This window comes from Acanthochromis polyacanthus, chromosome 21 (assembly GCF_021347895.1).
Source record: "Acanthochromis polyacanthus isolate Apoly-LR-REF ecotype Palm Island chromosome 21, KAUST_Apoly_ChrSc, whole genome shotgun sequence".
Lineage (NCBI taxonomy): Eukaryota > Metazoa > Chordata > Actinopteri > Pomacentridae > Acanthochromis > Acanthochromis polyacanthus.
In genome coordinates this window covers 20,044,998-20,150,850 of record NC_067133.1, presented here as the reverse complement: position 1 = coordinate 20,150,850, position 105,853 = coordinate 20,044,998, and the positions used below count along the sequence as shown (strand labels likewise).

The 105,853-nt window shown below is 42.5% G+C and overlaps 1 protein-coding gene across 1 annotated transcript; it reads left to right on the top strand.

Annotated features, from left to right (window-relative positions):
* Positions 1–10,958: 10,958 nt before the first annotated feature.
* Positions 10,959–100,527, top strand: LOC110953931 (protein sidekick-2-like). Its single transcript, XM_022198161.2, is given in 46 exon segments — positions 10,959–11,862; positions 57,927–58,089; positions 59,670–59,776; positions 60,043–60,190; positions 62,360–62,493; positions 66,063–66,174; positions 66,589–66,779; positions 67,081–67,164; positions 67,271–67,465; positions 67,953–68,069; positions 68,376–68,543; positions 69,656–69,758; positions 70,560–70,736; positions 71,041–71,177; positions 71,873–72,020; positions 73,234–73,374; positions 73,731–73,912; positions 78,928–79,043; positions 79,226–79,421; positions 79,520–79,618; positions 79,745–79,936; positions 80,104–80,225; positions 80,368–80,477; positions 80,863–81,013; positions 82,425–82,662; positions 82,751–82,866; positions 82,990–83,179; positions 83,423–83,521; positions 84,023–84,175; positions 84,178–84,216; positions 84,325–84,526; positions 86,271–86,374; positions 86,656–86,726; positions 86,862–86,997; positions 87,110–87,166; positions 87,622–87,723; positions 87,844–87,959; positions 88,082–88,268; positions 89,680–89,817; positions 90,458–90,619; positions 90,711–90,836; positions 90,942–91,106; positions 91,208–91,348; positions 92,409–92,553; positions 94,867–94,996; positions 99,369–100,527. Coding segments are annotated over 46 exon segments (6,681 nt in total). The 5' UTR covers positions 10,959–11,702; the 3' UTR covers positions 99,780–100,527.
* Positions 100,528–105,853: the final 5,326 nt, after the last annotated feature.

The window sequence follows — 105,853 nt, the reverse complement described above, 5'->3', positions numbered from 1 at the left end:
TGAATTGGGGCATAATTTTGTACAGTCATACAGTACATGAGCTACTTAAGATATATTTTAATGTAATTTAATATTACTACCTAATTTCGGTGGTTGTTGCAAATTTTGGTGCAGACATTCAGGCACTCCTGACAATTACTTTTCATAATTTGTCACAACTTCCTTGCTCCTTTTGTCTTTTTTTTTTTAACATTTTGTGAAATGTATTCAACAAGGCTCGCGAATTCAATTCATGCACTTCAGCACCGCACATGAAAGCATTTTCTGAACCGACACACAAGGATCACATAATTTCTCAGAGTCTTCTTTAACATATGATGCAACATATTTAACCTTTAGTTGTCAATACTTATTATTTTGTTTAGGGGGGGAGAATGACAATGTCGAAAAGAAACTAAACTGCTGAGGTAACAAACGGTAATCTCTTGTGGAAAAGTTGTGGCACATGGCCAAAAGATGGACTTCTCACTTAAACTACTGCTGTTTTTGTGGATTTGCAAAAGGGTGCTGTCATTTAGTCTGGATGGCAGTTACAAAGCTCCTGCCATCATACAAGCACACCATTCAAATGTGCAAAGTCTGTTTTCATTTGTGGCTTCACCTGGGATTCAAGCAGCACTCTTCCAGACTAAAAATCCTCATCTGACCCATTGCATCACCATATCCCACTTTGTTGACTTTGTTTTGTCTATATACTGCCCCACCTGCTTTCAGGAAAAAGCTCTCTGATTGGTGAAAATCTCCCATCCTGGATTTTAATATCTGAAAAATGAGTCAAGAGGTGGTATGAATGTCTAGTTTTCAATCAGACCACTTAAATCACAATATATTGAATGATTAGTGCACAGTTGTTGCCCAACAATGCCAAAAAATAGTGCTTTCATATTTAGGTTTATATGCAAAAATCTGAAAACACTAATTGCATTCTCATCAGTCCTTTGGGTCTGGTGTGAATAAGAAAAATATCAGGATGTTCTGGTGAATTTCTGCGTTGACATTGTCACAGATTTAGCTCAGTACACCTCTTCACTACAACTAATGGTGCCCTTTGGAAGCAGGTGTTAGACACAGACAGTGTGTTCTCATTCACTTACCCGATGCAACCTCCAGCCTATCCGGAGAATGAGCAGCCTGTTCTGAAGCCTGTTTCTTTAACTTTTATTCTGTGGCCACTCAAGGACAGACTGACCATCTGGAGTTGTGGGAGACCTTTGGGTATGTGGTTCCCCCAGCAGCACTGATATGAAAAAATGAAAAAAAATAAATGACTCATTCTGTTTGGCTATCCTGATTTAAACTGGCACACCGGGTCCACAGAGGTGCCTGTGCACAGAGGCCATCAATTTATGCCATCTCAGGAGTCACATCTTTCTTTGCTGTAAACTTCACTTTAAGATATTGCTACTCAGGTAACTCAAGCAAGCAAGGTTGGATAATGATGCAATTTTCTTTTTTTTTTTTAAATTATCATTTTAAATAAAATATCTCATTGCAAGTGAATTACCACCTTAATTTTAATAATATAATAAAAAGCTGCCTTGCATGTCTTGAATTTCCTGCTATTCCTCCTGAAAGGTGACATCAAGGGACCTTTTTTAAAAAATCTTCCTGCAGTTGCTGATAAGATCCTGACACCGACTATAAATACTGACCAGGGAGAATTCTTATCAAATGTTGAAGACTGTGCTCTATCCTTTTTTTCTTCTTTAACTTAATGTGTAATTTATCAGCTCAGCTCAGACAACAGCATCTCCCCCCACTTGCCAACCTGAGACTGACTCCAGCGCTTCCATCATCACCTAAGTATCCGCTGGAGTTGATATTGAGAGCTGCAGTGGAGAGGTGCCATGGCAGGCTTTTCATAATGACTGATGTCATCTGTTGCACTTTCATTCACTGTTCAAAGTGATGGACAAATGCCCAGAGTGTGCCAAGGGACTGTGTCATCAAGATGTCTTTTTGAAGGAGTCTATCTGGCACTTGACAAGCCAGCAGGGTGCTGCTTTCTCTTTCTTGCCTACGGTGTGGCAAGGCGATCAATTATGATTGGTTTCTCAGCAAGTAGTCAAGCTGCATGATTGACTTGATAATGTGTGTTGACATGGAGATCAACTGAGCCTGCTGAAGCAGCTGGTATTAATGAAGCACAAAATAACAGCTGTTTGACTGTGTGAATCCCTATTCTCTTTCCTTAAGCACAACACCCACTCATGATTGCACTTGTATGGCGACAAACTCCGTACCAAGCTAGCCCTGACACGTGCGTTGTTATGGCAATTACATGATCCAGTGTTGTGCTTAGTCAAATCTGAACCTTTGTTACTGACTTTGCAAACAGCCCATTGTTTTTGATTTTTTCTTTTATATATTCAATACTACATTTTAGCAGGTTTGTTTTTTACACACACTGCAAAAAGAACCAAAATGAAAACAAATAGAGCTTCATTCCCACTGCACTGGATGCCAGCAGGGTGATAGCCTCATTGAGACGACCCATATAAATGGCAAGACATTCTGCTGCTTACTGTTGAATCTCCGCCGTCTGTGTTTTTGTGTGGACTCGGCGCTTGACTGGAGTTCGCTTGGCATCCAGTGCTTTCTCTAGCCCATTCATCAAAAGGACCAGTGCTCTTGTGAGTGAGGAGATTTATACACCATGGTAGAGAGGTGGAGAATTAGCACAGATTTATGAGCACAGACTGCAATGGCAAGGCACTGGCAGCTGCTACTTGACATTTGAACAGAGAATGTGAAAGAAAATTGGAGACGGGGGAAACAGGAAATTGGAACAACAGAGAGGTGGGGAAGGACTGAGGAACGAATGAGACACAAGTTGGTCCAAAAGAAAAAAGAAAGAAAGAAAACTGGTCTGTGAATGGGGAAGCTAATTTCAGCCTTAAAAGGCAAATGAAACAAAATATAACTTCAAATTTTTCTGTTTTTGCTCAGTGAATGAAAAATTTATTTTAGGCTGTACGTTTGACATTGAATCAAATGACCTATAATGATCTCCAAAGTGAAAGGTTTAGCCATGCAAACCCCACTGCACGATGATTCAGAACACTGCAGCAGCTTTGATAAGCACTTATTTCATTGATTTGGTCTGTATAACTGAAATGCGAATGTTTTTAACCACTGGGCCAAGGTCTGCAGTGGACAGAATATGTGTATTTTCCCCTCCATTTTTCGTCATGTGAATTGGAGATCCAAAGGCAGTGACGTGAACCATCCTGGACCTGAAAGAACCTCGTGATGTTATCCATAAAAAACAGCTTCCAGTTCAGTCTCCTTCCCACTTTCCACTCTCCACTGTCATATTGTGGTTGATAACGGTCCCATTTCTTCAGCAGCTCAGAGGCTGCAGGCTCCAAGTTCATGCCCAGGGACCACTAACACATCAGCATTCAGTTCTCACCCTTGCAGCAGCACTAGTAGTTAGGGTAGGTGTGGAAAACATCAGGTCAGACTGTGGATACACAGCAAAGTGAAGAAAGAGTGTTGTTCACAAAGCAAAACACAGCACTTTACAAAAGGATTGGAGGAACAACAGTCAGATGGTCTTTTAATAAAAAAGAAAAAAGAACATGTCACAAGAACATTTATTTTTTAATTATTTCACATATTTGGTGTTGGTTGTGAGTATTAACATTGACTGTCACAGTGAGTTTAAAATTGATCCTCACTGGCAACATAAATTAGCAGGAGAGGAGAACATTGCACACTTCCTTGCACCATTATTAGGAAAAATAATGTGAGACCGGCAGGGCTCTGTGAGTAAACTTCTTTTTGTTCATACAATTCCTAAAAAAAAAAAAAAAAAAGCAAGTCATTTGCCTTGTAGGAGGAAACAGTGGACAGAACATGAATGCCCTGGATGGTCTGCAACACGGTGGGAGGCCGGCCTTCTCATCTGAATTTAGAAGGCACGCTGGAATGGTTGTAAGATCAGACAGAGGTGACAAAAAAGCATAGAGAGGGCTTTTTGGCTGTGGCGTGTGTGCAGTCACATCTACTCAAGGTGAACCGTCATGAAGTGACACAGAGAACCACAGAGGACAGTAGGTGCGTGGCCTCAAGGCATGCATCCACATCCAAATTGAGTCCAAATCTGACTCACAACGTCAGTGCTCAGCTTCCATTAGTCTGCTGGTGACTTGCACTCTACCTACTGGCTTCACTATGATTCTTCTGCATCCTGTTAGCCATCTGTGAGCACAAACACAAGAAGGCCACGCTCAGCTGGGGTGAGTCCCTGCCACATCCAGGTCATCACCATCTCGACTGGAAGGTTCTCCAGGAGCAGCTAGTCTGCATTTGTCCACTGTCTTCACCTTCTGAGTCATTGTAGACAGGGTTGGTGGTTATGGCTGACAAGGCTGGAGCTAAAGCTCGCTGGGAGTCATTAAAGTGTCTTCATCACTGCATAATCTCTTAAACTAGAACTTTAAAGCAGTGGGAGAAAGAATAAGTTTTGTGTCCATGCTCTGTGCCCAAACATGCCAAGGGAAGATGATGTGACAAAGGAAATCCAGTAGACATTGCTGGATCACACAGATTCAGTCATGACCTCCTGAGTTTTGGCCAGATTTCTTACACTGTGTTAAAAAAAGCAAAAAAAAAAAAAAAAAACTTTTCTTTTTTCCCACTTGGAAATCTGAGGTTCTATAGGTATTCTAAGCATTTTTATTCTCTCAGTGCCAACACGTTTTTTGTTGATAATTGTAACTGAAGATTACTTTACAATTACTTGGGGCCTTCAGCTTAAAGGTATTTTCTAATTAAGTTATTATTGTGGGTTGCTACACACTATGCGTGTATACAATAGAGGATAGGTAAACATCGGAAATGTTGATAAAGCTGTTGATGTGTCTGTGGATCCCTTGACGGTAGTAAACCCCAAGCTGAAACATAAAAGCTTTGCTTTTGGGATTAGATAAGGACTCAATTGTAAGCTACTGAGGTTGCTGAAACCCACAGGCATTCTTCCTGGAGGTTGAGATGACTGTATAGACTGATGGAGGCTGTTGCATCATCAGGAGATAACATCTGACTGCCTTCTCTTATTGCCTGAGGGGGAAAATACATGCGAACCTGGAATATGCTCAGTCTATTCAATCTATGACTGTTGTCAAAAAGACAACCACGGGCCTGCTCTGTGGTTAATGTTTAATGGACTTAAAGGACATGATTGCCCGTTGGCACTGAATCAAATTTATGGAGCAGCCACATTCAGTGCCAGGAAAAAAAGGTTTGGCTCCATACTCTTAATGACAAAAATGACCTCTGTCAGAAGTGTATGTCTGCTGAAGTTACTGCAGCTGTCCAATTTCAAACACGGTGTCTTGACGTCACAAGGACACCAATTATGTTTTTGACATAATCACTTCACAAGAGCTCTCTATGATTAGCTCAAGTGGCTTCTCTAATGAAAATGACGACTTGCTTTGTTAACCTTGTGTGGCTTTAACACTCAGGTGTTAAACAGTGGAGGATGTGGGCTGCATACTGAAAATAAGAAATTACATGTAGAATATAAACCCTTAGCCTGCACAGCTCCATCAAATCTCTTCAGTTTTGATGCTGTTATAACCAGGTTATGGTTGGATGTACTTTACAGTTCACTTTATTGTTGCTTTATGAAAATCAATATGTCAGTTTATGGCAAATCCCATAAATGTTGTCAATAAACTGTTAACGGGTCATCTAATCTCTTATGGCCAATTATATTTTATAAAAAATAAGAAAAGTCATTTTTCAAGCCTCATTTACTAGACAGGATCACGTTGCTAATGTTTTAATTTCTCTTTTTTGGGAATACTTCCTTAATGACAATCAGTGAATGCTCTTGCAAGACATCTGTGGGAATCATCTCTGTCATTGCATAAGAATGACAGAGATGTCATTCATATGCTGTCTGTCTGGTCTAACCAAGCGTTAGTATGTCAAAGCCTCATGCTGTATTATCTTTTGGTTGATGCCTAAATAATGATTCATGTCAGTCTACATGTACATTTCTCTGATACTGTACTGTTAATGCAACTTAACATATGCTACACTGTTTGAAAAAGTTGAGTCACCCCCTTACTTGCTCGATAGGCATCTCATTTACAATGTGATCATGTTGACAAGTCGAAGGAAAGGGTGCAGCGCATTTGGACTGAACCCTAATTTTTGTATGCACCACGTCCTCTGAGACAAAAACGATGCCCAACCCACATAGAAGCACTCTAGCTCCAACAACATTCATTTACATTATACTACAGCCAAACTCCTGAAAACTACATAAATCACTCTGTCACAGCCAAGCTACTTGGGCAATTCAATTGGCTAAAGTTTAGCCAGCTAATATGGTATAATGGCATCTGTACAGTGTAATAATTCAAACTCATTGATCTGATTACAAGCATTCTGCCCCATAATTCACTGTGTTGAAAATGCGACTAATGTATTCAGACCGAGCAGACAATAGTTTCATCTCTGTGGGCTCAACACAGCTGGGTCAAAGATGCTGTTTATGTTTTTTGAAAATTCTGTTCATGCCTGCTGTGAATAAACTTGTGTTGGTTTTGGAAATCATTAGGTTTCAGAATCTTCACGCTTTGTTAAACTCAAGGGGCTGTTGCCACTCTGCCTCCTGCATTGCTTACGGACAAACTACAGCAATGCCAGGCAGTAATGAACACCTGGAAACAGGCACCAAACCCATAGAGACCCTTATCATAATGTTACTAAAAACCAAGATATGGATTCTCGTCTGTTTAGATGCTGGGTTGAACAGGTATGCTGCAACCGCATTGTGTGTGCAGTCTTATGACAGCCGCACAGAGGTTTTTTTGCATGCTAAAAGTAGTGTGAAATCATAAGAGACCTCTGGCTTCTATATCTCTGTTCATCCTACCTAATCTTTACTGTGCCCTGGGTATATTATAATGCCATGATATACCATGGCGGGGTTTAGGGGCTCAAGGATTTAGCAGTGTGATGCGATCAGCCAAAAGGCAGAGTCAAGAATCAGTGGGAACTCGCATTATTTTGCTCTGCATGTTAAAAAAAAAAAATAGAAGCTTTAATTACCTTCCAACAGTTGAATATGAAGATGACAAAGATGACCTTCATCAGCCTCTGATTTAAACTTATCTGGGATATGCTTTCTAGTGCTTCTCACTGCCATATCATAGTTTTCTTTTGTTTGCATTGACACAAGCTGTTATTTATGAACTGCTTTTCTTATGCAAGGAGTAGCAAGTTGTCATTATTATTGATTAGCTGATTCGATTTATTTAGCAAGAAAACTCATAACTCTGCAGCACAGTGTGGTAAACATTGATTACTCTCCTGTGCATCTAGCATAGTGAACTCCATTTTCACACTCTTTCTACATCTCACTATGACCGTATGTAAGTGAGGTTCTTCATTTACTGCTGTGCGCTACAGCTCTCCCATTTTCACCTGTTTAGATGGCCCTAAGTCAGTGAGAGGGAGGACAGAGAAACAACAAAAAAATCTATCAGCAGTACTTTCCCTTGCAAGCTATTCACTTTATACAAGGACTTAGAGAGTGAGCTGAAACAATAAATTGCCAAATCAGTGTGGTGAAGGTTAGTGAGAGTGACTCAGGAAGGTGGAATAGTTATGAACATAAAGCAGAGCACATCAATCACCCAACAAAGCTGAAATTGCTGAAGCAAAGCAGATTTATGACAATAATTGTTTCGAAAGCAAAGTGTGATAAAGGTCAGAATGTAACTCCTTGACTCTGCTTTGCATTTAATGTAATGCACATGCATGTGCACATGCTTCTTCACTGTATGATGGACAGAAATTGCTATCTTTCAGGAAGTGCAGTTTCTCTGACAACATGAATGAAATGCACACTTCACATCTCCAGTTTAAGACATTCAATTTCCAACTGCTTCTTGGGGCAGAATTCTGCAGTGGAGGATCAATGCAAAATGACTGGAAAATTGCTAATGTTATTTACATCAAAGTGAGACTGGAGGAAACCAATTATGCCAGTGATTCAAGGCAATATACTAAAGTGAGTTGTCCCTTGGGTAATAACAGTATATTTTGATATTATTAATATTCTGAGACCTACAGAGTATTGTTTTTTTTAACACATAAACTCAGATAACCTAACAGCATTTATCTGCAAATGGCATAGATGCTTTAGTTATTATGCTTTTGTTTAGAATCATTTACCTTGAAACTTTTGGTGAAATCCCAAAGTCCAGAAGATTCACAAAGATACAAAAATTGGGTTTTCTTGTGGGGAGAAAACAAATCGCCGGGTGTGACAGACATACAATCCTCTGATGTCTTTGCTCAGATGCAGTCATGCATCTCATAGTGGGATTTTGGTTGTATTTTTCATGTTTCAATTTGCAGTTTTACCAGTGTCTCGAGAAAAGAGCTCTGAGATGATCTGTTACTGGGGAGAAATCAGCTCGTTTTTTGTGAGATACTACAGATGAGGTGTCAGGACTGATGCAGCAACACTGCGCAGTGTATGTACAGTTTGCTGGCACTGGTGAGGAAAGCACATCTATATTTCAAAATCAACAAAAGCAACATGTGTGCCAAATGGCACCAGCGTGTACAGAGAAGAACAAAGCACAGACAAATGGTTGGTCTTTTTCCTGTTTGAAACACATTAAACACAATACCTTTAGTGATTATGCCCATAGATGTAAAGAGTAGTATTTTCATGGTCACAATGTGTGCCTTTGCACTATCATGCCTGCATACAGTGAGGCAGCACAGGGCCAATTTCAAATGAAGCTCATTGAAATCAAGCCATTTCAAATCAAGCGAGCTGATGGAAAGAGAACAGCTTTCAAAAGGCCATGCTGCATTCCTCATCTCCCAGACCAAATAAGTAGTTGGGGTGCCATACGAGCGTGCCTTATAGTTACAGTCCCTCTGATGGGGAACTACAGTGGCCTGCCAAGTGATTGTCAGTGACCCCAAAAACACATCTGCTAGTCTGAACGTGTCGCAATATCCTTGCGATAAAGGGAAAAAGGGGTTTCCTATAGATACTGTGTATGCGATTTTAAAAGGAGCATTTATCATTAGTAATAACCCACTTTCAACACCTTTGAGAAATTGTACTTGATTGAAGAAACTTCTTGAAAGAAGCTGCTTGACATAAGAAATTAAAACAGAGGAGGAGGTCATTCTGTTTTAACTTAAGAAATAAGTGTTTTGCAGCAGAAACACTTATTTCAAATGTTTAAAGTTTTCCAAGGTTTCAAAAGATGTTTTATTATTATTATTATTATTATTATCATCATTATTCTTACAACTATACAATTCTTCTTTGTTTTTATTTTGAGTGTCAGCCAATGTCACTGAAGAAATTTCATCTTTGAATTTCCAATAATTTAATCCAAGAAAAACTCATTGGGCACTTTGCTTTTTCTTTAAAATAATGGCATAGATGTCAATATACGACCATTCAAGGTAACTTGTCGTAGCTGAATCGCCTTGATTAAACACATTACAATAAATTTCCTTCCACACCTAAAGACTTAAATGCAGCTGTGATGTTGAGAGATGCAGAAATCAGTTTGTTCTCCATGTTTTGCTGTGCACTATCTCACTTGGCAAATAAAAGTAGCTATTCTGAGTATGTGTATGTATAAATGTCAGCTACACAATACCTTATTGTTTGACACCCGCCTGTGGTGCCCCCCCAGCGTGGCTTGTAGCATCAGGCAGCCTCTGTTTCCTCTGCTGCAGAACAGTTATAGAGACGGAGACAGAGCACCTGCCCTCGTGCCTGAGCACTGTTCCCAGCAGCTTGCTAATGTCAACCTGCCTGATACGCACAGCAGGGTGGGGGCTCCAAGACAGCAGCAATTTTCCACTGCATGCGAATGAGACTGGAGAGCAATCTGCTGGCCTAAGAGCCTCATAATCAGCACATCATTATCCGGAGGGGGCTGGTGCATGGGGCGGCAGTAGGGCGATGGGAGAGGAAATAAAGGGAGGGAGCCATGGATGACACCAAATGAGCCCCTGGTAGCCATGAGACGTAAGTTATAAGGGGGAGAAAAAGAGGGAGTTTGCATTTGAGTAGTAAAGGACAGGGAAGCAGATTCACTGCAAGTCTATACAAGGCGCAACATAAAAAGGACTGAGGTGAGGCAGCGTCCCACTGAGAGTGTACCACCTCTGTTTACACTTCAACCAGGCTCTTTGAAAAGCAGGGCAGGCTTTACTCAGCTCAGGGTAGCTTGGATGTTCCTTTTTAGTCAATATTAGGCTACTATTGGTCTTCAAAATTCACAAAATCTAATGGCACACGTACAGATATATGCAACCACTCTCTGAAGCCCTTGAACCTGCATGCATTTTTCAGGGAGTTCAAAAGGAGCAAAGACAACAAAGCTGATATCACAGCCCATATGTACCCTCCTCTGTGTTCAGAAGTGCCCACTATTTCTGTGTACTCAAATTTGCCTTTAATCCTTTGTCTTGTGATAAAGGAGGCATTCTGCTGAGGGTGAACATTCACAGACGGTAACAGTCTGCCATTCTGCTTGATCTAATTCCTGAATTGCATTAAATTGGCTATTTCGTGTGCTTTTCCTCTCTGCAGTGGCTCGGCTGTTCTGCTTTTAACCTCGCCACAGAGCCAGGTTTAACTGCAGAACAAACAGATTTACAGGAGAAGACTCATAGCACTTACTTTTAGACTGTGACCCAGTTAATTCTCTCTCCTTGGCAGTAACAAACATTGTAAAAAAGAAAAAAAAAAGCAGATTTAGTTGTCATCAGGTAGTTCTGTAATCCTGGATTTTGGTTTTAATGTGTCAACAATCAATCATTGCTGTCCAAACAGATATCCCCTACCGCTTTCTGCCGCGTGGTGGCAATGGCGTACAGAGCACTTGGATCGGAATTACTTGGCACAGGTTGTGCGCACTGCTATGGTCTATGTGACGGTCAATTCATTAGGAGAAGAACTACTTGAATGTATAGTCAGCGGATGCCATTAAGGACAAATCTGAAGCTCAATAGGGCAGTGTTTTTCCGGATAAGGAAATTGTTTTAACCTCTGTAGTAGAGGTGGGCTGCGTATTTGCGCTCACACACACACGCACACCTGCTGGCCATTGAAAGCTAAGGAGGGTTGCTGAAGACACAACAGTTGCAGTGCGGAGTTATTTAGAGAGCAAATGAAGAAAATGACCTCCCTGGTGTGTTTTCTTCCCTAAATTTGGGGAGGGGGGGAGCTGTCATCTGGACATGACATGAACTTGGAGACTATGCGCAGCCTTCATCTGCTCATATATTTATTTTTTATTTCCCTGTGTGATCCATTCAGAGGTTCTTCGGAGCAGTAAGAAGATGATGTCAATACTCCGTCTCGCACACTTGACAGCCGAGCAAATTCAATTGGACTGACTCCGCCTCGCTCATGCGGGACTTGTCCACAGGCTTTTTTCTGTACTACAGCGTGCCTGTCTGCATGCCTGGTGCTCTCTGACGGAGTCTCTTCCACTCTTTCTCCCTCCCCCCCCACCTCCTCCACCACCACCATCAACCGCCTCCCCCCCTCCACCTCAGTCACTCACCCCCATCAACAGTGAGGAGCAGTCTGACGCACAGGACCAGCAGCGGCGGCGGCGGCGGCAGCAGCAGAAAGGAGCAGCCAGGACTCTTCCCGGGGAGTGTGTGGCCACCCGAGCAACATGTTCCCAGCGTGGAGACGGGAAGGAATCCGCACCGGGGGCTCGACGGTACCGGCGCGGAGCATGGTTGGAGCTGGACGGACTGAGCGGGTCGGACAGGTGTGGGTCTCCTGTTGGGTTGTGCTGTTGGCGACTTGTATCCTCAGCGCTCGGGCTCAAGGTAAGATGCGCAACTCTTCTTCTTTTTTTCTTTTTCTTTCTTTTTTGCTTTTGGCTTTTAGTTCACAGTGATGTGAATGGAGGGAGCGCGCGAGAAAGTGTGTGATAGAGATGTGGCTTTATTTGGCGTGTGAGATGAGGCACACAAAAACTGTGCCAAAACTATATGTTTCTAGAGATGTGGCCACAATAAACAAACTCGGGGGAGTTACAGGAGAAAGATGGGAACACCATGAGATGAAATTCACCTCTTGTGCAGAAATGTGTCGCCTCAAACAACAACAACGTGCGTCAACTGTCATCACCATCATTATCATCATCCTCACCTTGTTCTCACACGTACTGTTACCACTTGAGTGCTCAAAAATGCTCAAGGAGAACCCCTTTCAAACTGGACTGATGTTAAGTGATAAATGCTGCTTGATTAAATGTGTCAGTTTGTCATATAGTGAGCAATTCTTCAAATAATCATTGTAGCACAATGTGTTTCTCTGAAAAAGTCCTGTGTGTGTGGCTTCACATACTCATATTTTATGCATATGAAGCTTAATCACGTTTTTACACATCCTTGGACCAATAGCTTTACAGGTTCGCTTGACCCCTTGTTGAAATCTGTGGAAAAAAGTCCAGTCGCTCTAGAAACCCTCAGAACCTAATTGTTTCACTGCTGCTGCAGATGGAGCTGCCTCTCCTGCCTATAGGCCGCCTTAATAGCCTAGCAGAGACTGTCATTAGCTTGTGTGGATATGACCATTCTAGTGAAGCAAGGCCGCTTTTTATTTTTTATTTTTATTGAAGGCTGCATTTCATTTCCCTAATGTCCATTTTATGCTGTTACTTAGAGACTGTGTGGATGTAACATACATGAAACAGAACGCTTAAATCACAACTTGTAGGTTTCATTAATGCATGTCCAGCACAGTCAGGGACAGCAGGAGGATGCAGACATGAAGATGATCTGCACTAATCCTAGCATACTGTGAAAGTGGAATTACTTACTTGTTATCTATCTATCTATCTATCTATCTATCTATCTATCTATCTATCTATCTATCTATCTATCTGTCTATCTAATATATAAACATGTATTGTAAATATAATGTGTGTCAATGCTAAACAAAGACATAAAGCAAGTCCATTCTTCCTCTATCTACAAAAGCATAAGTTCCAGTTGTCACGTGAACCAAATGTAAGTTGATGAAGGACAAAGCATATTGTGTGGGCTTACTGGACCTTGACATTTTTGATGTACACTACATACACATTAATTAATAATAATTTCATGCTTCAGAATGCAACCAGGGGTATTTTTTTTACCTTTGTTTTTATTTTTTTTTATTTTTTTTAACGGAGAGGCATAGAGAACCTGTGATTTACAAAAGAAGAATGCATGTTTGACATACAGATCCTAGAAGCACTTCCCAAAAGACAGAGCAAACGTCTTATTTTGGAAGTTCATTCATATGAGAAGTGGCTTTTCTATGCACTTCCCATCTTATAATCACAATACTCTGTACGCCACAGTGCTAAAAGCAGCATAATCCCTTTGCTTGTTTGTCTTTGAACAGGTCGCATTGCTCTAAAGTGCTCCCAACCTTATCTGAAAAGAGTCTCAGGCGTCTCTTATTATGCAGGGCACAGTTCCTCTAGCTGTTATTAGCATCTTTTTTCTCGAGCTAACATGCCAGGAGTCTGTGAGGATCTGTTGAGGCTACTGTTCTAGGCTACTTCACAGGGCTTTACCTTTCCCCTCCAAACAGCCCACTTTCTCATCCTTGCAGTTGGTATTCTGGCCTCTTGAATGTTCCCGGCTGTGCATTAGCATTGGTGAGAGATTCACTCCTCTGTCTGCCTGCTCTTCTAATTGAGAAGGGCCTTCTCTATGGCGCACAATTGCTGCTTTTGGTTCTTTAGTGAAGATGCAGTTGCAGTCTTTGCAGGGGGTCCCCTCAGCATCCAGAGAGTTCTTGTTCTTCTGAAGTAGGAGGCAGATCTCATACTCTTGGGGAATCCTTGTTTGCAAATGACTGGCGGTGCCTGTGCATAAGTTTCGAGATGCTCTTCCCTGAGAGGGGAGGACCTCAGAGGATGTCATAAATTAGGCGACACACTGGCACATGAGTTTCCCCGGGGGAACCGGAGGTGGCATGTACTTGTTTTTTAGCAGGTTCCTACTGAGCCTCCTGCTGCGTTTAATACAGCTGGCTGCTTCAGTGCACAAGAGGATACATGATAGATCCACGGGGGAACCTTTCCACAGGCTGCTCTCAGCAAGCAATTTTAAGACTCATTTAGACCCCCTCATCGAAATACCAAGTAAATAGATGTCAGGAATTGTCTTTCTTCCCTTCTTAGTTGTTTCTATATCTCCTCTATATTGCCTCTGCTGACTGTGTTTCTATGTGCAGCTTGTTATGGGCATCTGTAAAAATGTCTGTGTGTGTGTGTGTGTGTGTGTGTGTGTGTTACTGTGTGTGTGTGTGTGTGTGCGTGTGCGTGTGTGCGTGTGCGCGCGCGCGTGTGCGCGTGCGCGTTCGCTTGCTAGTGCTCATGTTCCTGTCTATTGAGCTTTAATCCAGATAGCAGCATTGACATTCTGCCAACCAGCAGCTGCTATAATTTTCTGGACGTACGTTATTATGCAGCTTGACAGCTGTCAGACATTTCCAAATCTTTAAATCTTATGATAATCCACCATGCTTACAAAAAAACATTTGTTTAAAACACTCTGAATCCTTGTGTGATTAAAACTGCCTGCTCTAATGCGGGCAGCAGATCATAATTCATCTACATCAGTGACACACTAACACACACATGCATGCAAACACGTCCACGGAAAAATAAAAAAATCAATATGAACACGATTACACAACTCCATCAAGAGAAATATAATATAGGTTTTAATTCGACAATTCTACAATTTCATTTAGCAGACGCTTTTGTCCAAAGCGACGTACAACACAAGCAATAATTCAGACATAAGGAAAAACCTGTAGTAAGTGCAAAAAGTGCGATTGGTCAAAGGTGTTGCCATCAAGTTGCAGAAGAATTGCCAACACCCCCACCCACCCCCTTTTTTTAAAAAATTTTTTAAATAAGTGCTGGGTTTTGGACCACCTGATCTATTCTACCCCTAAGGTGGAGTCAGATTAAGTGCCTCGGTGTTCTTTAAACAATTGAGTCTTCAGTTGTCTTTTAAAAGTAGAAAGGGACTCAGCAGAATGCACATAGTTTGGTAATTTGTTCCACCATTTGGAAACAACAGAGAAGAGTCTGGCTAGAGATATCGAGGGTTTTGGACCACCTGACTTATTCTACCCCTAAGGTGGAGTCAGATTAAGTGCTTAATAGAATCAAGGGCATCTCCTCGTTTCCCTAAAGACTGATGACAAACCAATTCATCTGCACTCACATGTGAAACATTCCTTCACAAATAATGGAAAAATCTGTTTTGCATGTAGATCCATAAAGTAGACCACAGTAATGCCATTTTGGCGACAGGCCTGTGAATTTAGATACTAAAGCACAAGAGCTATAAGTGATGAAAACATTTCATTTTCCTAAACTTAAATTACTTTGATCACGTCACAAGTCCTGTATGTGGCATGTTGCTCTAACTTCTCAGCTGCCATGCCATAATTACACACTGTGCATATTTATGACATATGTATGTCCCTGTTTGGCGAAATGTAGTTAATTAAACATGTTTACTGCTCCAGAGAGCTAGCAGCTGCTGAAATTTGGACTAAATGCTTGTTTTCTTCGCAATATGGCTCATGCCAGGAAAGACCAGCGAGCGGCTTGCACAGCCTCAGGTGAAATGTGGTGGCAGCCTGACTTCCAAATCTTGTGTGTCTTCAGCGTCTGCCTCCCATGTCTAGCTGGTAGGCTGCCTCTGCCTTTTTTTTCCTTTTTTTTTTGGCAGTCAAAACCTGTCTACACATGTTTATTCATGTTGCCACAGGAAGCTTTATCCACCAAGATGGAACATATCACAGTAGAATTAGAAAAAAATAATATAAAAGATCAGTGCTCACTGAAAGCAACAGTTAAAATAAAAGAATGAAAAGCCTGCTACATATATATATATAGCATATATGTTATAAGTTAATTTTTTTCCTCATTAATGTACACAGCACCCCAAATTGACAGAAAAACACAGAATTGTAGACATTTTTGCAGATTTATTAAAAAAGGAAAAGTGAAATTTCACATGGCCGTAAGTATTCAGACCCTTTGCTCTGACACTCATATATTTAACTAAGGTGCTGTCCATTTCTTCTTTCTTGAAATGTTTCTACACCTTCATTGGAGTCCAGCTGTGTATAATTATATTAATTGGACTTGATTAGGAAAGGCATACACCTGTCTATATAAGAGCTTACAGCTCACATGTCAGAGGAAATGAGAATCATGAAGTTGAAGGAACTGTTTGGCAACTGCTCTGAGACAGAACTGTGGCGAGGCACAGATCTGGCCATGGTTACAAAAGAATTTCTCTTGCACCTAAGGTTCCTAAGAGCACAGAGGCCTCACAGTGGCCTCCATCATCCTTCAATGGAAGACATTTGGGACGACCAGAACTCTTCCTAGACCTGTCTGTCCGGCCAAACTGAGTAATCGGGGGAGAATGGCCTTGGTGAAAGAGGCAAAGAAGAACCCAAAGACCACTGTGGCTGAGCTCCAGAGATGCAGTGCGGAGATGGGAGAAAATTCTAGAAAGTCAACTATAACTCCTGCCCTCCACCAGTCGAGGCTTTATGGGAGAGTGACATAATGGAAGCCTCTCCTCAGTGCAAGACACATGAAAGACTGCTAAGAGTTTTGCCAAAAAACACATGGAGGACTCCCAGACTACGAGAAATAACATTCTCTGGTCTGATGAGACCAAGATAGAACTGTTCGGTCTTAATTCTAAGCGGTATGTGTGGAGAAAACCAGGCACGTCTCGTCACCTGCCCAATACAGTCCCAACAGCGAAGCATGGTGGTGGCAGCATCATGTTGTTGGGGTGTTTTTCAACTGCAGGGACAGGGTGATTGGTTGCAAATGAAGGAAAGATGAAAGCTGCCAAATACAGAGATATCCTGGACGAAAACCTTTTCGAGAGTGCTCAGGACTTCAGACTGGGCCGAAGGTTCACATTACATCATGACAATGACCCAAAGCACACAGCTAAAATTATGAAGGAGTGGCTTCAGAACAGGCTGTGGTTAGCACTTTCGTCTTGCAGCAAGAAGATCCCCTGTTCAAATCCCAGCCTGGGCCTGGGATCTTTCTGCATGTAGTTTGCATGTTCTCCCTGTGCATGCGTGGGTTTTCTCCGGGTACTCCGGCTTCCTCCCACAGTCCAAAAATATGCTGAGGTTAATTGATTACTCTAAATTGCCCGTAGGTGTGAATGTGAGCGTGATTGTTTCTGTATATGTAGCCCTGCGACAGACTGGTGACCTGTCCAGGGTGTCCCCTGCCTTCGCCCGAGTCAGCTGGGATAGACTCCAGCCCCCCTGCGACCCTAGTGAGGATAATGTGGTGTATAGAGAATGGATGGCTGGATGGCTTCAGAACAACTCTGTGACTGTTCTTGAATGGCCCAGGAAGAGCCCAGACGTAAACCCAGTTGAGTATCTCTGGAGAGACCTCCACCAAAGTTCACCATGCAACCTGACAGAGCTGGAGAGGATCTGCAAGAAGGAATGGCAGAGGATTTCCAAATCCAGGTAAGAAAACTTGTTGCATCATTCCCAAGAAGACTCATGGCTGTATTAGGTCAAAAGCGTGCTTCTACTCAATACTGAGCAAAGGGTCTGAATACTTATGGCCATGTGATATTTCAGTTTGTCTTTTTTAATAAATCTGCAAAAATGTCTACAATTCAGGTTTTTTTCTGTCAATATGGGGTGCTGTGTGTACTTTAATGAGGAAAAAATTAACTTTAGCAAATGGATAAAAAAATGGAGTGAAAATTTTAAGGGGTCTTAATACTTTCCGTGCTTGCTGTATGTATATATATATATTTGAAAAAATGGATAATGAAAATGAAGGCATCTCAAATGTGCTTAAAGGTGACAGATGATTACAATCAACTTCATTGTTGAACAACAATGGGCCCGTTGCGCTGTCAACGGTTCTTACCTTCAGGAAGCCTTTATTTGGCTCACTCGAGCAGCAAATCTGTGTTTATAGTTCATAATGGAAATGTAATCAAATTAACTTGTTCTGCAGGGTTTTGGCATTCACCCCTTGCCCAGTAACTGCCATTTGCCCAAAGAGCTGTGGTGCTGGCAATTTGCATGAGGCATAGAGTCCTATCTCCCACCATGTGCTGTTTGTATATTAGTGAATCTGGCTGAAATTATGACTTACTTTTTAAAATCTTTAGCTTTTTTTTTTTTTTTGCTGTGTTTGTACTAACCACTTCTGGTGAGAATTTTATTGGCTGAAATAGGTACACTGTAATCTAACTGTAGGCTTGAAAATACAAGATATGAAACAACATGTGGGGTCAGGTAAAATCCCTATGTCATAAAATTACACAGACTGATTTTTGCTCACAGAGTATACTTATGTCTTTCTGAGTGAAAACAATACAGTTTGGTTAAGGTATAGGCTACCCAACTTAGATTTTTCAGTAGTAACAGAATTGATTTGGAGGCAAGTTCTTCATTTGGGGCTGATTTTAATCACATAGCTGAGAGTGGTTTTGTTTTCATGTCTTCTTGTTTACTGATGAGACTGAGGGGAGAAGCGCTGCAGGGGGAAACAGACAAATTCCTCACATATTAATTCTCCTGGCTAAAGTCTAATCAATCTGACACAGAGCTGGGAGGCAACTCAACTATCAAGAACAAAAAAAAAAATGTCTTAGATCAGGCCCTGAGCTGGGACAGAAACTGAAAGAGGAAATGACCTTGGATACTGTAGGGAGTGGAATGTAAAGTGACACTATTCGTTTAATTTTTCTAAATACCATTTTGACAGGGGAGCAGAGATGTTGTGCAGCCTCTTCATCAAAGTATCATTCAAAGCAGCTCCTTTGAAAAGCCTTTAAAATGGTGTCATTACATCCATCCAGGGAAAAGAGGGATTGCACTTATGCAGTATTCTTGGACCATACATCTGTCTTCAGGCCCCCAAGCTGTTCCATGTAAACATTTAAACAACACAAAGGCAACTCAAGGAAAACTGTGGCGAGAAACAATGCTTTTTTACAGCATAATGTGCTCACTGAATCTCTGCTCTCATCCAGCTTGCCCCTCCTGGGGACTGGTGAGTGTATTCTTGTGTTGTGAATAAAATGGCAAAAGAGACAAAGAAATGGAGAACAGGAGGAGAAAAAAATACTGTGGTGGGGTGGGGGCGGTGGGCCTATATTTTTTTCTCCCTGTCCTTGTGAAAACAACCGGTGGTACCCATCCATTTTTCTTTGTACATTCACATGAATGAATTCACATCCCAACATTCTGCTCTCCTCTTGCTCTGACCTCAAATCAAGCCAATCACAACACCAGCAACATGAATCCCCGCTGTAAGGGATGACATTAATAGACACACCGGCATTGCTGTTAAACTAACAGATTCAAAGAAAAATGACATATGAAAGAGTCTGCTGAACAGTAAGTCCTACAACATAAGGAGCTCAAGATGACAGAAAGACAATATGCCTGTTTTCACTTCCAGTGCTTCATTGCTGCCTGCCTGTTTGACTGTCAGAGCTCTATCTTCCACATGGCACTGCTTGTCTTTCCATTTTTCATGGATGGATCATTTAAAAAAGTAAGGGCAGAGGTCAGCAGGTTTGCAGGCCTGGATGACTGGAGAAACTAGTGTAGTACAACTAGTCCATGGCATTATTCCTGGGCACGGTCAAAGTCTCTTGTGGAAAAAGAAGCCTCCGCGCTCCCCATCTGCAAGGCTGACTTTGCTGCTCAGGCTGTGCCTGGCAGCGGGCCTACCAGACCCACTAGGGGGCCTGGCGAAATGCCTGTAGCTGCATCTTATGCCTTGTGCTCAGTATTGATTAGGACCCGAGCTGACTCTCATTCCCCATTGTCCTGTTCTTGGACACGTGGGATTTCATATCATGTTTGATTTTGTTTCCGCACACCTGCCAGCTCCCTCTTCCCCAAGATAGCGGGAGCTCAATATCAGGCCCTCCCCACTCCTGTCACAGTTTGACAATACTCCACCTTCACTATAAACAAACGGTGTGCAACAGTGATACCAGGGGATGTCAGTGTGGATGTTAAAGCATGGAACTTGCAACAGCATCAACTGAGATAAATCTAAAGAAATTCATACCTATAATCTCATCCAGCAGGGCTTTTGTATTTGCTGATAAGAGATTCTTGACTTGTATGCATGGTAGGGTGGAGCAGGTTGTCATTGTAGCATGGCAGCACTTTAATGTACACATATCTTTGATCGCTGTCCTTGCCTGTAACATCAGCAGAGTGTCAGCTAAGAAGTGTGATGGTGATGAGAGTTGACAGTGGTACTGCAGGCTTCTTCTCTATGGCTTATGTCACATCTGGATTCCCTTTCTTTGGCCCCACGATACAAGCCATGAAAGTGCTTCAGGTGCAAGACTAAAAGCATATGGTGGAGTTCATCCTTAGACAGAGGCTGCTTTTCTCTTCAAAGGCAGTTTGCATGTTGAGAGGTGTGTATAGACGTAAATCACAAACTCCAACCTGATGATGTTTCTGATAAATGAATGTATTTTTTGTAATTCTGTCATTCTATGGGCCAAACACGTTTCTTTGCAATATTGAGTGACAACACATTTGAGCATTTCCTGGATCATTACATTTTCATTTACATTCTAAGCAAAGAATTGACTGGTAAGATTTAAAGTACTTGGTCGAAATATACACGGTGAACAAAAGCCCCAGGGAAGAAAAGGGTGGTCTGAGAGTTTGACTGCTTGATTGATACAAATTATGTAAGTCTACAGTACATACAAAAATCAATACAGCCTAGCAGCTCCTATTGAAATCAGCAAATTGCGAAACTTGTGGCATTCATTTTGCTTTTACATGCTTACAGGATTAATAGGTGCAGGACCATGGAGAGCCAGTGTTTGACAATGAAGCATGAATCTGCCAATACGCAAATCAAGTCCGCCATGTGTTTCTGCCTGGAATGATTTAGAATCAGTTCGGGAGAGCTTCTCAGAGGTTAAAAGGAAAGTCTGTGGTGCATTGCACCTCTGAAAGCAACCAATACTGACAAGGATGAAAGAGATCCTGTGCAGATGCATTTGCCTATTTATTTTAATTTCATAGGCAGCTAGAAAGAGGAATCCAATAAGAGTTTTTTTCATTAATGCATGTTAGCAGATGTGCAAATACACACACACAAGCATGCTAATACACAAACACATTTTCCTGTTCTAGCGCATGCATCCACACAAATATGTTTAGATTGTTTCATTACCGCTAAATGGAGCTTTCTCAAAAGCTGCTTTCGACGCAACTAATGAAAGTGGGGCACAGCCATGGTGTCTCGTGAATAGACAAAATCAGAATCAGCTTTTTCAGCGTGAAGCGTCATGTTCTGATGGTCCTCTGTGCAAAATACTTTCCAATTTAACCTGTCTCCCTGCCATGTCATACTCACTGCCAACTGCAGTGATGTGGAGGAGAAAGAGGAACAGAGAGAGAAATGAATATTGCGACGGATGTTGACGCTGGGTGGGGTATTGATGGAGGAAAGAAAGGAGAGCGCTGCATCAGTGGGGTAGAGATTGCTGTGGTGTACAGTAGCACAAATCCTAAATTCTGTGCAGATCCGATGGTAGCTAGGAAACAGCTGACAGTAAAATGGGGGGATCAAAGGGATTAGTGTGCCCAGTTTGAGCCCAAACAGTAACCCTTCCACTTCTCCTACTGCCAGCCTTTTTATACATTTACCCCTGTATTTCAGTGCCTCTTAGACACAGCCAATCTCCGGTTATCCTCCCGTGAGTCTAATTTTTAAATTTGGAATCACCCTTTTACGTACTCTTTAGCTCTTGCATACGCTCGCAGACAGGCAATATGTATTAAAAGGTCACGGTTTCAATTTTAGAATACAAGTGGGCTGATTGAAGAAAGACGCCCCCCGCTTTTACTCTCACACACGCACAGGCTACAAAAAAACACAAATGCCTACACACAAGTAATCCAGACAAAACAAAGACACTGCATCTGAAGGAAGAGGATGCACATGTCAGACGCAATCAGTGCTGCCTTTTGTGATCTGAGTGAGATTTCCTGTCACTGGGGCTTGAAACGCAGAATGTTTAATTCTGCAGGGGACGACAATGTCCCAAATGCCTCGGTCACTGTCTCCTCTTGTCTCATAGCCAGAGTGAAGTAACTAAACAAACGAGTCTGAGCATCCCCTGTTGGGGACATGGACTGTACTGCACCAGGAGGTCTTCTGGCAATGCCGGCCCCCGTCTTCACGCTGGAAATAAAGCAGACATGCGAACACACTCTAGGCTGTCGCAGCTCTTTACTCGAGAGAATAAAGCCAAGTCAGATTTGCATCACATATGACATACATATGATGGTTCAGAACTGATTTGTGATGCCTGAGTTAAGAGAAAGCAGCAACAATGGCAGGGCTTGTTGTCCCTGTGTGAGCTGATCCTACATGTGGACACATGATGGCTGCAGCTGCTCTGACTTTTGATGCTGTTTCAGAGGCCTCAGGCTACGTTTCAGCATCATTGTCCTCAAATCTTTCACAAAGTGCTGGTCAAGCCATTTCAATTTGTGAGCATGGGGTGGGGGTGGAGGGGCTTTCAAAGAGTAATTTCCTTGTCCTGTGAAGGAAAATGTTTAAACGCATATCTTATTGTAACAATGCTGGACAAGTTCTTTGCCTGTGGGGACTGTAGAAATGGGAGAGTCAGTGGGATTATATCAGTTTAATGAAGTTGCTCTGGCCGATGTTTAATTTCACGAAAATCAATTAAAAAGCTTTATTTCCATTTCTGTAATCACTCAAGGGCTTGTCATTATTAGATTATAGGGATGGAATTATGTAAAGAAATGACCAGTCAGAAATATGTTCTTTGAGTGCTTGTTATATCCATCCGCTGGGGTCTTTCAAAGGCTTCACAGTGAATAATGTGACACTGCAAGGGGAGAAAAGCTGCAACCTAATAGTCAGTGAAAGAAATAAGTATACTGCAACTATATGGTATTTAATACAGAAAGAAGATGGCTGTTGGATCTGGGAAATAAACCCAGCCGCTGTAGCACAGCATCTACCTTTCTACTTTCATCTTCCTTTGTGGACTCTGCTCTGGATGTTCTGATTTTATTGTTGAATGCCCTTTTATTGTTACATATGTATGTTAAATTGCACCCAGCACTTGTCTTGCCCTCCTTGCATTAGTGAGCAGTAGCGAAGAAAGGAGAAAAAAAAAAAGGCAAATGGCAGAGGGAACATGTACCGTACCCTGCCAGCTTTCTTGCAAACACAGACTGCAGTTGTCACATGTAGACTCAAAGGGTGGCGGTGTTTAAAAGCTTTAATCACACCACTGCTCAGCGCCCAATGTGGCGTTCCACTCTGCATCATTGAAGGCTTGTTTTATTAATGTTGTCCAGAGTGAAGTATGGTGGGGTAGTGGGGTTCTTGGTGGTGGGGAGGGTTGGAGGGGGGGATGCATTGTGCTCTTGATTTAAAGTGGGGTGGAGCAGAAACAATGGCCATGAAAAAAACATGGCAATGCTTTGAAACGCAGTCCGCTTCCATTACTTTCGGAGGCGGCATGTCCAAAATGGTGCATTAGAAAGTGTTGGAAGCATGTGTCGTCATGATTCTATTAAACTTCACTTGTGTCAAAATGTACGGTCATGTCAGACTAAGAAGAAGAAAGGATATCAGTCAGAGAGAGACTTGCTCGCGGTGACTTTGTGGAATTAGTTCATCATGTGCTTTATGTGACGCATACAAGCATATCAAGCCAGAGTATGCTGTCTTTGAGCAAGCGGGTGAAGTTAAATCTCGTGTGAGTCTGATACCTAATTGCTCTCATTAGCGGCCAACATTCACACCAGTTATTCTGCACAATTAAGCGACTGCCACCAAGATGTTATGAGGCAGAATATTGTGATGGGTCAAGGGGAAAAAATAGGTTCTAATTAATTCTCACTTAAATTAATGACTGCATATTTCAAAGGCTGGTACAATGGCATTTTTTTTTGTTGTGATTCCCCAAGGGGAGACCACTGAGTGTGCTTTTTTTTCTGCGTTTGTCATGTGGAAATGAAGAAGTGCATGCAGTTGATGGAAATCAGGAGCCATTGTTGTTTGACAGTACGCACCTTTGCAGTGATTGCCTGTGTTATTAATTTGTGAGATGAGAGCAGGCAGGCTCCTCCAGCCTCTGATGGTTACGTACCGCATTAAAGAACTGCTGCTATGAATGACACTCAGGACTAATGAATATGAATACATTTATAAAAATAGGCACAGGCTCCCCTCTCAGTGCAGATTGGGAGTGACAGTCACATTGGCTGGGCATGGTTGATGAGAGAGGGAACCGCTGCCCCTGGAGATGGAAGATGTTGCAGGGATTAGACAAACAACCCGCACATGCAGACACAGTCACACTGGCATGATGATGTCCGAAAAAGGCTCCAGTATTTAAGAAATGCACTCTTATCGTTCTCATGATACTATTTACCCATCGGACACAAACAAGCTGATGTATCAAAGCCTCTTTCTATCCCTCTGTCACTTCACTGAAACGATAATCATCCCAGTATCCGTCATAGCTAATTGCTCCGTTTGTGTACAGTCTCACAGCAAAAAAAAAAGATCACTTAATGTTATTTGTGAAATATTGAGCAGGTGGGAGGCTTGAAAGAAGGTTTCTTCTACTTTTAAAAAATCCACAGGTGTTATATTGTTAGCTCGTGATTTATGCTGCACAAACAACACATTTACACTGCCTGTCAACCAACCTATAGATTTGTTCCCGTGGAAACAAAGTGCAGTAATTTATTGTCATTAACAGACAATTTATTACATGCAGACTGACTTGGGGCATAACGATATGTTTAATTTATCTCTACGTGGTTGTAATTTGGCATTTAAGCACAGTCAGTACCTTACATGGTCATTAATAATGAATCACTGCTAACTGAACAACACTGGTTCATATTGTAATCAGTACACAAACAGTACACAAAGCAAAGTTCTTTTAATTCTGTGCTTTGCCTTTTTACTGCAGCTGTTTGAAACCAATTGCATTTAATTTCTTCTCCACAAGAGTTCATTCTCCGTGAATAATCTGTCACACATGGTCCGTCTCACACATGCTTATCTCTCTAAAGGTGTATTTCATTTATCTGTTTACAAACGTCAAAAACCCTGACCTCAAAAAAACAAAACAAAAAAAAGACAAAAACAAGTAAAAACAAAATACCACCCTGCAGCCATCAGACAAATTTAGCATCTTGGCTGTGTTCTTTCTTTAACACAGCCGAGAATTATGACAAACAAGAATATGCAAATGCGTTCATCTGTTTCCCGGTAGGCGATGATTTTAATTGATTAATTGAAGATGTTTATTTGATTGGTTGCGGCTTAATAATTTGAGATGCTATTTGTCAAGCTGTTCAGTTTGGGTGCAACAGCGTGACTGTTTTCCCCCTACTTCCTTTTTTCTCTCTCAATGAGTTAAAATCCTTATTTTGTCCAAGTTTTAAAGCACAGGCAGGACCAATCCCTCAAAGATTTGTGAAGGACTTTGATTGAGATAAGTGGGGTATTCATTGCCTCTGACAGGCGTAACCTTGGTGAGTGTTCTCTGGCAAGTCACTTGAGGAGCGTGGCAGACTGTGAGCGCCGGACATTGGGCATGACTGACACCATGGTGCTAACCTTGAGCCAGGTTCCTGTAGAGCAGTGGCTCGGTATTTAAGGCCCAGAGAAAACTCATTGAGCAGATGACTTAACTGGGTTAGACTGCACCAATGGATTCAAGCCATCAAACTGAACTAATTAACAGCTGAAACAACCTTGAAAGCTACAGACAACATTGTGTTAGCAGCATTTGTCCCCTTCGACCACCACACCATCACATTCATCCCCCCCCTACTATTTGCTGGTGTCTGTACTATGTGCCTATGCTACTCAATTCATTTATTTTGCACTTCAACAACAGTTACTTTATAATCTTTTCTCGCCAGCTGAAATTAGGTTAGAAGTACCTTCCCATCAAACCGCTCTGTTGAAAATTGGAGAGGCATAACCGACAGATAAAAGCACTACATGTTGCCCCTGAAACAACATATTGGTTTGTGGGGTTGGAGAGGGAGAGAGGGAGAGTGAGCACATGCAAGAGCAATCTCGAAAAATGCTCACTTTCTAGGATGTTCATGGCGTCTCTGCTTATTGGGGCGACTCACATATTTACTTGTTGTTTGTGTGTCGGCACGTCTGTATTCATGGTGTTGCCCTAGAAAGTGCATGTTTGTGTTTTTGACATATGTTCACATGAATCAAAAGCAGCAAAAAAAAAAAGGGGAATTACTCAAAGGGGGACTTGTCAAATGCTGTCAGATTTGAACTCTCGTACCACCGAGCCCCAGGGATTCTGTTTGATTTTCTCCTGATTCAGCAGGGCTGACGTTTCTTCTGAGGGTAGTTTGGCTCGAGCTGCTCCTGGGGGTCAGGGGCCAATTCAGCATTATTGAATAATAAATAAATAGGAATGTGTTGCGGCTGTAGCTGATCCCTGTTGTTTCTTCTCTCGCTTCCCTGGGCAGACAGACAGCAGCTGGAGCTTTGTATTCTCTGTAATGGCCTGTATATATGCAGGGTTTCATATTTCAATCACCGCCACGGCAGTAGAAATTGGTGGTTTAAGATGAAGTTGAAATTGGAAAGTGGCTATCGTGTCTGCATGAGGAAGCACATTTGAATCCCAGTGGAAAAGGTGCTGGGCAGCTGCATCTGGAACGCAAGCCGACAAGTTCTTAGGAGTGAAATTTAAGTTGAAGCCACAAGTGCTTCAGCGCCTTTCAAGCCTTAGCCAAATGATTTTTCAGTGGAGGTCGCATCAGGGACATGAGATTTGAGGAAGTATTTCATAATAGGGCCATAATCAATGATTCATCAGTGGAAATATTAATGGGCCATAAATGATGTATTGGACTCTGATGAGGTAGATCTACAATCACATCGTTAAATGTCACAGGACTGTTCATTCATGGTAATAAGGTATTTGTAATAATTAATGCTTCCTGTTATTTGGCTATAAAGTCTGTATGGAAAATGATACACCAGCGCACATTCATTTGCTTTTTGTAGTTGTGCTGTGAGACTGTCGAAAATGAGTTTAGGAGTTTCACCTCTCGTTTCTTGCTGTCACTTATTTCTGTAACTCACACAGTCTCTTCTCTCTGCTACATTAACTGAATATTCATTATGTAGCTAATAGTGGTGCCTTTGAAGAGGAATGATCATATTTAATTTTCTCGCCTGAGAAGGAACAAGTCAGTGACGAGAGGGTGTAGGAGAGGAGTGTATGGCGAAGATAAAGGGGAGGGAGTGAGAGAATTAGATCAAGCGATGAATGGAGCGGCACTGGGGCATGGAGTTTATGGACAGGCAGCGGTGGGACAGATGGAGGGGGGGTGAGATGAGTCTACAGATTACAACATGACTATATCAGTCTAGCTTCCTGATAGCATTGATTGACCTGCACCTGTGTATCTCCACAGTCCTCCATTCCTCAATGCAAGTACATTGCATGAGGGCGAATTGTTCTCTCTCCCCCACACTGTGGTTGTCTGCGATGGGAGAAGATAGTCCTTCTTTCTACTTGTTTTATTTTTCACTCTTGGCAAGAGGGGATCAGATTATGAGGAGAGAAGAAAAAAAAACACTCAACCAGTGGCCGCAGCAGTATTTCTTTGCTCCAGCAGCTGCAGTCCCTGACTATGTTTATCCCTTTATCGATTACCATCACAAGGCAGTAATTTGCCGGGACTTGCAGGGACATGATTAAAGATCCGCTCGCGATGCATGGTGGCTCAAGTTGGTGCCGAGGTGTCATGTTGATGAACACGCGCTGACATACATACTACACGTACGCAGACACTAACACACTGGCGAGCAGGGAGGGGAGGGTGTGGGGCGCATTCCTGTCATAGACATCAATGGCTTTAAATCTCCTGAGCTAACCTTTTAATGCTCTCAGATCCTTATGGCTGGCTGGATAATTGATTGTGTTTGGTCTAATGGGATTAAGAGGCAGTAGTGGCCTTGGGCTGGACACAGTGGCAGTAGTAGTGGACTGGAAGATGGTAGATAGAGGCATACTGTATTGGATTGAATCTGAGGGGAGAGGGAAGGACAAAAAAAAAGAGTGAGATGGACTGACGGAGACGGCAAGGCAGGACAAAGATGGAGAAGAGCAGCAGTCTGAGAAAGACAGAGGAGAGAGGATAAAAACAGGGTGAATAGATAGCTGCAGGTCTGCTTCTCAGTCCATCCCTAATTAGCTGTATGAGAAAACCATGGAGCTGATGGTATCCCCAAGTGAAAAGCTTGTTAGCGTAAGAGATGCTATCTGCTGGCTATTGGTTTTGGCTGTGTGTTGCTTGCTGGGTGAGTCACTGGGTCTGCGGTGTGCACCGAGATGAAAGCGACGGGAAAATGAGAGCCAAGGTGGTGATGCCCATCCCCCTCTTATCACCACATGAAGCCTGTCCCATCCTAACATATCAACAGCCGCGGTGCTTTAGCTTTATCCCTTACACCAAAGCTTGTTTGAATGTGTCAGTCTGATAGCCCCCCCTTTCTTCTCTGAATTATTTTTAACTTCCCTCCACACTTGGGACGAGATAAAAGCAGAAGTTTGTGTGGGAGAGTAGTGAGGGATGAAGCTCCAGTTCGTACATTTTTGCTGGAGTTTTCGCTGACTACTTGTCGTCCGTTGTATTGCAGCTGTGTCTGGAATCCCCAGTCTCTTTATGGAGTACATGGCTCTATCATGAGCTCACATGAAGCACAGAGCTGTCACAATCAGTGCCAGCATTTTTTTTTTTGGTTGCTTTTCCGTAGTACGACACACAAGCACCGACCTCTCAAACTATATGGCATACAGCCAGTCAGAACGTCATAGTATAAGGGTTAACAGCTCTGTCTTTGCTGGATTGCTGGCTCTATTCATAAGTCCAGCCGGCCAGATCATGCCACAGATCCAGGTTTTGTCTCTAGTGAATAGAGAGGCTGCTGCAGCCCACCGGCCCTTTATACTGGGCCATGTTTTCACTTGGGCTCAGAATATGCCAGGTCAGGATAAATGTTGCCATTTTGCCAGCTTCCTCTGGCAGGAGTAGTGAAGCTAAAATGTGTCATTGTGCATATGCGTCTATGTGTGCATCGGTGACAGTACAACTGTTGGTTAATGAGAGACAAACGGAGACAAGCATGCACAGCAGAGAACAGAGGGAGGGTATAAGGAAAGGCAGATGATAAATCTGGTGTGCATGGACGGTATGTGTCTGCTTATGCTCTGGCAGGAATATGAGAGAGCACGAGAAACTGCGCGGCACATGAAAATTCATCCTGTGTGTTTGCGAGTTAGAGAAAATGTGTCACTCTGACCTGGCTCTCTGCCTATTCTTCCTGTGGAGACGACAGGTGAGGGGTTGCTATGGTTTCCTCGAGAAGGGGTAGGGTTGAAAAGAGTGCTTTTGTGGGATAGCCTCGTAAATTCACTGTTTTCTTTTTTTTATTTTTTTATTTTTTTACACTTCACTTGTTCTAATTTTGTTTCATGATGAGCGATATGGTTGTGCCATATGGGTGCAGCAGGAGTTACTTGTAGGTGAGTACCACTCCATGCACATGGTGGGTGTTAAGAAAAGCTATCAGTCAGCCCCTTTTGTACTCCATAGAGACTTTCCAGAGAGCTGTGTAACCCCGACAAGGGCCAGATGCTGCCTTGGTGTGCTCTGCTGCCCTCTTTCCTTTCTTCCCTTATTCCCAGGCCCACATCAAACACCACGCAGCCCATTTCCCCCACAGCTCTAAATCTCTTTAATTCCATCATCTGTTGCCCATTGAGGGCAGCAATTTAGTCTTTACGCAGCATTTTAGTGTGCCATTAAAAAATCTGTGAGGTTGGTGGCCAGGCCCTGTAGCAGAGAGGTGGGCAGTCTTCAATATGTGTTTCTCTGTCTAACCTCTGCATTGCCGTCTCCAGGGACACATTTAATCATAAAGATAGTATTTGAACAGCTCGGTCTTGACACATAGAGAATACATTACATGTCTCCTACACATCTACTCAGTCACTACACGATGATGGCTGTCACATCATTCATATATTGAGATAACCACAGAGGCCGCACTGTGGTGCAGTAAGGGTCTGCCTGAGTAGTTATCAAGTACTATTTTTCTTCTCTCTTCCTGCAGTTACAAGTCGTAGACATTTAGAAGTTAGAAGAAGAAGCTGCTGAATAACTGGTTTAATGTATGAGCTCTGACCTTAGCCACCTTCTGGAGAGGAGTGTTACAAGTGCAGCTGCATGGATGTTACAAACACTAGTTTTAATGCCATTTTCAGCAATTTCATCATTACTTTTACAGTGATTGGAAACTGTTGGCGCTCAGTTAATGACTTCCCTATCTCCCTGATGGAGAGCAACACCCACACGCAAAACAATGACGGAACAATAACTTGCAATATAGTTCTGTCTCGCTGAATTATACCAGTATGAATTCTTTACTTCATTATAGCAGTAGCATTCCGGACTAACCTGAAGCTGCCCGAGCTTAATAAGCCGGCCGTTTCACCCTGCATTGAATCAGGGGTCTCCTGAGGTCAGGTTGCAATGGTTTACTCCTGCTAATGGGGAGCTGGATGAACTGGTGTTGGCCCTCTGCCTCTCTAGCAAGTTACTTTCCTCCTCTAAGGTGAGAGAGAGGCTGTGTCCTTAGCAGACCTGACATTGACACTAAGTACGATTGGCCTGTCTTAATCAGTGGAGTGCCTTGCAGCCGCAGGGAGTCCCTATGCTTGGTGCAGACCTGACCTGTCCTACTGCCCTGTTGCCCATCTCGCTTTCTGACTCCCACTGAGTTTGGGGAGGGAGAGTTCTCAATCAACTTTAACTACTTGAAATACTTGAGAAGCAAACATAATATGAAATAATATAGAGGGATATTTTTTTATTCTGTCGGACTTGGAGAGGTTAGAATATTATCTTCCCTCAAGAATAGAATAGGCTGAGTCACACTTCCACATCCTTATTAGCAGGGTCAGAGTGGCCAAATGAGAGGTCAGTATCAAGTGATAGAAGCTGCACAACCCAGGCACTCTCAATGAATGAATCATAACACATAGACCAGCACAGCCATCAAGTACAAAATGAATCACTGTTTTACCTGTGACACTATGTGAACCGCTTGCCCTATATATGCATTTAAGGAGCAATGATTTGTCATGCTGCAATTACCAGGATAGATACAGAATGTCTTCCTCATATAGTATTCCCAACAATCAAACACAACAAAGAGGATATTTACTGTTGAGAAAACAGAGACTTCATTCATCTGTTTGATGAGATTATTATCAGTAAATATTTCCTGTCTACCTATTTATTCTGGCATCTCATTGGCAGTGCATTGCTCCCATCTGGGAGTGTTTTTCACCCAGTATCTCGCAGACAAAGATAAACAAGAGTGTTGTTGGCTGGCGAGCCAATGTCAACACCGGTGATGTCACTGATACCCATTTTAACAAACAAACCACAAAACAATGACACGGGATTAGCTTCCAAACAATCAGGGACAGCCCAAGGGTAGCGGAGAGATATGGGTATCGAGCTTTGGTTTTGCCCATCTTGCCAACAGCTGTCTGTCCACATGTCAGCGAGAGCAACAGCTCTAATTCAAGAGTGTATGGTACCTCATATGTACAGCAACAGTGACAGAAAGGAGAGGAACAACATGCCCCCCTCCTCCTCTCTCCCATCCTTGAAATGCTAGGTGCTGGATTATTTGTGGTGTGGCAGATCATCCGGAGCCCTCTCACCCACCCAGTCAGCCTCAGAGGTGGATTAGAGGCCTGGTAATCTGACTGTGTGTGGTGACACATGTCAACCATGGGATGACTGTAGGGAGGAGTCGGGGTAAGTTAGAAATGGCTGGATAATCCAGGATATACAGCCTAGGAATTTTTTTTTCACTCCCCCCCTGTAGTCACACAACAGCACACACGTGCACACACCTATGTATGCACATATTGCACACATATGCAGACATTACTGTGCTGGGCCCATGGGCTTTCTTGACATTACCACCCTGACATTACTTCCTCAGCACATATCCAACCAGGGATTCCTGTCACATCCTTCCATGGGCAAGACTCACATTTTCATTACGGTGCAGCCAGTGGCGCTGCACAACCTTTTTCTGCTCTCTTTCTCTCCTGTTCTTCTCTCCATCACCGTGTCAATCATCACAATGCTGTCACTCTGGATCTGTCTCTGAACTAAGCTGTCTCAGAGCTAAGATCCAGACACACTTGAGAGACCGAGGCAGACTACTCACCCAGACTCTTCTCTCTTGAAGTCGTACCAGTATTTCACTGCTTTCTTCCCCTTGACACTTCCCGAAGTTTTTTTTTCTTTTCCCAGATTTTTTTTCCTTCTCCTGTTTTTTTCTGATCTAATTTGCAATATTTCCACATATTAGATGAAGCCTGTACATGCGGAACAGAGTACACATGGCCAGGGAATTGAGAAGTGCAAATAATTCCCTCATGTGGAAAGGCTGCAATTAACTGGGGATGTCAGCCTTTGTAAAATATAATTGAGTTCAGGACGAAATGAACGTCTCTAATCCGGCCGACAGAGCACTGTCAATCAGTGTTCCTCGCATCCCAAAAACCAACTGTCATGCTTGTTTATGTCTGCCTCTCTACTTAGGGTTTGGACACTAATGCTCTGGCAGCTGCCTCTCTTTAATGCGTGGTTGACTGGGTGACTTTGTGCATGCCCGGTGGGAGCAGAATCTCGCACTATAGGGAGAGACTGGACATCTGTTTTTTCTAGTTGGGCTGGAGATAGCATTGTGCGCTGAGGCGTGGTGTGAAACACCTGTGTGATTGAAGAAACATTTTCCCCATTATTGAGCATAAATCACCTCTTGTGACGTGCGGAATGATATCAGCGGGGAATATATCTATTAGCATAGCACGACTTCACCTCAATTCTAAGGGTCAGGTAACACGATTGACCATTCAGCTGTCTGTCTCGTCAATAGCCCTCTTTCTCTCCTGTAGATACTGTATGTGAATTACCTTTCCCATCATTGCAGCGCTGTGAAAGGCATCTTCAAGACTCTTCCTCCTGGAAATGTCAACCATTTACAACACTCAAATATTGCCTGTCATGGCAAAAAGGCCAGTGTTGACCTTAAAGTGTCTGGATAAATGAGCCCACTTAGAAGAACAATCTTTTTTTGTTGTCCTCTGTAATTCCTTTCCACCTGACTCTCCTGCAGCGGTGGCTGCTTCAGGTTCTGATCTATGGCCTTTCTTTAATCAACCCTTTTACTGAGAGGTAAAGGGCTAGGAACACATCAGATACCAGTTTCTCTCAAAACAGGCCTTTGTGTCTTTGTCTTGTGTGTGTTACACAGTGTTTTTGTGTGTGTCTAATAATTGCCTTTCAAGGGCCTCCTTAGTGATCCCCCCAGACTCCCAACAGGCTCCCATGGAAATGGATTAATTACAGGGCGCCTGACAAATGGCTGCCCACAGTTGTGGTGGCTCTGTAAACTCTCTTGACTAATCAGCTGAAGACAGAGCCTGGTCACTCAGCACGACCTCATCACCAGCCTGACACTGTAGCTGTGCCTGAAGAGCCCCTAGTCAGACATTAATTGTGTTGAACTCTCAAGGCTGTTCACTAACTGACACTGTAATCTCAGTCTAGTCAACAAAAGCTGTGGTTCATCACCTCAGACACCTGTGCGCTTGTTGCGATTGAGAAAAATCTATGTAGTCCTCTTCAGATCCTTTATCTCGAACAGTTTTGATGTCAGAGTGAAATAGGTTTAGGATTGATTGTCTGCCCTTATGCTTGGTTCACAATGACTTTCTTTGTTTGTTATATTTACTCTGTCTTTTTTTTTACTTTGGGATTGTTGAGCAGGTGATTGTGCTATTTGTTTTGATTTCTTTGAGTGATCCAGAAATTTAAGCACATGTTCTCTTCGCAGACCTCTGAACATTCATGCATGGTAGATCCTGAAACATTCATTATGACAAACAAACGTTGTGCAAATATCCAACAAGAATTTCACTAAAATCTCAAATAATCAGAATTCTTTGTACCTGTTCTTGAAACCCAATCTGGAACACTTTGCATTCTGTAACTGTACCTGCTTATTCACCATGTGTTGGTTTCTTATCTGGTGCTTCAAAATTAGATACGCAAGTCTGAATTTTCATTTAATGTATTCAGTCGGCATTTTCTCAAATACAGGGAAGTGCCTGCAGCATTGTTTATGAATTTGAATAACCCTAAAATCATAGAATTCAGCAGGAATACAGAGCAGTGCCCTGGTGTACCTCTAAGAACACCTTTGTAAGTGAGTAAATGTGTGACAAGTGAGTAAATGTGACGTGTGTGTGTGTGTGTGTGTGTGTGTGTGTGTGTGTGTGTGTGTGTGTGTGTGTGTGTGTGTGTGTGTGTGTGTGTGTGTGTGTGTGTGTGTGTGTGTGTGTGTGTGTGTGTGTGTGTGTGTTGAGGGAAGAGGAAAATGGTTGAGAGAGGGCTGATGGGGTGTTGGGCATGCGTGATCCCCTTGACTGGGATCCAGATCCACAGGCAGAGAGCACTGAGCCCTCAGTCAGCACATCACATAAAAGCACCAGGCTTTGCAGGATTGCAAAGTGAGAGTTTATTTTTTCCTCATTTGTTTTCCTTCCTCTCAGTGAGGACAGGTTTTCTACCATTGTGAGCACACAAAAGAGTCTGCCATTATCACAGCCGTAATCGACCATTACAGTTTCTCTCCCACTAGAGTGCTCGTTAACTGCAGGACAAAAAGCCTCCAAAACAGACAGCGTGTCCTGGTGCAAACAACGGGGTGGTTCATCGTGCCAGCTTAAACCAGCAGCTTGTAAATTGAATCCTGTGGCATACAATCAAGTTTACAGTGTTCAGTGGAGCTTTGCCACTATCAACCAGCCAGCAGAGCCCCAAACTGACCCGGAGGCTCAACAACACCTGGCTCTTCCCTTGTTAATCATGGGCAAGGATCCAATCTAAACACAAATGACTGTGTAGTCACCGCATTTCATGTAATACACGAACCGTGGATATACATATTACAATACTTCAAGAACAATGCCCTTGCTTCATGTTTACAGATTTATAGTCTATGTCAGCTGTGCTGCAATGTGTCTTTTCAGGGTTACTCTAATTCACTGTGCTCCTCAGCGTGTCTGCATCCATTTGCAGGTTTTCGTTCCCTTTGTCAAAGCTTATTATTGATGCTAATGGACTTCGATGCCATACATGATCGCAACTGTCAGCATCTGGATAAAAATAAAAGCCAGCTGAAGATGAAGAATGTGCTCTCCAGTGTGTACCTGCGTGTGTGTTTGGAGTATTTCCTTTGTGTAGGTGTGCATGAAAACTTTACCTGTGCTTCGGGTGGCTTGTTCTAGAGGCACACTTGTGACAAATATCCAACCATATCAGAGAAATTATGTGCGACAGCAATCACTTTACATTCCCAGACCTTAACAGATGGAGCATGCTATACAGTGAAATAAACACAGTGGCAAATGTAGCACTGGTAAAATCAAGTCAGCCAGCTTTGGGGCGGGGGGGGAAGGGACAGGGAAACAATCATGGAGAAAACAACATTTGGCAGGGCTTTATTCAGTGTTGCCCACTGTGCTGATGGACTAAAGGTAGAGAATTAATCTGTTGATCCAAGTAACATTTGTCCGCGACACGTCATCCATTTATTTCAACACATCTAGTCATCCTTCAATCCGCTCTCTTCTGTTTAGATGTCTTCTTCTTTGAGTGTATTGTGGTCAAATTGGATTATCAGAGACTGGACCACATATGGCCTGTGCTGGTCCCTATCTCTGCTGGGGAATGTAATCCTGCCCACCACCCCCTTCTGCCCAGCCTCATTATCAGATGGCCAGCATGTGCAGCAGCATTATACCACATACCAGCACTCTCAGCAACCTCTTTCACAGTGAACTAAGTAGTTCATAAGAATTGTCTACAGTTAACTGTCTTCTTTTTCTCCCTTTATCTCCCTCAAATTGTGGCTGACCACCGGGATTTTAGATATACTATATTTGGTGGACTTGCGGGAGTGGGTGGGAGGTGGCAGTTTTTGGGGGGCAGAAAGGACTTGCAAGGAGATTATAGTGAGGGAAGTAGAACAACAACAATGTACGGATTACAGGCAGGATTTGTGCGAGGAACACATGATATCCTCTCTCATCCCTTTATCAGATTGGCTGTGATGGAAAGGCAGTACTGGCTGCATGGGACCAGAGGGGAGAAGGTTTCGATTCATTAGGACAGAGCCAAAGCAGGACAGAGAGTGATGATAGCGGTTCATTATTTAATAGAATATCATCTCACAGGCAGATGAGATGACTGCCTGCAAAGTGTATCCTAACAAGTAATGTTAGAATCAGCTTTTTCCTTAAACAAGTGAATAAATTGCTTGTTTGATTGGAAAGCTGCCGCGGTTTATCTACTCTCACATGGCTGCATTTTAGAACAAGCACAGTGATTTAATAGACAATGACACTTGTTCGCTAACCAAGAAGAAATAGACTTATGAATACATATTCTACACTTTGAGATTTTAAAGGACCACAACAGAGTTATTTTTTTTGCATTTTAAATCTTGTTTCTAAGTGATGGAGGCCTTCTGATGTCCAAGTGTCCACACAGTCTGCATAAGAGGGAGGTTGGGTGGATGGATGGGTCAACAAAGCTTTGCTACTACAATGAACTTTGACTGCAGTTGCTCTCTATGACCTTAAGCTACTGGCTACTATTGGCTACAATGGATGTCTTAATCTTAATGAGGCATTCCTTTTAACCCAAACCTAAGTGCTAATGGCTGATCAGAAATCAGATCTATTCCTCCAACAGTTTTTGAGGACACAGACAAATTCTGTCCCAGCTGACGAGGGTCATCAGATCAAAAAACATCCTGACATTAATGCTGTTTTTTTTAATCTTCCAGGTAGACATTGGATGTTTCAGTTTATGTCAAAGCGACCTGATTTTTTGACTGTAATGCACTGTATTAAATGAGTCCAGCACTGAAAACACATTTGTTTATAGATTCAAGGAAACTGTTGTCTCCAAGGTTTGTGAGCTTTTTTTAAAATAAAAAACAGCAATGTAAAGGACAATTTCGTTTATTTTAAAACACATGGTCATGAGCGTTTATAATTCAACAGCCAAGAAATTAATTCTCTTCCTCCAATAAAGCTGTATGCAAGAACAGCACAATCAACAAAGTGCCTTGTCCTATAGTTATCTATACTGGCCAAGTGAAAATACAGCTCCCTGCTGTATTTACAGCCTATAGTTTGGAGAACCCAGCTCTGACAGCGTCAAACCGGCAAGCGGCAAGGCTAGGTCCATCACTAGTCAGGCTGACACACCTTCTCACAGTGCTGTCCTCCCACACCTTTCGCTCCACTCCCTCCACTTGTCTTGTCTAAGTGCAGGCTTGCTATGCATGCAATCACTGTAAAGACAAATTCACGAAGGTTGATTTTTCACAGTAAAGTTCCACGACAGCGCCAGAGGGATTCCGGAAAGTGATAGACAAATGAAAGAGCAAAGAAATGAAATAGAGAGGGAGAGCGAGAGAGAGAGGCATGATAGATAAAATAGGTGAGAGGAATGGGGAAGGAAACAGATCGAACAAGAGGATGCCATGACAATTATAGGTAACAGAGCCCCTAACGTCAAAGTGGAACCCTATTTCTGGGAGCTGTCTATTCTCCCAAATGTGAGACAGTAAATACCTTGTTTCTATCTTCCCCAGACGTCATTGTGACCACCAGTGCCACAATGGAAACCCTGATGAGGAGCACATGCAATTGCTCTCTCTTAATAAAATCTCACAGTTCCCATTACACTCCGGCACAATGGGCCTCTCGCCTGGCCGTTGATTGAGTTCCTACTTTCCGGGAGCTATAATAGCAGCCAAGCCACTCCCTCACTCCCACCACCCTCACCCATTTTACCCCTCTTCCCTCCTCCACCTTCACCAGTCCAGCTCCTTCTCTTGAGTGGGCTTTGCTTTTTGACACAAGTAAGATCTTATTCCTCACGTCCTCATCTCCTCTCCTCTTTCTGTCTACCATTCTTGCTGTCTCCGTCCTTGCAACATTTCTTCTTACGCAGAGCCAGAGAGAGCTGGTTTCTTTTATTGATTTGATCAATAGGTAGCTACTTTTAGAGTGTTACCCCATCTTATAGAGGTGAGTCACACCTTCTGAGGACAGCCTTAGTAGCCCCAGAGGCAGAGTCTGTCGAGGAACACTGCTGATTATGAGGGATTTTGAGGAGGTTGGCTGTAATAGTCACGAGGTTGGATGGATTCCTTTGTTGGGGAAAAGGTCAGAATAGTTCTCAGAAGTGGGGTAGGTGGTGGGAAAGAGGATCTATCTGGTCTAATTGCACTTTCCTTCTCTAGCAGCACCTTAAAGAACAGTTGCACCAAAGTAGAAACAAAATTAGCATGCAACAACGGATGTAAGAAACATTGACGGATCCTTGATATTCATGATTTGACTGACACGTCGGTTCCAGTGGTTAAAGACAGTAAAGGAGTGGATTCAAGTGCTTACTGATTGTTTAGCGCTGAGTCTTGCATAGAAATGTCAGTAAATGTAAAATCTGCTTTCAGGCTTCAAATGAATTGCTTGAAATGAGATGTAGTTTTTGTTCAAAAAATGTACTTAGCGGTGCCCAGAGTGCGACCTCATCTGACCTTTGCAACTTTTTAAGGAAAAAGTTTTGGTGCAGCAGCGGTTGCAATGATCACGCGGTTGCTACAAATTAAAGGATGAGCATGAAACTCGGACTTGATTTATTAAATTCTACTGACTCACCCACTTTGAGGGCTTTCGCAGCACAGCCCACATCCACTTTGTAGTGGATCAAAGAGGTAATTTTCTTTCGCTTGTTGACTTATAATGATATAATCACAACATTTTATGTGCATATGCGCTGCAAAATTATGCATACAGACACATACATCCACACATACTGGAACAGTGCACGCACACACGTTGGTTAATAGACAAACACACACATATAACTCCTCACAGGTGGTAAACCATTAGAGACCTTTTGATTAGCTGTTTTCAAGATTTGAGTCAGGTAAACTGAGGCACTCCCTGCTGCTGTGTGATGCTAGTAAAGGTCAGCAGCTGGTGGCTTCGCTCCTCTCTACACCACACTTGCTCCTTAAACAGGGCTCAGACACCCTGGGAGGGAGTCTACAAAAAAAAAATGTGCAAAAGCTTGTATTCACTTGCTGGCTTCATGTGGAGGCCACACATGTATGTTCCAGAGAATAAATACAGCACTGTGAGCAGATGTCTAAAAATAAACAAATATGATGTACAGTTTTTGTGCTTTATGAGTGCAGTTTCCAGATATTGCTATTTTTTCTTGCAGGGTATATTAGAGATCTTTAAACTTGTTAGTTTGCTGAAAGCGAGGAGAGATACAGGAAAAGGGAGCTGTTCATTCTACTTTTTATCTGTTTCAGTGAAGCTGTTTCATGTAGGTCATAACTCTCAATTCAGACTCTCTTTCACTCTGGTTCTCCCCAGGCCTGGCATCAGCTGCTTATGTCATGTTAATTTCTTATGGACTAGAAGATAGGCTGTCTTTGATGTACTTTATATTGATTTTTTTTGTGTGTGTTACTTGCATTTGATTCAGTTGGCTGACTTGTCAACCTCTGAAGGGACCGATACCATGAAGATAAGGGTGTCAGATCAGTCGGGCGCCATGCTTTATTTCCCCCTCGACAAAATCACCAAAGTTCTCACATCTCATCCTTGCACCATGGTGACAGCCTGACAGAGGAGTCCGGCCTGACACATAGCAACGATAGGCGGCTCACGCTGACAATAATGCCACCGTTGCTCGTGCTGAAGAGAGCCCATCCCTTCTTATTTTCATTGAGAAAGAATACAGAGGGAGAGAGAGAGAGAGTGATGGCGTGGTGGGAAAAAAGAGGGAGGCAGACTGGCATCCAGTCAAGGAAAAAAAGACCATTTTTGATCTCCAGACAGTCTGCCACCACAACGGTAATCCTTTAGCAACACCCTTCTTCTACTGTGTAGGTAGACTGTCAGACTGATACACACACACACACACACACACACACACACACACACACACACACACACACACACACACACACACACACACAAAATTATGGATTATATAAACCAGACCTCTATACATAATCAACTCATGCATAATAACATAACATTGTGCTCAGTGACATCTTGATGTAGAAACCACTGTGTCACTATCAGCAGTAGAAATACAATTACCAATACAGAATAGCCACTGCATTTGTTTTCACATGTTACCCTAAAATGTATATTCCACCTGAGAACAAGTAGAAAAATATAGAGGCATTGTTATCACCAACAGAGCTGACAGCTATGATATCTAGAAAATGGCAGCATTTATGAGCATCTAATTCCTTTTGCAAACTTCTCCTCATCAGTCAGTGTGTAGTATCTGTGCAGGTAGGAGATTTTGTTTTGTACTGAACTCTAACACTCATAAGAACATAAAATCGCCTCATTTGCATGCATATATGTGCATGGTAATGTTGATGCAGTCAACAATATAACCTTAGCAGCCTTCAGAAGTCAAAGCGGTCAGCATTGTTCGCTTCAGCACAGTTGGTTGTTTTCACCCATGTTATAAAATCATAAAACATTAACTTTCTTTCTCTGTGCGCTCCGTGCAGAGAAAATATATCAAACTTACTCCGGTGAAAAAGTGGTGAAGTATTGACTGATTTCATACTACACTGAACAGCAGCATTTTGTTAAATGTGGGTGTGTGGTTCTTTGAGGCTAATGTGATTATGTGCTGCACAAATAAGTTCAACCAGTTTCCTCATTTGGGGTCGAACTTTTTAATCCAATTTTAGACCGAGCTAAAAATGTGTGATTTTCAATACAATGTGATTAACATCATTATTTCTTTTACCCTTAAATCTCATCCTTTTTTTCAAACTACTGTTGCAAGTGTTTTCTCTCTGTTATGCTTGAATTGGATATCATCGCAGAATAAAATATATTCTGTGATGAGCCAACAGCAATTTAGGGTTACGTTGCTGGGATGTGATAGTTAATGAGACAAGAGAAGAGCATGAAAATTGTAATAAATATTAATTTAATAAATGAAATACACAAAATAGAAGTAAGTGAATTGCATTGCTTCTTTAGGGGTGCTGCTCAACACACATAGGTCAGCATAGCACAGCTGAAACTGCTACTCAATATATAGGCATGACATTCTCTGGTTGATATGCATTGGATTAGATCAGAGTGGATTAGAGGAATGTGCAGGCAGGTTGGTGAGAACAGATCACCTAGATTGAAAAGGGATTTCTAACACTCCTAAATGAGATATGGGCATGCATTCTGAGATAAGAAGCTGCATATGAAAATGGGTCAATTGTTCTGCAGGTTTAGATTGTGATTAAGAAGATTACATTCCTCCAGTGAACAACAATGGCAAAGTCAGACAGTAGCCCAGTTGTACTTAGCCACTCCGTCAGCCTGGCTGATCCCCATTCCGTCCTTTCACTAGCATTCAGACTTTCATGTTTTGAGCAATGGGACTTAAGTTCTGAGGCTGTGCTTGTCAGGCAACAGATTTTCTGCTGGAACAGAGAACATAACAAAGCGCAGTATAATTTGACTCATTCCCGGACCAAAGACTGTTTTGATGAAACAGTGCGGGACTATGTCTGCTCCCACCACCTCATCCTCCATTTTTCAGAAGAGAGTGATTAGAGCAGGGGCACTTAGGCCAGAGTTAGTGGACTGCTATTGATTGATCAAACCTGGCTGTTCAGTCCTGAAGAAGAAGGAGGGGTTGCAGTCTTCTATCCCTCCCTAATGAAAGGGAGCAACGCTTTCTGCCTCCTTTGATCCAGAAGGGATTAAAACAGTCTTGCTTATGGCAGTAGGGAGATCAGGGCTGTCTGTTCCTCTGTCTGTTGGGCTATTTCAGTTCATGGTGGGGCCAGAAAATCAGATTCATTGTGTGGCCACCTGCTATTACCGAGCTTTGATTACAAGCATCATGATTATAACTCGAGAATGAATAAAGATTCATTCTCAGCCTCAGTTTTTGTTCTCCTCTGCAGGTTTCGAAAGAGACGGGTTGCGGCTCTATTTCTTGTTTCTTGTTTGTTTCTCATTTCCTCCCAGAATGATATCTGTGTTTTCTGCTGTTGCATGTTTCTTGTGTGTCTGTGAAACAGTTGTCTTTGTAATGCATCACAAGCCTTTTCACTGAAGGCAACAGATCTGAGGTTTTTGACAGTCTGTCTGTTTGCAACAAAGAAAGCAGGTTAGAATCAATAAGATCATTTTGATATGCACAACGGCGCTTTGGACAGCAATTTGAAGGAAGTCCTGAAAAACACTAATAAACTTGAAGCCACGCTTTTAATAATTAAAGCTGATTTTCCCTGAGAGAAAACATTTTCAGAGAGCTGGTGAGGTGGAAGGCTTTGATACAGCCTAGAAGCATTCATAAAAGTTTCAGATGTAGGGAGAGTAATTGACATTTTTCGCAAGTTGGCAGTCAGAACCACACATGCTTTGCCAAGTGGACCCTCAAGTTTGCGTGGTCAGTCTCTGTCTCTCTGTGTCTCTCTCCTTTCCTTTTTTTCTCTCTCACACACACACACACACACGCATACACACACTTTCTGTCCGGTGCATTTTCGGTTTGATCTGTTTTATGGATTTCTCTCACAGCTTCGTTGAAAAATTCAATTAATTGAGCCATGCTGTGAAATGTCTATCGGATGAGGATACAGTCATTTTTCAGAGTGTGGACCATACAGTATTCATATCTTCATGATGCATAGAGTGCAAAATATAAACCACAGATAACAGTTGATTTATGCACATATCTGCCTGATTTATCTGTACTGTAACACGCACAGCGATGCAGGCACTTTCGGTGATGAAGCAGTCGACCAGGTGCTTAGATTTTCGAGCCCTGGGGCAGTGGAATGTACTGTGATATAAACAGTGACGTGCAGCTCCACTCTTTTCCGTGCGCTTACTGTATGCCCTCCTGGAGCCGCTGTTTGCATAGCCTTGGAGCTGCCTCCAGAATGATCCATTATGCCAAAGCAGGCCACCACAGAGTTTTTGTGTGGCTACTTAACGTACACACAGTTTTCCCACATGGATGTTACCACAGAGGGAGGGTGGAGTTGTTAAAGAGACACTGATAGCCGCTGGCAGAAACTGTAGCTCCCTCTGATCATTCTCTCTAGGAGCGTTGTGCATGAGAGAGCTAAAACACAGTGGCATCACAGAGAGCGACAGCCTCTTTCGAGCTCACTTCATCCGTTCTCTCCAACTACCTGTTCATTAGCCCGGAGACCAAGGAGCTGCATGAGACTTGGTAACTGCGTGCCTTCCAGAGCAAGGCCTGACATTATCGCCTATTTATCAGAAGTTTTCTGAACTCGTCACTGCACTACCAAGCATCAATGCGTCAATAAATCAGCAATCACTCTGGGCGGTCTTGACTTCTATAGCTTCCTTCCGCCCTGACACACTTTTATATACTCCATTTTATTCACTTTTTATGTGCTGGGTTGATGTATTTTATCGAGCTAGTTACTACAGAACATAAACTAGGGATTACAACCTTGTGCATAAAAAAAATCTGCCTCAAGAGAGAAATGGAAGCAATCTGTTTTCAATACACCCTAATTCTCATTCTCTGCACTGCTTCCACGCTTCACTTTCCATCAGTCAGTCTGCCTCCTTGTTGCCGGCGAATGTATGCAGAAACCGAGCAACATTGTTTTTATATCCTATTATCCCGAGAATTTGCCTGGCCCTCTCACCCCTCTGTTTCCCCCTTACTTTACCTTTCTACCTGTTAAGACTTCCAGAAGCAGCTGCTGTTATCTTCCAGGCTTTCAACAGCCTGTCACATCCACTAGCTGCTTCCTTCTTCAAAAGCTGTCTCCCACTACCTTGCTGTATGCACTCCCTGCGGTTTCCCATACCTGCTGGGAGGCACACCCGGTGATGTCAAACTTGGACAACTTTTGGGGAGAAAAAAGGGAGTAACCAACGAAAGGGTCAGGGTATTGGAAGGAAGGAGAGGGCATGTGAGTGAAAGAGTGAGGGGTGCTGCTGGAGTAAGGGCGTTATTTATTTTTTCCCCTTCTTTTTCCAAAGCTGAGTGTATTGATTTTTCTAACCTGAAACATAGCCACAGTAGAACCTTCCATCGTCCTATAGATTGGAATTGATTGCCTTGAGGCTCTCATGTCCTGTAAATATTTGCAAGGCTTTATTGATTCCATTAGTGGCTGGCTGCTATTTGTGACAATGGTATGGATGGTTGCCGTTGGTAAGACTAAACTAATGCTAGGAGGCCGGTGCTTTTTTCACTGCACATTAAGGTCTTGTTTCACACGTGTAGCATTGTATACAACCTGTCCTTGCAGCCCTTATGAGGCAAATGGTCACCTACTTGATTTGTGTACCACTTACTGAAAGCAGGCTACTCAGCTGGATGATATACGAGTTCGCTGCCATTCTCATTAGTCCATTTATTTATCTTCAAAGACGGCACCAATGCTCGACTTACTGCCAGGTGTGTATAAAGCCATGCAAAAAAAGAATACCAGAAATGTGTTACTTTGTAAAGTGTACACATGAACGTCACAGTCTGTAGCCTGATCTGAAGCTGGCGTGATGAAAAAGAAGTGCAGAGGCCGCTGATTAAAGATGGCTGTAGTTTTACACCTTTAAAAGCTTGGACACAATGCTTATATAGGGGCCAGTAATGAACCGTGCATATAGACAGTGGGTGTTTCATCTAATCTGAGGAAGTGAGGGGCCAGGAGAGTGCTGCTTAAGAGCACAGGGGAGAGTGAAATGGCCCACGCACTGCTGCTCTGTTAACCCGCAGCTCCTCAACCCCCACCCCCTGCATATTGTACTGTTGTCTCAGGAACACAAAGACTATTTTCAGGCAGCCAATCCACAGCAGAGTGGGAAACTGCGGCCCAGCATGCCCCTAAAAGCCTTCATGACTTTTTAATTGGTGGCTCAGGGCTCTGCGTCCAGCGGTTGGAGAGTGGACCCCACTGCCAGAGCTCTCTTCCACATAGGGATCAAATCCCCACCGCTTTGAATCCAGGGCCTGTCAAAGCAGTCAGGCATGGAGGCAGCGGATGGGTGGCATCTGAAGGTGAGGGAGGGAGGGTGAGAGACAGAGTTGGCAGTGGAAAAGAGCAGTTTGCAGTTGAGAAGGGTGGATGGTGGAAGGCAGCTAGGAGCGAATGTTTGTAAAGGGAGAAAGAATTTATGTGAAACTGCTGAGAGAAGGAATAGCCCTGCACCAAAATAGCAATTTCTGAGGTGAGAAAGAGTTTGTTCAGTGGAGTTGTAAGGGAAAAGCGATGTCTGTATGTGTGTGAAGCTGTGTGTGTGCATGCATGCTATACTCGGTGGGGGCAACTGAACATTTGGAAGTGATGGATTGTTACAGCAAACCAAACAGAGTAGGAAAGGTGGGTGGTGAATTTTATTGGAGAGCTGGAAAGGTTTTGTGATGAATAATAGTCATGAGTGAATTGGTCATTGTCAGAGCCCTCCAGAGCCTATTGAATCAGCAAGGCTAGGGTTTTACAATGAGCTTCAGCCATGAAGATCAGCCTGTTGGGTTGTAATAGATGGAAAGTGAGCTGATGGAGGCAGGAGGTGCAATAGATGAGGCTAGCTCTTGTTGCTGGAGCGGCATTTGTCTGTGGGGAAATGGGCCACAGGAGAGACCTGTGTACCTCCCACGCACTGTGCAGAGATCAGAGAGCAATATGGATGGATTTGATGATCATGCACAAGCAGACACACACACACACACACACACACACACACGCACAGGTACATGCACATATACAATGAGCAGCGGGAGCATGCCACAAGGGTAGCATGCCAGCTAATGATGACCTGTTGACCCATAGTTAATGATCCCCCTCATCTCAGCCAAGAACATGATGGGCTTTGATCTGTCCGTCATTAAAGGACTGTAGAGTACATGCACTTCTCTTTAATCTGATGAAGAATTCAAACATAGATGGATCAGCTTGCTAGAGAGAGACACGCACACAAACACGTTGGCAAGTGTGCCCCCATACAGGAATAATTACACATACAGGCATGCATGTAAACACCTTCAACACCCTCACAAGCTATATCAAAGCCAACAAATATGCAAACACTTGCAGTGATGCTGTGGCATTGTGAATACACACAGACACACACATGCAGGAAAGCAGAAAAAGACCTTGAATCCATGGCAGAGATTAAACATGTCATTAACTTGCTGTGCGAAAAGAGCAGTAATAAATAAAACTGATGATTTATTAATATCCAGAGTTGTAATCCACTGCATTATATGTGTATTAAAGCACATTACTTACCATGGCATGCTAAGTTAAAGTGCCTCTAATAAAATTCTTAAGTGCCTCCAGGCATTTCAAAGCAGCAGCAGATCTCTGTGCAGCATCTCCTCAGTGTCTCACTAATGGGACTGATGTAAATATGTTCATTTGTGAATCTTCCCTCCAATTTAGTGTCGCTCATATTGTAGATGAAGATTATCCAGGGATTATGAGGTTTGAAAAAAATGCCATTTGATGTGTATTTATGCAAGGCTTATAGATGTAGTAATATGGAATTAGGTCTCATCATGGGTGGAAAATACAAATGTGAAAAAAGTGTCACTCCTACCTCCCCCATCTGGCTCCCTGTCAGGTTGTCATTCAGTGATATTCATTTCCAAAAGTGGAAATTTAACAGACGTTTATGATGCAAATCACAGGCTATAACTCTGTGTGGTGTGGAGGGCCGCATTAAGCCTTCAAATCACTCACGCCTTTGCTTGGGCGCCAGTAACATTATGCCTTATCTGCTTGATCGTCCGCACATATTTCAGTCTGCAATTGCAGCCAACAACAGTCAATCCCTCCGCTTTGTAGGTCCTTAGAGGCAAAGAAAGTTCAGAGCATTACCAGTATGATTTTTTTCAGGGTTTTTTTTAAACACCAGTGTGTTAAGAGCAGCGGTGGGAACATTTCAATAACACAATGGTGAAAAAAATACTCACTGAATACATTAACCTGATAGAAGATGGTGTCCCTATTTAAATTTATGTAATTTCTAACGATAACCTCCAGGATATACGTGACATTGTGTGAAGGCTAAAATTGCTGTGGTTGTAATTCCTTTTTGTATATAAAGAGCTCCTGCATATGTATAAGGCTGTGCAAAAAAATAATAGAGCTAACCTTGGTTTTTACTTTCAACAATTTTAAAACTCCTTGACACCTTTCCATACTTTGCTCTCTCTTTCATGTGTGTCGGAGTGCAGAGGGTTAAAAGTTTGAATCTTGGATAGGAAGGGGTAGATTTTGTTCTTTAATCTTTGCTCTCATCCGAAATGGAAGAAAACAATCCTGCCGACATCAGTGCAGCAGCACTGGGATCAGTGTTTTCAGTGCAAGCTTAAGAATATAATTAGAAAAACATCATCAACCTCATATTAGATAGCATCGTTGGCATCAGGCTCCAAGCTGTAGTTATGTTGTGAGTGTTGTACGAACTATTGATTAAGGGGTTTGGTTTTCTTGTAAGGCAGCTTGCAATTTTTAGATCAAAATGACAGTCTTTCCAAGTATAAATGTGCGGCTTGCTACGTTAATCATAAGTTGGAAAAAAAATTAGAGACATTTGAGAAGAGAAGGTTGATAAAGTACACAGGAGATTGGATTGTATGTACACTACCAGTCAAAAGTTTGGACACACCTTCTCATTTAATGGTCTTTCTTTATTTTCACGACTATTTGCATTGTAGATTCTCACTGAAAGCATCAAAACTGAACACATATGGAATTATGTAGTAAACAAAAAATATGAAATAAGTCAAAATATGTTTTGTATTTTAGATTCTTCAAATAACCACACTTTGCTTTGATTACTGCTTTGCACACTCTTGGCATTCTCTGAATGAGCTTCATGAGGTAGTCACCTGAAATAGTTTTCCAACAGTCTTCAAGGAGTTTGCAGAGATGCTGAGCACTTGTTGGCCCTTTTGCATTCACTGTGCGGTCCATCTCATCCCAAACCTTCTTGATTGGGTTTCGATCAGGTGACTGTGGAGGCCAGGTCATGTGACGCAGCACTCCATCACTCTCCTTCTTGGTCAAATAGCCCTTTCACAGCCTGGGGTGTTTGGGGTCATTGTCCTGTTGAAAAATAAATGATGGTCTAACTAAATGCAAACCAAATGGGATGGCATGGTAGCCCTGAAGGTTTTTTTGACTGCAAATTCAAAGTTTTTGCAATTTTCCTCACTGACTGACCTTCAGTTCTTAAAGTAATGATGGACTGTCGTTTCTCTTCACTTGGCTGATTGGTTCTTGCCGTAATATGAATTCTAACAGTTGTCAAACAGGGCTGTCAGCTGTTTATCAACCTGGCTTCTGCACAACACAGCTGATGGTCCCAACACCATTAAGAGGCAAGAAATTCCATAAATTAACCTTGACGAGGCACACCTGTGAAGTGAAAACCATTTCAGGTGACTACCTCATGAAGCTCACTGAGAGAATGCCAGGAGTGTGCGAGGCAGTAATCAAAGCAAAGGGTAGTTATTTTGATGAATCTAAAATGTTTGACGTATTTCACTCTTTTTTTGTTTACTACATAATTCCATATGTGTTCATTCATAGTTTTGATGCTTTCAGTGAGAATCTACAATGTAAATAGTCATAAAAGAAAGAAAAAACATTAAATGAGAACATGTGTCCAAACTTTTGACTGGTCGTGTGTATAACAAATATATAATCAAATTAGAGGACAGATATCCACTTTGTTATCTTAAATAGTGTACTTATCTAGGCAGACAAGAAAGAAGAGAATGCATATCCTTAATGTTCTTGTGTGGTATATCAGAATTAGTGTCTAATCAATATTCATTATTTTCATTCTCAAGCATGCATAATTTTATAGTATTCACACAGGACGTTATTATGCTCACCCAGTTTTAACAAGTCATGTTGCTCGCGCTAAACCATTTTAAAGGATCATGTGGAGATAGCAAAACAATTAGAATCTCTGAGAATTTCCTGCTTTGTTCAAGTTGCATGATTCTCACCCAGCATCCGTTACTGTATCTGATAATTGAGATGAGCAATGTGGTGTGAAGTCATGTAAGCACCAGCCAAACGCCACCATTAGCATAATGTCAGGGCGTTCAGATCTTTGTCTGCCTGCTGGCGTAGAGCTGGCTGCCTGTCTTCACACAATGCCACAGAAGCAGTGTTCCTCCTCTGTCTTCCCTGCTGCTCAGGGTGCATGTGCACTTCAGAGGCAGGAACTAACAATGAAGACTGTCAATGTCTCCGAGGTCAGAGATGTGGCCTGGTATACGAGGCTGATAGCTTTGAGGTTCCATCAGAAAGAAGTGATATTTTTGGGGGTGGGTGGGGGGGTGATGGGGTAGCTGTCACACCATCACACAGAAGGATTTGGTGCTCTAGCATGGATGATGGAAGAAAATAGTGGTCAGGGGGGCTATCTTTAATGTGCTGTAGAGAGGCAGTGATGTGACAAGCTTCATTCTGTCAGCTCTCACACTCCCGAATTCTCAATTAGGAACAGAGACTCTGTGCTCCCAGCGGCTGCCCTGTTCACAAAGGTGACGATCCTGCTACACTCCAGACCTCCACCAAAATTAGAGAAGATGAAATAAGCATCCACTCCATGCCCAGCTCTACTCAAACACCATCCCTAAGTCTTCCCAGCCCTGTTATTGCTCACATGTAATCGAATCTGTGTGACCTATTGTGAGTGTGATCCCAATCCCTGAGTGGATGATGCATTCACACCAAAGAAGGTGTTTTTCTTCTGCAAAACAGGTAAATAAAGCGTTGCCAACACTGATTGCTGTTCACGCCTGGGCCCGGCGGAAGGAAGGGGAGGCCGACAGGCAGGCCGTGTAAATGTAATGAAGGGAGATAATAATTCTTTCTTCTGTCAGCTGCTCTGTGCCATTAGCATTTACTGCCAGCCCCTGCCACTCACTGCTTGGCGCCCATGCACTCTGCCACACTGATAAGAATCACAATCACCAGCTATTCCACACGCATGCATTATAATGGCAGGCGCTGTGATACCTCGCACTTAGCAAAACACTATTAGCATGCCAGTGGTATCTCTCCCATTCAAAGGTTCAAAGAGATCGGTTGGGGAGGAAAGCACGGATGGGACATGGCAGTTTGAGTCCATGCATTTTGCCTGATAATATTCTGGTGTCTTTATGTTGAAGTGACACAGTCACAAACATGCAAGGCTGAGAACATTTGTGCGCATTTTAATGCACAGGCACACATGTGTATGCACACAGGAGAACAAGCAGCAGACAGGTTTTCCCAATGTCAAGTGGAAAGATGACTCCAAAAAAGTGCAACTCTATCTATATGGTAATGGAAGGAGGCAAAAATCCAGATTCTGTTTGGTGTATCAAGCAATTAAATCAGGACCTGTCTTAATAGCTACATCTTCACGGAGCTACCCACAGGTCCCAGGATGGACAGGCAGCACAGCGTTGCAGGTGCATCTGATTAGCTGTATCTCGATGCGTGTGAAATAATGTTTCCCCCACCATACCATCTACTAATTAGGATCTAATTATCCAGCCTAGTGTAAACAATCGCAGCAGATGGCATTACGCACAGTATTAACTCTAATGACCCGGGGCCCTGTGGAATTCACATTTCAACGCGTTTGTTTATTTTATTTATTTATTCCGTTAGTCTTTGCCCTACTTTCTAAATTCACTTAGGCCTATTTCCAACCTTCTCATGCCTTGAGAAAAGGCTGGCCGCCTGCTATTCCCGATGCTGCTCTCACTGTTTTTATTTGCCATTTCTTTCACTTACTGCCATTTATCTGTTTTGTGCTGCTTTCGCTGGTTTTCACTTTCAAACAAAATTCAATTAGCTCTCACCGAGATCAAGATAAAATTTGTACTTATTTCTCCCCCACCTGCTACCATCTGCCTTCTCCCCAGCGAGACGAGAAAAGAGGAAAGTCAGAAAAGAGACGTGTATGTGATCTGGCGCACAAAACCTCGCTTCTTCCTCCAGATCGTAGAAGCTGTCTGTCACACCTGGGAAATAATACTGTGATGTCAGTCACACACACTACACAGGTTGGAAAGCCTGGACCATTTCCCACTGTGTTCTACCCATAAGAGCTCTCTAAACCTCGCTCCGCGTAGACAAAACAATTTCATATATCTTGTCCTTAGAAAATAAGAGATTGCCTTGTGTCTGGCTTACATTCCTAAGTTGATACATTGATCTGTTGGCAGTTCGAAGAATATGTTCACAGCTTGCTGCTACAAGTTGTAAATCTTATTTGAGTGCCACAAAAGTCAACCAAAAATCCCAGCTTTATATTTTACAAAGCTATATCTGTCCCTTGATGATTAAAGATACAACTTTTTTTTTTTTTTTTTTTTTTTACATCTAACAGTTCAACTGTGGTTTTCCCACTGTTCATCGGACAAGGGTGAGCTGACTGGAGATTTGATGCAGCAGAGGGCGTGTAATGGCGGTTGTGGGTGTGCGAGGTCTCATTAATTGACGGCAGGCCTTGTGCCTGCGCTCCTCAGCGTGCCGTGTTCTCTGCCAGGAGCTGGACTTGCTAATTAGGCTCCTGGATATCAGAGACATGTCCCTCGGTGTGCCATGCAATATACTACTACTCAGAAACACTGCTAAGGAGGATGAGAGAGCAGGACTAAAAGATTGAGAGTACAGAGTAAGGAGTGGTGCAAAGAGACCGAAAAAGATGGAGAGACTTCTTGGCAGAGAGCTCAAAAGAAAGGGACATGGAGAGTAAAAGTGCGTGCCAGGGAGATGACAACTGATGAGAGGGCAGAGAGAGAGAGTATGAAAACTACTGTATTGGGAGAGATCAAGGCCGCCAAGAAGGAGAGACTGCCACAACACATGGAGAGGAAACTGTTATTGTGGTGGGGGAAAGAGAAAAAGGGAAAGAAACTTAAGATGGAAAGAGAAAAAAGAGGAGAGAATCAAAAAGAGGGAGATAGTTTGAGACAGGCAGAGCATAGCAGAGAGGTAGAGGAAAGCACTCAGAGGAGCAGTGAGGCAAACAGGGAAGAATTCCAAACAGAAAGAGTGTGTGTGCTTGAGCATGTGTGCGACTGTGAATTTGTCTGCGCTGCCTGCTGGAGTGTGTGTCCAGATAATTCAATCTGCTGCCCATTGACTGGCCTCCCGCTCCGTCTTCACTCCTAATTAAATCTCCATTTGTTGGCTGGATGCTACTGCTTCTAATTGTGTTGCCGTAGTCTCATGTAGACACACCTAAACACACACACACACACACACACACACACACACAGGCCCTGCAGCAAGTGGGATCCCAGACACGTCACCGCGCTACATTACACCTCAATTAATCACATCAATTACACATCAATTAACCCGTGGCAATCCACTAAACACAGCTGGGATGCAGGCGGTATTTCATCTGCAGCGACCTGAGGACTTTTCCTGCTACATCAAAGCAGACGCGGCATCAAAAAGAAAAACATTTTCAACAACTTAACATGAAAGTCAATATTCCTGCTTCATCTCTTCCATTGAGCAGAGAGCATGACTGTATGAGCCTTTAAAAGCATGTCATGAAGTCTATATTGCCACAACATAGATACCAGAAGATTTTATACAGTGCATAGTCTTCTTGTATGGCAAGCAAACATGATTTAGAGGCCATAAATGTGGGGTTGGCGGGGCGGAGAGGAGGGGACATCAAGTTGTGATGGACTGGCACTGATGCAGCATCCAGATGTAGATCCATGGGCCATTTCTCTAAATGAATGCAGGGGTACATGGAGGCTCTCCATCTCCGCTCCCTGTCTTTAAGGCCTGGCTTGCTTGTTTGGCTTCTACTGTAATGGGTCGCTTCACCTTGCAGCCTGATGTTGGAGGACAACTCCCTCCTCACCACTACCAGCTCTTTTCATTTCTCTTTCTCCCCCTCTCAGTTCCTCATCTCACCCTACATCAATTCTCCATCTCTCTTTGTTTTTTATCATTAAGCCCCGCATTTCTCTCGCCATCTGTTTCAGCATCGCTCTTTCTTCCTACTCCCTGTCTTCTCTTGTTCACCCTCTTTCTTAATCCCTCCTTACGCGTCGGCCCCGCTTTCTGAGTCACCTAAGTGATGGAGTGTAAATCTGCTCTCTACCTGCTGTCACGGTGACAGCGTGTGATCAGCCTGACCTTCAGAACGGACCGTGTTTTCACAGGGGGATGTATGTATTTATGTGTTTGTACAAAGAGCTTAATGCCCTGACCCAAACGTTCTCATCTGAGTTTGTAAAGCCACAAATGAATAGTAGTAGACAACTCTTGTCTATGCGTGTGTGTGTGTGTGTGTATACGTGTTTCCTTTTAGTGCATGTGTGTATCCATAAGGGATGAGTTTCATCAGCTTTTAAGATGCTTTTAACTCCCCTCCATCAACCCCCCCAATCCACACCCTTTCACCAACCCATTACTAGGCCAAGGTCACTGCCATGACAGTTGCATAACCTCCATCAGAGAGACTAACCATGACCCAGCTCAAGTGTTAAAGTCCAATTGGAGAGGCTAAATGACAGCTCTAAATTTCCCTGGATGACATGATGCACCATGGGGCAGACTGAAGGTGGTCGATGAAGCAGGAAAGTTATGTGCATATGTATGTGTGTGCAAGAAGACAGCAAGAGAGGTGGAGAAAATAGATAGCAAGGCAGAGTGAGATGAGAAACTGAGGAAGAGTAAGAGTGGATAACAAGAGATGTTTCGACAGGCAGGGGCTCCTCTATCAGCTATTGCTGTATCTCAATGATACAGTTGTGCAGAGTGCCAGATAGGATGTGGTTACATAGACTAAAACACAGGTGCCTGAGGATTAAACAGAGGGCAGGAAGAGCTCCCTGCTGCTGGAGTGAGGCTAGGGTAAGGAGGTGAAAATAAGCAAGAGGAGGAATACAAGACAAAAGCTGAATGTGAACACCGTCCGTGTGATTGCATGCCAGCGTGGTGTAATGGAGAGCACAATGGGCTTAGGTTTATAAAGCTGCCCCGATGCCTGTGGTCTTTGTCTCACGGCCATTAAAATTCTGTGTATGCAGCAGGGGACCCGGCTGGAGCCATGCCACCATTCAACCTCAGCTGTCAGGTTAGAATAAGGTGTTTTTATATCTGTGGTGAATGGTTCTGTGGTGGTGCAGATTGACTGTTGGGGGCAGCTGTTCTACACAGCAGCCACATTAAAAGCCCTCCTGGCAGGTCCGTGCCAGTTTTTGGTCTACCCTTGCCCTGCTGACTTCAATTGACTTTTATCTCTGGTTGTAGTGCGGCAGGAATGCCTGGTCCAGAAGGACTGCCCTCCAGCTTTCCATCTGGGTTTGAAGCTTGCAGCAGGTACTGCCAGGCACCTGCCAGTGCCGCCATTTCCCTCTTTTATTCTTCATTGGAATGGAGGTAGCAGCACTTTTTTCCTGCCAGTGTTCTTTTTTATCCTTCCTTCCCAGAGGGCTTTTCCAAAAAAAAATAAGCCACTAACAGTCAATCAGTCAATCAGTCAGACTTGATTTACATAAATAAATATTCATATAATTAAAATGTAACACAAAATGCTTGACAGAACAGCAAGAGAGAAAAAAAAATAAAACAACAAAAGATACTGAATGTGTGTGGCAAATGCCAATACTGCTATTTAGAAAGTGAACAATCTTCTACATCTATCTACATATACACACAGATAGAGGGCTCAGGTTACAGTGATGATACTGAGAAAATAATATCTGTGATAGCTAACATTGGCTGACATCTGCCATACTCTAGTTTAGTGCTCTAAAAACTGGATGACACCATATTTATGATCAGCTCAGCGGTGATCATATCATAGTGGATGGGAACATAGTAGCCCGGCATATTAGTGACAGCACCATTGTTACATATAATGTGCCGTCTCTAATGTACACACTTAATATTACCAGAACCTTGCACTGTTCTATGAGCTTACATGGGAAAGTTCACATCTTCATGATGGAAAAGAAGGCATGAATAGTCTTACCTTGACACAGTAAATGCCTCTACACTGCATATATTCACTCAAATATATTTTTCTGCCATCACTGGCACATTGAAAACAAAATTCTGCCTGTGTCACCACACATACAGTGTCTACCACAGACACAAATGTGTCAGTATAGAATGACCTCTGTTTTACTGTCTAGAATAGATCAAAGCACAGTGTAGAAGGCCAGAATTAGGGTCAGACAAGAAGTTCTCAGTCGGAAATTCATTAGCTCCTCAAGGGCAGTGTGCACAGGAATTGGTCCTGTCTTCTTTCAGCTGCAAAAACTGTTTGGCGGTCAGTGGTCATTTAACTTCTCACCGAGTCTCAAAGAGGAGATAGCTTCAGATGGGTGTTACATAGAGAGTAATCTTTTTTCTTGGATTCTGCAGCACAACTCGAGATTCCGTTTTAGCACGCTCGTGTTAAAGACAGACTTTTCTCTCTCCAAAGCTGGCTCTGCTCTTGGAAGCATATGCTTTCGCCTAAATGTGAAATTGGTCACAAGTGCCACAGATAACCAGTGTTCAGGGATTCATAATCAGGGCTCATTTGAATTGGTCATTTGAAGCAGAGCGAATGTGAACCAATGAATGGGACTGAAACGGGTAACCACAGTGGTGATTACAGGGCACTTAATTCGCTGTTCCACAATTTCACATCAGTAACTTAGTGTTATGCATATTCCTTGCCTCAGACGATCGATGTGTGAATCTGTTTTTTTTTTTTTTTTTTGCATGTGCGGGTCTCTAATGGTGGCTTGTTGATGGAGCAGCACCGCTAAGTGCACGTAGCCACCGAGCCCCTGAACCAGCTGGAAGTGGTTGGGTGTTGCCTGTGTTTTTCCAGCCATAAGTGAATGTTTTGGGATTTCATGCACGTGTGTGTGTGTGTGTGTGTGTGTGTGTGTGTGTGTGTGTGTGTGTGTGTGTGTGTGTGTGTGTGTGTGTGTGTGTGAAGTACGAATGCATTTACTAGTGGATGAAATTACAGAAAAGCTACCACTCCAGCAGCTAGTACCTGCGAAAATAGGGACGGCTCCTCCATTTGGTCTAAGGCAAGGATTGGTTTCAGGTGTCTTTTGGGTTCGACAATGTTTGTTTTCGAGAAGCATGGGTGCAAGGGTAGTCGAAAGAAGAGATTAGCCAGGTTGTTTGGTACTGTTGTTACCAAACAAGCAAAAAAAATGTAAAGACTGCTTTGGAGTGAAAAAGAGATGTGATGGTTGGTATCCGTGTGCCTCTTTTTGTGATTGGTGTGATTGAAAAGGGGAAAAGCAGCAGCCAGGTATTGTGTGTGATGTTGTGTATGTGTATGCGCTGTTATATATTTTTGTGGGTGTGTACGCTGCACGCTTGGCCGCCGATGTGAAACACAGAGGTGCACAGTCATTCTTTTATTTACAGTTTCAATCAGGTTCAATTTTCTGTATCCCCTTCCCTGCTCGGCGAGGCTGCCCTCACGTTCACCTAGTTCCGCCACACCATCCTCTGCATTTACTGCCATAAATCTTGAGTGTGAACTCGTGTATGGGTGTGGAGAGCAAGGGAGGCTCCAGTAATCAGCCGTGAGAGTGAGTCAGCTAGTGCGGTAGACGTAGAACCGGGTGTGCTTCGGGCCTTGGCAGCTTACTGCAACTATTAATACAGACTTTAATTAGCCCGCCACAAACACTGGCACAATCGGCTCAGTGTCGCCCGTGGCTGGTGAGGCAGACGGATCAATAGGTCTGATCATGCCTTTTTCATCAGCCCAAATGAAAGCACTTTGTCTCCAAGCTCAGCCCTGGACCTTGCGTATCACCTTAAAGGCTTTTTGTGGCTGCACTGGCTGTGTGCAGTGTTGCAGATGGGGCCTGTATAATCTGGCTGCATTAGGGAACTATAAAGATAAATGAAGGGAGGCACAGAGCATAACTCATCCTGTCAGAGAAGGGGTTTTAAGACTGGGAAACTTTGTGTTTTCTAAAGCAGCCCTTACCACCCCTACCCCCTGTGGCTTCCTAGTTTCTCACTCTCTCTCTTCCTCTAACTTGCTTATGTTCTTTCTTTTTTTTTTTGCTATATTTTTTCTCCATCTGCTTTCTGACTACTTCCCTCTTCTCTCCGTCTTCCTCTCCCTCCCTGTCTCCCTCCCCATCCCTTTTTATTTTACTGATCTAGAGGTATGGGAGTGTTCATTTACACTTCTTCTGCAGCACAAATTGCTCTTCTACCTCTTTGCCAGCACATTTCAATTTGAAATAAAAGAGTAAGCTGCTTTGCGGTAACAACTTATTCCATGTGCTTTTTGGCAAGCTTCTCTGTTGACCTTCAAGTTCCCAATCAGTGCAGAAGAAAAATGGAAAAGGCTTGTTCTGAGTCCTCATTTCCTGTGAATTGCAGAAATTGTGTTGTGAGTCTCCTCACAGAGGTTACTGAATCACTGCCATTTCTACCGACTACCCCCTCTTGCTGTTTTATGTTTACAGATTTTTTTTCCCTTTTGTCTTTTTGTATCACTCTCAGTTTTCCCCCTTCTTCTCTTTCTCTTTCCAGTAGACGATGTCCCTCCTTATTTTAAGATGGAGCCTCCTCAGACCCAGGTTCACCTAGAGGGAAACCGCCTGGTCCTCACCTGCATGGCTGAGGGCAGCTGGCCCCTGGAATTCAAATGGATCTACAATGGCACTGAGCTTACACGTTTCTCCTTGGAATACAGGTGAGGAATGCAACCTTGCTTGCCAGAGCTGATTCTATTATCATTTTTTTACTCATCAACTATAATTATCCTACTACATGAGGACATTTTAGCAGCATTTAATTGCAACTAATCGCACAATTGCTCATTTTTATTCATATCTCAGACTCATTTCTATGGATTTATTCAGAACTGATTTGGCTGCATATCTCCCTTGAAACATAAAATCTTGTGTTCAGGGGATTGTCAAATTTATTCCGATTTGTATCTCACACTGTATTCAACATTCAGAGATGGTGTGAGCAGATAACTCGTCTCTTCTCATCTCTTTTTCTCTTGCTGTTTGTTGGAACCATTATTGCAGCAATAAAATCACACAATGCATATTTTTCATCAACTAGTACAGTGTGGGTGGGGTACTTTGCTCTGTGAGCAGTGAGAAGCTGCTTCACTGACCGTGGAGTTCTTTTGGATGGGTTTCATTACTTATTTCAGCCTCTAAACAAAATGCTGAAGATTTCTACCAGCAGCACAGAATGTAGAAGAGAACTTTCTGCCTGTGCTAACAAGACCTCTGTGTGCGTATGCATGTATGCATCGCTGTGCCCATTTGTACATGTGCAGTATGCTCCTGTGCCAGTACGCCTGCATGTGTGTTCGCGGGTCACACTTACAGCCCAGTGAAAATCACTTTATACTCTGTTCTAGTCCTGTTTTCTGGACTCAGCTCACAGCCTGACCAGACCTCTAGACATGGACTGACACTCTCAGGTGGTATTGTCTGATTGCTATCACTAAACCTCTCCTGGTCTGTTTTTCTGCCTCTCTCACATCCTCTCTCTCTCTCTCTGCCCCCCTTCTACCCTCCTTCATCTTCTTCTCTCGCTCTTCTTTCCTCAGCATTTGGCTGTGCTCTCACGTGGCTTAGTCTCTGGGTCTGCCTCGCAGGCCAGCCCTCTGCTTGTTATTCTTCACCAGCACTGATCAAAGAGGAGAACTGGAATCCATTTAATCAGACCCCCCCCTCCCCTTGCAACCCCCACCCACCCACCTCTACCCATGAATTGCAGTGCAGGGGAACATGGCCGGGGCGGATGCCACACTCCTAAGTGGCTGTAGAAAACCGATTAAAGGAAACTAAGCTCCTGGGTTACCTAGCTAGCATTTCACCCACACTATTTAACATGAAAGCGCGTCAGGGGAGAGACATAGCTGTGGCTGCCCAGAACATGTGATAGATGCTCCTCTGATTCTATTCAGCTGACTGAAGATGCACATTAACAATAGGATTTCTGCCAGTTAGAAACTCACCTGTCTCTGCATTAAAATTGCAGTCTTATTTCTTTAGATTACTATCTGCTGTTGAGCATTACACCAGCACCAAATCACACCTGAGGCGTGCTCAGTTTTATTCCTGTTTTAGAACATTTATGTGTTACAGCTAAGTGGAATGCCGTTCAAGCCGTATTTCAGGTGCCTAGTGAAACATCTCAATTAATTTAGCGTCTTGAGTGTGGGTGATAAAAGCGCCAAGATGACAAATGTCGCTGTCTGTCATGCTGATGATGACTAATTGCACTTGTGTTGTGTGTGCCCATTAGGTACCTGATCCCCTCGTTGGACCGATTGCATGCTGGCCACTACCGCTGCATTGTGAGAAACCGAGTGGGTGCTATAATGCAGTGCAGTACTGAAGTGCAGGTTGCCTGTAAGTACGGGTGTTTTTCCATGTGTCCCCCAGTACTGGTGAATTAATCGAGGGGGGTGGGGGGGCCCTCTATGAAAGGCTTGTTACGCACAGTATATGGATGAGTCATTTTCATTTAAGAAGCTTTGCTTTTAAAAATATCCATAACATTGATGAGAATAAAGCAGTTCTTTCTCCACCCTTTCTGTTGGCATGCATTTCCAACATTTCTGCTGCTAGCGTTAATTTTTCTTGTTCTTGTCTCCTTCACTTTTTGTCTCTGCTAGATATGGGTGGTTTTGTGGAGGGTGAGAGGTCACAAACTGTATCTCAGGGCGAGGGAGCTCTCATCCATGCGCCACGGATACACAGCTTCCCCAGGCCCCAGATCACCTGGTTCAGAGATGGGCGTAAGATTCCCTCCAGCAGCCGCATGTAAGTCTACGTTCACCCCAGCTCAGGTTCTTTTGGTTTGAGCTTGTACACATGTGACTCATGTGTTTCTGTGCTTGTCTGAACAAGTACTCTCATATGAGTTGTTGATGAATGCAGAGCTGCTGAAGCAGAATATCTTTCACTTCAGAGAACTCTAAGAAGTTCAATACTGCTCGCAGATTTTCTCCAATCCCCCCCACACGCCATGAGTAGAAGTTGAGCAGAATAGTTGATGAACGAATGCTGGCGCAGGCCTTGTGTTCATCATTGAATCACCTCTCTGTGATAAAGTGGGTTATTATATCGCCCCTATTGACTTGGCAGACGGAATGATTGAAGGGTAGAGATAGAGCAGGCAGCAGGGGAACCAATTAGACAAAATTGGACAAAAGGCCTCAATTGGTGATATGTTTGACTGACAGCACTCACCCCTGGTTGGATTCGTGTGTGTGTGTGTGTGTGTGTACATGTGTGTGTGTGTGGGCACGTGGTAGGAATCTGTGTGAGGCCGTACATTGGGAGCTTGGTAGGTGACTGTATATTAATATGGGCCATGCTCCGAGTGTGAATGCAATCATCTGAGATTAATTTTGCCATCGAGACGAACAGATGCAGGCGGTCCACGACTCTTCAGAAACCGTCTTTTTGTCTATTATCCAGCAGCCATCTCCACTATGTCATAGCTGACATGACCACTTTTACCCAGAGTTGCATGCTCTTGCTTGAAGAATACATTGGGGCATGTGTTCTCTGCCTGTATTGCTGAAAAAAGAAAGAAAAAAACAAAACACTGCATTGAGGTGAATTGCAAGAAAAATCTCAGCCCCTTCCATGAGGTTTGACCAATTGCAGAGCTGGTTACTGGGCAGCTGACTCTTATCAGTAGTGAAGCGGCGAAACTTTGCTTTGTGACAATGAGAGGTACTGACAGGACACTCTGCATTTACCGCTTGTTTGCTCACTTTGTGTCAGGCCACATTGATATTCACAGGTGTGTATGTGTCTGTGTGTATTTTGCTGTGTGCATCTTTTATATTGAGTGTCTGCTGGCTCTGTGAGAGCTGTGGTTCCTAATTGTCCTGCAGTGTGTCTGTTTATCCAACACCGATCAGGCAGATGCTGGCAGATGCAAAGAGCGTTATCGGGCTGCGCGCTTAATGTCAGCTCTCATTTAACGGGCCCTTCACAAATGTCTCAGACTATCAGTCCAACCAACATTCAGTCATCCCAGAGGCTGCGGGGCCACAGCAGTCATAGAAAAGGTTGCAGAGAGATAGGTTTGGATGTTTCATATCAATTTTTAGTACATTGAGTAGTGTTGTCTTTGACATTGTATAGTTTGTCACAATTATTGTAAAAATAATGTGATACAAATCAAAGATCTATTTTAAATCCAAAAGAAACTACTTAAATCAGCCAAGCTAACATGTAGACAGAACTGTGGATTATATTATAATGAATCTAAAAAGAATACAGATGTTAGAAGACACATAGCTGTGTTTATTTCTATACCTAATCTGCTCACCATTGTATCTCTGTAGAGTGGGGTAGGTCACATTAAAATGAACTCTGACCGTGACTTGCATCTTACGAATATATTTCAAATATGCAGACACCAAAGTTTGTCTGTGGCACCAAGCTGTCATAGTACCAATTAATTTGTCAGATAACTGGGCAGCTGAGCAACTGCTACCGTGGTCAAAAATCAGTAATAAGGGAGGAATTCTGAACTACTCCTTAAAGATGCTGTGTTAGACGAGATGGTGATCATAAACAAATGTCGTCGTGTGCTTGTTTACAGACATAATTTATGTGTATGCGTGTATTTGTGTGTCAGTTTACCCTCTGGATTTATTGACTCCGAGATACAACTACTCACTGATTTAATGATTCGAATGCATTTGTGTGCTTGTTAATGTTTTTATGCATGTGAGGATTGGTGTGTTTGGGGACAAATTTTGGAAATGCACACCAGTTGACGGGGGATTTCTATTTAATTGGAAGCCAAATTAGTGGCCCTAATTTAGTTTAACCACATTCAAAACGACCTGAAGCTGTTTTTGTCTTTCTTCAGGTAAAGCTGAGGTTAAGTGAGTGTTGCAGGAATTAATGCGTATTGATGTGGTGTCCTCAAAATGAATTAAATGTGTGGGTTTGTGTGCATTTCAGTGCCATCACCCTGGACAACACGCTGGTCATCCTGTCCACAGTGGCGCCCGATGCAGGACGCTACTATGCCCAAGCAGTCAACGACAAGAACGGGGAGAACAAAACCAGTCAACCTGTTACTCTCACAGTGGAGAGTAAGTGCAGACACACACGTACACAAACACACACACTAGTCTACATGCATGCACAGGCTTCTTTGCTCACACAGCGAAAGACACAACTCACCAACAGATTGTTTGTGTCATCACTAGACTGCATTAACAGGTTGTTGAAGATCAAAATTTAGCAAAAAATAAGTTTTATTACTCTCAGGTGAACACTTGAGTGCTCGTATTTATTCAGCACATCAGCTGTAAAACAGGTGGCTCAACCAAAGACGAGGAAACAGAGATAGCGCCCTCTACTGACTTGTTCCTCTTCTCTTTGTCCAACAAACCTAATCATACCTATTACCTGCACCACCATACTTGTCCTCTTGTTCTGGAGTCCTCCTCTAACCCCGGGCTTGAGCAGTGAATTACTGTCGTAGGTGATGTTTTAGGTCGGGCTCCAGCAGCACCTCTCTGACTGGCTGTATGCACAAGACTCATAAAGTGGACCTTCAGTTTAACCGCTCCTTGCAAAAATCTGATTTATGAAAATGACACTGAGCAAACAGGCAATGATTAAAAATACACACACCCACACGACCATACTCTTACACACATCCGATTGGAAGGTCGGCCTCGCTGATAAATTGAACATGTGCACAACTTCAAATAAAGTTTGGCACCCGTGATGCAAGCACGGTTACAAGTCAAATCATTAGTCTGGATGAGCCCGATGCTTCCCCGATCCTCCCGCATATGTCACCTTCTTTTATCTGAACAAAGTCACACAGATTCACCCACATAGTCTTTCTTACTTTCATCTCAACACAATAAGTCGTTTTCTTTTTACCTCAACCAGCCAATTAAAGGAGCCGCTCCATGTGTTTTCTAGCTGTTCGGTTCTTAAAGCGATCATTTATGAGAATATTTTATACCTTGTACAATACTAGCTGGATAAAAGTTGGCATTGGTTCTCCTATGATTTTGAATATTTATGTGGTGTGGATTTTAGCATGTGAACACTTTACCCTGCTTGCATGTGCAACTGTGCATATTTAGAAACAGCTTCCTGCTTGCTGCTCCGGCTTCTGATCGTTGTATCTTTAATGCAGTGTTTGTAATTCAGCACTCAATACCCGTGACACAGCAGTCTGTGGGGACCAGATATCACTGAATATCACCAAATTTGACCTTGCAGATCACACTGGTGTATTTTGTATTTGAAAGTCAATAAGGTTTTTACAGCTTTATTTGTTCATTTTAGCAATTCCATGGAGAAAAAGACAAAAAATATGCAAGAGAGAGAGCACCTTGTTCCTAAGAGAGCATACAAATGAGTCAGAGCTGACTGTAATAGCAAAACGGAAACCTGGTGTCGGCTAATGCTCCAAATAGGCAGATATGCTCTGCTTTGTTTTTTCTTTAGACTGTGAAATACACTGTAGCTGACTTGGGTTTACAATCAACGTGGACAGATGTCAGGAATCTGGTTGCATTAGTAGTGAGAATTTGCTATGCAGGTCACCGTGTTGTGTACTATTTGAATTTAATTAGAAGATTACACACTTGAGGTATTCTCAACACTGGGAGTTTATGAACTGCAATACATTAATTAGTGTCTGCCGAGGAACCGGTTGTGTCTTTTGAAAAATAAAATGAGTTCTTTGGTAAGTCAAATGGAATCTAAATTTTGCTGTCCCACCGACAAATACAAAATACATGTTCAGTCAAATAATATGGCATTCAAATACATTTAACAAATCCATTCAGTGAGTGTGGATATTTACGCAAATCTTCAAGTAGTAATTAAAGTGTAAATGTCACTCTGTGTAAAACTACTCCACACAGGTTCAGATCAATAAATTCATGTTTTATATATCATCATATACCATTACTGGTTGGTGATGGTAGAAAATCAGGTCACATACTCTTGAGTGCTCAGTGTTCTTGGTGGAAGATTAATCGAAGTGGTGTTTGAATTATTCCCCATCAATCATTTCTTCCTCCCCTCCCTTCTCCGCACTTCTCCACGCCAGTCTAACTTTCAACAACATCTCACTCGTTAATTAGGCTCAAAAATTACACAGATCAGCCGAATTCTGTAATCTTACATATTAGCCAATAAAATCTGACCCAAGTGATTTAGATTTCTCCTCATAAATCCCTCGAACTGAGGAAAATCATTGCACAGCGTTTGATTTAGTCTTTTCTTTTTAAAAAATAAAAATCTTTTGATGACTTGACAGAAAGCTGTTCTATGTGAATTGATTGGTTATTATAAGCGGATTGATAAAAACATGGACGATACCCTCAGGATGACGCTTCTACCACCGTGATGAAAAGGTTAAATGGTGAAGGCGAGAAAAATGCTGCCTTTCCAAGACCTGCTTTCTGTTTTTGTTATCCACCAAACATCACAACGATGAATTTTGGGGTCACTTACTTTTATACCCTCCATGCAGTCATAAGGCATTATCATCAAATCAAACTACACTTTATATTAAAGTATGCCTAGGGGTAATTCACATATTTTAATTTCTAAATACTGAATTTATTCTGAAAATGTGCCAGCAAAATGTCAGCAGCATGTAAATTTTACTGTGTTTTCCTTCTTTTCCTTCTACACTGGAAACTGCTACTAGGAACTAATAGCATTTAGATCAGCATAAAATAATCACTAGGTTTGAATAATTTTCTTTCTACTGGATTATGCGACTTGTAAAAGCACAGTCTACAGTGGTTATTTGTCGAAGGACGTGATTTACATAAAAAAAATAATTTAGGCTAAAAAAAACTAATTTCATAAGTTGAATTTCTTTAAAAAACAAGTATTCTAAGCAACATATTGAATGTATTGAACTGATGAGCTGGAGATTTGAATGCAGCAAGAAGAGCCAAACAGCAGTAAGAACTCACACAGACGATCTGCTCCTTTATTTAGCCAGTGCTTGTAGAGGAAGCTTTGTCGTAACACTGTTGAGATCCTGCAAAAAAACAAGCCATGAATGGGTGAGATTTACAAGACAATGGCACTGAATAACAATAATAATATTAAAACTTGATTAGGGACCCTATTAACATGATGCAACCCTGAAAATAGGCTCATGTGGGCACCTACATGTGTACAATACGCGAGGCACCATAAACACGCAATCACTCAAACACATACAAGTTCACAGGCCCATAGCCGCACTCTGGGGAGTTGCGAGGGAAAATGAGATCAGATTCACAGAGAGATCACTGATTGAGGGCAGTGAATCGATGGTTGGCTGGAGGCTCCGTGAAACCCGTGAGTGATGGTGCTGCATTTAATCGCTTTTTGTGTTTGTCTCAATTATGTTACATAATGGCTTCTAACACCTGGGCTAACACCATGCTCAGGAAAATGCTGTGTGCACTAGAAAAGGGATCTAAAGTAAAGACAGGGGTGTTAATAGTTGGGTGATAGCATTCAGGCTACCTGCTGGTGATAGTGACAGATTGTCAGTCTCATTGTCAGGATGTAGTCATGCTCAGTAGGCTATAGCAGGCAGATGTGCGGGCTTATATAGAGTGTGGCATGCAGTTTATAGATTGCTTTCACCTTTTTTACTGCGTTTCCACTTGTGTGACAGATGTGGGAGGACCCGCAGACCCCATCGCCCCCTCCATCATCGTCTCCCCGAAGAACACCAGCGTAACAGTGGGGAGAAACGAAGCCATCATGGAGTGCGTCGCCAATGCAAGGTAAATGTTCCCACAGACGCCTGCAGAGGAGAAGACATGCAAATGCAGGCAGGCATTATCAAAACACCAGCACCTTCTCTCACCTCCACATCTGATATTTTTTGTGATTTAAATGAATTTTGAAATCTTTTGTTTGAACATGATAGAAAAGTGTTTTGCACATCTCTCATTTTGTATGTCTCTGCCATTCTTCCCTTTGATTCAAGGCTTCACTCTGTTCTCCCTATCTTGCACAATCCCAGTCCTGAATTTTGACTATTATCTCCAATTCAAAGACTTAATCAGAATGACAGATGTATCCCATTGCTCCCTCAATGCTCCGTAACCTTGAAACAGAATATAAATCTGTATTAAAAACACACTCCATATCTCTTACTCTTTTTCTTCTCCTTTTCATCTTTTTTTCTCCTCTAGACCCCTTGTCAAAATGAGTATAACTTGGAGGAAAGACGGAGTAGTGGTCAATACAGGGATTCGAGATTTTGGCCGCAGGTTGGTGATCAGCTTGCCTGCAGTCAGTGACAGTGGATACTACGAATGTGAGGCGTCACTCCGCAGCAGCAGCGTCCCCTCTGTCACCGCTGGGGCTTACCTACACGTTCTTGGTAAATAACCTACAGCGTATATTTTACCCTTGCAGAGAGCAGCTGAGCCTAAATTATCCAAATATTGCCTCAGCAGGCTAACCCTTATGTTGAGCGAATTTTTGAGAGAGAGAGAGAGATCGTGTTGCCATTTTATATTTCAGTAATTGCACTGATGTTGTTATCTGGAGTGGTGCAAATGCTCATTTGCCGGGAAAGGGTCAAGATAAAAAGCGCGCATGATTTTTCTTTTTTTTGGGTGCTGATTTGCAGTACTGTAATGGAGCAATGATTTGTGCTTTTTTTCCCTTCATCAAAACAGAATATCCTCTGTTTGTAAAAGAGCCACCAAGTCACATCAGTGCTGAAATGGAGAAAGTGGTGGACATCCCCTGTCAGGCGCGAGGTTAGTGGTGTTTGTTTTTCCTCTCTGCCAAGTTTGAAAGTGCAAAAAGAAAGGAATAAAATGAACAGGGACGAGGATAAGGAAACATCCTCTCCTCCATCTGCAGGCACACCACAGCCAGACATAGTGTGGTATAAAGACGCAGTACCCATCAGCCCCGTGAAGATCCCCAGGTACAGGGTTTTGGTAGGAGGCAGCCTGCAGATCAACGGTCTCCTGCCAGATGACACGGGGATGTTTCAGTGCTTTGCCCGCAATCTTGCAGGAGAGATCCAGACAAATACCTACCTAGCTGTTACAAGTATGTCCCCTTGAACATTTTTTTACACCTCTGTGCATGTCTGCTGCCTAATTCTGCCTGTCTTCCTCCTTTCTGTTCCCTCCTTTTCTTTGCTCTTAAATCCTCTGCTCTGTTCTCATTTTTAATCCTCTTTTGTCCCCTCTATCTGTCTTCCCTCCCACACCCATCTATCTATATATCTCTTCACAGTGACAGATTTGTCACCTCAGATGCTCGGGCAATTATTGCCTATTTTTGAATCGGAGAATGAGCAGGAGAAGTCGAGAGATTGAGGCGCCTTGTCAGATTCTAAGAGCTGTCCCCGAGAATGAGACCTGACAGCTGCCCCTTTTGTCAAGTCTATTAAGCTCTCAGCTGCAGCCTGCTTTATTAGGGAGAAAGCTGTTTATGTCTCTCATTATCACCTCTGTCTAACCTGATTTTGTTTGAATGTATGCTCGTTTCTGTGTGTGTGCGTGTGCGTGTGTGCTGACCCCTCCCCACTCAGGTATCGCTCCCAACATCACCGCCGGCCCTTCTGACAGCGCAGTGATTGACAGCATGTCAGTCATTCTGCATTGTGAGACCTCTGGAGCCCCACGGCCAGCCATCACCTGGCAAAAAGGTGCATGGGCTAACAGCATGAGGTCGGGAGGGTTGGGGCGGTGGGGGGGACATTGCTTCTGCAGCAATTTGACTTGTCAAAGTTAGACAAGGGCTGTGGAAGTATACATTTTCTCCAAACAAGCTTTACTTCTTTGCTTTTGCTGCACTGCTTTCCCTCTTGTTTGTTCACCCTGACATTTCTTCAATAACCTAATCTCTCTCTTTTTTTTGCCCCCCCCCCCCCCCCCTCCCCCTCCCCCATCCCTCGTTTGTTCCCTTGTCCTCCATCCCCATACCATCAATCATTTCCATCCTCCCCCTGCAGGTGAACGTGTCTTGGCCAGCGGCTCGGTCCAGCTGCCCAGGTTCACCCTGCTGGAGTCGGGCAGTTTGCTAATCAGTCCCTCCCACCTGTCTGATGCTGGAACCTACACCTGCATGGCCAGTAACTCGAGGGGCATTGACGAGGCCTCAGCTGACCTAGTGGTCTGGGGTAAGTAGAACTGTGCATGATTTCTTGCATCTTCTTCAAATCCCTTAAAGGGGAACTTCGTTTTTTTTTCAACCTGGGGTCTGTTTTCATCTGTCATTTCATACATGTGAGTGATGGAGAAATGAATTTTCAACATAGCTCCAGTATTTAGCCAGGCAGGCAGCTTAGCAGCTCAACTAGCAGCTCAGCTAGCAGCTCAGCTAGCGAAAAGTATGGGGCAAGAGGCCCCCCCGCGTCAAAGTCCGCCCTAACGTGCTTTTCTTCCCACACTGACCGGCTTGGATAGTCTCAACGAGTGTCCCACAACATACTAGAGATGAGAAGTGAACAAAAACCTCCACATTACCTGGCGATCGCTCTTTGTTGTGGTCTGTATCCAAAGCTCAGGACGCTAGAAAGCAAATCTCGTTCCGAAATCGCGCGATAGCACGAGCTATCGCGCTTTGGATACAGACCACAACAAAGAGCGATCGCCAGGTAATGTGGAGGTTTTCGTTCACTTCTCATCTCTAGTATGTTGTGGGACACTCATTGAGACTATCCGAGCCGGTCAGTGTGGGGAAAAAAAGCACGTTAGGGTGGACTTTGATGCGGGGGGGGGGGCAAGTTGCCCCATACTTTTCGCTAGCTGAGCTGCTAGCTGAGCTGCTAAGCTGACTGGCTGGCTAACTACTGGAGCTATGTCGAAAATTCATTTCTCCATCACTCACATGTATGAAATGGCATATGAAAACAGACCCCAGGTTGAAAAAAACTGAAGTTCCCCTTTAATATCCCACTTTGTACCAAGCACTGCAGACTCTGAGTTCTATGGAGGGCTTAAAAATTATGAGAAAAATCCTTTTTTTAAAAATTCATGATTTGTTTTGTTTGCAGAAGCAGCATATACCTGCTGCCTGTGAGTGACTGTCAAGATGTTTTGACAATAGCCTTAATACTAAAACATGTAGTCATTTTTCTGCGGATATAATCTCATCACCAGTCCTTGAAAGCATTGTTTGCCTGCCCATTGAATACAGTCTCAGAAAGACATCGAGTGAAAGATGAGACCAGAAGTCCAGTAAGTTGTTCCAAGACAGACTCTGAATAATTGCCTCTGGGTGTTTTCACAGCACGCACCCGCATCACTAAACCTCCACAAGACCAGAGTGTCATCAAAGGGACCAAGGCTGTTATGACCTGCGGCGTGACCCACGATCCCAGTGTCACTGTGAGGTAATTTGTTTGGATTTTGTCCCTTTTCAGCCTTACACAGCTAGAAGAAACGTCTGACATTACATACTTCACTATAAGTCTTCCCTGACTCAATCCTGGTCTAGATCGGGTATCAGTGTTGTGCTTAATTCGTTGATGTAATCTGCCAGAGATCTTGTAGTGTTTACCCACCCTTAGAAGACATCCTATGGGAAGATTCTGAAACTCTTTGAGTCAGATTGAGGAATTAGTCAGTTGCTTTCTGCTCACTCTTCATACAATCTTGAGCGTGATAGAGTGTGTGTACATGCGTCTGTCTCAGAGGGAGTGAAATGTTGTCTATGGAGCCCAGTGATTAGAGTGCCTGTCACCTGTGGGCCTGCAACATTGATCAGATTGCGGGGTAATCAGATGAATATGTAAACAGAGTAATAACTTCAGACAGCTCCTTTAATTAAACGCAACGCAGAGGAGATTAGCTGGAGAGCCCGAATAGTCGCAATTAATCACAAGAGCTCGTAGCATGTGCGTGACAGTGTGCATGCTGTGAGGAGGTGCTCATATGTGCAGGTGGATACATGATGGGGAGTGAGAGGCATGGAGGAGAGTACTGGATGTGTGACTGAGAGAGATGATGTTCAGATTCAAATCTCTTTGGTATCAGCTTCACAAGGCTTTTCATCAGCATCTGCACCTTCTTAGTTTGGTGTATGAACTGATACAAACTGACGCAAACAAATTTATTGTCACAGCACTCTGAAGTAAGCAAGTAAGGCTGTGTGTGTGTTTCACAAGCTCACATGCTCATGTACATTCCTCTAGGTACTTGTGGGAGAAGAGTGGCTCGGTGATTGACGTGAACACGTCCCCCCGCCTGCGTCTGGATCCCGACGGCACACTGCACATCTCCCAGACGTGGTCGGGTGACATTGGAACATACACCTGCAGGGTGACCTCAGTGGGTGGCAATGACTCTCGCAGTGCCCACCTCCGAGTCAGGTCTGTAAATTTGTCTCATGTCTCCTCCGTCTTATCTTGCTGTCTGTATTTTTTTTATTTTTTTGGCGGGGCTTATTTATGTCTGACCAGAACATGATGGATGGATGTTTTCTCCGCTGTTGTGGTTTATCACTGGTCTCCGCTCTAATCCCTCAGGCACCTCTAATATTTACAATGCGAGGCTCTCAGTTTGCCTCTTTAATTCTGTTATTTGCTGCCTCTGTTGTCTGATTCTATTTCTCTTTATCACTTTTCCCCTCTCTCTCACACACATAAACAAACACACACACATATGCTCACACAGGCAACTGCCCCACGCTCCAGAAAACCCAATAGCAGTTCTGAGTACCACAGAGAAAAGAGCCATCAACCTTACATGGGCCCAGGCCTTCGATGGCAACAGCCCTCTAATCCGCTACATCCTGGAGGTCTCAGAAAACAGTGAGTTTTTTCAGTGTGTCACAGCACTGAAGCACCAGTATCCCCTTTAACAATGCACACAAGTCATGCATTTCGTTGTTTCTTGTTAGTAATTCCATATTGCCACTTTATGCTCACGGGGACAGCTAATTTCCTCCTATTATATTACATTTCCATTGTGTCCTTAAAATTGGCTGTTGCATCCTCTGATACCGCCTGCAATCGGTATAACTCAATTGTCTCACCTGTGTGCTTCCTTACGGATGATCAGGGAACTCAAATTGTTGTTGATGTCCAACGTTCTTATTGTCCCTTCACTTGATAAAATAAAAGAGGTGGGAATGTTTTCGCCCACGGAGAGCAAATTGTTCATCCATTTCTCATCGAAGCTCAGGCTAACTGAGAAGATGACAACTCATTAAAAGGAAAATGAATCTGAGGATGCAGATGGGATCTGGGTTTTGGATAATTGAATTGCAATCTGATATTTAGAGGGAGTGTATACAAAATAAATTGCTTGTTTTTTTATCAGCAGCTGCAATAACATTACTGAAAATGAAACAATGGTGTGCAATAATAGTCAGAAATAACAGTGAATTCAAATTTAAGTTTGCTGCTGCTGAAAAGATTTTTTTCTCGACAGTCTTAATGCCCTCTGATGGTCATTTACTATTCAGTAGCTATTGCTTACACCTTTCTCTGCTTTTCTGAATCAGATGCCCCTTGGACTGTGCTTCTGGCCAACATTGAGCCAGAGTCCACCGGGGTTACCGTTGGTGGCCTCATCCCAGCACGCTCGTACCAGTTCCGCCTGTGTGCCGTCAACGACGTGGGCAGAGGCCAGTTTAGCAAAGAGACTGACCGGTGGGTGCTGCGCTTATCCATTCCACATCTGCTGAATATTAAATATATTGCCTGTAGTCTGCGTAACTTAATGTGTGCTCTGGATGCAAGAAAAGCATTGCAAACTTTCAGCGCTTTTTACTCTTCTGGAACAAGCCGTTCTCCCCCGCCTCGTCTTGGCAGTTCAATAGAAACCCTGTGATTATTTCCTGTAAGTCCACTTTTTGGTCTTCATTCCTGTGGGAGTGAGCAAGAGATGAGCCGGCTTCGGGATGGGCCTTTTCAAGATAAAACTGTGAATGAGCTGAAATTGTGCTTTGTGAAGGCTTGATGGGTGCGCTGACCCAGCTTCATCTCTCTCCCTCCTATTAACTGCCTTTGCCGTACTTCATGAGCAAAATACAGAGAGGCTTGAAAGAGGCAGAGCTCAACACAGACTGAAGTCTCAAGTGAATTCTCTTGACTAGCAAGACGAAACGGTCATAATCATAGAGGCTCACTCCACCCGCACACACACACGCACGCACGCACGCACAGTCTTAACTCATCACAATTCACCTATACACACTACTGTCTGACCTTGTCTGCATCAACACAACCCATTTGCTTCTTTTATACCTGTAGCGCACCTCAAACTGAAAGCCAGCACTACCCATCACGCACCATCTTCACCACACACTCATTCACAGAGTTGAATTCCTCTGTGAGTCTGCCCCAGACAAGAGTGCACTGCAGGAGGGTGACTGAGCGTCAGTGAGCGCAGGGCTTTTCTGAGGCATCTCCCCGGCACACCTCTTTGATCCTAAACTCTGCTCTATCTCCGCCAGAGCAGTGCTCCAGTGCACTGGGAAGAAATCAAGATGTCATCTTAAATTGACTTAAGGGAAAAGTCTGCCTGGATCTCTCTTTCTTGTTCTTTTATATCGTTCTCTCACTTGCACTGTCTCTCCATTGTGCTGCTCCATTTTCACCAAGGCCCCTTTGATCTTTTTCCATGCCACAGCAAGCTGTCCCCGTGCGGACAGTCTTATAGCGAATATGTTTTGGACAAAGACACAGCCGCACTAAGCCCAACTTTCCTTTATGGTGTTCTAAAAAATACAAAAAAAATGTAGGCTTTATTATGATTTGATGTCTATGATGAAATGGGATAGAAATATGCAGAAACCCATGATAATTAATGCATGGCCTCACTCTCTGTCTTTCCCTCTTTTTTTCCCCCTTGGTGCTGCAGACTAACTCTCCCTGAGGAGCCTCCCAGTGCTCCCCCTCAGACAGTCATCGCGAGTGGCCGCACCAATCAGTCCATCATGATCCAATGGCAGCCACCCCCAGAGAGCCATCAGAATGGTCCTCTCCAGGGCTACATCATCAGGTAAGGAGACAATCTACCTATTTCTTTTTCCAAGGACAGGTGCCTGCCTAGGCCAGTGCCATTCAGATTGGAAAATAACTATTATATCAGCTCCTTTTTCCTTTTTATTTCCTTTCATTCTTCCTCACTGCCACTGTAGAATAATTGATGCCAATGAAGTACTTTTCTATCCATTCATGTGTTGTCACCTCAGTTTTTGTAAGCATGTTATAGCTGTTCTATATAGGTTGGCGTCCATCGCTACACTCCCCCCTCTCATTTTTTTTTTTTAGATAAAATCCAACATATTTAGATTGTTCTCTTGTCTGTGTGGTCCCTCCCTTCCTCTGTCTATCAATAACTCCCTCTGGTGCCAGGTACTGTCTGTCAGGGCTCCCAGTCGATTGTCAGATGAAAAACATAACCAATCCAGACCAGACTAGTCTCCTCCTAGAGGACCTCATCATCTGGACCAACTATGAGATCGAGGTGGCAGCCTACAACGGAGCAGGGAGGGGCACCTACAGCCACAAAGTCACCGAGTGGACTCTGCAAGGAGGTGAGAGCCATGCACAGTTTGTTATTACACTGTTCATTATTGGAAGTTTACCAAAAAGCCAAACTCAAGTTAGGGATTTTCTACAGGTATCAGCTTGCAAGTCTGAATAGTGTGAAATCTCTTTCTTTGGATTTTGTGAATTCATTGATATCCTGCAGCCTCATCAAGGTGGTCCCTAGTCTAGGTCTAATTAAACGTGTGACAGGCAGCAAACCACAGCACACTATTAACTTTTCCACCCCTGAAAAGGCAAATTCACATGTATTTTTTAAGATTAGGGCAGATTTTGAGATTTTATGCAATTTTAAGTGCAATTTGCCTCTTAGCACTGATGTTTTGTTTTGACCTGGTTTTATCTAATTCATTTCTTAATAAATGCTGCAGTGTGCAGACAAGAGCCAAAGGCTTTGACGAATGCTTTTTGAGAATTCTGTCCAAAATTCTTTGATTCAAAACTTTGTCTTATTTGCTTTCAAAGTCAGCCAGCCTTCATAATTTTCTTTTTTTTCAGTTTAAATCTGACCTAAAACATCACATAAATCTTAAAAGTAGACAACTAGAGTCCTGTTATAAAAATGAAATAAAATATTATTCTTGGTCATTTATTTATTAAGAAAAATTATAAAATATTACATATTTGTGAGAGGCAAAAGTAAGTAAACCTCTGGGATTAGCAATTAATTAGATGTTTTTAACCAACAAAATTACAGTTATGGGTGAGTGGGCGCGACGTTTTATTTGAACTTCAGGGATCTATCCGTCTTCATAACACGTTTGTGGAAGTGTATCATGGCATAAATAAAGACGATATCTGAGGACCTCAGAAAAAGAATTGTTTCTGCTTTTCTGACCAGAAAAGGTTAGAAAACCATTTCTAAAGAATTTGGACCACCAATCCACAGTCAGACAAATGTATTTGTCCAAATGGAGAAAATTCCAGACCATTGTTGTCCTCCCCAGGAGCAGTTGAACAATAATTCACTGTAAAAGCAAGCCGTGAAATAGTCTGAACACAGGGTATCCCAAGCATCTCTCAAACTGCGTAATGTTAATGTCCATGAGTCTGCATGGAGAAGGTCACTTCTCTCCAAAAATACCGGGCTTTGCAAAAGTTCTGTTACACTCGGTTTCATGATCTTTAGAGACGTTTACATGTCGGAGTGAAAAATTCCATTAAACAAACTGAAAGTTCTACCTTATAGGCAGGTCTCATTAATACGCAGAGGCTCAAGAATGGTGAAGACCTGAAAGATCTTCACCATTCTTGAGCCTCTCCGCGACTCTGTGGACGGTCATCCGGCTGATGTTCAGCTGTTTGGCTATGTCAGACCTGTTGTGGCCAGCATGAAGGAGAGCAGATATCTCAACTCTTTTGACTTCCATCTTGATACAACTTCACCGGAGAACAAATTTGTATTAATGACACCTGCCTATAAGGTAGAACTTTCAGTTTGTTTAATAGAATTTTTCACTCCGACATGTAAACGTCTCTAAAGATCATGTAACAGAGTGTAACCGAACTTTTGCAAAGCCCGGTAATGTTACTGCCCGTTTACAGTTTGCTAATAATCACATAGACAAGCTAGGAAGGCTGTTTGGAAAATATTTTGTGGCCAGATGAGAGATACATTTGAAGCGTAATATTTGGAGAAAGGCAAACATTGCATCCCAGCATAAGGACCTGATCTTATTTGTGAAGCATGGTGGTGGTAGTATCATGGTTTGGGTATGGTTTGATGGTATGAAATTACTATTTTCAAATGGCCAAGTCAAAATCCTGACCTCAGTTCAATAGAAATGTTGTGAAAGAACCTGAAGTGACAAGTTTATGTAAGAACACCACCAACGTCCCAGAGTGAAAGCAAAGTTTTTACATGCTTTTACAGCTCACATATATGTCATATCCCAGATAGCAAACTATGGGTGAATCAATGTTGAATCTATGTTGAGACCTAACGTCGAAATTATACAGAAAGCACAAGGTTGATAAAATGTTGAGTCAACGTTTGCTTACATAGATTACATGTTTGCAAACATAGATTCAACATTAATTAAACATTGACCTGTCAAACATTTTAATTAAACCAAAATACAGTGTAGATTCAATGGTATCTTTTAAACACAAACTTCAATGTTGACAAAATGTTGTTGAATCAACGTTGATCCAACCATCAGTCTTCAACCGTAACCACAATTCAACCTTCTTAACCCTAATTCAACATTGATTTAACATCTTTTGCTATCTGGGTAAAGTGTGATTTATGGTTGAAAAGCAAACGTTGACTCAACATTTTATCAACCTTGCGCTTTCTGTATAATTTCGACATTAGGTCTCAACATAGATTCAACATTGATTCACCTATAGTTTGCTATCTGGGATTGGATCATTTTTCTCATTACATCAATGAGCTAGCATGATATTCTAGTCTCGTGTTTGATTGACTTCTCTTCATCTACCTACAGCTTCTATGTGAAAGTGTGAAGATGTTTTAAGTCACATTCATGCAGTGTTTTTTTTTTTTTTTTTCTGGAACATTGTAGAAAAAAACGTGACCACTGGAATACTTTGGCTGACTTTTTTAATCTCAGAGTTAATTGATTCTTCATGTAAATTACCAGGTGATGATGAGTGTCAGACATAGCATACCTTCCGATGCTGCAGATGGAAGCTGCCTCGCCTGACTTGATTTCTTAGTGTACATGCTGAGTAGTGTAATTAGAATGCACACTGTGAACTTCCCCCGTTATCAAACGACTACATACTTCCGCCGTGCCTACTGATTCCAACACCTTGGTCCCCTTCTGTCTACTCCAAATCTTCCATGGATGAAAGTCACAGTTGCTACTGTGAAATTCATTATAAAATAGGTCTAAAAATCTAAAGGAAATGAAAATTTAGATGTTCGGAAATCTGTCTCCTGAGAACAGATGTTTACATCATGACTCAACCTTTTACACCACACATTGATATACTGACTTCTTATCGACACATGCAGCCAAAGTAGGCTGGAGCTTATGCATTGCCGTGCTGAAAGGTTAATCCATGTTTTTATTACAAGAAGATAGAATACTGTTGCCTTTGCCAGCTTTTGTAAGTCAAAGTCAATTCATAGATTACAGTGAGTTTAAAATGCTGCTACTCAAATTTACCCTACGCCAGACAGGGGATATTACTTGTGGTTCAAATATGCTGCACTGGCTTCCAGTTTGACTTGAAATTCCTTTAACTTGCATGTAAAGCTTTGAAAGGCTTTACACACTCACATATCTCTGAATCCCTGTCATGTTAAATCCATTCCATGAAGAGAGATCTTCACCCCAGACTCACTATATATTCTCAAGAGTGCCCATAAGAAAACTAGGAGTCTTTAGATTTCCTATTCAGTTCCATTCCTGGCTCAGATACAGTTATTCGAAAGGCAAACTCAGATTTTCTTTGAGGCTTCATTAGATTTCACAGGTGCTTACGTTGTTGTGCTATTAGTCTGTTTGACTGGCTTCAAGTTAATTTATTTATATAGCCTTTTCTCCTCAGCAAGTCTAAAATACCGCAAAGACATAAAATTGTGGAAAAAAGAGACAGAAAATATTAAATATTTCTCATTCTTACCTAAAGCAGACTCTTAATCGAATACAGAGTTTCTGAACTCTCCACCACCCACAAAAACACACACACTGACTTGCTCTGTCTGCCCAAGTTTTTGTTACAATTGTGTTGCAAGTTCATATTTTTTAGTTTCTTTCTACAAGTTAGTTAGTTAGTTAGATTTGTCTCATTCATTGACAAAACAAAAAAGCAATTAAATCCAATACAAAAACAAAAGCTTCCAAACTTCTGAATAAAAGGGGGCAGAAAGAAGAACAAAGTATATAATATGCCCCTTTATACCAAATAGTCAGTTTACAGTGAGCATTATAAACAAACGACAAACAAAATGATGATAATGTCTGAGAGATCATTTCTGTTGGTATGCCTTATGTTTATATTTCTCATTATTTTTCTTTACGTTTGTATATAAGTGTGTAAATGTAGTTCATTAATATTATGAGTTACGTGTGTGTGTGTGTGTGTGTGTGTGTGTGTGTGTGTGTGTGTGTGTGTGTGTGTGTGTGTGTTTTTTTAAAAGATTGCTTCTATTTCTGTTGCTTCCTTTTGGCAAGATAATTACAAACTATTTCAAATGCTTCAAAAATGATGGATTCTCGCTGGCACGCATTATTATTAAATTCTTGGAAACTTCAGCACACTTTGTGTGATGCCTGATCAATTAGTCATTTAATGGTCTGGTCCAAATCAGTCAGCTGCATCTGCAAATAAACAAATGCACCACATTTCTAAAGAAACACAAGTTTGCTGTGTTTAATTAGCAAAACCGTGGAACCTGGAAGGTATGGGAAACAGCACAATTTTCCTTCCACTTCACTTGCCTTGCAAAAAAAATAAATAATGATTTCATCATACAAGTCACTGTCAGTGAATAATGACAGTGAACAAGACGTTCATGTTGTTTAGCTCGGCTCTCATTAATTGGATGTTTCCGTCACTCACTCCATTAAAGACACAAGAGCAGATCACGATGTGCATTTAAATACATTCAAAGAGAAATAGGGATTAAACAGGGACATGAGGACCAATACTGGCCATTCAGTTTCATTAATGTGCAAGTCCCTGACTGTTTTCCGGTGTTACATCAGAATGGCATGCTCACTTCAAACAAACTGCTGCAGGGTTCACCTGGAAGACGCCTGAGGCAACCGCTCTCACACCCAGTTTGATTGGCATGTTCTTACCTCCCCAAATGAGCCAAAATAAAAATTCCTTCAGTTTGATTCTCATACTCTAAATGAGGCCGCCTCTTGTAGATTTTCAAGTTTTCTCCTTGCCTATCTCATCACTATTCTCCTTTTCTCTCTCCCTCCCTTTGCCTGTCTGACTGTCCCTCCTCCTCTCCCCTTCTTCCTTAATCTCTCTCTCTCTCCCTGTATCTCTCGTTTTTATCCTTCCACTGGATCAGTGCCCACTGTGCCACCAGGAAATGTACAAGCTGAGGCTGTCAACTCCACCACAGTGCGTTTTACCTGGAGTGCCCCGAGCCCTCAGTTTATCAATGGAATCAACCAGGGATATAAGGTGAGCTACTCCTTTCTGTCAACTGGTGCACTCTAGTGGTCAGTGGTAGAAGGACACTGTGAAAGCAAGCAAACGGTGCGAGTATGGCTGCACTGACAGACCTCAGTGCATCACAACATTTTAAATTCCTGAAATGTGCACTATAACCTAAAGTATCCTCTCCTTTATCGTGGAATCACCAGCTCTTGGCATGGGAGCCTGGTCGTGCAAACGATGTTACCGTGGTTACAGTGCGCCCCAACTTCCAGGACAGTATTCATGTGGGGTACATCTCTGGCCTTAAAAAGTTCACAGAATACTACTCTTCAGTATTGTGCTTCACTACCCCTGGAGACGGGCCTCGCAGTCCACCTCAGCGGTTACGCACCCATGAAGACAGTATGTACCACTCTTTCGAATATTGTATAGTACATTATTTACAGATGATCGTGTGTGAAGCTGTTTATCTGTAATGCTTGTTTTTATTATTTTTATAGCCCCTGGTGCTGTGGGACACCTTAGCTTCACCGACATCTTAGATACCTCACTAAAAGTCAGCTGGAAGGAACCGCAGGAGAAAAACGGTGTTCTCACAGGTATCCATTAAAGATGAACATGCAACATTAACAGGTCCCCTTGGCTTCGCTCATTTTTTCGACTCACTAAGCTGTGACTGCTATGTATGTAACGCAGTACTTTTCGGAATTCACCACCTTTTTCAGGTTATCGTATCTCCTGGGAGGAATTCAACAGGACCAATACAAGAGTGACACATTATTTGCCCAACCTGACTCAGGAGTACAAGGTTACGGGGCTCACCGCCCTCACTACTTACACCATCCAGGTGGCAGCTATGACTTCCAAGGGCCAGGGTCAGCTCTCTGCCTCCACTATATCCTCGGGTGTACCACCAGGTCAGTGGTCGAATGAGTATATGAACCATTTAATGGAGGACTTGAATGTAATCTAAGAAGGTAATAACTAGAACAGTCGTTTGACTTGCTCTTTACTCAGCAGAATCTAAAGGCAGTGGTAAGTGAAGTGTTATTTAAATTTTTCTCTCCTCATTTCTCTTCTACAGAGTTGCCTGGTCCACCCACCAATTTAGCCATCTCTAACATCGGCCCTCGCTCTGTCACGCTGCAGTTCAAACCCGGTTACGATGGCAAGACCTCCATATCCCGCTGGCAGGTTGAAGCTCAGGTTAGACATTTAAATTCATTTTTAACTCTTTTTTTTTTTTTTTTTAATTTTGTGTTATCAGGTTGTTTGATGTCTTGATTTTGGTGCACAGGCTTAACTGATAACCTAAGCCGATGCCACTCCATTTCCCTGTGCATTTCAGATTGGTATAATTGGAGAGAATGAAGAGTGGCTTATGGTTCAGCAGCTGGCTAATGAACCTGACGCTAGATCTCTGGAGGTCCTGGATCTGAACCCTTATACTTTCTATCGGTGAGCACACACACACACACACACACACGCACACACACACACCATCGAGTACCTTCTATACACATTAAAAGCATCTTCTATACTTGCTTAATATAGGATTAGAAAAATCTTCTCTTTCATTTAATTTTCATGAATCAATTTATTGCTCTCCTTAATATGTTGTGTGTGTATTTTTTTTTTTCATTTTCCTCAATTCCCTGCTCATAAATAGATCCTATTCTCTGCTACTACAATGACCTACTTTCCTTTCGGGCATCATTAAAGTTTCATTTGATCTAATCTGACACAATCCAATCTAATCCTCTCTCATATAACCAAGATATCATGATTAAACACCCACCTTTAGATGACTTATCCACTGTCAGCTGGTTTTCTTTTGTCACAGGTTTCGAATGCGTCAGGTAAACATTGTGGGCACCAGTCCTCCGAGTCAGCCCTCCAGGAAGATCCAGACCCTGCAGGCCCCTCCAGACATCTCCCCTGCAAATGTTACCTTGCGCACAGCCAGCGAGACCAGCCTGTGGCTTCGCTGGGTGGTAAGAAGTCACGCCTCATTGCACACTGGTGCAGACTTAGCGGAGTTAGTTGAATCTTATTACAATATTATTTGGTTAGGATGTGCATGCTTGCGCTACTGTATGACTGTGTATTTTGGATTGCTGTCTAGTTTTCTGTTTGTTTGTTGTTGTTTTTTTTCTTTTTGAATGTCCTTCTCATGGATGTGGTGGAAAGTAATGTTTGGACAAGACTGAATTGTCTAAATGACCTTGGGTTGTTAACTGGACACAACATTTCTAAGATGAGAAAATCAGATATAGAAGATTTCATTAAGCCCATACAAGATGTACCACGTGTAAAAAAAAAAATGCAATTAAATGCTGACTTTACCGGTGACAGTTGCTTTTAAATGAACTGACTCACAAGCTTCACTCTTGTCACAAAACCTCAGTATAGTGCAGTTTATTTCTTGCTTTTTCCTCCTTCTGTAATGTTCTTTTTCTTGTACTCATAGAGCTGTTACATAGTGAATGAAGACAGGTTATGGTACTGGTAATGTTTTGGAAGGTTGCATGAACTGTGTCCTTGATTGCTGCTGCTTTCTGCGTCAGCATCTGGCCAATGAGCTCTTTCGCTACATCTGTCCGTTTTCATCGCTGTGCTAGAGCCTGAGCGGCGAGACAGAGAGACTTGTGATATTCCTGCAGCTCATGCAGGATTAAAAAGGGTGGATGTACCTGGATTTGAAAGCAGAAGGGTGTCAAGCTATGCGGTATGGCACTACAAATTAATGACATAGCTCAGTGATTGTGGCCCTTTTCAAAAGCCAAGTGTTAAACGGCGGTAAAAATTTTGTGGTCCTCTTCATGGCTCTGGCACACAATTCTTAGTGTGAATGAAGACCACATTAGTTTCAATAACACTTGTACTTTCATAGAAATAATCCCAGTATATATTCAGTTATCTCTTTCCCTGTAATACCTAGTTGCTGTGGATGTGTCAGTGCTACATAAACTGCACAGAGAACAGATATATCTATTTTTATCCTGATTGACTGAGTCTAAACATACTTTTGCAATAAATTTTATTACACAAGAAATAACTCAGGACTGTTCTTATTCCGTGCTCAGCAACTATGTTTAATAAATTTTCAAGAACTTTATTGCTTGATGAAATGCAAAATTTATATTTGAAGATTATGATATTGTTTACATTTAGAGGTTAAATAGAAGTGCTATTCTTATCATATATGCAGTTTTATCTCATTATAACATTGAAACCACTCGATGCAATGCTAACGCCAGTTAGCTATCAATCAGTGGTAAATTCACTACAAAGTAAAGTCTCTAATTGCCTATTGCTTCATTATGCATTTAGTTATGATGTCATTTATATTTATCATGCTTGAACTGAAGCAATAAAAACTGCAAAAAAAAAAAAATCTCTCAGCCTCTTCCAGAGTGGGAGTACAATGGAAATCCAGATCTTGTTGGCTACCGAGTCCAGTACTCCAAATCCGGGTCTAAAGGGGGAGTTCTCTCCCATGTTATCGTGGACCGACTGGAGAGGGAATTCACTATAGAGGACTTAGAAGAGTGGACCGAGTACGAGGTCAGAGTTCAGGCCATCAATGGTATTGGCTCCGGGCCCTGGAGCCAGCCGGTCCATGGCAGGACCAGGGAGTCTGGTAAGGAAGGAAATATGTTATCCTTGACACTAAAAGGGGATCACACAGGTATGCCGGAAGTGTCACAAATCTTTATCTCCTTCTGCAGTGCCCTCCAGTGGCCCCACCAATGTGTCAGCGTTCGCCACCACCTCCAGCAGCATACTCGTGCGGTGGGGCGAAGTCCAAGAGACCGACCGCAATGGGCTCATTCTGGGCTACAAGGTCACAGCTCACACTGTTCATCCATAATTCACAATCACATTAATCTGAGGAAAACCCGTAGTGCTATTAATTCTTATTACCTCAAAAGTCATCTGGCTGTTCAAAACTCCCCGTGATTTTTAGGTTGTGTATAAGGAGAAGGACTCGGACACAGCGCCCAACTTCTGGACAGTAGACGGCAACACCAGTCACAGTGTCCAGCTGGGCGGTCTGGGCAAGTATGTCCTCTATGAGATCCAGGTCCTGGCCTTCACACGTATAGGAGACGGAAGGAGCAGCTCTCCTTCTATTCTGGAGAGGACCTTGGATGATGGTAAACATATGTTTTAGAAACCAGTTTAACCTTGCTGTTTTAGTAGAAGCTGTTGCTTTTCCTCCAAATACAAAAACGAAATATCTTACCGAGATAATTTTAAACCACTCATTAATTTCTATCAAGAATTTTATTGCCAAAAGTATTTTTTCAGAAAATAATTGAAAAGGTTCTTTCTTGTCTGAAGGAACATGCTGTGGTTTGTTTTTCTTGTGTCTTATTTGGTAATTTCATGTGTGACAGTGCCAGGCCCTCCAGTCGGCATCTTATTCCCAGAAGTCAGGACCACCTCAGTCAGGCTCATCTGGCAACCTCCAGCGCAGCCTAATGGCATTATACTGGGTGAGTATAGAGTAGGCAGAACATTGTCTATGACCTTAGATAATATCATGAGATAAAGGCAAGGCAAGGCAATGGAAGTTTATTTATATCTCACCTTTTAACGGCAAGGCATTTTAAAGTGCTGTACATAATACATGGCAGGCGTTAAGGTAAGATATAAAAGAAATACACCTCAGTACAAGAAGACATACATTAATGGGATGTAAAATGGCTATTATAAAGTTGAGGATGAAAATGAGATAAAATAAAATAAGAAAGATTATAGGAAAGATTAAACAGGACAATAAAACTCACAGCCCAGCTACCAGCCAATGTGTGCAGCGTTTCAAATGAAATTGAATAAAAGCAGCAGCAGACAGCAAAGTCTTAAGCTGTGATTTAAACTGAGAAATTTCATTAAAATTTCTCCAAATGCTACACTTTTGTACAGCAGCAGAAATGTTCTCCTCGCTGATCCTTTTTAATGCATGACTTCGTGTTGATATGAGTTTATCTTCTTAGCCTATCAGATCACATACAGAAGAAACTCTTCAAACAGCAATGCTGCCACCGTGGACGTGCTGAGCCCCAGCGCACGACAATACACAGCAACTGGACTGAAACCAGAAATGGTTTATGTATTCCGCCTCACCGCTCAAACACGAAAGGGTTGGGGGAGGCCGCTGAGGCTTTAGTGGTCACTACAGAAAAGAGAGGTAAGTGTAAAAACACTGCAGCTGAAATGCATTATTTAAATTATTCACCTCTAAATATTAAGTTTGAGAGCAACCATACGTGTGTGTCTGTGCGTCTGTGCCCTTCAGCTCGACCCCAACCTACAAGCCGTCCCACAGTGCCGCAAGAGGAAGTTCAGGCTCGCAGAGTGCTGTTGTCATGGGAACCAGGCAGCGACGGCCTATCTCCAGTTCGTTACTATACAGTCCAGTACAGAGAGCTGCCAGACAGCAACTGGACTGTCCACTCTGCATCAGTCAGTCACGAGACACACTCCTACATAGTTAACAGGTAAATATAAAAGTCCACTGCACCACTCATGAGAATCATTTTTATATACAGTTATGAACAAAAGTTTACATGCACTTAGTTTACATACATGTAAAGACCATGTGTATCATGGCAGTCTTGTCTTTTTGATAATTCCTATAAGTAATTTCACATATGTACTTGTCACAAAAACAAAGCCTGCATTTTTTTTCTTTCATAGATTTACTCTAGGTCTTCTGTAAATGTGACAAAATCTGCAGCGTCGAAAATATACATACAGCAGCTTGAATTACCAGTTCTGGTGATATAGAAAGCTATGGTAATCTAATTTCCTCAGTGACATGGCTCCTTAACATCTTGTGAGCGACTGACTACAGCTGCTGACTTTTCTGAACCAATTTAAATAGGGCCCCTTTTATCCACTCAGTAGACTCAGCCACAAACACTACAATGTAAAAATCTCAGGAGCTCAGAACAGAAATGAAACTGCGAATAACCGACTCTAATAAGTCAGGACATTCACTTGGAGCCTTATCAAAGCAGCCACAGATCCCCAAATCAACTGTGCAAACCATTGTTTGAAGTAAAATGCATCACACAGTTGTTTCACCTCCACAATCAGTTGATCAGGATGGTTAAGAGTCAACCAAGAATCACAAAAAGTCGATGTCAGTGTCCACAGTCGAACTTGTTTCTCATCACCATGGGCTAAAGAAAGCCGTCTTCATTGCTATTCACATAGACAAAAAATGATCTATTTTGTGGTCAGATGAAGCAAAAAATTTACTATTTGGCCACAATGAACATAAATAGGTTTGGAGGAGAGAAGGTGAGACCCTTAACCCCAACAACACAACATCTACTGTCAAGCATGGTGGTGGTAGTATTATGAATGGACTTGCTCTTATATAGCGCTTTACTACTCATCAGAGTACTCAAAGCGCTTATACAACAATTGCTTCCATTCAACCATACGCTCACACATTCTCACTCTAGGGCGGATGGAAGCATGGCTGCCAATCCGCGCCTACGGCCCCTCCGACCACCACCAACATTCATACGCATTCATACACCAGTGAAGAGCACTGGTTAAGTGTCTTGTCCAAGGACACAACAGCACATGACTAGGCGAGAGCGGGAATCAAACCGCCGACCCTTCGATCATTGGACGACCCGCTCTACCACCTGAGCCACAGCCGCCCCATTTATTATGCTGTGGGGCTAATTTGGTGCCGGTGGAACTTGTGCTTTACACAAAATCAATAGAATATTGATAATGGTCAGTTTCCTCAATATTCTTTAGGAGAACCTAAGATAATCAGGCAGACAGTTGGGTCTTGGATGCAGTTGGGTGTTCCAACAAGACAGCGACCCCGAACACACAACAGAAAGAAACAAATTTAGTTGAATGTCACACATTCCGTCAAGAGAAGAAGACACATCCAGTAGCTTACCAGAAACTTGTGGATGGTCATCAAGAGCACCTAGTTGGGGTGAAAGTATTTTATTTGCAGAAAACCTATAGATTTATGACAGAATGAAAATGCATGATTGTTTTTGTGAGAAAGACATGTTTCAGTAATGGCATCATGGAAAATGAACAGGTACCTGACTCAATGCGAACTCAAGACTGCTGTGATATACTTGGTCTTTACAGGTGTATGTAAGATTTTGTTCAAAACTGTATGTATTTCACTATGCTATCAAAAAAGGAAAGAAATATGAGGAAGGCAGCACATTCACACTTTTTTCTCTGTCTATAAAGGTTAAAGCCGTTCACTTCTTACCAGTTTCGCGTTAAAGCCACTAATGACATCGGGGACAGTGAGTACAGTCAGGAGAGTGAGGCCATCACTACACTACAGGATGGTGAGAACCTTCGACTGCTATGAATAAACGGGGACTAAATACATCCCCATGCAGCGCAGGGTCACTGTCTGTTGATTTTCCACTGAGTTGTACGCGAACACTTTGCAACTGTGTGAACATGCCTTTACATTGATGCTGTGACTTTGGATTTTCACTGTGAATACTTTACGTCAACAGTGCATGTGTTTACTGTAAGGCTCTTCTCCACCACACTGTTTGAATTACATATCACTTCCCCCAGCTCTGTTGATTTGCTAACATCATTTTTTTATCTTCTCTAGCCCCAGACAAAGCCCCGACGATACTATCTGTTACACCTCACACCACCACATCTGTACTGGTCCGCTGGCAGGTATACTGTTGAATGATTTGGCGCAGGGTTTTGTGAATGCAAAAATGAATGGGGACAGTGCAATTTATTGGCCATGAATATTTGATTGTGTTGTTAAATATTGCACATTAAGCAGACCTCCTCTCATCCTTTTAGCCTCCATCCGAGGATCACCTAAATGGAGTCTTGCTGGGGTTTAGGGTCAGGTACCGCGAGTTACACTATGACCGATTACGCAGCTTCACTGTCCGCACAGTAAACAGCCCATCTGCCAGCTGGGCTGATCTCACTGGTGAGTCGATTGTTTCACTCTCACCTGTGTTACTGTTACCCATATTTTACAACATAATCAGAAATGTCCTAATGTTGTCACTCACTCTTGCCATTTTCTGTCCAATTTCCAGCTCCATACAGCATCAGGAACTTGAGTGAATCCTCACTTACTCAATACGAACTGGATAGTAAGTCTGATAAATCCCTTTCTGCCTCTCTTCTATCACTCTGCCATCTGCTTGCATTCCATCTGATATATTTTATTTCCACAAAATATGCCATTTGTATAATAATTTACAGCAAGTGTGCTTTGCATCCTCCCACTCAGCTGTAACCACTGAGGGGCCACCGCCGATTGCTATTGTGTGTGCGTGACTTTAATCTCTCCAAGCTGCCCTGTCATTATTTCCTCTTGTTTTCCTTCCTTTTAATCACTTACAAATCGTCCCCGTGTCCCCACAATAACCCCATCTTTTCATCAGTGTGCTTTATAATTCGTACCCTCTGTCTTTTTTTTGTTCAATTTGTGGTGTTGTCTTGCCACGGGCATCACTGTGACTGCGTGTCCCTCCGGAGTAACTTCTTTTCGCTCTTTCATCTCAGCTGTTCCATTACAATTCTGCAATGGCTTCTCTCCTTGCAGATTTGAGTAAACACAAGCGCTATGAGATCCGTCTCAGTGTGTACAACGCTGTGGGAGAGGGTCCTAGCAGTGCACCACAGGAAGTGTTTGTTGGAGAGGCGGGTATGTTTCTTTTTCTCACTGTGCAGCCAGTTTGCCAATCTGCTTAGACTTTATTTCTTAAATGCTGAACAAATATATAAAATGTGATCGTTTTATTATTTAATCTCTGTCCCTTTCTAGTTCCGACAGCCCCTCCACAAAATGTGGTGATCCAGTCCTCAACAGCCACTCAGCTGGATGTTACATGGGATCCACCTCCTCTGGATGCTCAGAACGGAGACATACAAGGGTACAAGGTATCAATAATGTGTCTTTTTTTGTGTGTTACAGCAACCTTGCATCATGCCTTTCTGGTGTATACATTTGCATTGAGGACTGTATGAATTCTGCATCCTGACCTCTTTTATTCCGTTTATAGATCTATTTCTGGGAGTTTCAGCTTCAAAACGAGACGGAGCGCCTGCGCACCCTATTCCTGCCAGAGCTCGGGGTGAAGCTGAAAAACCTGACAGGCTACACCACCTACATGATCAGTGTGGCAGCCTTCAATGCTGCAGGGGATGGGCCACGCTCCCTGCCCACCAGAGGGCGCACTCAGCAAGCAGGTGAGTTGCCCGAAATCCAGATGTGGAAAGAGATTAGACTGATCCTTTAAAGACATGTGGCATTTATCTTGCAGCTAGCACCATCTGCCAACACCATGTAGCATTTCACAGTCTTAAGTTCTGTTTTACATTATTCCTCTCTATCTTTGCTTGATCTATCCCCTTCTGCCATCTGCACAATGATATTCCTCATTATTTACCCACATTGTTTATGGTTTTAAAGTGCTTTAGAAGACTAGTGCCTGAAGGCCAGCCATCCCTTCAATCACAAAAGGAGCCTACAAAAGAATTGAGGATGAGTGCTTTCATCTTGAGCCACTGTTTTAAATATAAACTGCAACCTGCGCTTGTTACTATAGCTTCAAGACAAAGAGTATAAGACCTGCTCCTCCTATTCAGCAAGAAATTGAATATTTTCTCTAAAGAGTTTAGCTTCGTCCTGTGAGATCAGAGTCTATTTGGCACGTCCTCCAGGACAAGCCATGGGGGTGGAAAACTAATGACAGCAGAGGAGCAAAGAATACAGAGTGCGGGGGACACATGTAGATTAGTTTTTTTGGCCACAACTGCACAAAGACGTCTGTGTTTACCAGCTAGTGAGAGTCCCTCCACTGCGGTTTCAGCACAAAAATGGTTTACAGTATAAATTTCTCTCGTCTTTTCCACCCCCTTAAAGCCTGTGACATTGGCAAGGGGTACAAAGTGCTGAGAACTTAAAAACACAGGCAGGAATTTTGGCTCTTTGCACTACGGGGTACTGGGAAGTGAGCCAACACAAGCTTTTGTGATTTTTATGCAGAATTGTGGCTAAATCCTGACACTTAGCTGGATCTGGGTTGGGTCAGCAGGCAGAATTTCTCAGAGCTCTTGTTCAAGGTCACAGAATGATTTTGCACTCTTGTGTGCACTTTTGCTTTTTACTGACTCATTTGCCTAAACAGACATGAAGGATTTTGCTTGTTTTTACTCACCATACATTCTATTGTTGACGGCGACCCTCTAATGATGAACCACCAATAGGGATGAAACCTAAGCCTTTTTTAATCTCCAAGTGTTCATGTTTTATGTCATGGGTCACTTTTTTTTCTTTCATGAATATGTTGAAAGGTTTTATCTGTAGATTATGAACACTGCCTTTTGGTTCCACTAGTTTAATGCTATTTCGCTGCCCATACGCAAATGGGAAAAGTAACAATTCATGTGCTAAATTTACAGAATGTCTGAATTACATATATGATTTTTTTTCATATAATTAATGTGCAAAAACAGTTTGTGCCTAAGTTATTGACTTCTAGCGATTTATGATTTTTTTTTTTTCTTTAGATTTGCAGCAGAGTTTGCAGTGTTTTGTCTTGATATTGACAATAAATCCAACTGTCATCACATCTTTTCTCCCTTTCTTCACCAAAAGCACCAAGCGCTCCCAACTTCATTCACTTCAGTGAGCTGACCACCACTTCGGTCAATGTGTCCTGGGGAGAACCAAAGCAGGCCAACGGCATCATTGAAGGCTACCGACTGGTTTATGAGCCCTGCACTCCAGTGGATGGTGAGAAACTCTGCCTGGAGCCTCAAAGCTCTGCCATCTCTTGACATTCCTCAGCTGGCTTTCTCAGACAGTGATTTACAACCTCTAGACTCTTAACCATATTCTTTTTTAACTCATGCTGCTTAAGCTCACGCTCTAATTTGTTACAGATGAGTGTAGACCCTGCAGTAACATATATAGCATGGCTGATAAAATATGCTGGAATGCTCCGGTGAGACTGCACAGCTTCCACTCTAACAGAGAGAAACATGGTTAATAGCTGGTTAAGTGTGGCTGCCTGGACCAGGTTGTCAAATAATTGGGAGCAGAGGTGGAATGTAGAACTGAAGTTGCTGTGGTCTCTTGGTTATCCACTAACAGACCATAAAAAAAGCTGAACACAGCAGTAAAGACAGTGGATATCAGTTGGCCCCTTATCAAAAAAATAAAGTCCTGATTGGCTCAATTTTACATAGCTGGAAAAGTAGACATTTTCTGCTCTTTATGCAAATATGTCCATGTCTCTGGTAGTCTGTCTGTCCGGTCTCATGTGTGGTACTGTGTCTGCTCTTATGCACAAAGCTTGGCTATTTGTCGCTTGTAGAAAACAGTATCTAGAGTCTTAGTGTTTCCTGTACAGACTCCTCTCCTCGCACTCCAGGTGTCAGTAAGATAGTGACAGTAGATGTGAAAGGCAGTGCTCCCCTGTGGATGAAGATCAAAGACCTGGCCGATGGTGTCACCTATAACTTTCGCATCCGGGCCAAAACGCTGACTTATGGCCCCGAGGTAGAGGCCAACATCACCACTGGGCCTGGGGAAGGTGGGATTTCAACTTCACTGTCTATCATATAATCTTTTAAATGCCTCTTTCTCATTTTTTTCGAACTATTCTCCGTTTTTGTCCTCTAAAGGAGCCCCAGGCCCTCCTGGAGAACCCTTTATTTCTCGATATGGCGCTGCCCTCACACTGCATTGGACAAGTGGTGATCAAGGCCGCGCACCTATTACACGATACGTCATCGAGGCCAGACCTTCCGGTGAGCTATTCCATGAACAGTTCTTGAGTTTCAGTACCGTAAACAATCTGCCCACAAAGCCCACAGCTTTGATTTTATTAATATATTTCCTCATTTTGTCTTTAGATGAAGGATTGTGGGATATCCTTATCAAAGACATCCCCAAAGAAGTGACATCCTACACACTTAATCTGGACATGCTGCGAGAAGGAGTCACTTATGACTTTCGAGTAATTGCCGTCAATGACTATGGCTATGGTTCCCCCAGCGCCCCCTCTCCCTCTATATCAGGTGAACTGCACTTTAAAATGAAGCATTTACACAATGTTTATATAATTATAGAAACTTTGTTTTGTTTAGACATTAATATCTGTTATTGCTTATGTTTGCAGCCCAGAAAGTTTCTCCCTTCTATGAGGAGTGGTGGTTCTTGGTTGTTATTGCTCTGGTGGGCCTCATCTTCATCCTCCTCCTTGTATTCATCCTCATCATACGAGGCCAGAGTAAGAAATACACCAAAAAAGCAGACTCAGGTAGGAAACCGAACTGTCTGGTAAACTCTGCTAACATCTTAGTCTCTCTGTTCCTGCAACTTAATTCATCGAGGGGAATTTGTCTTCCTCTCGGACAAGTCTGCCGCGAATTGCATTGTAATGATTGCACATCCAACGTCTGTGCTATAAAATGAGAGTGTGAAGGCTCACACAATTAAACAAATTACCTCAGCTTTCTTACAATAGTTGGCTGACAGGAAGAAGAGAAGAATAAAGGTAATCGGTGAAACAGCTAAAATAGGCAGATGAATAAATATTATTGTTCGTGCTTAACTGCAGAGAGGATCAATACCAGGATAAATGGCTTGGCAGTGGTTTAATGCTCGGGTCATTAGTCAGACTGAGAGTAATTGTATAACTACAGCGCAAGTGGCTCCCACACCACTGTATCAAGAAGCCAATTTTCATGATTGTAAATTATTCCAGGTGACACTACTGTTCCTAGAAACTCCTTTGTCATGGTTGCTGTCTGCAAACACATAAACATAGATGAAGTTAATCAGTGTTCGTAGAGCTGTTGTTGTTGTGATTGTTAATACATTATGGTTGGAAAGTAACAGTCGCATGAAGGGCATCTGAGGGGAATTTTTTATGGTCTTCCAGCTGCTAGTGGTGTAGAGGTGAGCCAGAAAAGAAAGGAAGAGTGAAGGGTTATGTCAAGCCTTCCTAACTCTACTGACTTTTTAGCTTAATCAACATTTAGCATGGTGCCAGGGTTAGCAGGGTTAGCAAACTGTGTGACACCAGCTCAGACGAGGATTGGTTTGGGTGAAGACACAAAGAGGGCTTCTGAGCACCTCTCTGTTTTCCCAGCTTTGAACTTGAACCATCCTACTAGAGGCTGCATATATTGTTGCTGCTGATGTCACTTGTATATAAAGAGGGATGGCATTCATAAAACACCTGTAGATGCTGTGTTGTGTTAACTGTGTTGTGTGTGACTAACCCTAAAGACTGAAATTGTAGAGTTGATTGAAGATCACAAATCATTTATTTCATCCCACAACCCACACAGTGTCATCCTCATACCCCTGTCCAGGCAACCACTCCAACTGCACAGCGCTGCCTCTGACCCATGGGGAGATGGTGCGCCTGGACGAGGGCCGCTTCCCAGCCCTGGAGCTGAACAATAGACGACTCTCCGTGAAGAACTCCTTTTGCCGCAAAAATGGCATATACACCCGGTCAGTGAACACCACTATAACTATGTCGTCTGTTGTGCTATTAATCATGGTATTCAGCCGATCGCATTCCTTTCCTGCCAGCAAAGGCTCCATTTCTCAAGCACCTTGCTAAGTCAGTTTTTACCATCTTCCAGCTCAGCGTGTTACTTACAATACTGACGAGAATTAATAATGCAGCGTTCCGTGTTCCCTTCTTCCCTCACAATAGCTGAACCTTGAGGAGCCTTGAGCCTTCGTCCTTCCACCTCGTTGATATTCAGTGTTTGTGTGAAGCAACAATTTATATAAGGGGGACAGCACAATACCAGCTAATTAGCATTCAGGAGCTTCTGCATGTGCTCTTTGTCTGTCCATCACCGCTTTAGACAAAGAGCGCTTATGGGTCAGAACTGGCTGTTTTGCTTTGGCCTTGAGCCCAGAGTTTCTCTCGAGTGTGGTGCCATGAGACTTTTCACAGCATAAAGTACTGTCAGCAGGATTTTGATGGACTGGCTCTTTGGTAATGTTTAGGTACACACTGGAAAAGAGGAATTTCACACGCCGTGCAGCACGTGAAGCTCTTGTGGAGACATAGGTCATGGGTTGCCATTTGGTTGTATTGGGGGATGGGAGTCATGTCACAGCTCAGAAATAAATGTTAGTTTTTGCAGATTTTAGTGTATATTATGTTGAAATATGCTGGGGGCACATTAAAAAGGCAGGGGAATCTGCTATTTTCTCCTTGACCAATGAGGCCAAGAAGGCGATCAAAGGGCTTTGAGTAGCTCTGTCTCTTTGAAGAGTCTCAATCTGGTAGCGTACTGTTAGCTAATGATCTGTGGACTTAAGAAGAAGAAGAGTGGGAGGGCTCCCTATGGGATATTTGAAAGGGTGAAGGAAAGAAGGATGTATTAGACAGTTAAGGCAAGGGGAGAAATGCAGTGCTCCTCAATAATTTAAAGCTCAGGATCCTTTGCCCCTCCTCCCTTACAAGCACGTGGTCTCATCCTTTTAATATCTGACTCAACCTTGTCTGAATGTAGCTTTTTTTTTCTTTCACAGTCCGCCCCCTCACGTCATCCCCTTTAACCCAGAGGAGATATCCCTTTGTTGTGTCAACCCTTTCATGGCCGTTGTCATGTTGTGTCTTCTAAGCTCGTTCTTGGCATTTGCAGTGATTTAGCCCTGCATACATCTCAGTACATTTTTTTTTATTTCAGAGGTTGTCAAGGTTTTCTGCTTTATGTCTTAATATTACACTTGACATCACAGCGTTTTATGCCTGTCTATTCAGCCCCCACATGTAGCACTTTTCATTTCAGATCATTTAGACATTTACTTTCATGCCATTCCTACTTTAAATGATTCTTTAGTCTTTTTTTTTTCTGAAACCAATTGAACAAACTCTTCTTTAAATGTTTTATCAGGCTGAGCTGTAGCTCAGTGATGTGAGGGTTCTGGTCAAAGTTTTCCTCTCTGGACCATCCAATTCAGTCTTTGCAGACCTTGAACATAGAAGCAGTCATTACTGCAGAACAAAAAACATAACTGTCTGCACAGATGTTTCTCTCTGTTTCACTTCATGGCCTTAATGACTAGAGCCAAAAAGAAGTTAGGGGGTTCTTTTTACTTGACTTGAGCTCATATCAGAGCTTCAAACTACTCACGCAGCTCAAGTCCCTGCTTAGTCAGACAGATTTTCTGCAGGAATTGAAAGTCTTTGACTGAATCCTTGACTTACAATCATTTAGCTCTAAAAACAACAGAGTGTTTTCATGAAAATGCTTGTATATTTTCTTTGTGTGCACTATCCTGTTTGTAAATCTTATGAAGATTGGGGTGAGCTGAACTCACCCCCTACCAAGTTCCCAACTGACGCTTTGCAAAGATTAAAGGGAAAAAGCCAAAGAAGAAGGCTGATTTTAATATCCTCCCTTCATTATGTATTAGTGGCTTCCAGGAATGCACAAGTAAACCGTTCTGTGCTTCTCTGAACTAAGCTGTTTTAATTTTCATAATCAATGAGTGTGCACCGAATTTGTTCATGTTTTTCCACTGTGCACCCAGTGAATTGTGAAGATTCATTTTTCGAACTATGTCGCAGGCTTTTACTGGTTGTCTGTGTGGCGTCGGTCGCAGGATTGATGAAGCTTTTTATGTTTGCTGGAATATTTTTTTTTAAATAAAATAAACTGTCTGATTTTCTCATGAGAAATGCAGTCATGATCAAGAGTAGCTTTTATTTCTTATATAACCATTAGCTCCTAATCGTTCTCTCTTGCTTCTCATAAATCAAGCATACTCTTCACTTTCTGCTTTTATCCCTTTGTTCAGGTCTCCACCAAGACCCAGTCCAGGAAGTCTGCACTACTCAGATGAAGATGTCAGCACTAAGTATAATGACCTGATCCCAGCAGAGAGCAGCAGCCTGACCGAAAAACCCTCTGAGATATCAGACTCGCAGGTAAGCAGTGACCCTGACTTACAGCATATGCCCATACCCCTGTCTGGAATAGGCAATGAAGTTGTATTAAAAAGTAAAATTCACCCGCTTGAATTTCTCAAAGTGACAAAGTCCTCCAGACCAAACTTTTAACCTTTTCCAACTGAAAAGTACTTTTCTTTTTCTACTTTCTTTTACTTTTGTCAAATTCATCATCTATCCTCCTGATAATCTCAATTCTGGATTGTTATAACCCTTGCTTTGCTCAATGCAGAAACTAGACAGCTGTTTAATTACAAAGCAGCATTACCGAAGACAAATTAATGACATTCTGCAAGACAATCTGCCTCAAGTGGATCAACTCAAAATTAAATATCCTCTGTTAGCATAGCCCAGTCACGGCTGACATCTCTGGATCTTTTAATACTGATTTCTCCCATGGGAAGGAAGTACACCAATGATTCTCATGTCTCATGTGTGTCGAAATATCTTCACAACTAATTAATTTCCCTCAAACAGGAAAAGATTTGTTAATCTGGGCTGCCGGGTCTCGACTCATCATGTGATGATCTGAACAGCTCGGTGTGTGTGCATGGAATAAGAAGTCATACGAGAGGCTAGAAGTGATGAGGGATGATGCCTGCAAAAGGCTGTGAAGCCGATTGTAACAGATTCTGAACATCTGTGCTACCCACACTCCCTGGCCAATTTATCTGGTACCTGCACAGTCAAAACATTGTTCAACCCGGTTTGAACAAACTCTGCTCTCCCAGGAGACACAAACTGGTGTTATTCTTTCCCGCCGCATAGCCTCCCACTGTTTACCTGCCACTTGTGCAAATAAATGATGCTTCAACATCTGTTAAGCCGTAGTGCCTCTATAGAGCAGTAGATGGGCAAGCACTTGTCAGGCACACAAATGTGCCAGATGTGTAATGTTTTCTGCGAGAGTAAATTGCTGCCTTTTTAATTTTTATTTTTTTTTACTGTTTCTCAGCAATGTAGTGGAACAGCAACATGATTCACCCACACAAGCATTTATAACTTGCAAGACGGATCGCTAATAAATTGCAAGAAGAGCAAACTAATCCTGCAAACATTATCTCTGTTTTATTTCTAGGACACTCTCGTGTACACTTACCATATTTGTGCTCCACAGAGCTCTGGGTGAGATCCTATGCCTGAAAGGTTCTCAATAGAAGTGATTATCTGCCCCATAGAATTTCAGATGGATTAATAGATTTCCATTTGTCAGTAGATGTTCCCTGCTGTGCTATGAGTCAGTGCTATGCAGTTTGTGAATAATCCCCACAATACTAGAAATTAGAATTACCCTTTATTCATGAGCAAGAGCATGAGTAGGAAATGTAGGTGTCTCTGTGGCAGACATCCTAAACATACACTGCCCGGCCAAAAAAAAGTCGCACACTCTAGTATTTTGTTGGACTGTCTTTAGTTTTGAATATGGCACTCATTTGTTTTGGTAAGCTTCTGCAGTGTCACAGCATTTGAGGCCCTGTCCACACGAAGACGAAACGCTGAACAGTTTCAAAAACGATCGCCGTAAAGACGAAGGCGTCTCAGAAAATCTATGCGTCTACACGAATGCACTCGATACGCATGGAAACGCTGTAAAACACATGCCAGACCTCTAGGGGCGCTGTAACGATATGACGGAAACACGCGCAAACAGAAGAGAAAAACTGTGGGCATGGGCACTTGTGGCAAAAGTTAGTTTAGTTAATTCCGGTCATTCTGCGCATGCTTGGCTCGTCACATAGCGATGACGTAGCAACGTACACATTCTGTGACTGGCTCACGCCGGTAAGGTCACAACTTCAGCAGAAGTAGTACACCATTGTCGAGTTGCTGTTTCAAAACGGCAATAAAAAACAAAGCGAAAAGCGTCCTTATTAGTTGTTCCTCCATGTTGTTGGGGAAAAGAAATGCCACGGCAAATGGAGTTCCGGTAAACAGGGATTCGTCACGTCCATTCCCTGTCCAATCAGAATCCTTTCCAACGCCCAAGCGTTAAAGCAGAAATAAGGAAGGGGAATAAACGTGTGGTCCATGTAAACCTTAATTCAGAAATAATATTTCCATATAAACGCGGAGTACAAAACTTTATTCCGAATGAGTTAATTCCGAATTAATAATTCCGAATTAAAACACTTAATGTAACCGTGGCCACTGTGAGCCAATGAATCCTGGCATTGTCATCTCGAAATGTTCCCTTGCCAACAGGGAAAAAAAAATTTCCTTTGAAAGACCTGAGGCCTCATTTATAAAACATTGCGTAGGATCCATACTAAAAGTTTGACTGCGCCGAAAATCTGAAATAGGCGTACGCCAAAAAATATTCTGATTTATAAAACTATGCGTGCGCACAGCGACACGCAATTTCCCCTTTATAAATCACACTCCAGCTGGAATATTGCACAGGTGGATCCACCTCACATTCCACCCACAACACACCCACATTTTACCATGAATGGTCAATGCAAAGTAACTCATGAATGTATCTGCATATAAATAAGCTGCTGATCCGCGGCATTTTACGCAGAGCCGGCCTGCAGTCTTTTCCCCACGCTGCTGTGCGTCAGGATGAATGAGTCATGTGTTGACCCAGGCCACCCTGCCACTAATTTGTTATGATCATGTCCGATGTACAAATAATTTGTACACTGATTGAATGTACATTTTTTCGGTTCACATAGACAAATTCATTTTCACTCGGAGCCCTTACAGCACCATGAGTGCAGTCAGTTACGCCGATTACATTTGGGAAACCGGACATTGCTGCAAATTGCCGTTTAATATTGGGCTGTTCACCCACAGTGTAAGGAAACCTGATGTATTGACTGGTCATGTTTATAATGTCATCCAAAACAGCTGGCATTATTGTGCTGAGGCATGGTTGTGATATCCCAGACCTACAGGACATAATTTAACTGTATATCAGACCCAGATAGGATTTAGACAACAAACATAACCTCATATATTCTTCATATAAAACACATACCTGTCGGCCACTTCCCGCTGGAAGGAGCTGGTCGCCAGAAACCCCCGAGTGGTCAGCACCTGTGTCTGTACCGGGATGGTGTGGTTTCGGCGGATGGGTCGGTCTAAGACAGGGCCCAGTTCAGCACATAGATCCAAGAGTACTGCTCTAGGGAATCTAAATCTTATTAGCCAGTCATCATCATGGGCCAGGAAATCCCCGTGATCCCTAACATCTCTCTCCATTTTTAACCTACCATTTATGTGACTTCCAGCAATGCCAGCGCATCCATTGTGCCACATTACGCACGGCTGTCACCTGCTATTTATCCGCTTGATCAGCGATTGGACTGATTGTCACATGCCTTGTCCCGATTAGTAATGAATCAGTGCCATCCACAGCTCTATATCATTTGAAGATGGAAGTTTGATATATGAACATAGTTCTGCAAACACAGTCGTGGGCCGAATGGCGCACTATATGAACATCTACAATAACGAGGGTTTATGATTATCCGGCTCTACAAGTCTAATATGTGATGACAATAAAGGTTTGAGATCAATCCGGCTTCAATTCACCACTTCACCCTCCAGCACTGCCGTTCCCTCCGTCTCCAAAATGTGCATAAGCAAGCATCAAGGTTGGCGCACTGGTGCGCATATTCTCAAGTTTATTTTTATAAATCACAACCTTTGCGTAGAAAGTGGCATACGTAACTTTCTAGCCCTGTTTTGTGCGTACCCAAGCTTTATAAATGAGGCCCTAGGACATTCAGTATATTTAGGTAATCAGCTGACTTCTTCTTTGGGAACATAACGCTGCTGAACCAACCCCAGATCATAACCCTAACCCCCACAGGCTTTTAAGGCACTAGTCATGATGAGTGCATCACTTCATCTGCCTTTCTTCTTACCCTGATGTGTCCATCACTTTGGAACAGGGTAAATCTGGACTCATCAGACCACATGACCGACCACATTTGTTCCTCGTAGATGATGGTTCACCGCTCTCCGTCCAGGTTTTAATAATGTGTTGGACGGTTTTTAACCTAATTTTAGTAGTTTCAGAAATCTCTTTAGTTGTTTTCTTTGCTTGATGCAGGCCAATAATTTGACCTTTCTGAAACAAATTAACATCCTTTCCATGACCACGGGATATGTCTTCTGGCATGGTTGTTTAAGAAATGAGAAGCTCCTCACTGCATCGGCAAAGTTGTTGCCTGCTGAAGCGTATCCATCACTGCAGTAATCATCCAATGGAAAGCTCTTACCTATTTGCTTAGTTAAATCCAGGTGGCGGCTTTTTTTTTTGGCTAGACAGTATGTTTGTTCGGTAATCTTCTTTCTTCGCTGTTAAGATGGCATCTAACGGCTTTTCCTGACTGACTTACAGGGCAGCGACAGCGAATATGAAATGGATCAGAGCCGGCAGAAGACCCACTCATTTGTCAACCACTACATTAGCGACCCCACCTACTACAACTCCTGGCGGCGGCAGCAGAAGGGAGTCTCTCGCCCACCGGCATACGGCTACTCCCAGCCCGAGCCCCTGGTGGAGCAAGAGTCGCGGCAGCACCCGCCACCTGTGCCCCCTCTGCCCCCTCTCCTACCCCAGAGCGCCCCATCTCCGCAGCCCCAGTGCCAGGGCCAAGCCACTCTGTTCAGGCCCAAGGGAAGCCGGACTCCCACCCCCTCCCTGCTGTCATCTGAACCTCCCAGTCAGCACAGCACCCTCTACCGGCCCCCCAGCAGCCTGGGCTGTGCCGCTCAGGCACCTACCGCGGGCTTCTCCTCTTTTGTTTGACACACAGCTCTCCTTCCAATAACAACAGGACCCTGAGGATGAGTCTTTGATTTTGCTGTTGTTGGTTTATTTGTAATTTGCTCTCCCCCCTCCTTTTTTTTGGATCATTTTTTGTTCTGTCTTACTGACAGAGTTGTTGCTCAGTATTAAGCATTGCAGGCATCTTTAAATAGTGCTTTCTCCTCTGTGAAGAGTGTGTGTGTGTGTATGATTGTGTTTAGCGCGTATGGTTGGTTAATCTGTGTAATATGTATTTTATGAAAAGACAATCATTTGAAGGTTTTTATGCGTTGCTGCAGTACTTTTATTTTGAAGAATCAACCATGTAAACAAGGGAGAAGAGAACCTGAAGTTCTAAAAAAGAAATCCTTGTTTTAAAAACACTGTATTATTGTTTAATATGAGAGCTTTATGAAAAAAACAACACCTTAGAACCATACAGAGTATGGACCACTTGACTTGCTGAGACTGGACAATTGAAAAACCAACTCTGATGGAATGAGCGATGTTTGACAAAGGACAAACTGATTGTGAGAAATGGACTCTTGACTCGAAGAGAGGCACTCTCGGCTGCCTTTGAGTTTCTCACTCTGCCTAATCTTTGTTGGAACTGCATTAAGTGTTTACTATATGTACTTGTCTCATATTGTTTACCAGATATTTATATCAATCAGCTTCAAGCTCAACATTTTCAGAACATCACTAGTGACAATGTTATGAATCACATTAAAGCATTGTGGCACCTTTATAGTAGTCTGAGAATGTTGATTGTGTGCTGGTTCTCATGTCAGTAGATACGCAAGCTCAGTCATCTTTCATAATGTGCTTTTGTTTGCGTTAATGTTCTTCCACAGAAAATGACTGAGGACCAAAAGCACAAATCTTCTTGGTTCATTTGATATAAGTCTCATCACAACCACATAAAGCATTATGGAATTAATAGCTGTCAACAAAATAAGACTCACTTTGATCAGCTTACTAAGACACAAGGAATATTAGTTTTAAAAAACTAAAAAAAAAAACTGTGATGCTTCATAAAGTAAACCTGCTAAAGGTTTACTGATGCATGAGATCATGATTTTGACAGCAGTGATCAACTGAAAACTCATTTTCAAGAGTTCTGTATTTTTTACAGTGTGTTTCTGGACAGATATGCGGAAAATAAGATGCAATTGGTCACTTACAACTAATAAAAGCTAAAAACAAGAACGCTTGTATCATATATGTTACAAATTCAGTTTGCTAATTAGGCTAAAGAAACTGATGATTATTTAGAAGTTGAATTCATGGGTTAACAGCGGTAAAACACAGGTACTATGTGTCAATTGCATCACCATGGATTGTTTTGTGGTGATATGTGTGTTGAGCGTGTTACAGTGTAACATGGCACTTACATGATTTCTGAAAACGTGTGTTATGCTGCAACCGGACAGTATGTTATGACAAGATGTTTTCTACAACACTTTTGAATATGCTGCTTCTTTACAAAAGCTGAATGGGACATTGCTGTGCTGGAGTTGGACCCATAGTGTATAAACTAAAATAGTCAAGGTCAATTTACAATGTGAAAATCACTGTATACATCATGAAGGAAACAGTGTGGACCTATTCATGGTAGCTCTCAAAAATAAATTATTCTATTTTGTAATGGCTTTTTCTTCATTAGTCATTAGAATGTGGTGGAATTTTACAGAAAATAATGCATAAATATTGGCAAAAAACACATGAAAGGATCAGTGGAGATGTGTGACAGTGGTAAAAACAAGTTGTTTTAAAGAAAAGAGAGAACATAATGCAGCTATTTTTCACAGGCAGCTTTAAGTTTTTTGCTTGGTCTAGAATACAAAATGATATGAAAGTGACACTTGATCCTACAATGCAAAAATGGCCTGATCCTCTCAGCCACTACTTAGACATAATTGGGACGCATAAGAGCATGAGTTACAGGGAAGAATTTGAAGAAGAACATGATCCGGTGCAAGCATGCTGAAAATCTGGAGGAGGCAAGGACAGGTGTCCGGGTAATCTCCTTATTTCAGGCCAGAAAACACTGATCTTAAGCAAGACAGAAAAAGAGCAGAACAAAGGGATCAGGTTGAAAGGTTTAAGAAGAAAGTGAAAGTCTAGTCAAGGGTACAGATAGATGCATTTGGGGAATCTCTACATACTCTCATTAAAAACATGAACAGAAAGAAAAACGTCAGGAGTTAGTGGATCAACGTATATGGACAGAATTTTGATTTAAAACGTTTGTCAGTCATATGACATCTGTATTTCATGTATAGCTGCCATTATGTTATTACAACAAATGCTACAACTCAAGAATTTGATTTTGCACCTCAAAAGTTATGGCAAATCTACAAACTCACCTCTTCCATAGCTACTGCTCACCTTCTTCCACTTTGCTGCAAGGAGACACAGAGAAATCTTCTGCTCACACACATTCACCCGCAAAGAGAGAGAAAGAGAGACAGACGCAGCCTCACATCAACAAATCTGTCACATTTTTTTTTCGTTCAGTTCAGCGTCTCCCCATGGGATCGACTTACACAAAATGTGTCCTAATTCTGACTGTGTTTGCAGAGTGTATTAGAGTACTTTTGCAGCACAGCTAACTCATCCTGACTGGTGCCTCTAAAATTAGGACAAAATCACGATGCGTTTTACAGATGGAAATGGGAAGTTATGGCTTTTGGAAAAGTTTTGATGAACAAAGGATTTTGTCAAAAATGTATGTCATCCAGTTTGTTTTGTCTTCATGGTAGCATCTCATATTCATCACTATTTGCTGTCAGTGCAGGCGTCTTTAGTCAGAGCAGTCGATAAAACTCATTTTGCGAATGCTGTCAAATGCCTTGAATGCGTTATAGCAGATTTGACCACTTTTCCTCTGGAAGGCAGCGTGCTGAAATTTTTATGCATCAGTTCAGTCTAAAAGGGCTGTCTGTCCTTATGCATAGTGAATGGCTGCTGCCACTTTAGACCATCATCTACAAAGTTATGAAAAATGTGGATGGTCCTCACGCATGCTGTACCACACTGCTGTAAAACTAAAAGGGAAAGTTTTGGGAGGTTAAAAAGGTCCCATGGCCAGTCTAGAGGAAACCTTCCACATCTCGTCATCTGAGCATTAAGCAGATGGCAAAACAAGAAGGGGAAAAAAGCCAGACATCTTATAATTTATCCTGAATGTCAAATGTCACCACTGGGAACAACTTGCAAATATCAAACACTAAAAGATGAGGCATGGGGTAAGGCCCAGGCTGAGATAACACTGCATGAAACAGTCACGTCTGATGTTCTATTAAACAGTGCTGTCAGAGCTGCCAATGCCGTATTATACGCCGGGATAATCGGGATGTAGTATTGTGGCTGTAGAGGAAATATCCTGACAGTTTACATGACTTCAATGAACATTTCCTGCTCATTATTGAGAAGACTTGTTTGCTTCTTTCCTTACTTTACATCAGCTTGCCATTAAAAATTTCATATTTGTTGTGTAGGCTGTTTTGAACCCTGCTGCTACAATGCTGTGTATATATTTTATTTTTTGTTTGTTTGTTTGCATTAAAGATATTCGCTATACACTGTAAGCATGAAACATCAGTTGTTGATTTTAACAGTGCCTGACTCATCCTCTTTCCCAGCTATTCCAAAAAAAACCTCAGGATTTTATGCCCTATTAAAAACAAATTAATTGATTAATTAAACAGATAAGTTATGTAAAAATTCATCTTCCCTACAGTTGTCACGAATGAAAAAAATCAGTTAAAGAACCTAGAAAAAGAACAGTTTTTTTTTTCTTACAGGCTGCAAACATGTTTATTTCTGCTATAAAGTTGAACATTTCAACATGGGGGATTGACTTGCTTTTTGGCTCGATCATAACTGGATGAGAGCAGGGGGGGGGGGGATCTAATGACTGATGTAAATGCAGGGTCAACAGTCTTCATGTTATTGTGGTGTTTGTAAATGCATTCTCCATTTTCCTGCCCAAACCAGATTTTAATCACCATGTTAGGGGGAGAAAGCGAGCATCTCATGATGAACTGTCCATAAAACATACATATTTAATAATAATTTTAAGTACATGTCTGACATTTAAGAAGAGAGGAGTTAAACTGATGCGTTTGGGGCATGGGTATGTCAGAAAAAAGCAATATAAAATTTGACTGCAGCTTGAGTCTGAACAAAAGGCCACAGCAGTCAAGTTCTCATCATAAAGAGCCATGTTCTCCCGTCAGCTGGTGGGACGCAGCATTCTGGGAACAAGGCCAGAGGCAGGAAATAACTTTTGAATGTGTGTGATGGATGCTGTCCATGCATTATGGAAAGAACAGAGATTTTGAAGAACAGCATGGGTAGATGACAGATCGACTTGCAAAGCTGAATGGCAGCAAAACACAAAAGTGACGAGTCATTCTGTACAGGTCGAGTGGCTTTTGCCCTTTGATAATTATCAACCATTCACACATTCCTTTCTTTTGAGCTCAGAGTGACTAAAGTAGAGTACAGCAGAGCCTTAGGGAGGAACTTTAGCTGCTTCCCACTTATTTCCATTGCAATGGGTACTAATGAGCGGCCACTGACTTCCGGCAGCTCATTGACATGGAATACACAAGACGAGGTTCCCCTATTCAGTTAACTCTTCAGTGACGTCAGACAGTGAGAAATACACATTTTACATCCTTCACTGTCCTCAAAGTGCAAATAATCTGACTAGAATCCTTCGACAGGGAGTATCAAAGAAGGGAATCCAAGAGGCAACTTTGAAACATCACTATATTTACTGTGAAGTAAAGATCTCCCATGATTTGGATTAACAGTCATATTTCGGGAGCTGTGCAACTTTTATTGTTTATAAGTTGTTTTAATACTGCCAATGCAAAAAGACATGCTGCTGAATCACTCCATTAATACAATGTTGGACGCGAGAAAGACAGTATTACATATATCTGATCAAATGTTTGTTGTTGGATGCAGCATGGACATGAATACTATCCATCTCAGCAACTCATTGTCAGTAGTTATTTTTTTAGATATTGCAAAGAAATGGTGAAGGCATGTTGAAGAATATTATGTTTAAAAAAATCCAAACTTCTGCTTTTTGTAATTTAATGTTTAATATACTTTTGCAAAGATGGATTTAACCCTTGTGTGGTGTTCATATTTTTGTTACACAGCCAGTGTTCGCGGGTCTGGTGGACCCGGCGCATTTTGGGGTTTTCACTTCAACACAATCAAATAATTTTACGTTAAACAACTCAACAGATGTTTTCCTCAGTTCAATTATAAGCAATATAAACAGCATAAATGGTAAATATTTGCTCTTTACCATTGTTAGATCACATTTATGAATAAAAGTGCTACTCGTTTTTTGTTAGTTTTTTAATAAAAAGTACTTAGAAAGAAAGAAAATCAATTATAATCAAGGTAAGAGTGGAAACAATAAACAAATTTACAGATGAAGCAAGGTTTTTCATAACTACTGACTTTTATTTATTTGAATTTCATCAGAAATTTAACCCATTCTGATCTGTTTAAACATCAGAGGCTGAACACATGCAGTAAACATGTCTGTCGAGAAAACACATCAGCCTCATTGAATATAGTTTTTTCACACGTATACAACACATGAGGGGCAGAGTTTTACTGTGTGTGTGTGTTGCATATGTATTTTTGGCACTTGATGCATGTATATTGTGTTTTTCTGTCCATCTTGGGTCCACACACTTCGCAGCGCTTCTTTTTGCTGTTGCTGGCTGCAACCGAGAATAATGAAAAGATCAGGAATTTTACTAACTCTCTTCTCTCTCACAAGACATGAATGTCAGACCAGCTGCAATAGCATCACACACTTACTTCAGACTCCGCAGGTGGTGGTTCTGTAGGTTGGGTGGATGGAGCACCAGTAGCCTAGCCGCGCTAGACCCATGTTCTGAAGGCACAAGGGTCTAGGACCGCTCGACAGGGAGGGAGGCGGGCTAAAAGGTTGTCTTTCAAATCCTTCTGCAGCAATTGGGTAGGTATACAACCAATCAGTGCAACGAATAGGCTGACGTAGTTCCGAGAGC